A 144,179-nucleotide genomic window follows, 5' to 3' on the forward strand; every position below is an offset into this window, starting at 1 on the left:
ATTCGTAGTACAAACCTGACATATCTTATGCCAATCATGGGATTTTAGTCCTGATAATTGGTCATCTTTAGAAAATGCGGACCTGAGAGAACGCATCATATCCGTCATAGTGTGGATAGACTTGATTACTTGCTTCACAATGTGCTCTTCTTTAGTGGACAAAACCCAAGAAGCGCGAGGAAGCTGCACACGACCATCAACACTTGACTGCGACCAAAGTGCCCCCATCTTACCTACCTCCTTCAAATCCATTCGTGCCCCTATAGTGTCTCTCTTTCCTGTGATGTGGTCCCATAACAAGCTGCCCACATTCTTGAAAATATGCATGGGATCCAACAAGTGGTTGATCTATAAGTGGGTCCAATATGGCAACTCATAGAAAACTGAGAACCGCCGCATTCCATTTGGATGTGATTTCGCGTGGACCATTTTCAGCTCGTACAAACTTGTAGCATTCATACGTGTTGGAGCTCGTCCAAGGAAACCTTCCCTGAGTTTATGATCCTCCAGCAAGAAAGCAGCATGTTCTTGATATACCATCTTCTTCATGGTTCGTGTCCTTCGGGAGTCTAACTGTGGCCCGCATAATGGACATGCATGATAACCTGAGGTAACCAAACCTATTCCAACGCCACGACCTAGTGAATACTTGATTGAATGAGATAAAATATAGATATTACCAGCGAGAACGGAGGCCTGCTCACCTGAGCACTCTCCCAATCCCGGAAAGTCATGCATCGTCCACATGAGAATGGCTCGAATATTGGCTGATCGCCGACCATCGCGCTGCTCATATCTTGCACAGTAACCCCCTCCTCCCATAAAAAAATCTTAAGCTCATTAACTAATGGACGAATATACATGTCCATATTTTTTACTTTGTAGAGGCCTGGGACGAGCAAGCTAAGGATGAGATGTCCTTTCTTCGTAAAAAGCCATGGAGGGATGTTGTAGTTGACAATGACTATAAGCCACACACTGTAAGAAGTTGAGCGCAGATCGAATGGGTTAACGCCATCCATTGCGAGACCGAGCCGAAGATTCCTTGGCTCTCGCGCAAAGCCTGGGAAGGTAGAGTCAATGTGGCTCCATGCGCGCGAATCCGCTGATATTCGTTGAACTCCATCCGTGGACCTATTCTGTGCATGCCACGTTGTCAAGCTCGCCATACCGGACGTACGAAACATGTGGTTTATGCAGGGGATGAGCGAAAAGTGTTTGAGAACTTTTTGAGGGATGGTTTGCCCTTGCAAGTCCTGTCGATACCTGTGAGCACCACACTTTGGACATGTCTCCATAGTCTCGTATTCTCCTCGAAACAGATAGCAATCGTTGATACATGCATGGATGTTATTGTAGTCCATGCCAAGCTTCCGTAAAACATGTCGTGCATCATCATGAAACTCAAGCATAGTATTTGTAGGTGGTAATATATAATATTTCAATAATCTTTAAAAAATCATAAAACACCTTGAAAAAGCACAAATGTTTGTAATAATAGTGTCGAAAAAAAATTTCAATGAAGCGTATGTACAAGGTACCTGAACAACTCGGTCACACTCGTATCGCTCCACCCGTATTTTGCTTGCACACTTAAGAGTGCAAGCAGTGTCTTCAGCCGAGATACTTGACACCCATCATATAATGGTACGGATGCTTCCTCTCTAAGCGGATCAGAAGTCTCGACATCCATGGGAATCAATGCATCGATCATTGCCTCCATCTCAGGCTCCAAGATTGTAGGTAGGTATGGAAGGTTGCCTGTCTCCTCTAGCATTGACGGTATAGATTGGCCTTGCGAGTGGTGGATTGGCTCCTGCACTCCATCCATCGCACACCCACGAACTCTTCTAATTGGTCGCAAAGGGTGCACTCCCCCTTGGGACGAGACATCACCTCCCTAGATAGAAAATTTGCCAGCAAGACCCAATTTTATTGTATATGGTATTCAATTAGCTTCCGAGTACAATGCATGATTGATATTAACTTCAAATTACCGTTTGCTGAAAATCCGCAATCGCCTGATCAATGATCTCAGATTGAAACTCACCAAATCATCGTACGTGTTCTATAGACAATCGGTGTTTTCGTCTAATTGCCAACTTGCATTGAGAGCAAGGACATGGGACACGCTGATTAAGATACACCTCGTGATCTTGATCAACAGGACCTTCTTCGTTTTCCATCTTGTCTACGTTACAACAAACAATTTAATGACTTGTAATACAATTTGGGAAAACGAGGCTCAAATGGATAGCTTTATGGAGATGTATGTCAAGTTGCAAGTTGACCATAAGCTCTTGCTTGAGAGGTTTTAGCCTCTGTAAGAGGTTGAGAAGCAAATTTTGAATAACATTGAGGTTGATATTGATGCATCCATGGTGTTGAAATCTAAACTTCAAGATATAAGAAATGCTTTACTGATTGATGTAAAAAATGCATGGGACATAGTAGTTGAGAGATTTATTGATGTTATATCTCGGCCATATATCATGCTCAAGGATTTGTTTGTCCCGATAGATAATTATTCATTATTGTAGAAAAAAAAGGCATTGGTTCATAAGGTTCATGAGTTGGACTCAAATGTTACATATATATCATAATATGCATTAATCATGCATGTGTGTGTGTGTGCGTGTGTGCGTGTGCGTATCTAATAATAAACCAATCTCAACAAAAAGCATCTTAGTAATGTGGTTTTTTTTTCCTAGGTCCATGTATAAAAATTAATGCCATCTATGAAATTTATCAACTTTTATTGTAATGATTGGAAGACATCAAATGCAACAATGTAATACAAGGTTACCATGTCAAAGACAATATCAAATAGTAAAAATGTTTGTGCCTGTGTGGGGGTGCGTGTGTGTGTACCATAGTTATAAAATTTGTTCCAATCAATTATACTCATAGTCATAACCTTTGAAGAAAATATCCTATGCTCAATTTAAGGGATTCTTATTCATTTTGATGAAGTACCATAATGACCATTAGCTAGGGGATCATTTTCTTTTAGTCCTTCCGTTGACTAGTTGGCATGATTACTAATTTGTTATGCCTATAAAGTTAATACAAAAAAAAGGAATTATGCATATCACAATTAGATCCCCTGCTTGGACATTATGAAGGATATGACCAATTTTAAGCCATATTAAAGAGTCACCAATGTACGTGGCCCATGGTAAAGCACATTGCATACCATTATCGATAAGTCCATTATTGTACATCTTAAATCTCCTAATTAGACTTTATAAAGTGTATGACCAATTTTTAGCCCTCTTAAGGAGTCGTTGATGTAATGGTACCCATAAAAAAAGCAAAGTGCAAACCATTACCATAATCATGGATATGTTATCGTTCCAATATGTACACACACAGGTGGACTATATCTTGAGTAGACAAAAGCTATCCATTTGAGTATACAACTCTTTCTCTTTCTCTCTCTCTCTCTCTCATTTCCTCTCTCTCTCTCCCTTTCCCTCTCTTTCTCTCTCACTTCCTCTCCCTCTCACAATATATTATAACACTCTCCAAAAGCAAAAGGGAGAGGGAGAGAGAGAATGCACTCTCCCTCCCTCTCCCTCTCCCTCCCTCTCCCTCTCCCTCTCCCTCTCTTTCTCTTTCTCTTTCTCTCCCTCTCTCTTTCTCTTTCTCTCCCTCCCTCTCCCTCTCCCTCTCTTTCTCTCTCATTTCCTCTCCTAAACAAGCAAAAGAGAAAGTGATTTAAACCCTAAACAAGCAAAAGAAGGAGAGAGGGAGACTCACCGATGAGATATGGCGACTGTGGGGCGGCTCCTCTTCGCGATGAAAGCTCCTCCTCTCCTTCGCGAACAATGGCGGCGGCGGCGGCAAGCCTTCTTCCTCTCCCTCTCTCACGATGGTCACTCTCTCTCTCGCTCTCGCTCTCTAAACACAAAATGCAAAAACGCGAAATAAACCCGCGCTCGGTTTCAACCTGTTTTTTTTTCCCTGTGGAACGTCGCTATTTGCGTCGATGCAAATAGGACGCCGGTACCCGCGTCGCTACCCACCGTCGCTATAGGCTTAAATCCTTGTAGTGGACTTGAAACATGTACATGACTTTGAAGTAATGAGGGCTCCAGTGGAGACAATGTTTTCAAAGTTTTTGGGTGACAATGCTATGGTCTCAATATATGTACCTGGTCATTCACCCAATAGTACTACTATTGACATGTTTGCGCCGATTGTATCAATGGTTTGACCGAACATTATGGATGGTAGTTGAACAATAGATGTGAAGCCAAGGAATCGATGAAACACCCGACAAAAGTAAGATCTAGAAACTAACAAAAATTGTTGAACCTATTGAGTGTAGGATCACGAAACTTCTTGATACTCTACTAACAAGCAAGGTTGTTGTCTTGTGGTGCAATTAAAGAAGATGTTGCAGGATTGCGATAAGTACTGGAGGCCGATATGCTACTAATAACATAGCTTGGAGATCACCTTTTGTGAAAGCCTCTATGTTTCTCTCCTTTGGGCAACACACCGAGCAGTCATGTGGGGCCCTACTTCTATCTATCACAATATAATTATATTTAGAGAGTTTCAATATCATCAAGATGAATGTGGTGATTGAAAGAGAGAGGAAATTTATAGATCATGATCGATACAAGTCTAGGGAAAGTGATGGTGAATGATTTAGAGAAGTTGAATGAGATAGGGACCGAGAAATAAGTAGAGATTATGACTAAGATAATTGAAGAAGAGCCCATGATTGAGAATATGATTCTCTTAGGGAGCAAGATAAAGCTATTGAGAGAGAATTCAAAAGGGGACTCCTCCCACTTGATGTTAAACATTTGAGACTCGTGGTGTAGGGTGGTGATATTGCATCCACGAATGGAGGAGATAGCCATTTTTGAAAGTTATGCTTTTGATTTTTTTGTTCGTTTTGTAGAAAGATAAGATCTAGTACATGTGCAATGAGGGGAGGTCGAAGATTAGTGGGGACTTAAGAGACAAAGGGAAGCTTGATTGTCGTGTTCAGCACGGGATTTGGAGAACGATGCATCTGAGAGTGAGAAAGAGACCTCTAGAGATAACATCAGGCCTATCTCATCATGGCAACGTTGTTTGAAAAGCATAATCAGAGTGAAGGTGGCACCATGTTTTGCCACAAAGATTTTCAAAGAAAAAACAATAATGCTTTTTGATAAAGCCTTAAACCAAAAATGATAAAAGCTTAAAGCTTTTCTTATTGTGTATAAGGGTGAAGAGAAGAAAAACTATATAAAGAGGGTGGGCTATAGAGAAGGCCCCCCCCCCTCTCTTTATTGAATCTTTGCTTGTGTTATGAGAGAAGAGGGTCACACCCAAAACAAAAGACGGCGGCAAGTGGCAAAAAACCATTGTATGATGAAGAGCTTGTTTTGAACTACTACATCTATGGTGCGAGAATTTTTTGTGGCTCAATAAATCGTAACTATCAGGAATTGAGGTAAATAAATATTGATTGTTCTTTGCCATCTTCTTTTAGCATTTCATCTTGAAGTGTATGTATGGTTTGAATAAGAACTCAAGACCTTTCAGTTTTGTTTTGTGGTTGTAGATGTTTTACTTACTACGTGTGCTTGAAGTTACACGAGGCATTGATGTTGTTGGTTTACTTATGTTTGATCAAACTATCTAGTTAAGCTCTTTACTTAAATAAAATCATTCAAATTGCTAGTACTTCTTTTTCCTTGTATGTTTTTGGGTTTTATCTCGATCACCGCTCATCAAACAACGTGAGTGAGTTCTATCCATGTGACACGCTTCCCCCAGGGCACTGTCGGAATGGCACACATCAAAGAACGTTGCATAAGCTTTTCGCATAGGGTTTATTTTTTCAAAACTTCGAAAAAAATGTCTAGACGTGGTGCGTGCCACAGACATTTGCCTACCCGCCAACTCAAAACTTGAAGAAGAAGCCTTTTACGACAAATTAGTACAAGCTCCCAAACCACAACGTCGAGAATCGCAGGGACCGCAGGAACACGCAGTCTCCGCGACAGATTTTCCATTCGTTCTCTGTACATTTTGTCAGACTTGCATGGATTGTGCCTGCCATTCATCCGAAGAGCTGATTTTTTCAAGCATATCAAGCTTCATAGCCACATGCCGGAGACAAACCGTGCCTGGCCTTCATTTCTCTTGCAAATTTAATCGGCTGAAGCAGTAGGAGCAGGCTCAGAAGCACCAACACGGCTCTCTGCTACAAATGCTACCTGCAGGCGTCCATTCATCCCAAGAATGTCAACAATTTAGCGACATAATTGTGTTCATTTTGTCAGATTTGCAAGGATTGTGCCGGTCATTCAGCTAAGGAAAGCTGAATTTTGCCATAGTCATCTCCCATGAGAAATTGTACCGTTCATTGATGTACAGAGATGGCTTTAAAGGGGGTCCGTGTCTTCATCTCCCGCAAAGACTTCCCCCCTCAAGTTATAGATTCATTTCGTGATTTGCTACGGGAGAACAGTGCAGAAACGTGCATTTGCTCAAACCCATCCTGCAATGCTAGTACTGATTTTCATGTAATACCATCATCTCAACAGGTAAGTTGTGCTGCCAATCATATGTTTCTCTGTAACTGCAAGTGCTGACTTTTCAGAGGTGGGATATCAGAAGCTGTGCTTGAATTTTGGTAGTGGTTGTTTATTTATTTTTTGGTTTTGGCAGGAAAAGGTAAACGAGTTTCAAAGTCAAGGCTGCAATGTCATAGGCAAGCCACTTTGTATCCCCTCATTCTTTCAGTGCTTGAAGTTTAATATCTCTGTTGTGTGGCTGAGAGAGAAGTTTTTTGGTTAACATTCAATCTACTTCTTGATGGACTTTTCGAGTTTAGGTTGTCATCTACTTCAAGAAGCGAAAAACTTTAGCTTTGTGGTGTACACACAATTGTTCTCAATCATACATTTATCTACTCAGCTTAGCATATTCTGAGCACATCAGTATGGCAATCACGAAACGGAAATGGAAATTGTATGGCGTATGCTTTTGAGACCCTTATGCCCATAAGGTGACAGTCAGTTATTCCTCCATAATTTGAATTGTCTTTGTGTCTTTGATTAATGTATCATGTTCTAATGTCTTCGCTGGTACTTCCTTCAAGCTTGAAATAGCCCATGAGGTTGTTCTTTCTGGCTAAGCTACTTCATATTCCCAGAACCCCATCTTCACTTTGCGCTTCATCACATATTTTCCATTGCTTTCTCATATACTAGATTCCTTATTGCAATCTCTGTTTGGCAAATCCAACCTGTGGTCTTTGAACCATTTAGTGAGGGCTTGCTTGAATGACTCTTACATAGCCCAATGTGGTAGCCATGTGCCATCTTCTCTTCACTCCACTAAGAAAGCTGAGAGTTTGATGCAAAGCCTTTACTTCTAGTGGCAAGATCCTAGCCATTGCAAGCAATGTTCCTTAGAACCCAATTTCAGAATTTCTTGAGAATCATAGGCCTAAAATCCAAGTTGGGGATTTGTGTAGTACTGCTATTTGTACCAATATGTTATCACGTCCCACTTCCAAGTACATAAAATTTTCCACATGCTTAGGGTGCTATGAAAGGATAGTGATAGGGAAACAATTATTTTCAGATGTACTTTCTGTTCTAACTTCGATTTCATGTTACTACCTAAGTGAGGGGAATTGTGGTTGCTTGGACTTTCCCATTCTGGGTTTTTGGTCCCATTCCACATCCATGGTCACATGGTTAAAAGTCCACATTCCACTAGCCACTTGCTTGCAAGCTCTCTTATTCCCATGTAATCTAAAGTGAATTGTGTACATAGGTAATTATACATTTTTCCACTTCTTGTCATATCTTCTTTCAAATTGTGTTGTACTTGTTTTAGTACATCCTATGTCCACTTGTCCGCCTTTCAACTTACTCATTGTTATTTTTGATGCAATCCTTTTGAAGTATCCATCGTGACAAACCTTTGACCACATAGCTTGCCATTTGCACCCCGTCAATGCACTTGTTGTAAAGACATTTTTAAACAAAGATAGAGAACTCAAAGTGTATGAGAAGAACACAATGAAAGCAAGAGAACTCAAAGTGAAGAGAACTTAGAACTCAGAATGAGAGAATGAGTAATCGGACTATGCTGGTATGATACAATGGGCCTCAAATAGTTGTGTTGGGTGGACTGGGGATGAGGTGAGCTGGAAGAGGAGTTAGAGATGCGGATGACAGCTCCAAGAGTGTGTTGTACCTTGAATGGATCATGAAACACAGTAGGCAGGCTGCGGTCTCTATGATGTCAGCTGACTGAAGACGCAGATCAGTGTGGATAATGTCAGTCACACCTGTCAGAATCAGGCTAAGAATAGAGGGGGGCAGCAGGGCAGCCTGCTGGGCAGCAAAACACTGTCAGAAGACTGACAATGATGTCTGGGCTGCAAAATGCAGGGCTTGGAGATGATGTCCCGATAGCTGGGTGGCAGCTGGATGCTGAAAATGCAGGCTGATCTAACATTTATGCAAGTAGCCCATGTGGATCAACTTGTGGGATTTTTCAATTGTAGAGAGCATTTCGAATGATAGGCTTGCCAATGTTCTTGTCTTCATTGGCAGAATCTTTTAATGTGACCTAAATTATAAGGTATCTTTTGATTTAATGAAAGTTTCACATTGCACATTGGAGGAAGAACAAAGAGTCAACTTGTTACATTTGTGGCAAAACAGGTCACTAGAAGAATGATTGCCCCGGCAAGGAGAAGGAGAAGGAGAAGAAGGAGAAATCTTCAAAGGATTCCAGAGCGGTGGCTGCTCCCTCATCAGTTGCTTTCCTCCATTTGGAGGTGGTTGAGGATTCGACTATGCCAGCTTCTGATGTTGCGTTGATTGCCCCATTTACTCGGGAGTGGATTGTGATAGTGGTGCCTCTCGGCACATGACTTCTTTTTCAGCAGGTGTTACTCATTTGTGGCCTTCTCATGGGCAAATTCTTATTGGAGATAGTTCGTCTATTCCTATTCAGGGACGGGGTAATATGCATCTTATTCCAGATGGGGGTGGTGGTGCCCATGCTTTTGAGGTACTTTATGTGCCAGCTTTGGGGTATCATCTTCTCTCGGTGCACAAGATTTGTGCCCTTGGCCTTTTGGTTGAGTTCGATGTGGATTCTTTTTGGATTCTTGGTCGAGGATCAAGAGCGGTTCTATCTTCAGGTTATGAGGAGAATGAAGCCTACAAGTTGCGGTCTTCTTTTGCCTTGACTTCTTTTCTTCTTACCTCTCAAACACAGTTTGAGCTTTGGCATGCTCGGTTTGGTCACCTCAATTATGAATATCTTCGAAAGGCATCTAAGGACCAGTTTGTTCGAGGTTTGCCAGATATTGTGGTGAGTCAGCAGCCTTGTGTATCCTACATGTATGGGAAGCAGACTCGTGATGTTGTTTCTAGTAAGGCTTTGAGGCGGTCTTCAACACCCTTGAAGCTTGTTTCCATTGATCTTTGTGGACCGTTGAGGACGGAATCCCTTTGAGGGAGTTTGTATTTCATGCTCATTGTAGATGATTATAGCAGGATGACATGGGCCTATTTCTTGAAGCTGAAGTCGGAGGCTTTCTTCAACTTCAAGGATTGGTTGCTCTTTGAGGAGACCCAATCGGGGCGGAAGCTGAAGACCTTACGATCGGAAGAGGGAGGAGAATTTGTTTCTAATGAGTTTGCTCGGTTTTGTGAAGAGATCATGGCATACGCCAAGAGTTTGCGAATACAAGCACCCCTCAGGAGAATGACATTTTGGAGTGAAAGAATCGCAGTGTGATATCGAGATGGCCCGTACTATGATGGAGCATCGTCAAACACCTCAATGTCTATGGGTTGAGGCTGTGGCTACTTCAGTTCACATCCTTAATCGTTCTCCTAATTTCACTATTGATGATATGATACCTTTTGAGGCGTACTTTGGATCCAAGCCTGATGTTTCTTATTTTAGGGTTTTTAGGTGTGATGCTTATATTCACATCCCAAAGACAAAGTGTGACAAATTTGAAGCGGCTTCCAGAAGACAGGTGTTTGTGGGCTATAGCTCGCAATCTCAAGGCTACCGATTGTATGATCCCGTTAAGCGGGATGTCTACACGAGCCATGATGTTTGGTTCGTGGAGTTTTCAGCCCTAGAGGGGGATGAGGATCACCGTGTACTTGGAGATCCCGGTGATAGTTGGGCCCCAGCGATTGTTTCTCTCGAGCCTGTCTCTTGAGGATTTTTCTTCGGATGAGGAGCCTACTACCCAACCACCGGATTCATTGATTGGTTCCCCATTGTAGGTGGACCTTCTAAAAACTTCAGCAGATGGAGAGCATTGAGGCGAGATTCGGCCTCTTCCTCGTTGGGCCTGTGACACGTTTCGAGATTCAGGGATCCAGGGGTCCTTGAGGAGTGGGAATTGTAGGATGGATGGTGGAGGTCATGGAGGCACCAGGCACATTCTACGGAGCTTGTTTGCTCTAATTATTGTTTGATGTCCCGTGTTATGTAGGATACAGAGCCTACATTAGTAAAGGAGGCTTTATGGTCTGATCACTGGCGGAAAGTGATGGAAGCCGAGTTGGAGGCTATTGAGCGGAATGGCACTTGGTTCCTTGTGCCTTGTTCCTCTCATAAAAAGGTGACTGGTGTCAAATGGGTTTTCAAGACTAAGTATCATAGTGATGGCTCAAACACATCTCTTGGAGTAGCAAGAAAAACCCACGGTAGCCCTATCTTCGACTGAGGTAGAGTATCGGGCTGTGTCTTCTACCACATGTGAGACTGTGTGGCTTCGACAATTGTTGGAGGAGCTTGGCTGCTCCCAAACTCGTCCTACTATTTTGTTGTGCGACAATGAGAGTTGCATTGCCTTGGCACAGAATCCCGTATTCCATGCCCGGACGAAGCACATAGAGATCCAGTATCACTTCATCAGGGAGAAGCTTTTGGATGCGACCATCAATGTGGAATACTGTAAGGCCGAAGACAATCTTGTAGATTTGTTTACAAAGGCACTTCCCCAGGCTTTGCTTCACCGATATTCTAGATCCCTGTGTTTGTTGCCTTGTCTAGGATCTAAGAGAGGGTGTTGAGTCATTAGTCATCTCTTGTGCCACGTCAGCAGTGCCATGTGGCAGCAGTCAGACTGTCCGATTGCAGTCGGCTGCATTAAATGCAACCGACTTGATTATTTCGGGTTATTTTGAGGCATTCTTTTCAGCCTTTATAAGGCTGAGTTTCTAGCAGTCTTGGATACTTGTATCTGACAGATTTCAGCCTGTTGGTGACGGAGATTGCACTTGGGGCTGACCGAGATCAAGGTCCTTGAGGTGGAGACATACGCAGATATTTTCTCTGCACCCGCGTATAATTCTGCATCCTTATACCACATTCTTCACTGCAGATTTTCTGCGTTTCATTGTCTCTTTCTCTCTCTCTTCTCTCTCCGTTCACTCTTTGTCATGGTCATTTGCTTCCGCATTGCTTCACTCTGACAGGCTTCTCCTTGGAAGAAGAGGCAAGAGCTATATTCTCCACATCGAACAAGTGTACAAGATGGACTTCGTGGTAGCGGGTGTAGCCTTCGAATCCTTGGAACCCTCCTTGGGCTTTAAATTGGGGTAAATCTGCCGGCACTTTTGCTTTGAATGAGTGCCCTTGCCTCAATGGGGCACTTAGGCTACTTCTTGAAATCCTTGGAATCATCCTTCTTTTCCTCTTGTTTCTTGGCCTTGCACTTCTCTTTCTTCTTCCCTTCATCGGAACTTGTTGTATAAGCCTTTGTGGAGTTGGATTCACTGGCACCTATATCTTTGAGCTACTCGTCATTCTCTGACACTAATAGGTCAAGGTCCTTCCAAAGGAGAGTATCTTGGGTCCTCGAAGCTAGAAGACTAATATAGAATACATCAAACTTTGGAGATGGTAGCTAAGTCAAAAGAATCATGGCCATGTCCTTGTAAGATAGTCTGTCCAAGAGATGCAAGCTCATCTCTCATGTCCAATTTATTCATGTGGTCCTTCATGGAAGGAGAATCATTGACACCGAGAATCCAAAGCTTCTTCTCAAGGGATATGTAGTCTGTAAATGTCTTCTGATGGTACAAAGATGCTAGCTTCTTCCACACCTGTGCGATAGTCTTCAATCTACGAACATGCACTAGGACAAACTCCTATAAGCTTGTAAAAAAGAAAGGTTGAGCTCAAGAGTTGAGCCAATCCCATAAGGCGGCACAGTCCATTGTTGATCCCACTTTGGGATCCTCCATGAGACGGGGTACAGGATGGGAAACAAACTCCCAAAGGTCGAAGGTGTTGAGAATGCACTCCATCTTACACAACCACAATGCATAGTTAGAACCATCCAAATGTCCTCTTTGGGCAAAGAAGGAAGTACATGCACTTGCATTGAGGGTGCCGTAGGAGGTATCTTAAGACCAGGGTGACGGGTCTTTTGTGAAACATGGAGGGAGGGGGGGGAGGAGAAAGTTGTTGTTGTACAAATGGACTTGGTAACCTCCGTTCTTGGTTTTCATGAGAATCATTGCGATAATCTTGCCACCTTCCAGAGGAATGATGAGAACGCTTATTCTCTAAATCATCAAAGCTTGCAAATTGGTGATAAGACATCTTCTATGACTTGCAAAATACCCAAAAAAATCTGCGTTTGTGGTAGACAGCCCCTCGAATGGTGGAAATCAGCTACACGTTTGCAAGGAAATTGATGTAGATGGTCCGCTTGGAGGAGATCAGCTGTTGCCTGTATCAAAAATTGCTGCATTTGCACAAAACGCTGATGTAGACTGTTGCTGGGATGATTTGGAATATTGCTTGCTCCAAGAAATAATTGCATTTGCTGATGGAGATTGTCGCCTATAGGAGAACATCTGTGTTTTAGAAAAAAGCTGATGTGGATGGCCGCGATTGCAGTTTGGGGGAGGGTTTGCCTCAGCTTCAAACAGCTCTATGTTCTCTCGTTTGGCAATGATACCATGTGAGAGTGCGTAATGAAAGATGAACACGAACGTAGCGAGAAATGAAGAGAGACAACAGGAAAAGGAAGAAAGAAATCTGCAATGATTGAAGATGAATGCTGAATACAATAGTGTGGGCTGATTAGTCCTTGCACGCAGCCCAAGGTGTCAGTAAGGGCACCGGATTAGGTTGAGAATGATGATAGTAGTAGTATCGGAGACGGAGGAGAATATCGGAGATGAAGTGTGCTTCAAAAACGTGTAGAAGAGAATGATTTGCCAAGTGTTAGGGGGGAGCTATAAATAGTTGAAAAGCCCCAAAAACGTGCAGCATTGGAGATGTAGGAGAATGCTAGAGATGAAGTGCGCTCCAAGAATGTGCAGAAGAGAATGATCTGCCAAGTGTTGGGGGGGACTACAAATTTGGCCGATTGCTTTCACATGGCTCTAGAGGTTGTCGGACTTGCAATAAATGCATTTAGTAGAAATAAACAAAGCGAAAAATGTTGTCATGGCTGTCCAGGCAAAATCGTAGCATCCTTGAGCAACGGGGACCAGTTGGCAAGCAACACTGATTGACATCTGACTAGTAGACACATGAAATGCACACTAAGACGTGTAGAAACTGAGAAACACACACTAAATTGTTAGAGTTCCAATGTCTCCATTAGACTCTGATAGGAGCTCACAACAAGGAGATGATAGATTGACAAATCCTTAAATAGATAGGCTAACAACCTAGATTGTATCATAACCTTGATTCGTATGTGGCAATTCTACTACAAAATTTATAGAAATGCTACTTCACTTTCTATCGGGAATTGGTAAAGGATGCAATATCCCCGTCTGTTTGTAAGCATAGAGAAGAATGTGAGAATAACAATACTTTGAACTTAACCAACTCGATCAATTATCACCATATGAGAGAGAGAGAGAGAGAGAGAGAGAGAGAGAGAGAGAGAGAGAGAGAGAGAAAGAGATTACCTTTTACGAAAAAAAGAGAGAGAGAGAGAGAGAGAGAGAGAGAGAGAGAGAGAGAGAGAGAGAGTCAACACTACGTTGAGAGGGGAATTGGTCCCTCCCCCTTTACAGGAATTTATTGATACAAATCATGGGCATCATGTGCCTAGATCATATACAAAAGGATTGATTTGCTGCAATTTTGAAAATTAGGGTTTTGAAATCCTAATTTCTGCATACTTCACGCAGCATGTTGATTTTCTTCTTTAGTGCGTGGACTAGATCAAGCTAAGTAAAAAGTGTTTCTTGGATGAGTGATAGATAGGAGAGTACAAAGTATGTGGTTGAAATTTCAATATGAGAGCTTATTGAAAAGGAAATAAAGAGAGCTTTCCAATATATAGGTGTGGGCCTTGGGTGGTCAAAAGTGAAAAGTAGAGGCTATAAATAACAAGTGTTTGTTAAAAATGATAAGTGTAGAGACACTTGTCTCTTCAAAATGACACATGTCTTATTTTAGATGCCACATGTTACTTTTTTTGAGAAAGAAACTTCTAACCTTCTACTCTTAAAATCTCTCAAATGGTTAATAATTTGAGATAGGTATTGTGAAAAAATTGTTTCTTGTGAAATTCCGAAGCCTTTGATGCGAACAAAATTTTCATTTGAGCAACTTCCAAAAATAGTAACCTCCTAAATTTCAAGAGTCCTCAAATTTAGATTCTAGAGAGCTTCATTATATAGGTTCATTAATTTATGGTTTGTTTCTTTGATCATGAGTATTTGGTTTCACTTTTTGAAATTACTCTTTATATGGGCTTTTAGTTAATGTAACCTATCCAAGTGTAAAAGTCTTAGTCATTTGAGCTTTCCGGTTAATTTGACCGCCTGACTAAAATTTTAATTTCCATTGGACATCTCGTCAATGATGATCCAAGTATAATTATAGGGTGTTCTAGCCATTGGCCATCCTTGAGTAGAAAGATGATATTTAATCATATTTTGAAACATTGAAATAATACAAATCACCTTTCAAAGTATATGTGTATCAAATTAATTTAAATCATTGAGCTAAAATGTCTTGGTGACAATTGATAAACAAAAGGTTAGTTATATCCCTCTCTCTTGAAATCCGTCTTGTTCTCAAGACATTGCTTGAAGTATTTTTGGTCCTATAGCTTCTCCATATGTTGCAAGTATTTTTGGATAGTCTTTAAAACACTCTTCTAGCATCCATATAGAATCTAAGTGAGAGTAATTTTTAAATTGCAAAAGAAACTTTTTGGAAATGTTTCTTTCTCGCTTTCCCCATTAGAGGCCCAATGTATTTCGTGTGGTGTGGATACTTATTAAAGTGTCAATGTAGGGTATGTACACCTAGTGTCTTAGAAACTTAAAGTAGTGACACTAGGCTTTAGAGTAAATAAACCTAACTTTAGTTAATTGATGGAAGGCTGGTTAGGTCAACCTATGATCTAAACTGGAGTTTTACTTGCACTCTGTCTTTCAATTCAGCAAAGATAGTCTTCTCTATTGCTTTAGCTTACACATTGTCATTTTCTTTTGTTTCTCTCTCCTTCATAGTTGGTGCCATTTCTCACATTTGGTATCAGAGTAGCTTTTGCATATGAGTTTCGTTTAATCACCATTAGCCGGTGCCGCTCTACCCAAGGTCCTACTGCCATTAGCTTCCATTCGTGCGAGGAAGAGGAGCTTTGAGCAACTCGGCTCAGTTGAGTTTCTGTTATTGTTGCCATCTCCACCCCTTGCACCACCTGTAGAATGACGTCTCGAGGCTCCTCCACCAAAAGTACCGGTATTTTTCGACACCATCGATAGCCTTGTCTAGTCCACTAGAAGCGCCACTTGCACTTGTCCTCACTTGCCACTTTGCAAGTGTTGCTACCAAGGTCGCCATTGCTTTGTATGCTTGTGCTGCTTGAAGCAGTAGCACTGCTCTTTGTGTGTGCGCTTATGCCTCCTCTTGTGTTGCTACCTCCCCCTGCTCCTTTGTTGTCTCACCGCTGTTGTGTCTCCAATTCGCTTGCTTGTTGCCGCCTTGTCTTGTTATGCCTCCATTGCACATCACTGCTCCTACTAGAACCTCCCTTGCTTTCTGCATTGTTTGAGTAGCACTGTCTGGTTAGCCTCGTCTAGCTTAGCCTCTATTGCCACTTGGACCATTTGCAATACCATCAGCTATCGCTTCTATTGCAGTTTGCTGCCTTGCTCTAGCACATCTTTGCCCACTTAGCTCTAGTTGTCACTGATGTAGTTCAGCTTGCATTGTGAGTTGTCGAAAGGTCTTGAAGTTTGCACACATATCTTGAGGCACTTGACACTTTTGACTGAATCGGCATTCTATGCACAAACGGACATTGGGAATGCTGATATTGTACCTCTAGATTTGTGTAAGAAATTTGGGCCTTTTTGGTCTAGAGACATTGGCACACATCGTGAGGCGAACTATAACTGTTGGTAATTGTCGGCGTGCATACCAAGGCAATAGTTTGTCAGAATTTCGGATTGTGAGACATTTATTCAATTTCTTTAAAATTTTGGAAAGAAATTTGGGGCTTTTGTCTGACACGCATTCCAAGGCAAGGAACAAGTATTACAACATCATTATCTTGCTGCATTAGTCAGATTTGCTAGTGAATTTTGGGAATTTCTAGTAAAATTAGGGAAATTCAACATTAAATTGCTGTAAATTGTCTTTCTAGGCATGCATTTCGAGGCAAGTGTAGTACAACATTGTATTCCTGTAAATTGTAGCTTGAGCGTTGATGTAGGCAACCTTGGGCACATTTGTCAAGAATTGTGAGAGTTTGGTATTTGCATTCTAATCTCGTGTGGGGATTTTTGGTACTTAGTAGAGTACATTCTATACTTCAGCATGAAGTATTTTGCTGTTGATTTTTGTGCATCATTGGCAATGTGGCACATCAAGGGCATAATAACTAGAGCAACATACTTGGTCTCCTCACTCAGGAGGACGAGCTTGATGGCACCAACTAGCCTCTGTGGAGTTTTATGGTGCGTAATCTTCTTGTGGTGAAGGATTTGTCGGGCTATGCCATTGGTGATTTGTAGTGACCAGGAGGTCTTGCACCTTAGTCACCTCTGTGTAATGCTAGAGGACAGGTTGCTGGTGCTATGCTGTTGCACCCCCTTCTCCTCGTATAGAGGATCAACTAAGGTGGGACTTGAAGGATGCACAAGCACTATCTTTGATTGCTTTCTTAGTAAAAAGAGCTATCATTCACATATTCAATCTTGTGAGACCTCAAAAGCAACTTGGGATGTGCTAGAATGTATGAAGCCAGGATATCTTATCTATGCAAAGAGCTGTTTAATGTGAATATGGATGAGGGTGATAGTATGATTGATCACTTCACACACATACAAGATTTGCGTGAGCAGTTGCTTAATGTCAAAGAGGTCATTTAGGATGCAGAAATGGTAAATATCACACAACTTCATCCTGAGTCGTATATTGGATTCCACACCTCGTTGATGTTGTCTTTTGTGGGGGGGGGGGGGAAACAGTAGCCCCTTATATTTGTGAAATTGAAAAGCCTCTTGCTATAAGAGGAACAAACTCGAAAGAATGTTGCATTGCATTGGGTGATGTAGCTATGCTCTCAAGATACAAAGGCAAAGGGAAAGTTAAGCAAAATGTGAAAAATCAACAAAAGGCTAATGTGGGACAGCCATCAAATAAGTGTTGGGTGTAAAGTCCCTTCGTCTCCGTGTAAATAGTCTTACGGGTGTAAATACATCCTTATTGTACCTTGTATCCTACATATAAATGCATTCTTTTATTCTTTGTGTACCGTCACAAACTGGTACACCTATCTCTGCGTTCACTCTCTTTAACTCTCAGCTCAGCTCTGCAGCTCATGCCTTGATCTCGCACTCCATTGCGCACTCACTCCCCTTCAAATTGGTATCAGAGCGTTGGTAACGGTGTTCGCGTTTCTCAAGAAGTGCGAATTAGGTTTGCACAAGAGAAGAAGCTTGCTTTTGCACAACAGTCGACAGTTGAGGTGACATGTGTACAAGCGTCAGGTCCAAGATTGGCAGGTCGTGACAACGACAGGTCCAAGACTGGGAGTGTGTGATAGACGATAGCTTTGCGATAAGGCTTAGGCAAGCGGACAGTCAACAGTCGTGCTATAGTCGACAGGCGTGTTACGGTCGATAGGCGTGCTATAGTTGACTACCGCGTAACGGGCGACCGCCGGGGGGGGAGGGGGGGGGCGGGCGGCTGTACGAGTGACAAGCCGTTACGCGACGTGACTGCACGGCCGACGGGCAGGTCAACAGTCCAATAATTTTTTTAAAAAATAAAAAATTTTCAGACTGATTTATTTCCTCTCTTTTGGGTGTTCGCGCGTGCAAGCATAGTGCACAAGTTTGTGCGGATTTAGGCCCAGAAATTTGGGGCTTTTTCAAATTGAGTGCTACTCATGCAAAATTGAGGCATCTGCGTTAGAAATTGTAGACATTGTGCGCGTTTGGATTGGGGATTTTGCCAAATTTACTAAAATTTTGCTCATTTGATATTATTTTTGGTAATGTTGCTGAAGTGGGAGTCACTTGGCAGTGGTGTATGCATTTGATGTATGCTGATATTGCAGTCATACTGCTGAAAGTCATTCGTTCTACTGCTGTACATGTACTTGGACTGAATCTTGCTATTATTTGCTGAAGAATTGGGCTGTAATTAGCTAAATATTAAGCTCATATTTGTTGTCATAAATTGCAGCATTGAATTTCTGGTTTATTGCTGAAAAATGGCTGCAAATGCTTCTAGCAGCAGTGACACTAAGTCCCTCTTTGAAATCAAGAGTTTTGATGGCATTGGCTTTGTCTTGTGGAAGGATAGGATGCAAGGCATTTTGTTTCTCAAGGACTGTGAAGATGCTCTCTTGGAGACTAAGGCTGTAGCTATGACATATGTGGATTGGGCTAGACTTAATAAGAAGGCCATTGCATACATTAAGATGACAATGTTTAATGATGTACTTACAGACATCAAGCGTCTTGATACAGGTTATGCTATATGGAAAAAGCTTAAGGATACTTATGAAAATACAACTCTTGTGAATCAAGTGCATCTTATGCGTAAACTTGTAAACATGGAGTTGGATGAATCTAAGCCAACATCTGAGCATTTGAGTACCTTCATAGGGGTTTTGAGTCAGTTTTGCAGGACTCTGGTTTGGCGGCTTTTGATGATAAATTGAAAGCTATTTTCTTATTGATGACTTTGCTTGACAGCTGGGAATCTTTGGTTGTGTCACTTAGTGACAATCCTGCTTTGACTTTTGATGGTGTAAGAGGTTCAATCCTTAATGAAGAAATCAGAAGAAAGTCTAGTGGTGAAAGTAGTGGCTCAGCTTACCATGTGAGAGGTAGGTCTGAAAAGAGGGGTAATGCAGCCAGTAAAGGGAAAAGCAAAAGCAAAAGCAAGGGCAAACAACAGGATGTCACATGCTATCAGTGTGTAAAGGGCATAAAAAGCCTGATTGTCGGTATTTCAAGAAAGAGCAAGAAAGAAAGAAACAACAGGGTAAGAAAAAGAAGGATGATAAGAAAGATGATGACAACTCTTCCTCAAAAGAAGTTGCAAAGGCAAATGTTGCATCTACTGTGGTCATAGAAGAGCCGCCTGACACTGAAGAGATACTTCTTGTAGCCTCATGTAATGATGCAGATATAATGGCAGCAGCATGTGATATGCACATCACCAAAAATGAGGTAATTGATGCCTTACTTTCAGCTCATGATGGATTGTCACAATCATAGATAGTGGACAGCGGTGCCTCCTTTCATGTTAGAGGCAGAGAGGGTGTTGGCACCATTCACTTGGCTCTTGAAAATGGCCAAGAGCTGATTTTTCAAGATGTCAAATTTGTACCTGACATAAAGAAGAGAACTATCAGTTGGGCAACTTGATGCTAAAGGGTATTTTACTACATTTGGTGGTGGATCTTGAAAGGTCCATAAGGGCTCTATGCTGATTGTTAAAGGCAGCAAAAGGGGGACTTTATATTACTTGCATTGTAAAGCATTACTTGGCAAGTTCATGGCTGTGGCTAAAGTCCAGTTTCACAGATGGAGCTTTGGCACAAAAGACTTGGTCATATGAGCCAGAAAGGCCTTCAGGTTCTCTCCTCTTTAGGGAGATTTGATGTAAAAGACTCTGGTCTCGAATTTTGTAATGATTGCTTATATGGAAAACAAGTGAAGTCTCCTTATTACTCTGGTGTCATTAAAAAGTCTAATGCTCTTGACCTAGTACACTTTGATGTATGCACTATGCTTGTTAATTCGTATGGGGGTGCATGGTACTTTGTTACTTTCATTAATGATTTCAGTAGAAAGTCATGGGTGTATGTATCTAAGAGCAAAAAGGAAGTGTTGGATTCTTTTAAAAATTTTCATGCTTTTGTTACCACACAAAAAGGGCTTAAGTTGAAAGCCATAAGAATAGATAATGGGGGTGAGTATGTCTCAAAAGAATTTAACAAGTTTTGTGAGATGCATGGCATTAAGAGGGAGTTGACAACCCCTTATAATCTTGCATCAAATGGCGTGGTTGAAAGATTTAACCACGCACTTTGTGAGAGAGTCAGATGCATGTTATCCACAGCTAATCTTCCGCAACAGTTTTGGGGAGAGGCTCTTAAAACTGCAGTTCATGTTTGCAATTCCTCTCCCAATCGTACATTGGAAAATGGCATTCTTGAAGAGGTTTGGTCTGGCAAACTGCTTCATATGACCATTTGCGTGTCTTTGGCTGTGATGCCTTTGTGCATGTACGTGTAGAATAGAGGACCAAACTAGACATGAAATCCATCTAGGGCATCTTCATGGGACATGGAGATGAGGGAGAGATGGGTTATAGAGTTTGGCTTCCTCAGGGCAAGAAGATAGTATGCAGCCGAGATGTAGTATTTAATGAGGCAAAGTTGTTGAAAAATGCTACACATGGTGATCTTGATAAAAAGAATGTCAAATTTCAGCATGAACAGCTAGCCATTCAGCAGCCATTAGCTGAAAGTTTTGTCCCTTTTGATATTGAAAATGAGTAGCAATCTATTGTGCTACAGCCAGAAGATCATGGACGGCAAATAGATGCACAAGATAAAATAGGATAGCAAGAAGAACATGCTGAAAACAGATTACAGCAGCAAGAAAATGCTGAAAATCAGCCACCTGGTGATGGTGTGCACATTCCTCAGGATGTAGACTCACTGCCTGATAATACAGATCATTGGGTAAGACGGTCTACACGTGTCAAAAGGCAGCCATAGAGGTTTCAGCCATCTTGGGATTGCATTTTGTTGAGTGACGAGGGTGAGCCTCTGACATTTAAAGAGGCACAATCATGTGAAAACAAGAGATAGTGGGAGCTTGCTATGCAAGAAGAGATGAAGTCTCTATATGCAAATAACACATGGGAGCTTGTACCTTTGCCCAAGGATAGGAAAGCTATTCCTAATAAATGGGTTTACAAAGTGAAATGTATTGATGGAAAGCCCAAGTACGAGGCACGGCTAGTTGCTAAGGGCTATATTAAAAGGAATGAATAGACTTCCAGGAGGTATTTTCACTAGTGGTGAAGATGACTATGCTCCGTGTTTTGTTTGCTCTCACTGCATCCTTGGATTTAGAGTTGGATCAAATGAATGTGAAGATTGCTTTTCTTCATGCTGACTTGGATGAAGTGCTGTACATGAAGCAGCCATAAGGATTTGCTATTCTAGGAAAAGAGCATTTGGTTTGTAAGCTGTAACGCAGCTTATATGGGCTGAAACAAGCCCCTAGACAATGGTACAAAAAATTTGATACCTTTATGCTCAACCATGGATTTAAACATAGTCATGTTGATCTGTGCTTATACACTAAAAAGGCTGATGATGGCAGCCTTATTGTGCTGATTTTATATGTGGATGACATGCTGATTGCAGAACAACATAAGTACTTTGAATGCTTTTAAAAGGCTGCTGGGTTTAGCCTTCTCTATGAAAGATTTGGGGGCAGCTGAACACATTTTGGGCATGCGCATTAAAAGAGACAGCGGGCAGCATTTGTTGTTTCTCTCATAGGACAAGTACATCAGCAAATTACTTGACATGTTTAATATGGTTGATGCTAAGCCTCTTGGTGTACCTTTACCGCCACATACAAAGCTTAGCAAAGCTGATTGCCCTAAGGATGATGCAGCTTCTAGTGCCATGAAGGGTATACCTTATGCATCAGCTTGTGGATCTTTGATGTATGCCATGGTTGCAACTCGCCCTGACTTGCTCATGCAGTGGGAGTTGTTAGCAGATTTATGTCTAACCTTGGCAAGCCACATTGGGAAGCATTGAAATGTATCTTTCGATATTTGAAAGGTACACAAGAAAAGTGTATATGCTATGGAAAGGGTACACTAGAGTTTGTAATAGTCCCGCTATAGGACTCCCCTTTCCCCCTAAATGAAAAAAAAAAAAAGGAAAAAAAAAGAATTAACCCCCCTGATTACGCCACCAACTGGCGGACAGCGTGAGGGAAGGGGAGGCTGTCGTGTCGACAGACGTGGAAGGACAGGGGGTTGTTGCTACGTGGCGAAGGAGGCGGCAGGAGGGGGGGGACTGGTGCTACCGTGTGGCGAAGGAGGTGGCGGGAGGGAGAGCCTCCATTACAAACCCCCCCCCCCCCCCCCCCCCCCCCCCCAATTACCTAAAAAAAAAACCCGCCAAGGGATGGGAAGGCTAGGTGGAGGGGCACGACCTGCTGCTACTCAAATAGGGAAAAGGAGAGGAATAAGAAGCAGAGGAAGAGTGTGAGTAGAGAAGAATAAGAAGGAGAGGAAGTGAGTAGAGAAGAATAAGAAAGAGAGGGAGAGAGTGGGTAGAGAAGAGGAGAGAAATAAGGAGAGGGAGAGAGTGGGCAGAGAAGAAGAGAGGAGAGAGTGGGTAGAGAAGAAGAGAGGAATAAGAAGGAGAGGGAGAGAGTGGGCATAGAAGAAGAGAGAAATAAGAAGAAGAGGCAGAGAGTGAGTAGAGGAGAAGAGGGGAATAAGGAGAGGGAGAGAGGGAGTAGAGAAGAAGAGAAGAATTAGAAGAAAGGGGGAGAGAGAGGAGAAGAAGAAGAGAAGAAAAAAAAGGGGGGTAAGAGAAGAGAGAAAGAGAGATAGAGAGAGAGAAGGGAATTGTTTTTTTTCTTCCCTTGTTAAAGAAATCGGAGCTCGCCATTCCTCTTACCTTCCCCCCCCCTTGGAGGAAAAGCCTCGCAGTCTAGTCCCTTCCGCGAGGAGCCGTCTCTTCCGTAATCTGGGTGTATAGCCGCGAAGCAAAAACCAAATCATATGATGCCTCCCAAACGAAGTAAGGTCCAACGAAACACAAATCCCGCCTCAACCGATGGAGCCATGGAGCAAGAAACTGCGTCACTTGGTAATCAAGTGCATTCTATTCACCCTACCGTGATGGGGAGTCTTAAGGACATAGGCGGGCTTCATTGGGAATGGAAAACTATTCGGCAAAAGTCTACCATAACTAACCACCGTTTAGTTTACATTATTTTATCATATTGAAAATCATGTATTCATGCATGCAAAAGAAGAAGCCAAGACCTTATTGATTATGCACGTAATACTTCAGATCATGCGCTAATGTTAGCAAGCTTAAAAAAAAAAAGGGTTGTTGAAACACTTATGCTTATTCGTTAATTAAGCAGAAATTGTACTTTTTCTTTGCATCACAAACTTGTGAACTTGGAAAGGTAGGAGTGAGGGTTTGAACCAAGTACATGAAATTCCTAAATTGCTATAATAACGTTTAGGTATATCTAGACCATTGCAAGACAAAAACAGGTATCCGGCTAAACTTCCGGCTCCTATAAACTTCCAGAGGGAGTGTTAGTTTTTTTTTTCCTTAGGACTGATAACTTCACGTCCTCCATCCCAAGAAAAAAAATTTAAAAAAATAATATATATATGTATATATATATACAAGTCTCTATTTGTGTTTGGCATAAGTGCATCGAAATGAATTCCCAAAAGCAAAAGCCTGCTTTGCAGCATTGTATTGTCTAGGAAAACTACGCCTCTAAATTGCGTGGCATCATGATCAGTCTAGTTACGCTACTAGGGATTCATCTTGAAGATAACTATCAACCGCACTTATGAAATACAAAAATTTGTTCAAGAGCCGTTCAATATAAATGAACCCTATACACGCAAGGATAGGGCTCAACTCAAATTATTTAGGGTTTCGAAGAAACTAAGCCAATTTGGGGTTACTTCATAGGGGGACGGAACGAAGAGATTCCCTACCCTTCGGAGGATATTGGAAATTAGCGCTAAGGCATGAAGGATAACGCTTGGGTCAAGAGAGGGACCCCACTTTAGCAGATGTCTCAAGCTCTCACCTGCACCTTGGTTTGTGCTTGTAAATTTAGGAACACTATTTCTAAATTTAAAGATTGTGTAACCCCAAACTCATAAAGAAGTATAGTGAATCAAGTGGAACTTTTGTAGGGCGCGCCAAACCACCCCCAGTTGGCCGCCAACCCTAGCCAAGGGGGTTTTAAATAGCCGTGACGGGAACATGGACCGAACCTGCCACGAGAGGTCTCTCCGCGGATTGGTTTGAACGTAGGAGGACGCTTGGATGCCGGGGGGGCTCTGGCTGTAAATTCCTTGCCTCCGGGCCCTACTCAAGCGATCAGCGTGACTCGGAATAGATTTTCGAGGGGCCATTGTTACTAGTGCAGGGCGGAAACTTGGTGGAATTAAAGTGCATCCTTACGGATTGCGAATATTGGCTCTTTTGAACAAGACTTGTAATTCTGATAATTTGTTAATATTAAGTACTTCCAGGGAAATTGCTCAAATTTGTTTTCGTGTCAATGCCATAAGATTACGTGAACGAACCTTGTCCCCTAAAAAGGTTTAATTAAGGAAGCTGTTTTTACATGTCACACTTAAGAGTGATAGGACTAATTAGACAACTAAAGTACGCCAAGTGAGGGAAGCGGGAGGGCGGAACCCCCGACGGGTCTGTCCTACAGCAGGGTGGTTTCAGAGAACTGGGAGGCTTCTCACAAGGTTTTACTAACGACCGACGCTTAAAAATGGTTAGGTTAGAACCCCGATTCATGCTGTTTTAGGGGACCGGAATGGGACTATGCCCTATGGGCAGAGAGGTGGAGCGCCGCATCTCTCTCGTTTCCCATTCTCTTTGAACCAAGTGCGGCATGGGTTTGCTTCGGCTGGGTATCTCTGCTTAAAGTAGGATGTCCAAAACCCGACGTTAGAATGCTGTCAGGAGACCTTGACTACTAGGGACTCAAGTTTCAGGTCAATCCTAGTGGGTTCGGCCGCAAATATTCTGTTGCGAGGCGGACTCAAGAAACCCTAGGCGACAAACCCCGTGACATTCCATGGGAGTGCCAGGTGGCGTCGCTTAGATTCGTCTCTCGATGGACCGCTAAAAACGTGCTTGGACAGCCAATAGGTAGGCATGTTACAAGAGTTGCAAGGATTTTGTGATTTAGACATGGCAGGAGATCTTGAAGCTAGGAAATCTACTAGTGGGTATGTTTTTACTTTGGCTGGTGGGGCTATCTCTTGGTGTTCAAGATTGCAGAAAACTGTGGCACTGAGTACTATAGAAGCTGAATATATTTTAGCCACAAAAGCTTCTAAGGAAGCTATTTGGCTTGGCCATTTGGTCAAGGATTTTGGTCTTTCTTCACGTACTCCAGTGCTTGGTTGTGATAGCCAGAGTGCAGTATATCTGGCTAAGAATGCCATGTTCCATGCACATACCAAACACATAGATGTTCGGTATCACTTTATTCGATAGGTCTTGGATGATGGTCTTGTCACACTGACTAAGGTCAAAACCCAAGATAACCTTGCAGATGTTCTCACTAAGTGTCTTGCAAAGGCTCAGTATGAGCATTGCATTCGTTTAGTGGGAGTTGACTAGCTTAAAGGTACCACTTTGGGCCTTTAAGTGGGAGGTTGTTGGGTGCAAAGTACATTCGTCTTTGTGTAAATAGTCTTACGGGTGTGAACACACCCTTATTGTACCTTGTATCCTATATATAAATACATTCTTTTATTCTTTGTGGACCGTCACAAATTGGTACACCTATCTCTACGTTCACTCTCTCTAACTCTTAGCTCAGCTCTGCCGCTCACGCCTTGATCTCGCACTCCATTGCACACTCACCCCCCTTCAATAAGGTTGCCCAAGACAGAAAAGTCCAAGAAAAAAGGAAAAATGACATTATTGCAAAAAGCCTAGTCATTATATTGATGAATGCAAGGAGCAATTGGGCAAAGAAAAGGACTTTGATTTGGCTGTCTAGGAGATATCAGCCAATAGATCTTTTAATGGTGATGCTATAGCAACTTTGTGGAGGAGGACTATGCATTTCTAACATGCAGTTTTGATGCTTCGATGGCCGATTCAACATTTAATGCTATTGAAGTGTAGCATACATGGTATTTTGATAGTGGGACATCCATGCATATCACTTCTAGGAAGTGTCTCTTTACATCTTTGCATTTAGTTCATGTAGGGAAGTATGTTACATGTGCAAACAACAACGGTTATGATGTATGTGGCATCGGTTTAGTCATGATTACTGTTGCAGATGGTTCAGATTTCATGCTTTTGGATGTTTTATTTGTGTCTGACATTACAAAGAATCTGTTGTTTATATTTACTTTCAATAAGCATGGCTTTTAGGTCATCTTTGAAAATGACAAATGCATTGTTAGAGATAGAGAGGTGGATTATGCACTTAGGCTATTTGGCACCCTGTGTAAAGGGTCCCTTTTTGTTGGATATGTATGATAGATGGTCTCATGATGCTCTGGCAGCTAGTACTCAATGCAGCATGTGGAGCTATAGTATATTTGCTATGGACATATGAGTTTTGGCAATTTGATGACCCTTCAGCGATGTTAGATGGTAGATGCATTGCCTCCAGTGGAGACCTCACCTCCCCATGCATGTGAGAAATATATTTTGGGAAAAATGTGCATGTTTGCTTTCAAGAAGGATGTTGCAATGCATGCTGTTCGGAAAATGCGGCTTATCCACTTTGATGTTTGTTGTTCCATGAGGACACATGCACACTTTTATTGATGACTACTCTCAATATACTTGGGTGTACGAGCTGAAAACACAATTTGATGTGTTTATGCATTTTAAACACCTTGTTGCAAAGCTTGAGGCTGAAACTGTTAGCCTGCTCTTTATCATTCTCAGTCTGTCATCTCCTAGTTGTGAGCTCCTGTCAGAGTCTGACAGGAGACAGAGGAGCTCTGTCAGTTCATTTTGTGGCTGCCCTGGTTAGCCAGCAGCCTTGGGTGTCATACAGCCCAAACTGGGCTGTTTTTTTGTGCAGTCTGCCCATTTTCTGGGCAGTCGGCCAGATCTGGCCAAAGTCGGCCAGATGGCTGGTCGGCCAAATCTGGCCAGGTCGGCCAGATTTGGCTGGTCGGCCAGTTTTCTGGCCTGGGGGCTATATATAGCAGCCCCCCCAGTCATTCCAGCATTATGCTCTGCAGGTTCAGCACTGCCTCCGTCATCTCCGTCTCCGGCATTGGTGCTGCCACTGCTTCCAGTCTGTCCTGGTCCCCTCACTGACGCTCCAGGCTGCGTGCAGGGACTGCTCTGTCCATTTCAGTGTATTCAGCATTCATCTCAGTCAGTGCAGACTTTCTTCCTTCATTCTCTGCTTTCTCTCTCCTCTCCTCTGTGTTCGTGTTCTTCTTCCGTTGCGCACTCTCACATGGCATCATCGCCTGATTGAGAGCACGGAGGATATACCCTCAGGAGTGAGATACTCTACTGCTGCTGCCAACAGATCAGCAACTGCCAGGCGACTGCTACAGGAGGCTTTTCAGCCTGCGTTTTGCTGCCCACGCTGACTGCAGAGGCTGCCACGTCATCCAGCGACGCAGAAACCCTGCGTTTTCCACCAGACTGTCCCTTCTGCTGCTGGGCGACCTCCCTATAGGCTGCGTTTTGCTGTTCTGCTGGTCGCTTCCACTCCAGGCGGCACTTCTCCTGCTGGCGACTTCTGTCCGGGCTGTTTTCTGGTGCTGGTGGTCTCTTCTCTGGTGCTCGACATCAGTTATCTTTGCGTTTTGCAGATCCAGGTGTTTGTAGGCACTCTCTGCCTGCGTCTTGGTGGTTGGTGACCACATTGCTGGTCCTATTTCGACAGCGGCACAACTTTTTTTTGGTATTTTGCAGATTGGAAGATGTCTTACCAGTTTTCAGGCTTTGAAGACTCAGAGGATGAACTTCTCTCTCATCATTCCTCTGAGCGGAGGCGGGATTATCGTGAAGTTCGACATCGGGAAGAACCTCCTCGCACTCGTCCTTCTTCAGTCCATGCATCTCAGAGGGTTCCATCTACCGCGAAGGTTTCTTCAGTGAAGACTGCTTCAGATGTGCGGATGCCTTCTTTGATTCCCTCTATTTAGGTGCCGATTCTCCCTTCCTTTCCGAAGGAAGATAAGTTGGATGGTTCCAACTACTCCCTATGGTCATGCAAGGTGGCCTGCATCCTCGATACCTTTGACCTTTGGGAGCTTGTTTCTTCGCCCATCGACCGTCCCCCCGTGGATTCGTCCGATGGCACCTCTATGGACCGTGCCGCCTTATGGGATAGGCTCAACTCTCGAGCCCGTTCCTTTCTTTTTATGAGTCTCCATGATTCTGTTCTTGTACATGTTCACAGGTTACAGACCGCGGCGGAAGTGTGGACGAAGCTTGCGTCTTTGTATCAGCACAAGACATTTGCCCACAAGATTTCCCTGGAGAAGAAGTTGCAGATGCTCAGTCTTGATGGTTCTTCTTCCATGAAGGAGCACATCACGAAGATGGAGGATATGCGAGGCAAGCTAGCCTCTCTTGGTCGTCTGATATCGTCTGAGGATATAGCGATGATTCTGTTGACTCAGCTGCCATCACCCCGTTATGATGTCTTCTACACCATCCTCATCACTTCGAGGACCCGTGAGACACTCCTATGGGAGGAGCTTTCCCCGATTGTCTTGGAGCATGACGAGCGACTCAAAGAGGTGGGAGCCAGTGGCTCTACCAAGGCATTTATGGCCGGCACAGGTGGCGGCAAGAAGAAGAAACAAAAGAAGGAGAAGGCCAAGGACAAGAAGGAGGAGGACAAGAAGGATGCGAAGGAGAAGAAGCCCAAGTGTCCCCATTGTGGGAAGGTCACTCATCCCGAGGAGAAGTGTTGGCAGAAGTATCCCCATTTGAAGCCTAAGGAGAAGGACTCGAAGGCGGCCCCAGCCACAACAGAATCTGCGTTTGTGCATGTCTTTGTTGAGGAGGACACTGCCCTAGCTTCTACCACACAGGAGAAGCCTTGGCTCGTCGACAGTGGAGCATCTTCACATATGACCTTCCGTCAGGATTGGCTTCAGGATCTTCGTTCCAGAGGGGGTACAGTCACCATTGGTGACAATTCTACAGTTCCTGTTCGAGGCGTGGGGACTTTACCTATGTTTTCTGACAGGCGGTCTTCCTCCGCCAAAGTTCTCTATGTCCCTGATTTGGGTTTTAATCTATTATCTGTGCATGGCCTTACTCAGTTGGGTACCCGAGTCATTTTTACTCAGGATGCAGTCACAGTGGAGGATGCTTCTACAGGTGATGCTCTTTGGACAGGTACACAGGAGGGTGGGCTTTATACGCTCACAGCCTTGGCTGCGCGGACTTCCCATGAGCTCGGGCTGCTTTGGCATGCTCGGTATGGTCATTTGAACCTCGATTCTCTTCGCCGGGCTTCTAGGAGGAAGATGGTGGAGGGACTTCCTGATTTCCCTCCTCTTCACACTTTGTGCCCTAGCTGCTTGAGGGGCAAGCAGCACCGGCAGCCTCACCCGCAGGTTGCTTCTAGGCGGGCTACTTCTCCGCTTGAGTTGGTTCACACCGACCTTCGCGGACCTATGGGCACGGCCTCCCTTGGGAAGGCCAAGTATTTGATGCTGATTGTGGACGACTTTAGTCGTTATGTGTGGCCTTATTTCTTGGAGTACAAGAGCGAGGCGTACTCCCGTTTCTGTGAGTGGCAGGTGTTTGTGGAGACCCAAACAACTTCCAAGGTTCGTGGCGTTCGAGCTGATCACGGTGGCGAGTTCACTTCTCACCTTTTCTCTCAGTTTTGCAGGGATCATGGTATTCGGGTGGAGTATTCCCATCCGAACACACCATCAGAGAATGGTGTGGTGGAGCGTGCGAATCGAACCATGATTGAGATGGCCCGATCTATGCTGGAGCATAGGAGTCTTCCTCATTTCCTTTGGGGTGAGGCGGTGGCTACAACGGTGCATATTCGCAACCGCTCTCCGACTTCGGCGTTACAGGACATGACTCCGTATGAGGCTTTCTTTGGGAAGAAGCCTTCCGTGTCCCATTTTCGCATCTTTGGGTGCGATGCTTTTGTCCATGTGGACAAGAAGAAGAGGAAGACGAAGTTCGACTCTAAGTCGAGAAAGCTTATCTTCGTTGGTTATAGTACGACCACGAAGGGATATCGGCTCTATGACCCGACGACGCGGACGGTTGAGGTGAGGCTTCGGCCTCTGAGGATCCGATTGATGGTTCCATTACAGATGTTTCTTCATCATCGACGGACAACCCCCCCCCCCCCCCCCCCCCCCCCCCCCACCTTCTCTCCCTTCACTTCCTTCCAGGATGCCCCTTAGCACCCCCCCTATTCCTCCTCCTTCGGCTTCCCTTTCCCCTTTGGTGGATGTGCCTCCGTCTACTACGAGCTCCTCTACCGCCACTTCGGGATCTTCACGGGATATACAGCCTTCTTCCGATGCGGAGGATCTACCTTCACTCGGTGAGGGGGAGTCCCTCTCCGATTTGGGTGCTTTGTAGGTTCCGGAGACCCCCCGGTCTCCCTCACAGCAGCAGGAGTCTCTCAGGATTCCTTTATGGTATCGCCGGCTCATGCAGGATTCAGGTGTTACACACTTTCCTGCTTCTTCTACAGGTCCACGTCGATCAGCACGTTTACAGGCCCAGCGGGACAGTTCACTATGTGTGAACTATGCTCTTATGTCACAGATTCTTCAGGATTCCGAGCCTTCCACTGTGGAGGAGGCTCTTGCACAGGATATTTGGAGACAGGCTATGCAGGCCGAGCTCGATTCCATCGAGCGAAACCATACGTGGGAGCTTGTTCCGCGTCCCGCGAAACGGAAGGTGATTGGTGTGAAATGGGTCTTTAAGACCAAGTATCTTGCAGATGGCTCCTTGGACAAGCATAAGGCTAGGCTTGTTGCCAAGGGTTTTGCACAGCGTGCAAGGTTGGACTACTTCAAGACTTTTGCTCCTACAGCCAGGATGTCCACCATCCGAGTTCTTTTGGCTCTTGCTGCTCACCACCGTTGGCCTGTCTATCAGATGGACGTCAAGCCTGCTTTTCTGAATGGCGTTCTTGAGGAGGAGATTTATGTTTCACAGCCTCCTGGTTTTCTTGTGCAGGGGAAGGAGGATCATGTCTACAGGCTGCGGAAGGCTCTTTATGGCCTAAAGCAGGCTCCTCGTGCTTGGTACCAGCGGCTTGACCGCTTCTTTTTACAGAGTGGCTTTGCGCGCTCCGCTTATGATCCCAACCTCTACTTACGGGTTGTGGATTCTCTTTCGGTGTTCCTTATCTTGTATGTGGATGATCTTATCATTACAGGGAGCGACACTCAGCAGGTGGAGCATACACGGTCTATTCTTCAGCAGGAGTTTGACATGACGGATCTAGGGATCCTTCACTTCTTTCTAGGTCTGGAGATCTATCAGATGGCACAGGGCATTTTTATCTCGCAGCACAGGTACATCTCCTGTGCTTCTTTCGGAGTTTGATATGGCTGAGTGTCGGCCTATCTCATGCCCCATGGACCCCGAGTCCAAGCTTTTGACAGCTGGAGTTCCTCTTACCGATCCCACCCGTTACAGGTGCCTTGTCGGCTCTCTTATCTGGCTGCTTCACACTCGGCCGGATATCTCTTTTGTGGTGGCTTTATTGTCTTCTTTTATGCAGACTCCTACCCAGGATCACTGGCAGGCGGCCTTGCGGGTTCTTCGCTATTTACAGGGGACTCGATCCTTCGGGATTATGTATGGAGATGGGATTACCCTTTCTGGATGGAGTGATTCTGATTGGGCAGGTGATGTGGATTCGAGACGATCCACTACAGGTTATGCTTTCACCCTTGGATCTGGTGCTGTCTCTTGGAGCAGCAAGAAGCAGCCTACTGTGGCACTTTCTTCTACAGAGGCTGAGTATCGGGCCCTATGTTCGACCGCTATGGAGGCAGTTTGGCTCTGTCGCTTACTCGCGGAGATTGGCTTTTCCCAGACAGGACCTACGGAGCTGCGCGTGGATAACCAGAGTGCTCTTGCTCTGGCCAAGAACCCGGTGTTTCATGCTCGCACGAAGCACATTGAGGTTCAGTATTCGAGAGCGGATCGTGGATTCGGAGCTGGTGGTGGTCTATTGTCCTACGGCGGACAATGCAACTGATCTCTTTACGAAGCCTTTGCCTCAGGCTTCTTTGCTTCATCACATGCGGTTCTTGGGTCTTCAGACTCTCCCAGGAGTTGAGAGGGGGTGTTAGCCTGCTCTTTATCATTCTCAGTCTGTCATCTCCTGGTTGTGAGCTCCTGTCAGAGTCTAACAGGAGATAGAGGAGCTCTGTCAGTTCATTTTGTGGCTGCCCTGGTTAGCCAGCAGCCTTGGGTGTCATACAGCCCAAACTGGGCTGTTTTTTTGTGCAGTCTGCCCATTTTCTGGGCAGTCGGCCAGATCTGGCCAAAGTCGGCCAGATCTGGCTGGTCGGCCAAATCTGGCCAGGTCGGCCAGATTTGGCTGGTCGGCCAGTTTTCTGGCCTGGGGGCTATATATAGCAGCCCCCCCAGTCATTCCAGCATTATGCTCTGCAGGTTCAGCACTGCCTCCGTCATCTCCGTCTCCGGCATTGGTGCTGCCACTGCTTCCAGTCTGTCCTGGTCCCCTCACTGACGCTCCGGGCTGCGTGCAGGGACTGCTCTGTCCATTTCAGTGTATTCAGCATTCATCTCAGTCAGTGCAGACTTTCTTCCTTCATTCTCTGCTTTCTCTCTCCTCTCCTCTGTGTTCGTGTTCTTCTTCCGTTGCGCACTCTCACAGAAACTGGCTTGAAGGTGCAGACACTTCGATCGGATAGAGGGGGGAATACATGTCTTGTGCTTTTGAGACATTTTTGCTTGAAAATGGCATTACGCATCAAGCCAGAGTTAGAATAACACCTCTGCAAAATGGTGTTGCTGAAAGAAAAAATTAGATACTTATGGAAATGACTCATTGTATGCTTAAGAGCAAAGGGTTGCCACACAAATTTTGGCTTGAAGGTCTTTAGTGTGTAAATCATGTCTTAAATTGTGCACCCACCAAAGCACTAAAGAAGATCACACCGTTTGAAGCTTGGCATGGCGAGAAACCCAAAATCGATTACTTTCAAGTATTTGGATGCATAGCCTTTGCACATGTTTTGAAAGAGCTTTGTGGAAAGCCCGATGACAAAGCAGTAAAATGCATTATTATTGGCTAGAATTTGGAGAGCAAGGGCTATCATTTATATGATCCATTCACCAAGAAGTCTTTGTCAGTCGAGATGTTACCTTAAAATGCTACATTTTCATAGCCACCCATAACATTGGTGATGTCTTTGAGGGTTCCTTGCTACTTTCGTTGGAGTCCGTGCTTGTTGTAAATGGCCGGAGAGACATATTACAGCAAGGTGTTGCTGCACCACGTGCTCCCGAACAACAAGCATTTGATTTTGAGTTGCCTTATGTAGTGGAAGATGCAATGCAACATGAAAGGGCTGCTGTAAATGTAGCTAAAATAGTCCCTGGATGGTTGTTACAAACTCTCCAGGAGAGTAGAATGGGTGCTCCCTCACCTTAGTGTATTAGAAGGGCTACTAGACATGCAACACATGATGCAAGGGGGGCACATTTGGTTGATTTTATGGAAGTAGATGATGTTTGTGATGAGTATGTGTTCATTAGCTCACTGTTAGATGATGATGAGCCTACTTCCTTGGAAGAAGCTTAGCAAGATGCGCATTGGATGCAGGTCATGTAGGAAGAGTTGGACTCTATTGCCATGAACTCTACATGGGATCTTGTGGATTTACCACCTGCTAAAAAGGCTATTGGCACAAAATGGATTTTTAAACTCAAATGCAAGGCTGATGGCACTATTGATAGGTACAAAGCATGGTTGGCAGCAAAAGGGTATGCACGAAAGAAGGGCATAGATTATGAGGAAACCTTTGCTTCTACATTTCGTATGAGTATAGTGAGATGTGCCATTGCTATGGCTGTAAATTATAGTTGGGAAGTATATCAATTTGACATAAATACAACATTTTTGAATGGAGATCTACGACCTCCAGGGTTTGTGGTTAAGGGAAAAGAGCACATGGTCTGTAAATTGCATAAGGCTCTTTATGGTCTTAAATAGGCTCCTCGTGCTTGTTACTCTTAAGTTTATGTTTATTTGGCCAACAAAGGGTTTGAAAAGAATCAAACTGATCTCACATATACATTAAGAATGAAGGGAAGACTCGCTGATTATCATTCTTTATGTGAATGATGTTCACTGGACAATATGTGGACAAGCTTTTACATAGGTTTAATATGCAAGATTGCAAACCTATGTGCACTCCTATGGAGCCAGGCTTAAGGCTGTCCATGCATGATGGTGAATAAATGTTTGATACTGCAATTTATAGCCTGGCTATCTTATTTATCTTTGCAACACATGTGACATTAAGTATGCAATATCTTAGGTGAGAAGGTACATGCACAACCCATGCACTATACATTGGCAAATTGTTGAGTAGAACTTTAGACATTTGCAAGGTACTCAGTCACATGCATTATTATTTCCCAGGGGGAAGACTTGTATCTATAGGCTTAGAGTGATTCAGATTGGGCTGGTGATTCAAGCACTAGGCAATCTACTAATGGACATTGTTTCTTTTTGAGATGTTTATGCATTTCATGGCTAAGCAAGAAACAACCTATAGTGACTACCTCGTCTTGTGAGGCTGAGTACAAGGCAATCTTCACGGCAATAGTGGAATGTGTATGGCTGCATAGATTGCTAATTGATCTACATATACCATTGGAGAGTCCTACACCCATTTTTTTTAATGGTCAGAGTGTAATTGTAGTGGTACGAAATAGATTGAGATGCATTACCATTATATCAAAGAGATGCTGTGTAAGAGAGATCAAAGGCACGATCATGATTGAACATTGTCCAGGTGATTAGATGACTGTAGATATATTCACCAAACTTTGTTGCGCTCGAAACTTGGAGTTGTCTCAACTTCAATCTTTGGGAATTAATCTACTATGGCATTGTAGTGCTATTGTATATACTCCTTGTAGGCACCATACACTTGGCATACATGCATATACATCTCAGACCTCTTGGTCATCTTTGTCATATATATTCAGTTTTACTTCACATGCATGGATTCACTTTACATGCACACAATAATCTTTCTTGATTATGTTTGTATATTTGTATATAGCTTAATGTATGTATCCACACAGGAAATGTTGTAGACATTTTTACTAAAGCATTATCACATGAGAAATTTGAGGCTTTTTGTCCTTAAACTTATTACCCTTTGGTGATTGATCATCCTTATACTTCATCACATTGTCATTGCAAGCGGGTGTTAGAATTTGTCAATTCTGGGCAGTGCTCAATGTATTTTTGTGTATTGTGGATACTTATTAAGTATCAATGTAGGATGTGTGTACCTAGTGTCTTAGAAACTTAAAGTAGTGACACTAGGCTTTAGAGTAAATAAACCTAACTCTAGTTAGTTGGTGGAAGGTTGGTTAGGTCAACCTATGACCTAAATTGGAGTTGTATTTTCATTCTATCTTTTAGTTTAGCAAGGACAGTCTTCTCTATTGCTTCAACTCACACATTGTCACTGTCTCTTGTTTCTCTCTTCTCCATAGCTAGTGCTATTTTTTACATTTCCAAGGTTGGCTTGGGATTGGTAATGGTTGCAAAAGCCTTGCAGGCTTTTGATGATCAAACTATCTTTTGGTACATAGGAGATTCTTTTATAGAAAAACCATGGCATGCCGAGAATGACATTGACACAGTCAAGGTTGATAAGTTGGAAATCGATAATTTGATAGTATTGTTGAATCCAAATATTCAAGTTTGGCACCACTTGATTCTAGTGATCCACTGTAGGGCCCTTCATATATTGGACACGATAAATTTGATCAGTGAAGGGTATCATGTGGAGTTATAGTCTTTGTACCAAACGAGAAGAAATAATTTTATGAGTAGAATCATTATTGTACAAAACTAAATTTTTGGTCATTTATATGTCAGTGATCTTTAGGTCATGTGGATCAAAAACAATTTTATTAATGGAACTACTATCGCCATAGTTGACGTTAACAAAATAATCTTCGAATAAAATTTTAAAAGATATACTTGGAGCTTTAAGGGTATTTATTGAAGTCTTAGAAGTAGACTTCGCCTTTTTGTTCTAGGGACACTCACGATCACCGCGAAAGTGACCCGTCTAATGGCATGTGAAGCAATGGCTCTTGGAGCGATCCTCGTGGTGAGTGACCTTGTGTTTACCATTCTTCTATCAAGAAACTATTAGAATGTATGGTGCTAGAGGTTGTGCTACAAGCACATCTAAGGATTTGTATCCCATAAGCAAAGAGGGAAGAGCGTGTTTAAGCGAGAAAGCTATATAACAATGTGTTTACAACTTTCAAATTAGTCAAGTCTCATTCATGCTATTATGGTCTCATTTTTGTTCTTTTACTTTTCCTCATAGTCTACTCTTATCCTTCTTGCTTTACTATGTTTTGTAACATAGTGAATAAAGAAAAGAAGAAAAAAAAGGATACTAGTTGCTAGTAACAAAGAGTCTTAGTCTCCACAAATGACATCCTTTGATCTAAGAGGACATCAAAGCTGAGATTGAATGTTGTTAGTTTATCTTGTTGTTCTGGCGTGAGTAGGGCCATTTGAAAATGGATACCTTGTCGCCCCAATTTTTCTTCATTATCTTCTTTCTCTTATTCCTTTCTTCTAAGGTTAAAACTCCATCTAATTTAAACCCCTTTCACTCTCCCTCTTGTGAACTAGTTTAGAAATAAGCCTTATTTACATCGATCAAACTAAACTAGGTTATTTGTAAGGGCAATTTATATTGTTGAGTATTTTCAGCTCAAAAGCCACTTGTAAAAGGATTATATTTACATTTTGTATCATTTGGACACATCTAGCCTTATTATTTTTTTTCTAGTTTTTTCCTTTTAATTGGAGTTAGATATTGCCATGCGAGTCACTAGTGTTTTCAAAATGTCGGAAATAGAAATAGTGGCAAAATTTAATAGTGACGGTTTTTATACATGGAAGATGAAAACTATGTATCATCTCATGCATAAGGATTTATGGGAGTCATTTGAAGAAGCGGAAGATCCTAATGATCTATAACAAAGGAGAAAAAATAATAAAGTATTAGGAATTATTGCATGGGGCCTTTCAAATGATATACTCCACCACATTTCGAGCATAAAAGGGGCAAGAGAAGTATAGAAAGAGCCCAATAAAATCTATGGTTTAGAAGTAAAAAATTCATAATTAATCTTTTGATAGATTTTTTAAAAATTGAAACTAAATAACTTTGATTTCTTAATATAACTCATTAATAAATTCAAAAGTCTAAAGGTGCAACTCTCTCTCATTTGTAAAGATATTAAAAAAGATGAAGCCATTGCCATACTACTCAATAGTGTGAATAAACCTAACAAAAGTTATGAGCAGTTGGTAGTAACCTTGAGGAATATGCCAAATAGAAAACTTAACTCAATGGAAGCTGCTTTGTATAAGCAAGAGAGTAAAATCAAGGAGAAAATCCAAGGCTCTATACTGAGTCTTGTAGTAATTGTACTTTAGAGCAATGGTTCTTTCTTTATGAATTATTTACAAGATCTATAGTAGAAATTGATGTAAGGAACAAGAATGTTGGAACGAAGGACAGCCAACGTGTAAGAACCGCAAAGAATTTAGACACACCGAGAAGACGTGTTGGAGTTCGAGAGTAAATTTTAGAAAAGAAACAAACTTTGAAGAATGTCTTGAAATTTTTTCTAAGAGTTAATTTGCCCACATTGTTGTTTGACGCTGCATAGGTTTACAGACCTTGTAAGCATTTAGGGGGAAAACCTACACTTTTAGGTGCACTTGTTTATAAGATAAGCTAGCACTAAGGGGAGGTGATAAAATATATGGTGCTAGAGGTTGTGCTACAACTACATGTATGGAACTGTGTCCCATAAGCAAAGAGGGAAGAGTGTATTCAAGCTAGAAAGATATAAAACAATGTGCTTGTAATTTTCAAATCAATCAAGTTTAATTTATGTTATCATGGTCTCATTTTTGTTTTTTAACGTTTTTTCATAGTCTACTTTCTTATTCTTCTTGCTCTACCATGTTTTGTAATAACGGAAACATGGTAGAGCATAGAGAAGATAGGGGATTGAAGAGAGAAGAAGAATAAAAATGAGACCATAATGAAATGGAGAAGAACTTGATGATTCATAGTTGAGCAAGTACATCTATTCATAGCCTTGTAGCTTGGATACACATCTCACACTTTGCTTATGGGATCTAGTTATATGTGCCTTTAGCACTATACATACATTTTAACACCTCCTCTTTGGTGCTAGCTCATCTTATAGACAAGTGCACCTAAGAGTATAGGTTTCCTCCTGAATGCTTGGAAGGCCTCTAGCTTATGTAGTGTTAAACAAAAGTATAGATAAATTTTCACTTAGAAAAGAGTTTCAGAACATTCTTTAGAGTTTGTTTCTTTTACAAAATTTACTTTTTGGCTCCGACATTGTTTCTCGGTGTGTTGGAATTTGTTGCAGTTTTTGCACTCGGGCTTCCTTTGTTCTAGTAGTCTTGCTCCTTGTGTCTAGCTTTTTCACATGTTCTATAAATGGTCTTTGAAGATCTCTTGCTATAGAGTATAGAAACTATAGGGTTGGGTAAAGTGTCTTGGGTGTTTGCCTTGATCTTACTCTCTTGCTCGTACAAAGTGGCTTCAACTGCATTGAGTTTTCTATTAGGTACATTTCTTAGTGTGGCTACAACTTGTTCATAGCCTTTGTTTGGTTTGTCAACACTATTTAAGAGTGCAACTATTTATTTATTTTAATGGATAAGAGTTGTACTTTTAGGATTTTGAATTTGTTGATAAGTGATGTTAGGGAATTAAAACTATTAGATCCAATTTTCCTTTTACTTGAGTTATGGTGGAGTACATTGTCTGAAAGGTCTCATTCAATAATTTTGAGTGTCTTATTATTTTTTCTCTTTCATTGTGGGTCATTAGGATCTCTCACTTCTTCAAATAACTCCCATAGTTCCTTGCGCATGAGATGGTGCATAGTTTTCATCCTCCACGTATGAAAACCATCACCATTAAATTTTGCCATTGCTTTTATTTTTAACGTTTTGGAAACAGAGAGGTCTTATTGGCGACTCACATGGCAGTGTCTAACTCTGGTTACAAAATATTTTTCAAAAGAAAAAATACAAGGGATTTTGTAGAATATATTTTCGATGATAATCTTATGGGAATTACAAAAGGGTTGAGAGAACGCGCATCTAATAACACCCTTGTATCATCAATCTCTAGTCACTTACAAGTGTGAACTCCCTTTCAAATGTCAACTAGATTGAGTAACAAATAATGTAAAAGCAAATTATGGCTGAACTAGTCCAAGGAGGTAGTCTAGTGTGAACACAACATTATAATAACTAGTTGAAGAGCGGGCTAGTGTGAAAAGAGTTTTTCAAAAGCTTTAATGTTTATAAGTAAGGTTAAAGATAAGGAAGATAAGGCATAAAGAAATCATGGAGGGAGTGCCGTTAGAAAATCAATACAGATCAGCCGGCCCTTTTATGTGTGTTGATGGTGTTGATTGGACTAGAGCATCACGATACAGTAGGTGACAGATTCTTAAAGAGCTTTTAGGCTCTTTTCTCTTTTCTTCCTCTGTTCTCTCTTTTTTTTCGTAATGGGTGTTATATTTATAAAGTACTAAATGACAAAAGAGTTACAAAAGTCATGGCAGAGACGCAGAGGAAATTGCCATATGCTAGGAAAGTAAGTCCTCCCGAGGGAGTAAGTCAGAGTGCCGAATGAGATCTATCTGCCAATGCAAGAGGCCTTTGAGCCTAGCAATATGTCCCTGAACATTATAGGCTGAATAAAAAAGAAAAGCATTCCGAATGGTCCAATTGTGCCAACAGCCCCAGTATCTAAGAAAGTGAAACAAGATCTTCATATGTGACTGTGCCGGTGTGGGATATTTGGGCCGCGCAAAAACCCAATCAAAAGGGCTTAGCGAGAAACCAACCACTGCTCGCCAAACCGCCGACAAGAGTGACCAGATTTTCTTAGTGAGAGGGCAAGAAATAAATTGATGACGGGCCGATTCCACACTGATGGTGCAAAAGAAACACTTGCCGTTGGAGATTCGACCCTTGGAAAGGGCTGAAGCAAGAGGAAGACCACCGATCATCACCCTCCAAAGAAAGACCTTGCATTTGAAAGGTGTCTTGTTCAACCAGCCCTCCATCACAGCTACCTTCCACCATGACAGAGATTTACGCAATCCCCATATAGTATTAGCTTTAGTAACTAGCCATTGATGATCTTTAATCAGAAGATGATACACCTGGTTAGTTGAGGCCTTTTCCAAATGTAGGCGGCTTGCAAGGTCCCAGTCCTGCAAGGGACGATCCGAAGCAAGGGCAGGAAAGGGTTGTCTGCTCTGGAGCACCATCAAAAGCTGTCCCCCTAAATCACGGTATCCACGAGGGATCCTGAAAAGCCTCCTGGCTGTACGAAACGATATCAACACATTGCGACTGGCAAGGGTGGCATCTGCAACTGAAGTCAAGCCCAAACGCGCCATGCGGTTAAATTTTGGTCTGAGTTCATGTTTGCCTTTCCAAGAAAGTAATCGTGAGGTTGCCAATAATTCCAGTTGAAAAGAGTTAGTAGCTAAACGGTCCTCCGCGCTGGATGCCATTGAGCCTTCTGAAGAACCAATTTCCAGGAACATACCAAATGAGCAAGCAAGGATGATGAAGGACTAGAAAACTGAGAGTCTGCATTAAGAACATGCCACAAGGAGCTCCGAATTTGAGTATTACCATGCACAAGGCCGTGATCCTCAAGAAAATAAGGGGCTATAAAGACCCACGGGTGATGATCCAAGCACATGGCACGAAAAAGAGACCAACGGAGTGCCAGCATATGAGTTTCGGCATCCAAAATAGCCCCACCACCCATGCGTTTGGGGCTATATGCATGCGACCAAGAAATCCATGAAATGCCTGCATGCAAGGAGTCCTTCCATAACATGAAACAAATGTACTGAGTAAGAGCATTCAATGTAGTAGTAGTCCAAGGCAGCAATGGCAAGAAATATGTGAGCATTGGCAACATAATTGTCTGAGCCACTTTGAGGCGAACATGGAAGGGCCAAGCCTGTGACTTCCAATATAGAAACTTAGATGTCAGTTTTTGTGAAATCCACTCTAGTAGTTGCTTCGGCCGAACATCAACACCCAAAGGGTACCTAAGATGCCTGACAATGGAACCACGGGGAACAACCATTCCCTGCCAGTCCAGTGAGTGCAAATCTGACTCCATGCAACTGAGAATGGCTGATTTCAAAGCATTGATGTGAAGACCAGAAACATGACCAAAGAGAGTCCAAACATCTAATGCTTTGCGAAGATTATCCTTATCCGCACGCAAAATCATAAAGCTGTCATCAGCCAAGGATTGACTAATGAAGTGCTTTCCAAAAGGAAGAGACAATCCAGCCAACTGAGTAGAAGCTGCCATATGAGATAACATCGAAAGAAACGGATAAGTCGCAAGGGCAAAAAAGAGAGGACTCAAAGGGCAACCCTGTCTCACAGAGCGTGCAAGGACAAATGGCTCGGTAACACCACCATTCAGCATAACTCGTAAAGAAGCCGCAACACTAATGGTGTAGATCAAATGAGACATCCGAGTACCAAAGTCCATAGTAGACATAAGTTCTGCAATGAAGGACCAGTCTAAATAATCAAAAGTCTTTTCCAGGTCCAATTGAATCAATACCACCTCTTGATTAGAGTGCCTTGCATAGTCAATAGCCATTTGCACATTCAAGACATTATGTAGAATATTTCGAACCTTAATGAAACCATATTAAAGAGGATGTACAATGGCAGGAAAATGCTTATGGAGCCGATTCGCCATTACTTTGGAAAAGATTTTATACATAGAACCCATCAAAGAAATTGGTCGCCAATGTTTCAACATAGACGGCGAAGGAACTTTTGGAAGCAGTTTGATAAGTCCTTCTTTCCATGAGGAAGGCATGAACCCCGTTTCCCAAACCTGCTGAAACATAGCCGTCAATGGTTTCACCAGATTGGTAGCAAAAACCTCAAAGAATTCATTGGTGAGACCATCCCAACCAGGACTTTTATCCTTGGGCAAGTGTAACAAAACATCCATAACCTCTGCTTCACAAATATCTGTCTCCAAAGTAGTTTGCATGTCATATGGAACCTGATTGCGGACCAAATCATGGAAAACTGAGCGAGCATGAGTAATTTGGTCAGAAGGTGAAGGAGTAGAACCAAGAAGGTCTAGAATATAATTCCTACACATATTCACAATAGTCTGAGGATCAGTGACCATTTGACCTTCTGCATCCTGGAGTCTAGTCATATTCTATCGAGTGGGAGATGCATGAAGAGCTCGAAAGAACTTATGAGTCTGACAAGCACTATCTTGCAAATTCTTAGTCAAATTTTGTAATTTGGCTTGTTGATAAGATTTCAACTGAAACTCTTTAAGAAGATCAGCCAAACGCATAGCCAATGGCAGCAGAAAGACATCATCTGGAGTCTCCACTAGTAGAGAACGAACCAAAGCCAGTAATTCCTCCGCTGCATGTCGACGCCACCGACAAAGAGAGGCATGATGGATCCCATATTGCCGAACAACCCGCTGCACATTAGAGAGCAATCATTCAAAAGAAGCATTGCCCTCAGAGGAGAAGTCCAATAAAAATCTATCAATTAATTGCTGCATATAACCCTGTAAGATTGAATGCTTCAATAAGATGAGTTGAAGCGCAAAGGGAGTCTATCCAGAAATAGCTTAAAAGGTGCAATGGGTTGAACAAGCATCTCAAGCTGTAGAGGAAAATGGTCCGACAAGGCATATTGCTGCAACACTTTCATTTCCAGCATCTCAGGAAGAAAAGCATCATCTTGCATGATGTACATGCGGTCCAACCGCGACCATGTAGTTGTATACTGCACAGAATGAAAAGTAAACCCTGTAGAAGAAGGGTGTAGCCATGACCAGAGATCTTGCTTAAGTACGGCACGACCAAACGCATTCCACACATGGCTTTCCAGAGTATCCATCATCGAATGCTCTGCTGTGGACTGTGAAGGATCAATACACATATTAAAATCCCCCATCAAAAAACCCCGTCTGCCAAGTGACAAGGAGGTCTGTAAAGTATTCCAAAGATCCCGGCGGGACAAAGGGTTGTTTGGAGCATAGAAGTAACCATAAGATCTCTCCTTCAAATAAAACTTCAATCACCACAAAACGGCCATATACATCATTTTTGATAAGAACAGGCTGATATTTCTCATGTACAATCATAAGTACACCAGAATAATGCATGGCATGTGTCCCTGCATAAAACAAGCGAAACCCATGGCACCCACAACTTTTCTTGCTTCACCGTGACTCTTGTGCTCAACAGCACACAAGACATCCCACTGATTCTCATGCAATAAACTCCACATGACATGCTGGTTATTGCGAGAACAAATGCCTCGCACATTCCACGTGGCTATCTTCATGTGTATAAAAAAAAGAAGATCAGGAACGAGGCAAATCTTACCTCAATTTAACATTTTTTGCTAGAATATCAAGGACCCCGTCATCCAAAAAATCAGCTAACACGGCAAAAGAGTTCCGACAGGCAGATTTAGAGGTAGACGGTGTCTCCACTGACTTGGGGATGGAACCGGGATAACGACGATCCCATGGGGTAATCACATTACCTCTAGCATTAAAAGTCAACTTAGTAGGTGGGCCCTTCGGACCATTTGTATATACTTTCCTGGTGGGCTGATTGCGAGGAGCGGAAGAAACCATAGCATGAGTAGTATGCTCTGAAGACAATATGTCTTTCATGCGCATATAAGTACACAAGGAATCTTGTGAAGCATGAGGCACAGTATCCACCATGCCAGCATCAAACCTTTTACCTTTTTTGGCACATACATCTACCCAGTCATTGTCACGGGAATCCAAGCCCGAAACATGTTGTTTGCCTTTATCCAAAACTTTAGGTGGCTGGGTCGCATCCTGTGACGGAGCATCAAGCACCATATCTTCCATGGGAGGCAAAACATGCTTAGCATCTGAAGTCGGTTGCTTCGCTGGACATTCGGCCATAAAATGTCCCAATTTTCCACACGAAAAACAATGCCTTGCAAAGTTACCCCATTTCAAACGAAAGTGCAAAGGATGCATGCCAGAGCAATTAAGACGTAACCAAGCAGGCCTTTTCCGAGCAGTATCCCATAACATACACAAACGGTTACGATTCGTGGCCCTAAGGCTCGGGGGGACCAAAACAGTGCCCACAACGGCCATGGCATCCTTTAACAGTGGCCAATAGACAGCCGGACAGTTTTCCACTTCAACCCACACCGGGCATTCGTGTTGAAGCAAGTGCTGAAAATCTGCCATTGGGCGCCATGGCACAACATGGATCAAACGGCGATCAAAGAACAATGGCAGTTTCGTCAGCAGATCAGCACGATTCTTCTCGGATTTCAACAGCACCTCATAAAAGCCTCGGGGCCCAACAAAAATCTCTTCAACACACTCCCCTTGTAGTAGACTTTGCAGCCATTGGCGAATATAGGAAAGCACTGGGATCCTACCAGTGAAGAAGAGTATAACAACACGTTCATAAAACACTGAGAATGAGCGCAAAACATTTTTAGGATCCACAGTGGCTTCCAGAACATCTTCAGTTTCAGAGTCTGAAAATGCTTCATGATTATGTTGAACATAATCACCAAGCAGAGTGTTGGCAAACTCCAACAAATGCTCCCAGTCAACATCCTGAGAATCCACAGAATCAGAAGCAACCTGAGCATAAGAACGTTCCCGATGCTCCTGATGATCCATTGTATCTTCCGAAGTATGCTTGGTGCGTTTGCCCACAGGCTGGAAGTCAGGACCAGGTGGCATCTCCCCTGTGCAAGGAACCATATCCTTATGGTTCCTCTGTGTCAGAATCCGGACCAAGGGCTGCCACCGTTTGGTCAATAAAATCCATGTCCAGACCAGCCATGTTGTATCTCCACTTTAACAACTCTCTCTCTCTCTCTCTCTCTCTCTCTCTTTCTGTACAGAGGCGGGTCTGCTTTCTTTGTCTGTGCGTAGGGGCAGATTGCACGTGCAACAGCAGAATGAACTGTCTACAGTCTCTGCTCGTCAGTAATCTGCTGCCTGCTGGGCACAGATCTGTTCCTGTAAAATGTCTATCTGTCTGTCCCTGTTACTGTCGTTTCCCGGCCTGTGCAGGGACGTATTCTGCAAGCACACCCTTTGATCCTGGCGATTCTGCGATACTCTGGTCAGGGCTTCCACGCTGCAACACAGCACAAATATAAGTAGTCAGTATGCAGGTCACGTTGGCGGGCCAGGTAGGCAGTGGCAGGTCGCGATGGCAGGCGCCAGGGGCCAGCGCAGATGACAGCGTCCTCGTTTCCCTTTCTCTCTCTCGCTCTTTCTCGCTGTCGCTGTCTCTGCCTGAGTCCTGCGCACAGGGGCCGCGCAGAGTCGTGCAGGCCTGTGGACGACACACACACACACACACACACACACTCTCTCTCTCTCTCTCTCTCTCATGCACACACATGATCCTCTCCTCTGTTTTCTCTCTCTCTCTCTCTCTCTCTCTCTCTCTCTCTCTCTCTCTCTCCAATGCACAGCTACATGTGATAGAGTGTTGTATATGTTAAGTTAACTGAATTTGAAATGCCAAAATTCAAGTCTATTATTAGGGGAAGAGTTCTTAAATTTGAGTAGTACGCGCTAATCTACATCTTTTGTTTTGAGAAGACTGTTGGATCTATCTAGTGCAGGCCCAGATTGTCTTATCAGATGTGCGAAGGAACATCGATCCTTTCCTAAACAGGGATACACATGCTGTTTGGCCATGGAAGGAATGAAGATACTTGCAACTGGTTTTGAGAAGGCAGAGAAGGTACCTAAATCTCCTATTTCTATTATTGTGAAGCATCTATAATAGCACATGTTTTACTTGTGCTTCAACTCAATGGCTTCTTGTCATTATTGAGATAACCAACAGGGAAAATGAATAACAGTCATGCTTTTCTGTTGACCACAATTGCTTTGGGAATTCTCTGTCCTTAAGTCAAGAAAAGGTCGTCTCAAATACAGTTATTTAAGTAAGAAGGTGCCAGAAGAGTCTGTCAATCGCCTATCAGTCTTTCCTTTCCTGAAGGTGGAACTATGACTATGGGTGAGAGTTGTTCAATGTGTCCATGCTACTTGGAACATTCTGACACCTAAAAGGTATCATCTTCTTGAGGACATTTCTGTGAGCCATTCCAGATACATGAGGAAACATTTGAAGAGAATATATGTGTGCACACATAACATGATCCTTCTATAGTGAGCCAGAGCAACACCATTGCACAATGCTCACAAGAGCTAAAGAACCAAGAATCAATCTACAGGAAGTGTACATATAACTATTGCATATCCAGAATATTCAAGGGAAATACATGTTGGTGAAGGAATTATGCCAGAATTACACAGCTGCAGGAAACATTGTAGAAAGCACGATCACTTTATTAAAGTGCCGTATATTGGTCTTTGGTTAGAAGGCGACTTGGTGAAAGCTATATAGTATATGCAGCTACTTGTAATGAATCGCAGATTAAGTGCCATTGAGCCTCTTCAAGACCTACTTGATTGTAGGCACAGGGGACTTACTCTTAATGATGAGCTTATGGAAAGCTCAGTAATCGACACTAGGTAATGCTGTTCTGTCATTTTTCTAGAGAATTCAGCAAGTGAGGATGGTGAGGTTTGATGTAAGCAAGTGAGCTATGGGAGCTTGTGGTCTACTGCTTTGGAAAGCATACCATCTGACTTCTTGGGTGGCTCCATATACTTGGCACTAAGTCAATGTGATGGTCTTTGGCCATGGTGTTGGGAGCATGGGTGAAGGGTCAATGTCACAGATGGGAGCTAATTGGTAGCATTATTTCTTTGTTCATGGACTTTGATGCAATAGATTTGCAAGACATACCTCCTTTAAAGATTCTCTCAAGGATTTGAATAGAGATTTTCCATATACTTTGGGAGATGGGAGAGATTACAAGGTGACATTAGAGTAGGTGTAATTGGGAACGGGTCACCTTTTTCGATTAGAGTCACATGTGGTTTGATATTATAGACCACTTGATTGGCAATTCACTCAGCCCTTGTATCAAACTTTGTAATGTTAGGATTAAGTCCTATATTAGTCTTGTTTTGTATCTTTATCTTAGGGACTTTTTTCTTTGAGGTGTTTGTTATGTTGGATTTGACTCATGCCTATGCTCACAGAGGAGTATCGGTGATCTTTAGTAGGACATTGGGGAACTTTTTACTTTCCGTACGAGATGTTTTTTTCCCTAGATTTATTTCTTCTATTTTATGTGCATGGCTATGGAGAAATCCTCATGGTGAGGTTCAAGGCCATATAAAAGGCCAAGTACGAGGGCGGCAATGAATTCGAGGTAGTAGATATCAACTACGCATCTGAGTAATACTCATCTACATTCATAAGCTGCTCATGCAGGTCCTGAATTTTATCAAGATGATCTTGCATAGAATCACCCTCATCCATCTTCACAGTCTTAAGCTCTTTCTTCAAGAAAGAGATGTGTATCTCGTTCTTTCCAGCAAACATCTACTCTAAGGTCAACCATGCTTCTCGTGAAGAAGTTGCAGATTGAATGTGAGGGATGATAGACCGCTGAACTGCCAATGCAATCAGTGACAAAGCCTATGCATCTCGTGTGTCCCATGCCTTTTGTGCTACTAATCTCTGGGAAAGTGGCTGAGCTAGAGCCAGCTAAACAGGCTTAGTTGCTTGTTGCCTATGTCCTCCTAGAGGAGGAGTAGCAACAACCACAACTTCGGGCCTAACTTCTTCACCGTTGACATAATCCCAAAGATTCTTTGCAATTAGTACATTCTTCATCATAAAGGACCAGAGGGAATAGTTATTGGCATCCAACCTATCCCCTTGGATACATATGTAAATACATCACCTCCTTGATTTGCCATGATAAATGTCACTGATCAGAGAGCAAAAGAGCTGTCAGAGATCATAGCCTGTTTAGGCAGCTGCACAGTCAGCAGCAGCAGTCGGACCAGCTGCTGCAGTCGGACTGTGCAGTCGGACTGCCACGTGGCAGTCCGACTGCCTGCAGCCATTTTATTCCAGGCTGCGCCCCAGTTTTGAGCCCCGTTCTAGGTGATTTTTCGCCTATTTATTGCTGACGTTTTTAGCAGTCTGCCCACTATTCTCTGTCGCAGATTACAGACCGGTGCCGTGCAGATCTCTGTCTCTGTTCGCAGATTTCAGACAGCAGACAGTGCAGACTGCAGCAGACTTCGAGGTGGACAGCAGGTCGCATCGTCGAGGTGGAGACACGCAGTCCAGCACACTGCGCCCGTGTATATCTTTGTATTCAGCATTCTTTATATAGCAGATCTTCAGTGTACACTGTCTCTTTCTCTCCCTTCTCTCTCTGCGTTCTCTCTCTCTCAGTCCTACGCTTCCGCACCGTTGCACTCTGACATGGTATCAGAGCAGTGTTTGAGGGCTGACTGAGCGCAGAATCAACCTGAAGAGGAGTTTCCATCGCGACACAAATTTGCGTTTTTTGCGTTTAAGGGCAGACAGGAGGGCTGCGCCTTGGAACAAGGCTGAAACGAGTGTGGGCGCACAGGAAAGGAGTACAGGTGGTGGATTTGCTGCTGTTTACTGCTGTTTGTCGCGGAGAAAGTTTGAGTTTTCAACCTAAAAGTGCAGGTTTTGCTTTTTCATCGCCTCCGGCGGGTGAAGGAGCTTCGGGACGCTGAAGAGCCTTAGCAGGCTGAGTCTACTCAGTCAGAGGGGGCTGCTTTTGCGTTTGAGAAGGCATTGCAGGTACAGATGTCTACAGAGATGGACTTGGAGTTCCAGGCGATTATGGACCGGAAGGTGCCTGTCCTACCGGCTCTTCCTACAGATCAGAAGCTCGACGGCGACAACTACCGCATTTGGCGCGTTATGATGTTGGCCATTCTGGAGTCCTATGATTTGGCGGAGTTGGTACAGGAAGATATTGACCGGCCCTCGGTAAGAGATGAGTCCAAACTCTCTTCCGATGCTCGTACGGAGTTGGCCAGGGCCCAGTCTCATTGGGACAAACTGAATGCCAGGATTCGATCCTTTCTCTTTCTATCATGCACTACAGCCGTGATCGCTCACATCGAGCACTTGACGGTGGCTCGTGAGATATGGCTGGAGCTTGATCAAATGTACAATCGGATGACCCTGATGAAGAGGGTTTCTTTGGAGGTTCAGATGCGGACCTTGTCCGTCAATAAGTCTTCTTCGCTAAGGGAACACATTAACAAGCTAAGGCAGCTACAGATGCAGGTTCAGAATGCGGGGAAGCCGATCTCCTCCGAAGACATGGCGATTACACTCTTGTCCCAGTTGCCGCCACGATTCGGTACATTTTACTCTGCCCTTATTGCTTCAGGGCGCGAGTCTACTCTTCGATGGGAGGAGTTGGTTCCTATGGTCTTGGACCAAGAGGAACAGTTAAAGGGACAGAATGCTTCCAAGACGGAGGCGTTGACAGGTCAAGCCTCTCAGAAGAAGGGGAAGGACCAAAAGAAGAAGAAGGGGGATAACAAGTCCAAGAAGGACAAGGAGAAGGACAAGGACAAAGACTCCACATGCCATATTTGTGGAAAGACTGGCCATTGGAAGAAGGATTGCCCTGACAAAGACTCGAAGGACACCAAGAAGAAGGACACCAAGGATTCTGGAGCGGTGGCTGCACCCTCATCAGCTGCATTTCTACATTTAGTTGTCATTGAGGACGCTTCTTCGAATGCTTCTGATGCTGCGATGGCGGCTTCCCAATCTCGAGAGTGGATTATTGATAGTGGTGCCTCACGGCACATGACTCCTTCATCAGATGGTGTTGCCCAACTGCGACCTTCGCGTGGGCAGGTTCTCATTGGAGACAGCTCTTCTATTTCTATTGCAGGTCGGGGTAAGATGCAGCTTATTCCGGATGGACGAGGTGGCACCCATACTTCAGAGGTTTTGCATGTACCAGGATTGGGGTACCATCTCCTTTCAGTCCATAAGATTTGTTCCCTTGGTCTTCTGGTGGAGTTTGACAGTTCTACAGTGCGAGTCCTTGATCGTGAGTCGAGGAAGGTTCTATCATGTGGATATGAGGAGAACGGCATTTACAAACTGAAGTCATCCACTGCCCTCTCTACTCTTCTTCTTACCTCACAGTCACAGTCTGAATTATGGCATGCTAGGTTTGGTCACCTGAACTATGACTATCTTCGGAAGGCGTCACGGGGACAGCTTGTTCGAGGGTTGCCGGATATAGTGGTGAGCCAGCAGCCATGTGTCTCCTGCATAAAGGGGAAGCAGCATAGGGATGCCATTCCCCACACCGCTTCGCGGCGGTCTACTTCACCGATGGAGTTAGTATCTACGGATCTATGTGGCCCTATGAGGAATGAGTCCCTGCGTGGGAGCTCGTACTTCATGCTGATCGTGGATGACTATAGCAGGATGACATGGGCCTATTTTTTGGCACTAAAATCAGAAGCTTTCTCGCACTTCAAGGATTGGCTTCTCTTTGAGGAGAACCGATCAGGCCGGAAGTTGAAGACCTTGCGATCCGACAAGGGAGGTGAATTTGTCTCTAATGAATTTGCTCGGTTTTGTGCAGATAGAGGAGTTCACCAGGAGTTTGCCAATACGAATACTCCACAAGAAAATGGTATTCTCGAACGGAAGAACCGCAGTGTGATCGAGATGGCGCGCACCATGATGGAGCACCGACAGACCCCCCAGGTTCTGTGGGCTGAGGCTGTGGCTACTGCAGTCCACATCCTTAATCGATCTCCTACTTCGGCCGTGGAAGGGATGACTCCATTTGAGGCGTATTTTGGATCGAAGCCAGATGTTTCTTACTTTCGGGTCTTTGGGTGTGATGCCTATGTTCACATTCCCAAAGGTCACCGTGACAAATTCGAAGCGGCTTCCCGCAAACAGGTATTTGTTGGCTACAGCTCCCAGTCCCAAGGCTACTGACTCTTTGATCCCGTCAAGCGGGATGTATATACTAGCCGTGATGTGCGGTTTGTGGAGGTTCCGGCTTCTTCAACGGGGGAGGAGCATCCCGTTCTTGGAGATCCAGGGGAGAGTTTGGCTCCTTCTACAGTTCCACTGGAGCCTGTGCCGTTTGATTATGATTCTGTTTCTGACACAGAGTCTACTGTTCCACCGGATCCTTCTGAGGAGTTACCACCGGTGGACATTCCAGAGTCTTCTACTGATGGAGAACGACGAGGGGAGGTTCGGCCTCCTCCTCGCTGGGCCCATGACACACTCCGTGATTCAGGGATCGAGGGGGTTCCTGAGGAGTGGGGACCGCAGGATGGTCCGCGGCGGTCACGGAGGCACCAGGCGCATTCTTCGGAGCTTGTTTGCTCCAATTATTGTTTGATGTCCCGAGTTATGCAGGATCGAGAGCCCACCTCCGTGAAGGAGGCTTTACAGTCCGCCCCATGGAAGAAAGCTATGGAAGCTGAGTTGGAGGCTATTGAGAGGAATGGCACTTGGTCACTTGTGCCACGCCCCCCGAAGAAGAAGGTGATTGGAGTCAAGTGGGTCTTCAAGACCAAATATCTCAGTGATGGTACTTTGGATAAGCACAAGGCTCGCCTTGTTGCTAAGGGTTTTGCCCAGCGCCCAGGGATTGACTGTCATGACGCCTTTGCCCCTACAGCTCGTATGGCAACCATTAGAGCTGTTCTTGCTTTGGCTGGCCATAGGAGATGGCCTGTTTATCAGCTGGATGTGAAGTCGGCCTTCCTGAATGGTGATTTGAAGGAGGAGATCTACGTTGAGCAGCCTCCTGGCTTTGGTTCTTCCGATGGGAAAGTCTACAGGTTGAAGAAGGCCCTGTATGGTCTCAAGCAGGCCCCGCGAGCTTGGAACGAGAAGATTGATTCGTTCCTCCAGACTCAGTTGGGATATCGGCGGTCCAAGGCCGATCCGCAGCTGTATGTTCACACTTCCGAGGATGGTTGTGTGCTGTTTGTATTATATGTTGATGATTTGATTGTCACAGGTGATGATGCACAGCAGGTCCAGGAGACAAAGTCAGCTTTACATCGGACGTTCGAGATGACGGATTTGGGGCTACTCCATTTCTTTTTAGGACATGAGATTTTTCAGTCTCAGAGGGGGATCTTTCTCTCCCAACAGAGATATGTACAGGAGCTCTTGGTGTCTTTTGAGATGGATGATTGTCGGGCCCTCTCTACTCCTATGGATCCGAACTGGAAGGCCACTTCCCACTCAGCTTCTCCTTTGGCGGATGCTTCCCGCTATCGACAGTTGATAGGGTCTTTGATTTGGCTTCTCAACACCAGGGTTGATCTATGTTTTGCTGTTGGGCTCTTGGCAGGGTTCATGAGTGAACCTAAGACGGTGCATTGGCAGGCTGCTCAGAGGATACTTCGGTATCTGAGGGGGACGTCTGATTTGGGGATTCATTACCCCGCAGGGATAGATGGGTCAGATCTTGTACTTGCAGGTTGGAGCGACTCGGATTGGGCCGGTGACGTGGACCACAGGCGGTCTACAACAGGTTACTGCTTTACTTTGGGTGCAGGTGTTATTTCTTGGAGTAGCAAGAAGCAGCCCACGGTAGCCCTTTCGTCTACTGAGGCGGAGTATCGGGCCGCGTCTTCCACCACATGCGAGGTTGTGTGGCTTCGGAGACTGTTGGAGGAGCTTGGGTGCCCCCAGACTCGTCCTACATTGCTGCGATGTGACAATGAGAGTTGCATTGCCTTGGCGAGGAATCCTGTTTTTCATGCCCGGACGAAGCACATTGAGATCCAATACCACTTCATCCGAGAAAAGCTTTTGGATGAGACCATCACTGTGGAGTATTGCAAGACGGAGGATAATCTTGCGGATTTGTTTACGAAGGCGCTTCCTCAGGCTCTACTTCGGCAACATTCCAGATCCCTCAGGCTTCTGCCCTGCCCAGGCTCTGAGAGGGGGTGTCAGAGATCATAGCCTGTTTAGGCAGCTGCACAGTCAGCAGCAGCAGTCGGACCAGCTGCTGCAGTCGGACTGTGCAGTCGGACTGCCACGTGGCAGTCCGACTGCCTGCAGCCATTTTATTCCAGGCTGCGCCCCAGTTTTGAGCCCCGTTCTAGGTGATTTTTCGCCTATTTATTGCTGACGTTTTCAGCAGTCTGCCCACTATTCTCTGTCGCAGATTACAGACCGGTGCCGTGCAGATCTCTGTCTCTGTTCGCAGATTTCAGACAGCAGACAGTGCAGACTGCAGCAGACTTCGAGGTGGACAGCAGGTCGCATCGTCGAGGTGGAGACACGCAGTCCAGCACACTGCGCCCGTGTATATCTTTGTATTCAGCATTCTTTATACAGCAGATCTTCAGTGTACACTGTCTCTTTCTCTCCCTTCTCTCTCTGCGTTCTCTCTCTCTCAGTCCTACGCTTCCGCACCGTTGCACTCTGACAAGAGCAATATCTCAAGTTGGACCAACTTGGAAATCTTAGAATTCCTAGAAATTACAGTAAGTACTTTGTTGTAATTAACAAATTTAATCACTCTGTCAAAAACTGTCTGAAATTCACGTTGTCCAAGGTGCAATAAATGCTCAACAACATTGGAAATGTAAAAGCCCCAAGATTTCTTGTCCCAAAATGCACGAAATCAGTCTATTTCAAGCTGTCATAGATGAACATTTGCCAATCTCTAAGTTGACAACAAAAGCCCTAAAATTTTGACCCAAAATTTCCAAAATCTCTGCAATAATTGTGTCTTAGACACGTGATGGAACAAATATTGCCTGTCCGGGCAAAAGCCCCTTCTAGAGGAGTAAATTTGAATAAAAAATTAATAAATTTTTCTTTTTACATGTGCTTCAGGTAGTGGTTGAGCTCTTGTGAGCTAGCGGCAACGGCACACAGGACAGGTGGTCAAGGATTAGCAGTCTAACTAAGGCCAGTGGCGTAGAGTTGAAGTGGCGCTTGGAGCACTGGGGGACCAGGTAGAGGGTGGACGCAAGCAAACTGACGGGGCCTGTTGGAAGGTCGAGTTGGAGGAGGTATAATTGGAGATGGATAGGTCGTGGACATTGGTGGCACAGTCAAAAGTGTTGCGTAGGGCAGCTACGCAAGGCGCAGTGAACTAGCGGCGCCTCCAGGAAGGAGCGCAAAGAGTTGGAGCTATGGGCTAGCACTGATGAACTGGGAACGTGCAAGAGCTGCTGCAAACACCTGGAGGTTGGGGCAATGTTGTTGGTGTTGGCGTTACAGACCAGCGAACTGGTGGACTGCAAGAGTTGTTGGTGGGCGAACTGAGCTGACAGCTGGAGCTGCACTGGCAGGTGGGGCTGAATGCCAAGGAGCTCAACTAGAGATGGTGGCTACCGGCTGAGCGAGAGCTAAGGGCCAGCTCTGATACCAAATGTGAGAAGAAAGGACATATTGAAGCTCAACTGAGAGTATAGTTGACAGTGAGAAGAGTGTGAGAGTGTGATAGCATGACACCCAATACAATAATCTGAAGTGTAAGGTGCAAGTACAAAGTAGAATCCTTAAACCTTAGGGTTGTAAGAGAGTGTTCACATTTGAAGAGTGTAAAACACAATAAGTGCCCAAACTGTGTAACATACACTTACTTTCCTTCAGTTGGTCAGTTTGCTCTTAGAGGAAGAGCAAACAAGAAAGAATAGTGGTGTGGATGTCATAGCCTTTAAGCAAGCTTTTATGGCACGACAGAAGGGCGAGGGTAGCCAAGCTAAAAATGCTCCGCAGAGCTCTGGGACATTAGGTGCTTCATAGAGTAGCAAGAAAGAGGGGGGTGTGTAAGCCAAGAAAGGCAAGTGCCACTATTGCAAAAAGCCAGGACATTACATCATTGAATGTAGAAAGTGTATAGCCAAGGAGAAGGAGTCAAGGATGCGTGCTTCTGATGCACCTTCTATTGGCACTAAGTTCACGTCCTTTATTGCAGACAGGGACTATTGTTTTTACACATGAAGTTATGACTCTTCTTGGGCTAATAGAGCATTTAGCTCTATTGAGAATGCGAGTATATGGTTTTTTGACAGTGGTGCTTTCAGGCACATCACATCTCGCAAAGATTTGCTTGCTTCTGTTATTGCAGCTTCGGTTGGCAAGTCTATAGTGTGCCAACAATGCATCATACCTTGTTAGAGGCATTGGGGAGATTGTGTTAATAGCCATTGATGGCTCTATTCTTTGCTTGCAGGATGCCTTGTTTGTGTAGGCATAAAGAAAAAATTGTTAGCTGTGGTTTGCAAGTCATCTTTGATGATGACAGATGTATGGTTCAAGATAAGGAACATATGACTTTGGTTTTGATTGGTACTCTATGTCATGGGTTATATGAGTTGGATGTTTTTTCAGTTGATCAGTTGTTCTATCTAGCGTCTACTCTTACTCTTGCTATGTCACAGGTGGAGTTATGGCATACTCGCATGGGACATATAAACTATGGTAACTTGATGCTTATGTAGCGTTTACAGATGCTCAATGGTTTATGTCACGAGGACGTGAAAATTTGATGCTTTGCTTATGTTTAAGTGACATTTGATTAAAGGATTAATCAAATGTGCAATTAAAAGATGCATGTGTTGCACATGTGAGGTGCAAGCTACTTTTTCACAGTTGAAGGCCGAAGGACCCTGTGTAAAAGATATGTGTCAAAGGCAAAAGTTGTAACAAGTTACACTTGTTAGATTCTAGGTGAATTTGGGTATCAGTTTGTCCCTAGGATCATTAATTGGCCATTAAGTGTTAGTGGTGACGCTAGGGACTAGGCATTAATTAATGGATTAATGCTTGTCCAAGGGTCAATTAATGCATGGAACCAGTTTGGGTTGCAAATGGCCTGGCCAATTAATTTTTGGATGGGCAAGGTCAATTTTCTGGGCATGGATTAAGGGCTGAATTAATTTTCAAAACTTTCTCTCTCTACAACATTCTCTCATCTCCTTCAGCCAATGCTCAGCCATTCTCAGCAATTCTTAGCCATTTGGAGGAGATCTCAGCCATTTTTGGTGGGCTGATCTATAATTTTTGTAGTAAACCCTAATTTACAGCAGAAATTAGGGTTTAGCAGCCACCTTGGGATCCATGCCAGAAATTGAAGGCTCAAGGGACTGAAATCAGCAGCTGATAATTGAAGATTATCAAGGGATTTTAGGAGCCAACCCATTCCAAATTGATTTGGGCAGCATTTGGCCAGCCAAGGGTCAAATTGGAGAAGAAGTCGTGGGTGAATTAAGGGGCAAATGACCCAAAAGGCTTGCTGGCCATTTATGACAGCAAGAGCAATTGGTTAGCAGGAGGAGATTGAAGAATCTCAAGTTGTACTCCTTCCAACTGAATGAAAGCTAAAGAAATACCGCAAGGGGCGCCAGTTTTGGGGCCAACAGGGAGTCTACTGTCTAAGAATGTTATGGTAAAGTGTGTATTTCATTTTATGTGCATTTATTTATTGCTGTAATTAACTCTTAAATCAGGTTATCACCACCCTTTCCAAGAAGGAAGGCTGGTTTCAAGGTTTCATTGCCGGGATACATTAAATCTCTTGATTTGGTGGGCTCGAGGCACCTGATTGCAAGCCAAAGCTTTGTGCTAGTGTTGATCTTTGTGCTCAGCTGAGAAATTACAACAAGATGTTTTCATACAGTGGGATGCAATCAAGTAGTAATGATGCCTCTCATGATGCACATTCACATGGGGAAGAAGGAAATGCAATGCTTGATCTTGGACAAGGCAAGAATCATGGACAACATGCTGAAAATGTGGCTGAAGGCCAAGATGTTGGATCCTCAATGCAGAAAGAGGATGATGATCAACAAGGGGAAATGGAATTCGATGATGCATTCAAGAATCGAATGAGGGTAGCAGTCAATATCTTTGCTGAATTGGCAAAAGATCCTTAGTTTACTCGGTTTTTGAACACTCCTACGAAGGACAACAAGGGCAAGAAGAGAAAATCCTCTTCTAGAACTTCGGGACAGCAAGATGCACCGAAGAACAAGCCAAAGCCTTCTCAAGATGATCCTATAGATGCTCATGGTGAAAAGCAGTTGGTGCCAGTTGGCCAAGAAATGCAAATGCAAGTTCATGATGTAAATGCTAATCCTATGGTTTTTGGACAGCAAGGTTTGCATGAGAATTTGGGGCAGCCAACTTACTTTGGTGGTAGCACAATTTTTCATGCTATGGTGGGTGAGCGACCGAATGTGGGAATGTATGGCACACCTCCCCATAACTTTCACCAACTAATGCATGGCTTGCATAACCCAATGTACTTGGGTATGGCTCATGGAATGCATAATCCGATGTATGGTGGCATCGGTATGATGCCTGGTGTGCAAAATCACGCATATGGGCAAGCATCGGTACCCCGTTATGCTTTTGAGCCTCAAGGAATAAGTGCTGGTCATGCAAATGCTCTGTTTAATACTGGCTATCATGGAAATTGTCTCTACACTAGCGGATACACTATGCCTTTCATGTGAGCTTGTTGAGTCCTTTTTATGTTGATGTGCCTAAGGATGTATCTATTGAAATTCAGTCCAATGTAGAGGAGCTGAATGAGATATGGGTATCCAAGTGGATTTTCGCACATAAAGAGAAAAGGTCAAAGGTAAAGCTTCCATAAGCTATTGGGTGAAGTTTCACAATTGTTCCCCAATGGATGCTAAATGGATGGAAGAGGATGACTTGGCAGACCATTCTCAGTTGTTGTAGCTTTACCTTGATGCCTTTCAGTTAGAGCTAACTTTGGATCGGGCTCTTTCAGGTTCAGCAGGGCAAGGGTCCAGAGTACCACCTGATACTCAAGGGGAAGGTAGCACTTCCACTCCTCCAGGAATGGACTGCTCTCGTGTATAGTGGATCTCAGATGTATTCAGCATGCATCCAAGGTACTGTGCTGACAGTATGTCTGCCATGAGGTCACTATTCAACGTACTAGTCATTGTGGTATGTATGTAGATGGGTATGGTTTTCACTGCAACTCTGAAACTGCATTAGTTTCAGCGGTATTTAGCTGGTTCTATGGACAGCAGCATGTGTACTGAATGCCATTGACAATTTAGCCATGGTTTCGGCTCGGTTTATGCTTTATTATGGTTGTGTAGTCAGCACTGTTGAGAAACAAGAGTTTGGGATGCATCCGATGAGTTTCTGGCAACAGTTCTGGACTATTGTTGAGCTTTATGCTGGCTGGAAATTTTCAGCAAATGGTGGGCATAAGAGATAGTTAGCCAGCAGTGGCCAATGTTGTGTTGACTATGATGCCTTGTGAAAATTCCGGTGCAATATTGTTTACTTTGACACATTACAGTGCAATCGAGGATGATTGCAAGGATTTCAAGGGGGTGGTTTGTCACGAGGACGTGAAAATTTGATGCTTTGCTTATGTTTAATTGACAAATGTGCAATTAAAAGATGCACATGTGTTGCACATATGAGGTGCAAGCTACTTTTTCACAGTTGAAGGCTGAAGGACCCTGTGTAAAAGATGGGTGTCAAAGGGGTGTAACAAGTTACACTTGTTAGATTCTAGGTGAATTTTGGTGTCAGTTTGTTCCTAGGACCACTAATTGGCCATTAAGTGTCAGTGGTAGTACTAGGGACTAGGCATTAATTAATGGATTAATACTTGTCCAAGGGTTAATTAATGCATGGGACCACTTTGGGTTGCAAATGGCCTAGCCAATTAATTTTTGGATGGGTAAGGTCAATTTTTTGGGCATGGATTAAGGGCTGAATTAAATTTCAGAATTAATTAATTCTGAAAATTAATTAAATGGTTGGAAATTAGTGAAAATGGATTAAGAAAGCTGCCACTTGGTAAAACTTTCCCATGCAAGTGGGGGAAAGGCTAAATAGGGATGAAGGGAGAGGGAAATCTCGTTTTTTCATTTTTGAGCTGTTGGACTGTTGCTGCCAGCTTTTGGGGCCAATTCCCAGTCATTGGAGACCATTTTGGTTATGAAGATTGCATATTCTTGACCTTGAGAAGTTGGCAATTGCTGCTGATGCACTTTCTCCTAAAGATCATAGTCTTTGATGCTCCTATTGTTGTTGGTGCATCTGTTTGGGGCTGGTACAGCAGAGCAGCAGTTGATTTTGATCAGTTCTTCGCGACAAATCTCAGAATTTTCTCTCTCTACAGCATTCTCTCATCTCCTTCAGCCAATGCTCAGCCATTCTCAGCAATTCTTAGCCATTCGGAGAAGATCTCAGCCATTTTTGGTGGGCTGATCTGTAATTTCTGCAGTAAACCCTAATTTACAGCAGAAATTAGGGTTTAGCAGCCACCTTGGGATCCGTGCCAGAAATTGAAGGCTCAAGGAACTGAAATCAGTAGTTGACAATTGAAGATTATCAAGGGATTTCAGGAGCCAGCCCATTCTAAATTGATTTGGGGCAGCATTTGGCCAGCCAAGGGTTAAATTGGAGAAGAAGTCCTGGGTGAATCAAAGGGCAAATGACCCAAAAGGCTTGCTGGTCATTTATGACAACAAGAGCTATTGGTTAGCAGGAGAAGATTGAAGAATCTCAAGTTGTACTCCTTCCAATTGAATGAAAGCTAAAGAAATACCGCAATGGGTGCCAGTTTTGGGGCCAACAGGGAGTCTACTGTCCAAGAATGTTATGGTAAAGTGTGTATTTCATTTTCTGTGCATTTATTTATTGCTGTAATTAACTCTTAAATCAGGTTATCACCACCCTTTCCAAGAAGGAAGACTGGTTTTAGTTTACCTCTCTTGGGGAGACCTCTTGAGTATATATGCGAGGGATGTGTTTTGGAAAAAATGCATCGTTTTTCGTTTCCTCGTGATGTCGCTTTTAGAGCAACAACGAGATTACAGATTGCGTACTTAGATGTATGTGGCCCTATGCAGACAAACTCGTTTGGTGGCTGTTACTATTTTGTCACTTTCATTGATGACTTTACTCGTTTTTGCTGGGTGTGCTCTTTGGTGAAAAAGTCAGAAGTGTATAATGCATTTTTGGCTTTTGTAGCACTTGTTGAAAATCAATTTGGTTGTAGAGTAAAGACTCTCCGTTCGGACCGAAGGGGGAATGCATACCTTCTATGCTAAATTCCCTTTTGAAATAGAAAGGCATTGTTCATTAGTATACTAGTACTTATACTCCACAGCAGAATGGGGTTGCAGAGAGGAAGAATCGGTCACTCATGGAGATGGTCAGATGTATGCTGAAAGCAAAGAGCTTGCCACATAGTTTTTGGATGGAAGGAGTTATCTGTGCTTGCCATGTCTTGAATAGGTGCCCCACCAAGGCATTAAAGAATGTCACGCCTTTTGAGGCTTGGAACAACCGAAAACCTTCTGTTGGATATTTTCGTACTTTTGGGTGTCTTGTATATACACACATTTCCAAGGTATTGAGGAAGAAGTTGGATAACAAGGCTGTTAAATGCATTTTTGTGGGGTACAATAGTGAGAGTAAAGGATATAGATTATATGATCTTGTCTCTAAAAAGGTATTCGTCAGTAGGGATGTGGTTTTCGATGAAAAATCAGAATTATCCCTTGTTGGTTTTGAGACATATCAAGGTGCCAATGATGTATTTCAAGGGCTGCTGCCCATTTCTTTCGGTGATATAAGTGGAGCTTCAGCAAGTGAACTTAATGTTCAATCAGCTGCTCCATTGGGTAATGCAGAAAATCAGCCCATGGTTGATCTGAATGTTCAGCAAGGTGCTGAACTTGAAATTCAGCAAGAGCTTGTACACAGTCAGGAGGCTAGGCAGATGCCTAGATGGTATTTGCAGACTATGAAAGATAGCCATTTGGATGCTCCTATTGCTGGTTGTACTAGAAGGCAAGCTCATATGCATGATGGTGCACATACCATGGAGTTTGTTATGATAGCAGATACATTTGATGATGAGGAGCTTGAATGCTTTGAGGATGCACAACATAGTGTGCATTGGATGGCAACAATGCAAGTTGAGTTTGATTTCATCATAAAGAATCAAACATGGACTTTAGTGTTCTTGCTTGTTGGGAAGAAAGCCATTGGTACAAAGTCGGTCTATAAGTTGAAAAGGAATGCAAATGGATCCATTGACAAATATAAGGCCAAGCTTATGGCCAAGGGCTACGCATAGAAGGAAGGCATAGACTATGAGGAGACATTTGCTCCTACATCCTGCATGACTACCATTAGGTCTATGGTTGCTTTCGTTGCCCATTATGGATGGACTGTGCATCAACTTGATATAAAGATTGCATTTTTACATGGGGAACTTCAAGAAGAAGTGTATGTACAGCAGCCCATTGGTTTTGCAGTTGAGGGATCCGAACACTCGGTTTGCAAACTGAAAAAGACTCTATATGGTTTGAAGCAAGCTCCTCGAGCTTGGTATGTAAAGATTGATGCCTTTTTACTCAGCCAAGGGTTCATAGACAGCTCATCAGAGTCTACCCTTTATGTATGTAAAGAGGGGGGATCCTTGTTGGTCATATGTCTATATGTTGATGATCTTTTGCATACAGGGACACATGCTGATCAGATTTCAGCTTTCAAACAAAATTTGCAGTAAACTTTTGAGATGTCAGATTCGGGGCCTTTGCACTATTACTTGAGCATTTAGTTCATTCATGATATTAGAGGTATTGGATTGTCACAATCTAGATACATTGGTAAACTTTTTGAGAGGTTTGGCTTATAGGATTGCAAGCCAGTTTGTACACCAATGGAACTTGGACTGAAGCTGTCATTGCATGATGACAGTGATTTGTTTGATATCCATACACATTCTCTAGTTGTTGGATGTCTTATTTACTTATGTAACACAAGGCTAGACATACAATTTGCAGTTTCAGCCCTATGAAAATATATACATCAGCCATGCATGTCACATTGGCAAGCTGTCAAGTGTATTTTTCGTTCCTTGCAAGGTATTAGGACTCTTGGATTGCTTTATGCCAAGGGGAGACCATTGCACTTATATGCTTACAGTGATTCTGATTGGGCTGGTGATTATGATTCTCGTCACTCCACTAGTGGCAATTGTTTCTTTCTTGGCTCATCTTGCATCTCTTGGCTTAGCAAAAAACAATCCACTATTGCCACATTGTCATGTAAAGGTGAATGCAAGGCAATTTTCACTACCACAGTTGAATGCGTATGACTTAGATGCTTATTAGCTGATTTGGATGTATTTGTCATGGAGCCTACTCCTTTGTTCACTGACAGCCAGAGTGCCATTGTAGTGGCATGGAACCCAGTGTTTTATGCATGCATGGAACACATTGAGATCCACTATCACTTTGTCAAAGAGAGGCTACATGTAGGTGATACCAACCTTGTTTATTGTCCTACCACTAGTAATGTGGCAGACATCTTCACCAAAGCTTCTCCTCATGACAAATTTGAAGCATTTCGCAATGCTTAAATTTGATCTCCTTTGGTGGATGACCCTTGTATCTTGATCACTCTTCACTCCAGGGGGGTTTGTTGGGTTTGACTCACACCTACGCTCACAGAGGAGTGTCGATGATCTTCAGTAGGACACTGAGGTACTTTTTACTCTCCGTACAAGAGGTTTTTCCCCCAAATTTATTTCTTCTATTTTATATGCATTTGTTACATAGTTTGGGCACTTATCGTGTTTTACACTCTTCGGGTATGAACACCCTCTTATAACCCTAAGGTTTAAGGGTTGTACTTTGTATTTGTACCTTACACTTTAGATTATTGTATTGAGTGTCGTGCTATCACACTCTCATACTCTTCTCATTGTCAACTGTACTCTCAAGTGAGCTTCGATCTGTCCTTTCTTTTCACATATTAATGGATTTTTGTTTTCTTGGAAAAAAGAGGTGGAAAGCATTGTTTTTTTGTGTCCTTTGTGATTGAAGCCACGAACACAAAAGTGGAGAGGCGAGAGAAAAAGAGACAAAGCAATATCATGAATGAACAATGCATGCATAGAGGAATGAAAAATGCAAGGGTGACTATATACAAGTTTGGGACTGTACACTTCACAAGACTAATTAGAATGCCCTAGGAGATTATGATTGTTTACCCAAGATGGGTGATTGGACAACTAGCCAAACTGCCCAAGGATTTGGCTACTAGATCCACCCTGGACTAGTTGCTGGATCCTACTAAAATGAGAATCGTTTTGGCAACACCCTTTGAGAGAAAGATATTAGCTGAAATTTTGGAGAAAGATAGGGCATTAACTTCATGGACTTGACCAAGGGTATTGTCAACCATATTAGTTGCACCCCTCTGATAACAGATCTCGAAGTCAAACTCCCGAATAAGCTTTGTCCATCTCATGTTGCAGTTCCACGAGGTTGATCTCGTAGATGTACTTTAATGTAAAGTGGTCAATCCAAATAATGAACAGGGTGTTGTATAAATAATGACATCAAATTTTAAGCGTATGGATGATTATCAATGATTCCTTTTCTTGAGTGGTATAACATGTTTGGGAGTCTGTGAGCTTACGACTCTCAAATGTAATAGGTTTGGCCGTCTCGATGAAGCGTACTACATGTAGTGTAATCATTCTTATCCATATGAACCTTGAAAGGGGTATTTGGATTGATAATTTGCAACACTAGTGCAATAGTAACCAGCCATTTCAATGTTTGGAAGCATTGATCAAGTTCTCTTGTCCAAGCAATCGGCAGACTAACGTGCTTTTTCTTGTTTTGGATACCTTAAGAAAATGTGTTAATGTTTCATCAATGTGAGCATAAACTTTAATGAACCTTTGAAATAAATCAGTAAAACCTAAGAGAGATTTTACTTATCTTATGGTCCTCGGAATAGGCTAATTAAGCACTACTCGAACCTTTGCAAGTTCAATTTAGATGCCATTAAGATATGGATAGAAAAAATCATTCATCATATGCTAGAAAGTAGTAGGAGCATTTGTTAATAAAAAAGATAGGACCAAAAATTGAGTGTCTATACTACATATGAAAGTTAGTCTTTAGGACATAGGACATCCTCAAGAGCTATGCATATTTGATGGTGTTTAGACCAAAGATTGATCTTGGTGAAGTAATGTATACTGCAGAGTTATCTATAAGATCATTCATAGAAGGCAATGGATATTTATTCTTGTTGGTCACTTTATTGAGGCACTCATAACCCATGAAGAAGTGTTTTGTACTTGATCTCTTCCATTGATATCCCCATCACCATGTATGGTCTCATTTGGTACTTGAGTCATCATGAATCTAGTGTCTCTCTTCTCAAACTCAATTTTAAAATTGAGCCTTTACAATGCAGGTAACTCCTTGGTTGAGGCTCAATTTCTAAATTGGACATGAATAGATTTGATAATACACCTCGAGGGTGTGAAGAAATGCTCTAAACACAGAAAACACAAAACCAATCATAGGACAAAGCACAAACTGATAGAACACAATTAGGTTTAGGGTTACTCAGAGACAATGAACACAGAGAATACTAAAGTGAATGTCTACTTAAAATATAGTGCTCATGCAACAAACACACCATGCAATGAATGAATACTGAACATCGAACTTCTATGTTTCAAGGACCAAGGCTAAGGTAATGAGCTGGAGAGTGTGTCGTACTTCGAATGACGGATTCCAAAATGTAGCAAGGTGGCCTTTGAGGATCGAACACTAGTAAATGCAGCCGTGGAAGTTGGATTTGATGCAGACGAGTAGTGAGGAGAGAGAGACTAAAAAGGCAAGTACTTGAGGAGAGAGAAAAATTAGATGACAATAGAAAATTGAAAACGCAAATGCTGATGTGGTCCTCCTAGCTAGGCGACAGTGTTTGGATGGTCACCAACAATTAGCGGGAAGTGGTCTAGAAGCAGTTGCCAACTGTGGAGAGGTGTTGCTAGATAGCAAACACAACAATTGTGTGGCTTGATCAACAAGGCGATGGTTGGAAGGTGTAAGAACAACTGGTGGAGGTTGGAAATAGGCGCTAGACTGATGTAGACAGCAATGGGCAATTTTGGATGAGATGTCGTCTACGAACGGGCATGGGCAGCAAAGCTAGAGGGCTACCTACAAAAACGAGATTGGGGCTGAATGAAGGGCAGCATGCCTATTTATAGAAAGTTTCGGGACCTCGTATCATGCATTGTTTTAAAACTCTCTCGGACCACACACCATTTTAAGATTTTGATTAATTAAGCATTTTTGGATTGTTTAAGTGGCTAATTCAGTATGTAATGCTTATGCTAGCTCAACACCCCTTTTGAGGCCCGAAAATTGAGCTAGAAAGGAAGGCCAATCTAAATTTTTGAGTGGTTTTTGGATTTTATATGTTTTTACCCCAAGATGGCCCATGCAAAGCAGCTAGGGTATTGGACAAAGGGTGCTGCCCAATGGCATACCAAGACTACAAAGGTGATGGTTATTTCACTAAGAGTCCAAGTGGTCACCTCAGAGAGGCTAGGGCATTGAACAAAGGGTGCATGTCCGCTGCCTAGTGGCTCACCAAGTCTTGCAAATGTGGATGGAACCATAGTGAACCCTTTTTTTTTGGTTGTTTGGTTTGATGATGAATGTTTCAGAAAAAGGGAAGGTGGCACTCAATTTAAGTAATGCATAGGAGACTAGTAGCTAGACCCAAAGGTGTTCATAAAATAAGCAAGCTATCCCTACCACTACTAGGAGTTGATGAGGAAGGAAGAGGCTAGTGGTGTGTGTAGCAAATATGGTGGATATATGGATGGCAAAAAAGATGTGTGGAAAGCAAGCCAACAAGGCTAAGCAAGCAAAGTAAACTGCCTTGGAGATTGCCATATGCAATGTTGCGAATGTGGTGGATCTAGAGTCGACCACTTAGAAAGTTTGAAAAGGGATAAATGCGCATAGATGGATGTTTACAGAATAGAATGCCAATGCACTGGAGTGTTGCAAGAGGTAATGTAGGTGTGATTATGCTCATGAAAAATGCTATGCAACTGTGTCACTTGGACAATGAAACCAGCCTTTCTTCTTGGATAGGGTGTTTTAACTTGATTAAGCACTTAATTACAGCAATCAGTAAATGAACATAAACTGAAATGCTCACTTTACCTTCATAAACTTGGACAGTGGACACCTTGTTGGCCCCAAAACTGGCGCCCCTTTTGGAATTTCTTTAATTTCAATTGCTAATGGATAAATTACAAGCCGAGATTTCACGATCTCCTTGGCTGATTCAAAGCCCCTTGCTATTCCAATAATCAGCAAAGCATTCGGGCAAATTGCCCCTTGATTTTCACCTAGGACTTGCTCTAATGGAACCCCAACTGGTCAAATGCTGCCCCAAATTCACAATAGACGGGCTGGCATCTGAAATCCTCACAATTCCACGAATTTCCGGTGCTGATTTCAGCGTACAATGCCTTTGACTAATGGCACGGGTCCCAAGGTGGCTGCTAAACCCTAATTACTGCTATAATTTAGGGTTTACAGCAGTAAACTCTCTGTTGTCTACCAAATTTGGTTGTACTCTGCTACCAATGGCTGAGAATTACTGAGAATGCTTGAGCACAGATTGGAGGAGATGAGAGAATGTTGTAGAGAGAGAGAAAATCAGCTGAAATGTATCTTTTAATTCGTAGCTCTGATGACAAATTTGATGGTACCAACAGTTTCAAAAGGGGGGTAAAACACGAGTTTGGCTGGCGAGCCCTTCTCTCCTACCGCCACCTCTCTTGAGGCGGAAGAGAAAACCTGCTGTTCCCTATCCTGTCGCGGCGCGTGATTAGTCGTCGTCGCCTCTCAGAGCCAACATCATGTCCTCTCCCTCCACCAAGCTCAGAATGGTTGCAATTCAGCTTCCACCACCCTCCAATAGCCTTCTCCCTAGTTGCATGGGAAAGTTTTGCCAAGTGGCAGCCTTCCTAACGCATTTTCAGCCATTAAATTAATTTTTCAGAATTAATTAATTCTGAAAATTAATTTCAACTCTTTTGATCCTGCCCAAAATTAAACATGTCCATCTGTAATGAAATTGGCTAGGCCATTTGCAACTTGGAGTGGTTCCCAACCTCTGTTGACCCTTAGACTAGCATTAATTAATTAATTAATGCTAGTCCCTAGTGTCACCATTGACACTTAATGGCCAAACAATTGTCCTAGGGTCCAACCTGGCACCAACTGACCACCAAAACCCAATTGGCATAACTTAACACAACTTTTGTCTTTAACACCCACTGCATCCTCGAGGTCCTTGGCCCGCTCCCATGAAATAACTGCCATGTGCATCACATGTGCTAAATAACATTGCACATTTGATTAATAACTTAATCAAATGTTACTAGCAAGATTAAAGCATCTCAAAATTTCATGTCTCCGTGACAGAAAGTGCCCTCGTAGGGGAATTGTTCACTTGCTCAAGTGTCCTTTCACAATCATGCCATCTTTATGATGTGGATGAAGATACAATGCTAAAATATGTACAATAAATACAATGGCTGAATCAAAATTTGTAAGCATCATCACTGTCATTATTAAGAGAAGAAGTTGCTCCCTCTCAAGGTGGAGGGGAAAGCTGTAGACCACTCCTCTCACCATGGGACAGTGGAAGGAGAAGTAAGCAACCCCTCTGTCCTCGAAATGTTGATGTCAATGGGGGAAAGGAGCAACATCCAAAGAAAAAGAGTGAGATACATGTCTAGCTAAAAACCTGTGAAATGCATAGTCTCCAATGTGGCCTCCAAAAAGGCAATGACAAATTCTAGGAATGGAGTGCCACCAAAAGATGCAGCCATGAGAAGGAGTGTCAAACGATCCAAGTCCTCGGTCCAAGCTAGGTGATAGATCTTGTAGAAGTAAATGTCAACTTGTAAAGGGAAGCAAAAACAACTACATAAGATCATAAAACATGGAGACCTGAACTTCAATAGAAAGTGTAAGTGGGTGCTATGTACAAATGTGAAAGAGTGTCTAAGGAGTGTTGATTGATGCGAAGGCACTGGAACATGAATGTTTTTAGAATGTGCCAATGTTGGAGGTGGAGGCATTGGGACATGTAAGCCTTGTCTAAATGTTGGTTGGGGAATAGAAGAATGACTAGTTAGCCCACTAGGAAATGCCATGGAGGCAAACTGCGGTACCCACTGGGATACACTTGGGTATGTTTGGGATGCACTCTCAAAGGGATAGCCAGAAAGAGTGTGGGAAAAGATGAGCCTCCATCATGGGTACATTGCTTGGGTAGGTGGAAGGAGGTGTGCTAAAGGCTGTCTAAGTGTGTGGAACCCCCCAAGGTGGTGTGTGGTGGAATAGGTGGTGCACTTAATGGAGGTTGAAAGGAAGGTGCAATGGAATATGAGGGTGGGATGGGTGGGAGCCCAAAAGGATTTGTGATAAGTGTGAAAGTGGGAAACGATGTGGGTTTCTTTTGTCCATTAAATGCAGGAAATTGGAAAGATGATTGTGATATGGTGGATGCTTCTACTCTAGTTTGACCATGAGAAACAAAATCATTTGAAGGAAAAGGACATGAAGGGATACTTACAACTTCTTGGTTCAATTTCTTACCTTGTTTTGAGTTTAAAAAGAAAAATTTGTCTTCTTCATGGCTCATAAACCAAAAATCACTCTACAGATAATCCCTTCATCAAGAGGATCTCACAACCCTTAAGAAAAAAAGGAATTAGCTTGAATAGAATCAGAAACATATGTGTTTATTCTTGACACTACAGTAAAAGTGACTGATGGAAGTGGTGTATAGTCTATGCCAATTTCCACTTGTGGATGGCTAGTCCATGGTGGAGATTCCATCTTTCTTGCGTGGTCATTAGTTTTGTGTATTGAATCTAAAGGACAAAACTCAGTCTTACCTTTAATTTGTTGTTGAGCCGTATGTATAAGGATGAGATCGTACCCTGCTTTTGAAATCTCGTATGGGGAGTGGACTCCATGATAGTTTGAAGTCTCTCCAACCATGCTAGATATATCAGTGGCAAGCTGGGAGGCCCACTCTTGATTGTTTTTGGACATGTTTAGCTGTGGAGACTAAAGTGGTGTGGAAGCGTTCGAAGTTATCTGACCCTTTTGTTGTTCTTGCTTTTGTGAATGAGCTTTCCGATCAAAGTCCTAGGTAATTCAAAGAGAACTTGGCTTTGATACCATGTGAAGAAATGCTCTAAACACATAAAATACAAAACCAATTTTACGACAAAGCACAAATTGATAGAACATAGTTAGTGTTAGGGTAACTTAGAAACGATGAGCACAGAGAATAATGAAGTGAATGTCTACTGAAAATATATTGCCAAACACACTATGCAACGAATGAATACTGAACCTCAAACTCCTGTGTCTCAAGAACCAAGGTAGAGGTATCGAGTTGGGGAGTGTGTCGTACTCTGAACAGATCTCGAAATGTAGCAAGGCAGCCTTTGAGGTCGAACATGAGCAAACACGAGTGTGGAAGTTGAACATGATGTAGATGGGCAATGAGGAGAGAAAAATACTAAAAACGTAGGTACCTGAGGAGTGAGAAAAATTGGGCAACATTAGAAAACTGAAAATACAAATGTTGATGTGGTCCTAGCCAGGCAACAACAAAAATAACAGGGCGATAGTGTTTGGATGGTCGCCAGTAGTTAGCAAGATGTGATCCAAAAGTAGTCGCCAACTGTGCAGAGGGGTCATCAGGCAGCAAATGCAGCAACTGTGTGGCTGGATCAGCAAGGCGATGGCTGAAAACTGAGAGAACAATAGGGTGGAGGTTGGAAACAGGTGCTAGACTGATGTAGACAGCAATGGGCAGCTTCAGATGAGATGTTCTTTGCAAACGGGGTGTGAGCAAAGAAGCTAGAGGACTTGAAACTTGCAAAAAAGAGATTGGGATTGAATAGAGGGTAGCATGCCTATTTGTAGAAAGTTTCAGGACCTCATATCATGCACCATTTTAAAACTCTCTCGAACCACACACCATTTTAGGGTTTTGATTAATTAAGCATTTTTGGGGCTGTTTAAGTGGCAAATTCAGTATTTAATGCTTACATTAGCTCAAGAGGGGGAAGGGGGACGTAGGGTTCGAACTCACGCACATTTCAAACTCGGCCCACACCCGAACTACTACGCCACGACCTTGTTGGCGGCTCAATTTCTAAGTTGAGCCTCCCTAGGACATTTACTTCCTCTCCTCAAGCTCCAGTTCAATTAAGCCTCTAAGAAAGTCAGCCTCTAAGAGGCTTTTAGCTTTTCTCAGCTTTGGATGAATTTCAAAATTGAGCCTCTCTAGGACATTTACTCTCTCTCCTCAAGCTCAAGCTCAATTAAGCCTCTAAGAAAGTGGGCCTCTAAGAGGCTTCTAGCTTTTCTCAGCTCTGGATCAATTTCAAAATTGAGCTACATTTACACCTAAAGGTGTTGTTAAAAAAAAAGAAGACCTATTGTTGATGTAATGACGAATTTAGTGACATTGTATTCTATATCCTTTCTCCTTAGGTTCAATTTCAAAATTGAGCCTCTATGAGGCATCTAGCTTGTGTGCGTCTGTGTGTCCCCTTAGGCTCATTTTCAAAATGGAGCCTCCAAGAGGACTTAAATCTCTTTTGCCCCTGCCATTTGATGATGATGTGTTGATTGCGTGCTGCTGTATAATTCACCAGTGTCAAACCCACCCTCAGCAGCTACCAAAATTCACATCTATTGGTCTGCCCTTCCATTGTGCCCATTGATGTAGTGGGTTGCTGACATTGCCTGGAAACTCTTGTTGATGGTGCTGAATCTGAATGCAGGCTCTTCAAGACATGATCAGGATTGTTAGCTGGTCAGAACTTATGCTACTGTGAACTCGAGTCCTCTAGATTGCCATGACAGTGTGCCCTCCCATTTATTAGCACATCATGTGAAGATGGAGTCGTTTCTCTGCCTTGTTATTGTTAACCTTCTGTGGTGTATCTGCTGTACTATAGATTGGTCTACTTCAAGGGAAAGCTGCTAGGTGGGTAGCTCAGCTTGCCATAGGTGATATCAATAGGGATTTGTAGATTAATTTGTCTCATAGGTGAATTTGGCCTTTCTTTGTGTGTGTGTGTGTGTGTGTGTGTGTGTGTGTGTGTGTTTCGGTAGTAGTGAGTACATAGGACAAGAAACATCAGAGATTTCCATGGTTCTTCTTTAGGGCCGACCACTACAAGTACAGGTTCCACCAGCACAAGTATAGAGCACCTGAACACACCCCACTGAGTAGAGGACCACCCCAGGTGATCATTGACAGAGCCACAAAGCTGAGAGCTAGGTGGCCTTGCCCCCCTTGGTGATAGGCATTACTCATGAGATTATTTGAGGATCTAGGCTATGATATCCCAGTGGCACCGAATTTTCTTGGAGTCTGGAGGTGCCATTGTAGATGTACTGAGATTGGTCCATAGTAAGTCCAGTAAACTAGATCGTGCCATTGTAGATGTACTGAGGTTGTTCCATAGTAAGTCGAGTAAACTAGATCTGGAAGAGAAGCTTGCCACCGGTTGGACAAGTCATGCATTGTCGGGTCTCAAGGCAAGAGGGCCGATCATATATCTTTGTAGATTCACCTTCTTTTAAAATCTAATAGTGCAGTGGTAGTTTCTATTAGATTTGAACTCTCCTTATCTTTGGATGGTGATAGCAATATTGTCTTGCAGCTTGAGCTAGAGAGGCTCGTGACTGCGATGTGTGGTGAACTGGAGACTAAAGTACTCACTAATGCTAGTTTCATTATTGCAAAGGATGTTTTGGCTGCAAAATACAAGGTATAAACAATTAAGTGTTTTAAGCTTCTGCTCAGGTTTCAAATTTTGGACGTTTTGCTGTCACATCATGGGGGACTATTAAAATTGTGTCTGTAAACTATGTTCATTGTTTTCTTTAACACAGATTCTAAATGCTTGTTTTAACTGTTGTATTTCTGGAGAACTGACTAACACATTTCTGCATTGACCGGTGAAAATGCATTGACTGGTGAAACTTACTCAGATTGAGTGGGTTAGCTAAAATTCTGTGATGACCAAAGCTTGTAATGTGGTTGTCATGTATGGCGTGATAAATGCAAAGATTTAGGAGTCAAGATAGTTTCATTCTTGTATGACCTTTTTTTTGTTTTTTGGGTGGTGGGACAAAGTGGTCAAGTTCTGGCATGTTTCAAATTTCAAAGAAACGTGCATGTCTTTGGTACATTGACTTCCCTTACTATGTCCTTGCAAATTCTTATTGTGCCTCTTTCTATCTCTTGGGTCTTATTTACTGAAATAGAAAGGAATTTATTTTAATTGCAGTAATGGCTACCAAGATGTTGTATTTTCAGTTCTCTGTAAGCAGCTTAAGAAAGCCCATTCTTAAGGTTGATTGGGTGTTTCAATGCTGGCGGGAGCACCGGATTGTTCCACATGAACCATTTAGGTTGCCTCCATTCTCAGGGCTAACAATCTGTGCCACCAATGTCCCATTGGGTAAGCGTTGCTATTAAACAAAGTGACTCGGTTCCTACTAATGTCTACATATGTAATTACTGATTTTGATTAAAGTAACTTTGCTTCTTATGTAGAGGAACGGAAGGAGATTGAAGATGCTTGCTTGAAGAATGGTGGCATTTATTCTGCTGACTTGACAAGAAAGTGCACCCATTTGATAGCCTACATATCCTTCCTTGCATGTTTTGCTTCTTGTCTTTGTTGGTTTCAGAAGCATGATGTCCACATCTGTAGTTTATCTGTGGCAAGATTGCAGTGCGCTCAAATGTGGGATAGGCACACTAATGATTTGCTGCCAGTTTCAATACCGTATGCTATGATGAATGGTGTAAACTAAGTCCTTGTAGATGCGTGTGCATTGTGCATTGTCAATGCCTTCTTTTCAGTGGGATCAAGTGCAGAGCTTGGGTTCAAAAGTAGTTATTTATGGAAACTGATTCTGTGCTCAAAATTATGTAGTGGGCACCAAATATGACCATTGTAACTGTGCCAATTGGATTTTCTGTAGAGCTGATCCATGAGAGACTGACTACAAAGTGAGGTGGTGGAGGCCTGCCGAGACTTTGAAACTGTATTTTGTGATACTGTAGGTGGTAGACCTCTAGAAAAGCTATTCTTAGGCACGGGTTTCCACAAGTGGGAATGGACAGTCTTTGGAATGCACACTTGAGAAGACTGTGCAGAGAAAGATGATCATCCTTTTTGCACTGAACAAAAGCTTTTTAAACCATGTTAAATGGGAAGAGCAGACCTGTATGATGTTGTCTTCCAGGCTTCATCTTCTTCTTACTGTGAAATATTGACCTTTGGCGATTTGATCAGATGTATTGTTTATGTATCTTGGATTGCACGGTTCAGGTTTAGTAAAGTCTACAACATATTTGAATTTTCCTAACAGCAATATCTAGCTGATAACCAAAAACATAGGGTTTGACGTGAATTTTCCTAATAGCAATATTTAGCTGAGAACAAAAGACATAGGGTTTCATGTTCTGCCCTTTCAAAGTTTAGACATTGGACAAAAACTTGCATCTTCCTTAATTCCTTCACTTACCAGAAGGTGATAAATTTAAAGTAGCAAGGAGGTGGGGTACAGTGAAGATTGTAAACAGATATTGGTTTGGCCAGTGTTTGGCTACGAAAGGTTGGAACCAATGACCCAATCGAATGGCCATCTATAGTTCCTTCATACATTTATTAGCTTATCACCACAAAATTAACAAAACAAGGTTTTACATTTCCTCTATGGAGCTTTATGTAAAATGAGTATGTCTCTGTTTGTACTTTATTTGCAGTTTGTCTAGATGAAGATTCGTTTCCAGTAAGTGCTGGAAAGGAGAATGCAGTTACAATCACCCAACTCTCTGGACATCCTGTAGTTTCTCCCGTAGAGAGCATGAAGTCTGATCACATAATATCATCTGCACCATCAACGATATCAAATACCGTGTCAATTGAGGGGATCAAAGCACCAGAAATTACTAATGAGAGCAGTACAGCTGAACAGCCTTTTTGCAAAGAAAGGTCTCATTCTTTGCAAGAAGGTCTAGAAAGCTTTGCTTGTGAGGATGACAACATGTATTTGTCCGACTGTCGGATCTATTTTGCTGGGTTCGCAGTAACGGATTTGAGGAAATACATCAATATGGTTCGTGATGGTGGAGGCACAAGGCATATGGAGTTCAATTATAAAGTCACTCATATTATTGTTGGAAAACCAACAGATAGGTACTGCTGAAAAATGAATCACATTTCCTAGTCACATTAGTTTCTCATGTACATATGGATAAGGTAAACACATGTTGCATACATTGAAATATAATATAAGGATTCAAAGCGAGCATTTATTCTGCATCTCAATGTCCAATCCTTTCATTAGTGATTATTTACTGTTTCCTTATGGATGCAATAGATGTATAATTCCAGGCACCTAATGTCTTTCATTAGTGATAATTTACAGTTTCTTTATAGATACAGTAGATACACAATTCTAGACACCTAATGTCTATAAGTAGTCAAGTTGCCCTTGAAAGGCCTTCTGAACAACAATCCTTTTTAGCCATTTACATCAAAATGCATAACTTAAACCTTTTGACGTCATTGATGGTTATGTTTCCCTTGGCAGAGCTTTGACTGAAAATCTTTAAAAACTTTATTTCATGTAGAGTTCTTGACAAAGGGTGTATTTATGTAGTGTGTATTTGCAGTTAGTTTTTTTCCCCCAAGAAAGTATTTCAGTAATGAGCATTGCACAATGCATGTCATGTCACCTGGCAGTCGTTGTTGTGACAGTGAAATGAAGGAGCTAAGGCAGTACAGCTCTGCGAAAACCATCCAACTTCTTACGCCATCTTGGCTTGAAGATTGTTCTAGACAGAAAATGGAAGTAGTTATATGCCAAAGACATCTTGTATCTGACTCTCTCTTTGTGAAGGGTAAGACTTCTACTGTGTTTTGGATGCATGTCTACCTACTGTGTCCAACATTAAATCATTAGAGTGACAAATTCTCTTGTTTGTAAAATAAAAAATGTTCAGGTTCCAGCTCACGTGATAAATCAGAGACCATGCTGTCTTCTGGGAGACATCAATCGTCCTTATCACAAACTTCTGTACTTGGAAGCAGCTTAAGTCTTACTGAGAGACCCACTATTCTGGATGTCAGCATAAAATCTGGAGAGCTTGGAGCAACAAATCAAAGCTACACATCAAAGCTTTCATCTGAAATACTTTTCCCAGACAGTAAAAAGCCACATTCTAATATGGGTTGGTGGATGCATTTTTAATTTATGCATATACATTTGCATGATTTTGTGGTATCATGATATCGAGACATACATCCATAATGTAGGTTGTATTTGCTCTTTGTGTTTTTCACACCCCTGTGCAGGGCATATTGTAATTACTTGTTGATATCAGGACATATGTGTATCGAAATCTGTAATAGATTGTGAAACACAGGAGCCACATCTAATTGAGTTACAAGGGACATGCATGCATGCATGCACATTGGGCAGTGGTAACACATTAACAGAGGCATATGAGAGCGCTCTTTTTGAAAATTTTTGTTACTCTTGGCAGTAATTAGCTGCTCATTCTATTTTGTGAGAAAGACAAACTATAAATTATAATAGAACTGGTGCCTGTTAATTTGCTCACGTGTTATAAACCTTCAAGGGGGCATTCATTCAACACCAACACTTAGATCAGATACACACAGTGGAAATGGACACGAGTTTGTATCAATAAGGAGACTTCTAGTATTCAGTAAGAAAGGTGCAGCAATGAGGCACAGCTCGGACTACACCTCATGATGCTGTACAATCAATTGTTCACCACAGAGGCTGGAGATTGCAGGTAGAGTGGCTCACTTGAGCTCACTGCTTCCTCCATATTAGTCTTAACGGAGGAGCATTGCCCGCAGCTAGGGAGGGAATCTTGATTTCTCTTTACAGGGTCCCTTGGCTGCTGACCTGGCACATGGCAACTTTGTTGGACTGCCATGTCATCACGTGTCCCCTTGGTTAGCCGTGTCTTTTGTCTGTGACTGGCCTGTTCCATCTGTGCCTTTGCACTCAATTAAGCAGTCAAGTGTGCAACTGTTATGAATAATGTTCTTAAGTTTCTCTGTTGAGTTCATGCACCTGTTTGATGGTGTTCTTTAAGTTTCTTTGTTGAGTGTAGAAGTTGGACAGAATGGTGTTGGTATAAGGTAAACTTGGTTCACATGGTTCAACATGTACAAGCATGCTGCAACTCAACTATGACAGGTGTACTCTTGTTACAGGGCCTACTGCATCTTTGACGAGGAAGTTGGAGCACAGGGATACTATTCTGCCTTCAGATACAAAGGATGCGGCAGTTATTGCAAACAATCTGAAGAATGAGGCTATTTTCAAAGGATACCGATTTACAATCTGGGACTCTTTTCCAATGGATAGGGTTAGCAATCAAAGTGATTTGCCTTCTTCTATAGAATAGCTTTTAGTGGGACTGAAGTGTGAAACAAGTCATGGTCTTAATAGAGAATTAAACAAACAGTTACAACTTAAAAGATCATAGAAGTGCAGAAAATTCAAATGCCACTCAGACTAGAGCCTGTAAAAAGAGCTAATGGATCGGCAACTGTGTCAAATGCTGAAGTTTGCCGGATCCATAACTCTGACAGAAATTTGGATGTCTGACTGCCTCCATTGCTGTCCACAGTATGGACAGAAACAGCTAGCTTACAGCATAAACTCTGTGTGTATATCTTCTTTGTAAACATATACATACATGTATACAGTCATAATCATAACTAGTCCTTTCTGCATGGGCATAATGAGGAGGGAGGGAGAGAGGTATTAACATCTACAAGAGGTGGAATCAGCCTATGGGACAAAAATAGATACATTTGGATTCAAGGAACGACCCCAAATAGAGTAAAGGACACATAACTGAAAAGAAACATCTAACTAGGAAACACTAGATAGTTGGGAGGAATAAAAACTAGGGATCTGATATATTTTCCGGTATGGCAAATATTTGAGAGGCTTTGGAAGAAGAGGATCAATACTGTTCCATGATGTCCCTCTAGAGTCTATCCAGCATAGACATTCCCATTGCTTGCTCTTAAGTGAGCGATAGGAAGATAAGTTGTGGGCATTGTGTATTTTGTATGCTTGTGTGGAGACAAGTTTGGATTTATTAAAGACTTGCATAGTGGCCTAGAAGGTGTGGTCCTGTGTTTTAACAGTTTGGCAGATGATTCAGCAGGATTTGAAGGCTAATGCCTGGTATATGGTCAGATTCCTAGATTGTGCCTTGGAAGAGCAGATCCTCTTTCATTTTATTCGTTGGTGGGGTTATGGCACGTTTGGCTGACCAGGAATGCCTTCATTTTTGATTCTGCATTGGGCATTCCCTCAGGTGTGATAAGCATTCATGGATTAGTCTGTTTGCAAATTTCTTCTTTTGAGAGAAGCTGGGGCAACTGGCAAAGAAAACATAATGTCTTGCATTTAGGTGGCCAGGGATACTAGAAGTCTAGAATAGCATAATATCCTCACTTGGAGGATCATGGATGTTATTCATAAAGGGTAATCAATATGGTACTCAGTAAGTATCTTGCGATATTCTATTAGCGGTTGCTCCACTCCAAAAGGGATCAAGCATTTATCAAACTGGCTGACCTGATTTGGCGTCCAGATTTGGTTGATGCATTTGATGCCAGTATTTTGAACGTGTAAATCATAACTCAGTGTACAAGAGATTGGGCACAATGCTCTTCCATTCTCAGTCTCCACCTCATGTGCGTTGGCGTCCATTATTCAGGTGTTTGAGACACCCAATAAGATTGGGGCCCTGCCATGTGGCCAGCTGGTTACTGTTACAAGCTCCAAAGTAGGAAGTGAGAAGGCCCATAACAGGTAGAGTTGGGAGAAAGAAAGAAAGAAAGAAAGAAAGAAAGATCTATTAATGTCTCTAGAAGGCTAGAATGGCCTATGAGACCGTAACTAATACAACTGGTATCGTCATCTCTCATTGGAGAAGAAAACAGAATTATGTCTAGGTCTATATGATAAATTGAAATGGAAAAAGAAAAATATGGAAAACTGAAAAACTGAAGAGTGTATATATATATATATATATATATATATATATATATATATATATATAGAGAGAGAGAGAGAGAGAGAGAGAGAGAGAGAGAGAGAGAGAGAGAGAGAGAGAGAGAGAGAGAGAGAGAGAGAGAGAGAGAGAGAGAGAGAGAGAGAGAGAGAGAGAGAGAGAGAGAATTTCCCCCTCCAGCTTGAGATGCGAGCACACTCTATTGCACCTTTTGTGCAATTCCTGGATAGGCTCCCGTTACGTTTCAACTCCTCTTATTTGAAGCATTCAATTTTCCAGGGCTATATGCAGCAGCTGATTGAGAGGTTCTTATTGGACTTCGCCTCTGAGGGTTGGCCTTCATTTGCACGGCTGCTCTCTAATGTGCAGCGGGTTGCTCGCCAGTATGGGATCCATCATGCCTCGCTTTGCCGCCGACGTCGACATGCAGCAGAAGACTTACTGGCCTTGGTCCGTTCCTTGCTCCTGGATTCCCCTGATGATGATTTTCTGCTGTCTCTGGAGAGGCGGTTGGCCCATCTTATTCAAGTGTTTCAGTTGAAATCTTATCAACAGGCCAAACTGCTCAACTTGACGGACACAATGCAAGATAGCGCCTGCCAGTCTCATAAGTTCTTTCGCGCCTTGCATGCGTCTCCGGCTCGCGAAAATATGACCAGACTCCAGGATTCGGAAGGTCGCATGGTCACGGATCCGCAGACCATTGTCACTATGTGCAGAAACTATTTTATGGAACTTCTTGGTTCCTCTTCCTCGCCTTCTAGCCAGGTTACGCATGCCCGCTCGGTCTTCTATCATCTGGTCCGCCAGCAGGTTCCAGTTGATATGCAAGCCGCTTTGGAGACGGATATTTGCGAGGACGAGGTTATGGACGTTTTGTTGCACCTGCCGAATGATAAAAGTCCTGGCTGGGATGGTCTCATTAATGAATTCTTTCAGACCTCGGCCACGCAGTTGGTGAAGCCATTGGTGGCCATGTTTCAGCAGGTGTGGGAAACGGGGGTCATGCCCTCCTCATGGAAAGAAGGCCTTATCAAACTAATTCCAAAGGTCCCTTCGCCGTCAAAGTTGCAACACTGGAGACCAATCTCTTTGATGGGCTCCATGTATAAAATCTACTCCAAAGTGCTGGCGAATCGGCTCCACAAGCACCTTCCAGCTATTGTGCATCCTCTCCAATATGGTTTCATTAAGGGCCGCAACATTCTGCATAATATCTTAAATGTGCAGATGGCTATTGACTATGCGCGGCACTCCGGTCAGGAAGTGGTATTGATCCAATTGGACTTGGAAAAGGCGTTTGATTATGTGGACTGGTCTTTCATTGCAGACCTCATGTCGGCTATGGGCTTTGGTACACGAATGTCCCTATTGATCTACACCATTAGTGCTGAGGCTTCCTCCAGAGTTATGCTTAATGGTGGAGTTACAGAACCATTTGTCCTTGCACGCTCGGTCAGACAGGGTTGTCCTTTGAGCCCTCTCTTCTTTGCCCTGGCGACTCACCCGGTCCTTTCAATGTTATCCTCCATGGCAGCCTCTGCTCAGCTGGCCGGGCTGTCTCTTCCGTTGGGTCAGCACTTCGTTAGCCAATCTTTGGCTGATGACACCTTTATGATTTTGCAGGCGGACAGGGACAACATTCGAAGGGCATTAGATGTTTGGACACTCTTTGGTCAGGCCTCTGGGCTTCGCATCAATGCCCTTAAGTCAGCCATTCTCAGTTGTACGGAGCCTGATTTGCAGTCCTTAGGCTGGCAAGGCCAGGTGGTTTCCCGTGGCTCCATTGTCAGGCATCTTGGATACCCATTGGGGGTGGATGTACGGCCAAAAGCCCTGCTGGAGTGGATTTCACAAAAATTGGCGGCGAAGTTTATGTATTGGAAGTCGCAAGCGTGGCCATTCCATGTCCGCCTCAAAGTGGCCCAGACAATCATGCTTCCAATGCTAACGTATTTCCTGCCTTTGTTGCCATGGACGCCTACTACTTTGAAGGCCCTCACCCATCCCATCCGTTTCATGCTATGGAAGAAGGATTCACTGCAGGCCGGCATTTCCTGGATTTCATGGTCCCACGCATGTACCCCTAAGCGCATGGGTGGAGGAGCTATTTTGGATGCACACACTCATATGTTAGCTCTCCGTTGGTCCCTTTTTCGTGCCATGTGTGTGGATCATCACCCATGGACCATCATAGCCCGTTATTTTCTTGAGGACAGCGGGCTCCGCCATGGCAACACACGGCTTCGGGCCTCCTGGTGGCATGTCCTTAATGCTGACTCTCGTGTTTCCAGTCCCTCTTCCTCTTTGTTACTGCACTTGGTCGGCTCTTGGAAAGTGGTGCTCCAAAAGGCCCGTTGGCACCCAGTAGGGGACCGCTTGCAGACCAACTCCTTTCAGCTGGAATTGTTGGCAGTATCGAGACTCCTTTCATGGGAAGATAAACATCAACTCAGACCAAGATTTAATCGCATGGCCCGGTTAGGTGTGACGTCGGTTGCGGATGCTACCCTTGCCACTCGCAATGTCCTCGTATCATTTCGGACTGCTCGACGACTCTTTAAGATCCCGCGTGGATACCGTGATTTATGGGAGCAGCTTTCGTCGAAGCTTCAGGGTCGGCAACCCTTTCCTGCCTTGACTGTGGATCGCCCTTGGCAGGACTGGGACCTTGCAGGCCGCCTGAGTCTGGAAAAGGCCTCTACTAATCAGGTGTATCATCTTCTTGTTCAAGATCACCAATGGCTGGGAGAGAAAGCTAACACTGTTTGGGACCTGCGGAAATCGCTGTCATGGTGGCAGAAAACGCTGATGGAGGGCTGGCTAAATAAGACACCTTTCAAATGCAAGGTTTTTCTTTGGCGGGTGATGATTGGTGGTCTTCCTCTGGCCTCGGCCCTTGCCAAGCGTCGCATCTCGAATGGCAATTGTTTCTTCTGTACCACACCGGCGGAATCGGCCCGACATCGTTTTCTCTCTTGCCCGCTCGCCAAGAATATCTGGTCACTCTTGTCGCACATTTGGCGTGCGGTGGTGGGATCCTCGCTATCTCCTTTCGACTGGGTTTTTGTGCGCCCGAAGTATCCCGCACCGCCACAGTTGCATGAGAAGATCTTATTTCACTTTTTCAGATATTGGGGATGGTGGCACATTTGGACCACGCGCAATGCTTTTCTCTTTGATTCGGCCTCTAATGTACCCCGACATATTGCCAGGCTTAAAGGGCTCTTGCATTGGCAGCTAGACATCATCCGACACTCCGACTTGCTCCCTCGGGAGGATTTGCATCCGTGGCATATGGCAATTGCCTCTGGGTCGTTGCCATGATTGGTGTAACCTTTTCAGTACATTACTACGGGGCTTCCCCACACGTTGGCCTAGGGCCCTCGTGTATCTTGTAATCAGAAAAAACAGAGAGAGAGAGAAAGAGAAAACCTCTTCACATGATGGCTTTGTCTCATCATGTATCTTGTAATCCAGTAATCTTGTATTTTTTTTTCGTAATTAATATAATTACCTTTTACGAAAAAGAGAGAGAGAGAGAGAGAGAGAGAGAGAGAGAGAGAGAGAGAGAGAGAGAGAGAGAGAGAGAGAGAGAGAGAGAGAGAGAGAGAGAGAGAGAGAGAGAGAGAGAGAGAGAGAGAGAGAGAGAGAGAGAGATTTAGGTCGGCACCCCGCGTTCGCCTCAGGCTCGTCGTCGGCCCTGTTCGCCAGGCGTTCGCGTGTCGTCACCACCATCGCGGCCTGCATCTCTGCCTCCTTCGACCAGTCGCGCCTGCGCCCTGCGCTGCTGGCGGCATCCCTGGTGCCGTCTTCAGGCCGTCCTGCTCCTGGAGCCGTCGGGAGCAGTTGCCCTGCCCCTGGAGCCGCCAGCGTCTTCTGTTCTGGCCGCCCTGTCAACGCCCAGCTGCCCTCTCGCTGATGCCCTATTCATGATAGCATCCTCTTGACGCCCTGTTCCCGGACGCTGCTGACGGACCCCTTCCCGGCATCCCAGCCTGTCCCGTCCTGCTGTGGAGACCGCCCGGTCTGTGTTTCGCCTGTCTGCCCCTGCACGGAGACAGGTAAACCTCGGTTTTCATTAGCTCTCCTTGCTGAGTGCACCCCTGGACAGCGCCTCTGTACAGAAAAAAGGGAAAGCGAGAGAGCCGGCAAAACAGAGGGTCAGTCCTCATTCGAGATCAAATCATCATCTACGATGGCTGGTTTGGATCTGGACTTCATAGATCAAACAGTGGCAGCACTGGGCCTGGATTCTGATGCGGAGGAACCTGAGGATATGGTTCCGTGCAACGAAGAGATGCCCCCTGGTCCTGACATCCAGCCTGCGGGTAAACGTACCAAGCATGCTTCGGAAGAGATAGGCGTTTCTCAGGATCGGTCCTATGCCCAGGTTGCTTCGGATTCGGTGGACTCTCAGGAAGTGGACTGGGAACACTTGCTGGAATTTGCAAACACTTTGCTTGGCGATTATGCTCAACATAATCAGGAAGCCTTTTCCGACTCTGCACCTGACGATGTGCTGGATGCCACCGTGGACCCAAAAACTGTCCTACGCTCCTTTTCGGTATTTTATGATCGCGCTGTGATACTTTTCTTCACTGGTCGAATCCCGTTGCTTTCCCGTATTCGCCAGTGGTTGCAACATCTGCTACAAGGGGACTGTGTTGAAGAGATTTTTGTTGGCTCCCGGGGTTTTTTTGAGGTCCTGTTGAAATCAGAGACGCACCGTGCTGCTCTCTTGTCTAAACTGCCTTTGTTTTTTGAACGCCGGTTGGTTCATGTGGTTCCATGGCGTCCAATGGCAGATTTTCAGCGTCTGCTGCAACGTGAATGCCCGGTCTGGGTCGAGGTGAAAAACTGTCCGGCTGTTTATTGGCCGCTATTGAAGGATGCTATGGCCGTTGTGGGCACTGTTCTGGTCCCTCCCAGTCTCCGGGCTGTGAATCGCAACCGCTTGTGTATGCTATGGGACACTGCAAGAAAAAGGCCTGCCTGGTTACGCCTCAATTGCCCTGGCATGCACCCATTACACTTTCGTTTGAAATGGGGCAATTTTGCAGGGCATTGCTTCTCCTGTGGACAATTGGGGCACTTTATGGCCGAGTGCCCGGAACAGCAACACACTTCCCATAATGGCCATGCTGTGCCGCCCATGGAGGAGATGGTGTGTGATGCTCCATCGCTGGATGCTACCCATCAGCCCCAAGCTTTGGCCAAAGGTAAACAACAGGTTGCGGGTCTGGATTCTAGCGCCACTAATTGGGTGGAAGTAGGTGCAAAAAAAGGCAACAGGGTTGTTGCGGCCATGCAGAACAATGTGCCTACTACATCACAAGATTCCATGCGTACATACATGCGAAGGAAGGAAATGCAGTCTTCTGAGCGCTCGGCTCCTGCTATGGTTTCCTCTGGCCCTCGTTATCAGTCCGCCAGGAAAATGTCTTCGGATCGTTCTAAGGGTCCCTCTGCTAAGCTGGCATTTGATACCAGAGGTAATGTCATTACCCCGTGGGACCGTCGTTATCCCCGGTCCATCCCAAAGCCAGCAGATATGCCGTCTACTTCCAAATCTGGTCCGCAAAACTCTTTTGCAGTGTTGGCAGATTTCTTGGACGAGGGAGTCCTGGACATTCTCGCTGACAAAGTCAAATCGAGGCAAGCAGGGCCTCGCACCTGATTTTGTTTTGAGTATACATGAAAATCGCCACGTGGAATGTGCGTGGAATTTGTTCTCGCCACAAGCAACATGCTATGTGGACTGTGTTGCATGAAAATCAGTGGGATGTCCTGTGCGCTGTTGAGCACAAGAGTCACGATGAAGCCGGAAAAGTGGTAGATTGCCATGGCTTTAGACTGTTTTATGCTGGGTCACAGGCCATGCATTATTCGGGTGTGCTCATGATTGTCCATGACAAATATCAGCCTGTTCTGATTAAAAATGATGTTCATGGCCGTTTTTTGGTGATTGAAATTATATTCGAAGGGGAAATCTTATGGCTACTTGGCCTCTATGCTCCGAATGATTCCTTATCTCGTCGGGCGCTTTGGCAAACTTTGCAGGCCTCCTTGGCACTTGGCAGACGGGGCTTCTTCATGGGGGATTTCAATATGTGTGTGGATTCCTCCCAGTCCACATCGGAGCATTCGGTGATGGATACGCCGGAAAGTCGTATGTGGCAGGCGTTGGCTCTTGACGTCCTCAAGCAAGATCTCTGGTCCTGGTTACACCCGTCCTCTACAGGGTTTACTTTCCATTCTGCCCAGTATGCAACAACATGGTCGAGATTGGATCGTATATATATCATGCAGAATGATGATTTTCTTCCTGAGCTGCTCGAAATAAAAGTATTGCAGCAATATGCCCTGTCGGACCATTTCCCTCTGCAGCTTGAGCTGCTTGCACAACCCATTGCCCCGTTCAAGCAATTTCTAGAGAGACTCCCGTTGCGTTTCAATTCGTCGTACCTGAAGCATGCCATCTTTCAGGGCTATATGCAGCAATTGATCGACAGATTTCTCTTCGACTTCTCTTCTCAAGGCACTGCGTCATTTGAACGATTGCTCTCTAATGTGCAGCGGGTTGCTCGGCAGTATGGGATCCACCATGCCTCTCTTTGTCGGCAGCGTCGCAAGGCAGCTGAGGACATGCTGGCTTTGGTTCGTTCTCTGCTGGTGGACACTCCGGATGATGCCTTTCTGCTCGCTCTGGCCATGCGAGTGGCGGATCTTATTAAAGAATTCCAATTGAAATCATATCAGCAGGCCAAACTGCAACATCTGACAGAGACGTTGCAAGATAATGCATGTCAAACCCATAAGTTCTTTCGAGCTCTTCACGCCTCTCCTGCTAGGGAGAATATGACCAGACTTGAGGATGCAGAAGGTCACCTTATCATGGATCCGCAGACTATTGTGCAGATGTGCAGGAATTATTTCCGTGACCTTCTCGGCACCACTTCTCCACCTTCAGATCAAATCACTCAGGCCCGTTCGGATTTTTATGACCTGGTCCGCAATCAGCTACCGCAGGACATGCAAGCTATTATGAAGTCCGATATTTGTGAGGCAGAGGTTATGGACGTCTTGTTACATTTGCCCAAGGATAAAAGCCCGGGTTGGGATGGTCTCACCAATGAGTTCTTCGAAGCTTTTGCTACCCAACTGGCGAAACCATTGCAGGCCTTGTTTCAGCAGGTGTGGCAAACCGGGATCATGCCTTCCTCATGGAAAGAAGGCCTTATTAAACTGCTTCCAAAAGTTCCTTCGCCATCTACGTTGACACAGTGGCGCCCCATTTCTTTGATGGGTTCAATGTACAAAATCTTTTCCAAAATAATGGCGAATCGGCTTCATAAGCATCTCCCGGCCATTGTGCATCCTCTACAGTATGGTTTCATTAAGGGCCGAAATATTCTGCACAATGTATTGAATGCTCAACTAGCTATTGATTATGCAAGGCATTCTAACCAGGAGGTAGTACTGATTCAATTGGACCTGGAAAAGGCTTTCGACTATCTGGATTGGTCTTTCGTCGCTGAACTTATGTCGGCTATGGGCTTTGGTCCCCGGATGTCTCGTCTAATCTACACCGTTAGCGCTGCGGCATCTTCGCGAGTCATGCTGAACGGAGGTGTTACTGAGCCATTTGTACTTGCCCGCTCTGTCAGACAAGGATGCCCTTTGAGCCCGCTATTCTTTGCCCTCGCGACACATCCAGTTCTTTCCATGTTATCCCATATGGTAGCCTCTTCTCAGTTGGCCGGTCTGTCGCTTCCTTCAGGACAGCACTTCATTAGCCAATCCCTGGCGGATGATACTTTTATGATTCTGCGGGCGGACAAGGACAACCTCAAGCGCGCATTGGATGTTTGGGGCATCTTTGGGCAAGCCTCCGGCCTTCGCATCAATGCGCTCAAATCAGCCATTCTCAGCTGCACGGAGTCGGATTTGCAGTCCTTGGACTGGCAGGGTCTGGTTGTTCCTCGTGGCTCCATTGTCAGGCACCTTGGGTATCCTTTGGGTGTCGACGTTCCACCAAAGCAGCTTCTGTAGTGGATTTCTCAGAAAATGGTGGCCAAGTTTATGTATTGGAAATCTCAAGCCTGGCCCTTCCATATTCGTCTCAAAGTGGCCCAGACAATTATGTTGCCAATGCTGACATATTTTTTGCCATTGTTGCCCTGGACTACTACCACTCTCAATGCTCTTACTCAGTCTATTCGCTTCATGCTATGGAAGAAGGACTCATTGCATGCAGGTATTTCCTGGATTTCGTGGTCGCATGCCTGCACCCCTAAACGCATGGGTGGCGGAGCTATTTTAGATGCCCAAACTCACATGCAGGCACTCCGTTGGTCTCTCTTCCGCGCCATGTGCTCGGATCATCATCCATGGGTCGATATAGCCCGTTATTTCCTTGAGAGCCATGGGCTTCTACATGGCAATACCCAAATCCGGACTTCTTGGTGGCATGTTCTTAATGCTGATTCGAGGTTCTCCAGTTCCTCTTCGTCGCTGCTCAATCATTTGGTATTTTCCTGGAAACGGGTCCTTCTAAAGGCTCAGTGGCATCCAGCGGAGGATCGCTTGACTACGAATTCTTTTCAATTGGAATTATTGGCAGTCTCGCGTTTACTTGCATGGGAAGGCAAAAATGAGCTTAGACCACAATTCAACCGGATGGCTCGTTTGGGCTTGTCTTCGGTCGCGGATGCCACCCTCGCTAGTCGCAATGTGCTTATATCATTTCGTACAGCCAGGAGGCTTTACAGGATTCCGCGGGGATATAGGCCTTTATGGGAACAGCTTTTGCGGATGCTCCAGAGCAGACAACCCTTTCCTGCCCTTGCTTCAGATCATCCCTGGCAGGATTGGGACCTACAAGGCCGGCTGCCTTTAAGCAAAGCTTCTGCTAATCAAGTTTATCATATTCTGATCAAAGATCAACAATGGTTACTTACCAAAGCCAATGCTTTATGGGGCCTACGAAAATCCCGGTCCTGGTGGAGGGCAACTGTGATGGAGGGCTGGTTGAACAAGACCCCCTTCAAATGTAAAGTATTTCTTTGGAGAGTAATGATTGGTGGTCTTCCGCTTGCGTCGGCTCTTTCCAAGCGACGAATTTCCAATGGCAACTGTTTCTTTTGCACCACTGCGGTGGAATCAGCACGCCACAGATTTATTTCTTGCCCTGTCGCAAAAAAAGTCTGGTTCTTTTTGTCGGCTATTTGGCAAGGAGCGGTTGGATTCACGCTGCGCCCCTTTGATTGGGTTTTTGGGCAGCCCAAATACCCCACTCCTGCACAGCCACATATGAAACTCATGTATCATTTTCTTCGATATTGGGGCTGTTGGCATAACTGGACCATTAGGAATGCTTTTCTTTTTGACTCCGCCTATAATGTTCAGCGACATATTGCGAGGCTTAAGGGCCTTTTGTATTGGCAGTTAGATCTTCTCCGGCATTCTGATTTGCTCTCTAGGGAGGACTTCCGTCCCTGGCTTATGGCAATTTCATCTGCCCCCTTGCCATAACTTTGTAACATGTAGCACTTAGCCCCTCTTTACATGATGGCCTGGATTGGCGTCATGTATCTTGTAATCAAGTTATCTTGTACTTTTTTTCGTAATTAATGCAATTACCTTTTACGAAAAAAAAGAGAGAGATTTACGAATTTACAAAAAAAAGAGAGAGATTTACAAAAAGAGAGAGAGAGAGAGAGAGAGAGAGAGAGAGAGAGAGAGAGAGAGAGAGAGAGAGAGAGAGAGAGAGAGAGAGAGAGAGAGAGAGAGAGAGAGAGAGAGAGAGAGAGAGAGAGAGAGAGAGAGAGAGAGAGAGAGAATTTACAAAAAAAAGAGAGAGATTTACAGAGAGAGAGAGAGAGAGAGAGAGAGAGAGAGAGAGAGAGAGAGAGAGAGAGAGAGAGAGAAATGAAATGATATATTAACGTCTACAAAAGGTCAAAATGACCTTTGAGACCATGAGTTACAATCATGTGTATGATGGTACAATTGTTTAGGCAAAATATGTATGTAGCACAAAGCAAAATAAGAAAGGAAACTAACTATGGCTATGTGTAAAACATAGAGCTCTATCTAGTAACAATGAGCTCCAAATGGTACAATCTCATGTGGGTATGGAGGACCTAGCTCTAGCCCGAGCAATAATCCCCTGTATCCGCCTATGAAGGTGTTGTCGGTGTCTGTGTCGAGGCCTAGGACGTCTAGATCAGCTAAGTTGAACGGCTCGATCAATCAGTACTCATTGTCTACGTGTGGACTGTGGCGGTGAGAGAGGCTCTCGTGTGGATTGTGGCTGTAACTGTATTGAAGTCTTCTGAGTCTCCTTTGCAAAGAAGTCTGTGAGCTTCCTTTGTGAAGGGTCTCGATGTCCTGGAGTAGCTGTACTCCTGAGGCACATGTCACGAAGTTGTCGTATCTCAAGAAGAAAGAGGCCAAGGCATTGTTGATTGGTAGAATCCATGACTCTGGATAGTGGTCCAAATCCGTCTTTAAAGAGACAGTGAAAACTACCACGGACCTCATAATACGTTGGGCAACGGCAAATATAATGCTCCTCTGTCTCTGGCTCTAATTGGCATATCTGGTACATGCGCTTCTCTGGTGGGATGGATCTATATTTGCTAGTCTCAATCTCTAGCTGATGTGAGGAGGTGCGCAACTGGCCAATAGTACATCTGATCCCATGGGAAAGGTGGGTGTCCATGTATCTCGGGCGACAATAAATCCATCATCTGTAGTATGAAGGAAATGCTCGCGGTAGAAAGCCATCTTTGTCTCTAGCTCTTGCAACCATGTCCGCCTGATATCCAACTAGGTAAGATCCATCCTAATGATCTTGCGGATCTCTAACCTACTCAGATCAAGAGATGGTGCATCAAGGGAGTACTGGAAGGGGGGTAACTTGTCCATGCTAAAGCCATGCAGCTCAAACCAGAGAGAGAGAGAGAGAGAGAGAGAGAGAGAGAGAGAGAGAGAGAGAGAGAGAGAGAGAGAGAGAGAGAGAGAGAGAGAGAGAGAGAGAGAGAGAGAGAGAGAGAGAGAGAGAGAGAGAGAGAGAGAGAGAGAGAGAGAGAGAGAGAGAGAGAGAGAGAGAGAGAGAGAGAGAGAGAGAGAGAGAGAGAGAGAGAGAGAGAGAGAGAGAGAGAGAGAGAGAGAGAGAGAGAGAGAGAGAGAGAGAGAGAGAGAGAGAGAGAGAGAGAGAGAGAGAGAGAGAGAGAGAGAGAGAGAGAGAGAGAGAGAGAGAGAGAGAGAGAGAGAGAGAGAGAGAGAGAGAGAGAGAGAGAGAGAGAGAGAGAGAGAGAGAGAGAGAGAGAGAGAGAGAGAGAGAGAGAGAGAGAGAGAGAGAGAGAGAGAGAGAGAGAGAGAGAGAGAGAGAGAGAGAGAGAGAGAGAGAGAGAGAGAGAGAGAGAGAGAGAGAGAGAGAGAGAGAGAGAGAGAGAGAGAGAGAGAGAGAGAGAGAGAGAGAGAGAGAGAGAGAGAGAGAGAGAGAGAGAGAGAGAGAGAGAGAGAGAGAGAGAGTGATGTCTCGCCTAATCTACACCATTAGTGCTGCAGCGTCGTCGTGAGTCATGCTGAACGGAGGTGTTACTGAGCCCTTTGTCCTTGCCCGTTCTGTCAGACAGGGGTGCCCTTTGAGCCCTTTATTCTTTGCCCTTGCGACACATCCAGTTCTTTCCATGTTATCACATATGGCCGCCTCTTCTCAGTTGGCCGGACTATCGCTTCCCACAGGCCAGCACTTCATTAGCCAATCCCTGGCGGATGATACCTTTATGATTTTGCGTGCGGACAAGGATAACCTTCGAAAAGCATTGGATGTTTGGGGTCTCTTTGGTCAGGCGTCAGGCCTTCGTATCAATGCGCTCAAATCAGCCATTCTAAGCTGTACGGAGTCGGATTTGCAGTCCTTGGACTGGTAGGGTCTGGTTGTTCCTCGTGGCTCCATTGTCCGGCATCTTGGATACCCTTTGGGTGTTGATGTTCCCCCAAAGCAGCTTCTGCAGTGGATTTCTCAGAAAATGGTGGCTAAGTTTATGTATTGGAAGTCTCAGGCCTGGCCCTTCCATGTTCGCCTCAAAGTAGCCCAGATAATTATGTTGCCCATGCTCACATATTTCTTGCCATTGTTGCCCTGGACTACTACGACTCTGAATGCTCTTACTCAGTCTATTCGCTTCATGCTATGGAAGGACTCATTGCATGCAGGTATTTCCTGGATCTCGTGGTCGCATGTGTGCACCCCCAAACGCATGGGTGGCGGAGCTATTTTAGATGCCCAAACTCACATGCAGGCACTTCGTTGGTCTCTTTTCCGCGCCATGTGCTTGGATCATCATCCGTGGGTCACTATAGCCCGTTATTTCCTTGAGGGCCATGGGCTTCTGCATGGCAATACCCAAATCCGGAGTTCTTGGTGGAATGTTCTTAACGCTGATTCGCGGTTCTCCAGTTCTTCTTCATCGCTACTTACTCATTTGGTATGTTCTTGGAAACACGTCCTTCAAAAGGCTCAGTGGCATCCAACGGAAGATCGCGTGGCTACTAACTCTTTTCAATTGGAATTATTGGCAGTCTCGCGTTTATTTCGTGGGAAGGTAAACATGAGCTTAGACCACAATTCAACCGGATGGCACGTTTGGGCTTGTCTTCGGTGGCGGATGCCACCCTTGCCAGTCGCAATGTGCTTATATCGTTTCGTACAGCTAGGAGGCTTTTCAGGATCCCTCGTGGATATAGGCCTTTATGGGAACAGCTTTTGATGGTGCTCCAGAGCAGACAACCCTTTCCTGCTCTTGCTTCGGATCATCCCTGGCAGGATTGGGACCTACAAGGCCGGCTGAATTTGAGCAAAGCTTCTGCTAACCAAGTGTATCATCTTCTGATTAAAGATCATCAATGGCTAGTTCCTAAAGCGAATGCTTTATGGGGATTGCGTAAATCCCAGTCATGGTGGAGGGCAACTGTGATGGAGGGCTGGTTGAACAAGACACCCTTTAAATATAAAGTCTTTCTTTGGAGAGTGATGATTGGGGGTCTTCCGCTTGCTTCGGCTCTTTCCAAGCGACGAATCTCCAATGGCACCTGTTTCTTTTGCACCACTACTATGGAATCCGCCCGCCACCGATTTATTTCTTGCCCCGTCGCTAAGAAAATCTGGTTATTTTTGTCGGCTGTTTGGCGAGGGGTGGTTGGTAACACCCTGCGCCCCTTTGATTGGGTTTTTGGCCAGCCCAAATACACTACTCCCGCACACCCACATATGAAGCTCATGTATCACTTTCTTCGATACTGGGGCTGTTGGCATAACTGGACCATTCGGAATGCTTTTCTGTTTGACTCCGCCTATAATGTTCAACGGCATATTGTGAGGCTTAAGGGCCTCTTGTATTGGCAGTTAGCTCTTCTCCATCGTTCTGATTTGCTTTCTATGAAGGACTTCCGTCCCTGGCATATGGCAATTTCCTCCGCATCCTTGCCATGACATTGTAACTTGTAGTACTTAGAACCTCTTCACATGATGGCTTGGATTGTCGTCATGTATCTTGTAATCAAGTAATCTTGTATTTTTTTCGTAATTAATACAATTACCTTTTACGAAAAAAATAGAGTGAGTGAGTGAGTGAGTGAGTGAGTGGATCATCAGGATCGTTCCTATGCTCAGGTTGCTTCGGATTCTATGGACTCTCAGGATGTTGACTGGGAGCATTTGCTGGAATTTGCCAACACTCTGCTTGGCGATTATGTTCAGCATAATCAGGAAGTCTTTTCTGACTCTGCACCTGACGATGTTCTGGAAGCCACTGTGGACCCGAAAACTGTCCTGCGCTCCTTTTCGGTGTTTTATGATCGCGCTGTAATACTCTTCTTCACTGGTCGAATCCCACTACTTTCCCGTATTCGCCAGTGGCTGCACAGTCTGCTACAAGGGGAATGTGTTGAAGAGATTTTTGTTGGGCCCTGAGGTTTTTTTGAGGTGCTATTGAAATCTGAGACGCACCGTGCTGCTCTCCTGTCTAAATTGCCTTTGTTTTTTGATCGCCGGTTGGTCCATGTTGTACCATGGCGCCCAATGGTAGATTTTCAGCGTCTGCTGCAACGTGAATGCCCTGTGTGGGTTGAAGTGGAAAATTGTCCGGCTGTCTATTGGCCACTGTTGAAGGACGCTATGGCCGCTGTGGGCACTGTTCTGGTTCCTCCAAGTCTAAGGGCTGTGAATCGCAACCGGTTGTGTATGTTATGGGACACTGCAAGGAAAAGGCCTGCTTGGTTACGCCTCCATTGCTCTGGCATGCATCCGTTACACTTTCGTTTGAAATGGGGTAATTTTGCAGGACATTGCTTTTCCTGTGGACAATTGGGACATTTTATGGCCGAATGCTCGGAGCAGCAACACACTTCAGATGCTGGCCATGTTGTGCTGCCCATGGAAGATATGGTGTGTGATGCTTCGTCGCTGGATGCTATCCACCCACCTAAAGTTCTGGACAAAGGTAAACAACAGGTTCCGGGTCTGGATTCTTGTGCCACTGACTGGGTTGAAGTATGTGCAAAAAAAGGCAGTAGGGTTGTTGCTGGCATGGAGAATATTGTGCCTACTACCTTACAAGATTCCATGCGTACCTATATGCGCAGGAAGGAAATGTTGTCTTCAGAGCGCTTTGCTCCTGCGATGGTTTCCTCTGCCCCCCGTTCTCAGTCCACCAGGAGAATGTATTCGGATCGTCCAAAGGGTCCACTTGCTAAGCTGGCTTTTGATACCAGAGGCAACGTCATTACCCCGTGGGATCGTCGTTATCCCCGTTCCATCCCCAAGCCAGCCGATATGCCGTCTACCTCCAAATCTGGTCCTCAGAACTCTTTTGCTGTGTTGGTGGATTTCTTGGATGAGGGAGTCCTGGACATTCTCGCAGAAAAAGTCAAATCGAGGTAAACTGTGCCTCGTACTTGATTTTGTTTTGAATGCACATGAAAATAGCCACGTGGAATGTGCGAGGAATTTGTTCTCGCCACAAGCAACATGCCATGTGGACTGTATTGCATGAGAATTAGTGGGATGTCCTGTGTGCTGTTGAGCACAAGAGTCACAGAGAAGCCGGAAAAGTTGTGGATTGCCATGGCTTTCGTTTGTTCTATACAGGGACACAGGCCATGTATTATTCGGGTGTGCTCATGATTGTACATGACAAATATCAGCCCGTTCTTATTAAAAATGATGTGCATGGTCGCTTTCTGGTGATTGAAATTTTATTCGAAGGGGAGATCTTATGGTTACTTGGCCTCTATGCTCCGAATGAACCTTTATCTCGCCGGGAGCTTTGGCAGACTTTGCAGACCTCCTTGTCACTTGGCAGACGGGGCTTCTTGATGGGGGATTTCAATATGTGTGTTGATTCTTCCCAGTCCACATCGGAGCATTCGGTAATGGACGCGCCGGAAAGTCGTATGTGGCGTGAGTTGGCTCTTGTTGTTCTTAAGCAAGATCTCTGGTCCTAGCTACACCCGTCTTCTACAGGGTTTACTTTCCATTCTGCCCAGTATGCAACAACATGGTCGCGGTTGGACCGCATATACATCATGCAGAATGATGATTTTCTTCCTGAGATGCTCGAAATGAAAATGTTGCAGCAATATGCCTTGTCGGACCATTTCCCTCTGCAGCTTGAGCTGCTTGCACAACCCATTGCACCTTTCAAGCAATTTCTGGAGAGACTCCCTTTGCGTTTCAACTCGTCTTACTTGAAGCATGCAATCTTTCAGGGCTATACGCAGTAATTGATTGATAGATTCTTATTGGACTTCTCCTCTCAGGGCACTGCTTCATTTGAAAGATTGCTCTCTAATGTGCAGCGGGTTGCTCGGCAGTATGGGATCCATTATGCCTCTCTTTGTTGGCGGCGTCGACAAGCAGCAGAGGACCTGCTGGCTTTGGTTCGTTCTTTGCTGGTGGACACTCCGGATGATGCATTTCTGCTAGCACTGGCAATGCGGGTGGCTGATCTTATCAAAGAGTTTCAGTTGAAATCGTATCAGCAGGCCAAATTGCAACATCTGACGGAGACTTTGCAAGATAGTGCGTGTCAGACTCATAAGTTCTTTCGAGCTCTCCATGCCTCTCCTGCTCGGGAGAATTTGACCATACTCGAGGATGTAGAAGGCCACCTGATCCTTGATCCGCAGACTATTGTGCATATGTGTAGGAATTATTTCCGCGACCTTCTTGGTTCCACTTCTCCACCTTCAGCCCAAACTACTCAGGCTCGTTCGGTTTTTTATGACCTGGTCTGCAATCAGGTTCCGCAGGACATGCAAGCTACTATGGAGTCAGATATTTGTGAGGCAGAGGTTATGGACGTTTTGTTGCACTTGCCCAAGGATAAAAGTCCGGGTTGGGATGGTCTCACCAATGAGTTCTTTGAGGCTTTTGCTACCCAACTGGCGAAACCATTGAAGGCTTTGTTTCAGCAGGTGTGGGAAACGGGGATCATGCCTTCCTCATGGAAAGAAGGACTTATTAAACTGCTTCCAAAGGTTCCTTCGCCATCTACGTTGAAACATTGGCGCCCAATTTCTTTGATGGGTTCTATGTATAAAATCTTTTCCAAAATAATGGCGAATCGGCTCCATAAGCATCTCCCTGCCATTGTGCATCCTCTCCAGTATGGTTTCATTAAGGGCCGAAACATTCTGCATAATGTATTAAATGCGCAATTGGCGATTGATTATGCAAGGCATTCTAATCAGGAGGTCGTACTGATTCAATTGGACCTGGAAAAGGCTATTGACTATTTGGACTGGTCTTTCGTTGCTGAACTTATGTCTCCTATGGGCTTTGGTGCTCGGATGTCTCGTCTAATCTACGCCATCAGTGCTGTGGTGTCTTCGCGAGTCATGCTGAATGGAGGTGTTACTGAGCCATTTGTCCTTGCCCGCTCTGTCAGACAGGGGTGCCCTTTGAGCCCTCTCTTCTTTGCCCTTGCGACTCATCCAGTTCTTTCGATGTTATCTCATATGGCAGCTTCTACTCAGTTGGCTGGATTGTCGCTTCCTTCTGGACAGCACTTCATTAGTCAATCCTTGGCTGATGACAGCTTTATGATTTTGCGAGCGGACAAGGATAACCTTCGAAAAGCATTGGATGTTTGGGCTCTCTTTGGTCAGGTGTCCGGCCTTCGCATCAATGCGTTCAAATCAGCCATTCTCAGCTGCACGAAGTCGGATTTGCAGTCCTTGGACTGGCAAGGTATGGTTGTTCCTCGTGGCTCCATTGTCAGGCATCTTGGGTACCCTTTGGGTGTTGATGTTTCCCCAAAGCAGCTTCTGCAGTGGATTTCTCAAAAAATGGCGGCTAAGTTTCTGTATTGGAAGTCTCAGGCCTGGCCCTTCCATGTTCGCCTCAAAGTAGCCCAGACAATTATGTTGCCAATGCTCACATATTTCTTGCCATTGCTGCCCTGGACTACTACGACTCTGAATGCTCTTACTCAATCTATTCGTTTCATGCTATGGAAGAAGGATTCATTGCATGCAGGTATTTCTTGGATTTCTTGGTCGCATGCATGCACCCCCAAACGCATAGGTGGAGGGGCTATTTTAGATGCCCAAACTCACATGCTGGCACTCCGTTGGTCTCTTTTCCGCGCCATGTGCTCAGATCATCATCTGTGGGTCATTATAGTCCGTTATTTCCTTGAGGATCATGGGCTTCTGCATGGCAATACCCAAATCCGGAGTTCTTGGTGGCATATTCTTAATGCTGATTCGTGGTTCTCCAGTTCTTCTTCATCGTTGCTTACTCATTTGGTATGTTCCTGGAAATTGGTCCTCCAGAAGGCTCAATGGCATCCAACGGAGGATCGCGTAGCTACTAATTCTTTTCAATTGGAATTGCTGGCAGTCTCGCGATTACTTTCATGGGAAGGTAAACACGAGCTTAGACCATAATTCAACCGGATGGCACGTTTGGGCTTATCTTCAGTCGCGGATGCCACCCTTGCCAGTCGCAATGTGCTAATATCGTTTCATACAGCTAGGAGGCTTTTCAGGATCCCTCGTGGATATAGGCATTTATGGGAACAGCTTTTGATGGTGCTCCAGAGCAGACAACCTTTTCCTGCCCTTGCTTCGGATCATCCCTGGCAGGATTGGGACTTCGAAGGCCGGCTGAATTTAAGCAAAGCTTCTGCTAACCAGGTGTATCATCTTCTGATTAAAGATCATCAATGGCTGGTTACTAAAGTGAATACTCTATGGGGATTGCGTAAATCCCGGTGATGGTGGAGGGCAACTGTGATGGAGGGCTGGTTGAACAAGACACCCTTCAAATATAAGGTCTTTCTTTGGAGAGTGATGATTTGTGGTCTTCCGCTTGCTTCAGCTCTTTCCAAGCGACGAATCTCCAATGGCAACTGTTTCTTTTGCACTACTACTGTGGAATCCGCCTGGCACCGATTTATTTCTTGCCCCATCGCTAAGAAAGTCTGGTTATTCTTGTCAGCCGTTTGGCGAGCGGTGGTTGATTTCACACTACGCCCCTTTGATTGGGTTTTTGGGCAGCCCAAATACCCCACTCCGGCACAGCCACATGAAGCTCATGTATCACTTTCTTCGATATTGGGGCTGTTGGCATAACTGGACCATTCGGAATGCTTTTTTTTTTTGATTCCGCCTATAATGTTCAGCGGCATATTGCTAGGCTTAAGTGCCTCTTGTATTGGCAGCTAGATCTTCTCGAGCATTCTGACATGCTCTCTAGGGAGGACTTACGTCCCTGGCATATGGCAATTTCCTCCGCGTCTTTGCCATGACTTTGTAACTCGTAGTACTGGAACCTCTTCACATGATGGCTTAGGGTCATCATGTATCTTGTAATCAAGTAATCTTGTATTTTTTTCGTAATTAATACAATTACCTTTTACGAAAGAGAGAGAGAGAGAGAGAGAGAGAGAGAGAGAGAGAGAGAGAGAGAGAGTTTACGAAAAAAAGAGAGAGAGAGAGAGAGAGAGAGAGAGAGAGAGAGAGAGTGAAATGAAATGATATATTAACGTCTACAAAAGGCCAAAATGACCTATGAGACCATGAGTTACAATCATGTGTATGATGGTACAACTGTTTGGGCAAAATATGTAGCACAAAACAAAATAAGAAAGGAAACTAACTATGGCTATGTGTAAAACATAGAGCTTTGTCTAGTAACAATGAGCTCCAAATGGTACAATCTCATGTGGGTATGGAGGGTCTAGCTCCAGCTCGAGCAATAATCCCCTGTATCCGCCTATGGAGGTGTCGTTGGTGTCTGTGTCAAGGCCTAGGACGTCTGGATCGGCTAAGCTGAACAGCTGAGTACATCCATGTCTAATGTCATTTCATCAGTAAGGTGAAGATAACTTAAAATAAGTAAGTGGCCTATGAAACAATGCTGAGAATAACTATATGATGGGACTATGCTAGAGTAGAACCATGTATAGTGCTGTCCCATCGGTAGAAAGAAAAGAAAAAAGATTCTAATCTGATGGAACTATTCATAGAAACTGTGGTGTAGACTATAGGCTGTAGCTGAATCTCAAGATCTGCACATGATCTCAGCCATGATTTTGAAAAGGAGGGGGGAGGGGGGGGAACAGGGAAGTGCTTTATTGTTTGCATAAATCTTGATTTCTGGTTATTGGTTTCCTTGGGAGGAGAGATGTAATATATGTTGGGGTTGTCTTTCAATATTGTGATGCAGAGAGAAGAGATAATTCATTGGATTAATTGTGGTGGCGGTGTGATGGATAAGGACATCTCCTTTAATGTCGATGGAGCTGTGCGGAGAAATGTGGACTTCGTAGTTGTAAGCCATGGGACCAAGCTTGAATCACCTATGTTACATGCAAAGGCAATTTCAACTCATTGGATACGATTCTGTTTGGAGGTAGGTTTTATTCTTGTAATTTTTTTGTCTACGAATTCTGCAGTCTTCTTTGTCCTGATTGATGTTGATAAGTAGGCCTGGTTTATCAACTGCGGTTTTGAGTTCTTGAATGTCTCGGAGGTTATATTCTGGTGCACCCTTTGTAAATGCTTTTCATGGTACTGAATTGTAGGAACAGAGGATGCTTGACATTGGAAGTCATGTACTTTATCAGCCTTTGCAATGCCAGGTTCCTTTGCCTGGCTTTGAGATCTGCCGATTTTGTGTCTCCCAGTATGAAGACAAAGATCGGTTATTGCTGCGCAATTTGTGCTTTGTTCTTGGTGCTAAGTTTACAGAGAAACTGACCAAGAAAGTCACCCATTTGTTATGCAAGTTCAGAGATGGTGAAAAGTACAATGCTGCATGCAGGTGGGGTATCCGAGTAATCACAGCAGAATGGCTGTTTGCCTGCGTCTTAGAGGTATTGTAAGTCCTTTTAAATTTGATCTCAAGTTACCAGTGCTGTAATAGTACACACTAACCAGCCAACTCCAGAAAGTGTCTACGAATCTGTTCTGTGGTCGTGTTGCTTAAGAAACTTTTCCATGTCCTTGTTGTAGCTGGCGTGCACACAATCATACTTCACTGTCAATGTCGGTAAGGCATATAATAAATAATGTTACCTGAAATAAGGATATGGACCCCTCCAGAAAAAGAATGTAATACCTGTATTTTGCAGCTACTAAAAGCTTCCTTTCAGTGCAATATAAGAAAGAATGTACTTGAAATAAGATAGGTAACACCTCAACAAAAAGAATGTCATACCTGTATTTTGCAGCTACCAAACGCTTTCTTTCAGTGCAATATTAGCATCTAGCTTACACTATTATTTCTGTATTCTTATCCATGGACAAATCACCAGAACAAACTGGTCCCTCTTGATAGTTTCTCACCGCAAGAACTATCAAAAGACGAGAAAGATGCAGGCATGCTAGGAATGACACAATGTCCCCATCAATCTTATGTGGAATCACAAGAGCGGGCTTCTCAAAATGATGTTAAAATGCAAGGTTGTACTCTGTACATGTTCACTTGTTTACAAAAACATTGGAAACAATGTTGTCTAGTGCTGATTTAACACTACCGCAGATGCGAAAAGTTCTGCTACAGCAAGAGCTAGTGTTATGAATCCTTTTCTGGTGGATGAAAGTTTGGCTCATCTTTCAGAGCGGAACAAATTTGTTAGAAGCACACAAACTATGCAATCACAGGATCTCTTTTCTACTTGGGAGGAGCAGACAACCCTCTGGATAGGTGGCACATCTGATGACAAAAGGGACAAACGACGTGAGGGCAGTGTGAGTCAACAAACAGCAAGGCATAATACAATGGGCAGTGTGAAAGGGTCAAACAATGCGACATGTGACAAGAAGAATCAAGAAGGTGAAGAACATCCAAGTCATCAGTTAGCAAAGGTCAAGGGTAATGCCGGGGGAGAGGGAGAAATAAACAACCATGCACATATTGATGGTGGGAAGTCATCAACACCTCAGCCTGCTGCTCCGGTACAGCAGCAGGTAGGACATGCTATAGAGAAGGAAAATCTAGAAAGTGAGAAATCTGCAGATGTTGCTGCTGTCATTGAGGGCCTTCTAGCGCAAACAAGTAAAGTGAGTGGCCTGTTAATTTAACTAGTTTTTGTTCCCTTTCTTTAAGAGGTATAAGTGTTAAGTGCACTCTTTAAGAGGTTAAAGTGACAAGTGCACTTGCTTTGCAGCTCAAAGGCACCGATAAAGGCAAAAGAATTGAGGCAGACCATGAAGTATCCATCTTTCACAATGTTCTGTACCGTATTGTTTTAATGCTTCACATAAATTGACATCCTTAAGCCTAGCAGAGCTGCTCTTGCAAAATAGACCACTTTGCTTTAAGTTTCAGCAAGAAACCATTGGCACAGATTTCTCCTTCACAAAAGAAGTAATTCATAATACTTCGAATAAGAATTTGTCATCTTTAACCATTAGCACAGATTTCTCCTGCAGTTACCACTATCCGGAGGACCAGAGAGGAACCTCAATTCAAGCGGCCAAAATTACATAACAGGTAGGTTTATGACAACATATCAAAATTGAGTCTTGCTTAACCTTTATTCTAATAACTGGGGATTTATCAGGGCCAACGAGAGGACAGAGAAGGAAAAAATCAAATCACCAGCTCAAGATTTGTTGCCCGAGTTTGATGAGTCACAGATGGACACACAGGCAAGAAAATTTTGTTGTTATGTATACAGTTTTGCTATCCGAGATGCATTTCATCTGGTTAAAAGAAATCTACTCCTCCAAAAGGTGATTGGGTATGATGAAGATCACATGGGCAAGCAGCTGATAATGGAGAGGGTGCGAACTCGAAGCATGTCGACATCATCTGAACCAGGCCGCAAAGTAGCAGCATGGAAAGATAATGGACTGGGGAGGCTGTTCAAAGTTGCAGAAGCAAACAAATAAGTACCTTTTGTGTCCACAATAGGAGATCATAGCATACATGGCTGAGAAGTTCCAAGGACACTACCTGTAGAGAATGATGCAGCAAGCTTGCCAAAGGCTTGTGTGCTAAAACACCAGTATCGAACACCATCTGCTATGGAATCCACTTGTGATTGTCGCCCCCAGTGTAAAGTGCTTGTAATGGCCCCCTCTCTATGTGAAAGTCGTTGTATAGTTGATTGTAATAAAGAGGCTATGAGTGCCTTGCTGTTATTTTTTAAATTGATATCTTCCTTTGCTTGTCGTGCTGGTCTTAACATGTCTACAAGAGTGTCAGGCTCCCGTGTTGTAACTTTGATAAAATGATTTTGAACATTTCTAAATTCCTTGAATGTAAACACATCTTGACGAAGTGCATAGCAGAAAAATCCTCTTCTCCATGGTGGAACCATCAGAAGTTTTTCTTTTATACAAGGGGTCTCAGTGAACTGTTTAGGGCTGTTGTAAGTTCCAATGCATCTTTCTTGTGGCATACATCCTATGCAGGGCATCAAAAGGGCTGCTGCCAAATAACAGGTGGTTCTTCGTGAGTGTTTTTCGGATCACATTGGAACAGCTGGGCAATGAGATCTTATATTCTTCCCCCTGTCAGACTTTCTAATATCTTAGCGATGTACTCAGGTTCTAAATCTTTCTTCTTTGAGAGGGGTAGATTTCTCTCAGAGGCATGTCTTGGTCGTGAGTGTCTGCAGCTGAATTCTTAAATCTATCTTTTGAAATAATTGACTTTGATGTGATGTAACAGGTCCATTTTAAGGTGGCTGTGAACTAATGAGATTCAAGATAGTGTGGCTCAAGAGAGAAGCAGGTGTCTTGTACCTTTTGTAGAGTGGGACAAAACTGGTGGGTAAAACGTGACCATGGTAAGAAGACCAAGGTATCAGGTTCACAGGCAGAAGAGGAAAACATCTTTACTGACCTGAAGCTAGAGACAAGCTATGGAGCTTGGGACAGTATATGGGGAAGAGATTGATGAGCAAAACAGAAAGCTTTCTCAGAATTTTGGTTTGCTACTATGGCCCAACTTGTCATACCTGGGCTAGTAGGCTGACAGATTAGAACCTGTACCACTAACCATTATGGCATCTTGGCTGTCAGTTAATGAACCTCGTACCTGTTAGTTTCTAAGCTCTTGAGTGAATATCCGTCTAGAGTTTGAGGGAGGTCAAGTGCGTAAACAAGCATTGTAACAAACTTTCATCTTGCAAAGGTCCGGGTGTTCCTCTCTCACTTGGGCCTTGCGCCTTCATAGTACAACTATTCTCTTTCATTCTCAAAGGTCTCTTGCAAGCTATACTCTTTTCTAGCAAAGTGCCTTCTTGTGAGCAAAGATGGTAGATTGACTGTGGGGGATCACGGTACCAACCGTGGTTGACGAATGAAAAGTTATGCAAAGCACTCCACACACTCCTAGTGTGTCACACTTGGTATCAGAGCTCTTCTCACGCAAAGGCTAGACCTTCCACGGGCGTGGGAACGATTCAGGGAGGAAAGCTAGTTGTGGTTCATCGACATGGGTGGATGCAACAAGAACAAAGGTGGGAATAGAGATGACCGAGATGAAATCTTGGTGGCTCTAGGAATGGATCCAAGCAGACCTCCAATTGAGGTAGACAAAGGATATGCAACTGAACCTGAAAATGAGATAGAAGCAACACTTCATGGTGGAGATGTGCCTTGGCACGACTCCGACCCGATGGAGGCCATGCAGAAGGTGATGAAAGACCTATTGGCCACCATGCTACCAAAAGCTTTGGGAAATGCTCAAGCCGAGACGGAGAATGAAAGTGATTATAGAAAACGTAGAAAGAAAGAAAAGAAGATTGGGATGACTCTTCATTGAATGAACTAGGAAAGTATAAGGCCCAGGCACCAGAGACGTATAAAGGAGAAAGGGACTCTATGAGTTTGAATAGATGGATTTGTGAAGTAGATGGGTACATGAGGCTACTCGAAGTTTCAAGCAAAAGAAAAGGATTGGTAGCGGCCCGGTTGTTGAAGGGCGACACTTCAAAATGGTTGATGTATGAGGAAGAACAATATGGCACGAAACTATCATGGGATGAGTTGCAAAGAAACATGAAGGATTACTTTGTGTCAAAGAATGAGCCATTCAAAGTCAGAGATGAATGGAGAAATTTGAGGCAAAGGGACTATGTACAAAAATACAGATCTCTAATGTTGTAGCTATCAAACATGGATGTTATTACAAAGCTACATGGTTTTTTTAATGGGATGCAATCTTGGGCTCGAAGAGAAATAGAAAAACAAGAGCCAGGAAGTGTAATGGAGGCTATGACGTGAGGTAGATAAGGCAACATTGCAGTGTAAGAATGTAGGGTCCAAGCCATGGATGTCAAGCTCTCACATGCACATGCACACACAAAAAACCAAGGACACCATACATGTCACAATATTTAGCGTATTATATATAACATATATAATAAATTATAATATATAATGCATGGCGGACGTTTGGGATGGGGGGTCTTTCATGACGAGCCATTAAGGTTGGGTAAGTAGGCCAAAGCGAGTAGTGGCCAAGCAATCCACGAGGAGGTAGGTGGATGCAGGTTCGCATGCGAGTGGGCTAGAGGACTCAAGATCGTGTTTTGCGGGGGAGGGGAGTTGTGTGCACGACATGTGGCACCATACATGTCACTATATTTAACATATTATATATAGTATATTATAATATATAATGGGCATTTCTTGACGAGCCATCAGGGTTGGGCAAGTAGGCCGAAGCGGGTAGTTGGCCAACAAGCAATTCATGAGCACGTACGTGGATGTAGGCTTGCATGCGAGTGGGCTAGAGGACTCAAGATCTTGTTTTGTGGGGGGAGGGGGGTTGTGTGCACGACATGTGGCACCCACATGAACCTGCGCTTAATAATAGTGCAGATGTTTATTGTTAGACTAGCTGAAGTTTTGTTATTGTAATGCATCGTATGCTTTATTTTGAAACTTTAAGTAGAGAGTCATATAACAATACCATATCAACTCAACTCATGGATTTTAGGTTTTAAATTCTAATTTTATAATTATAGTGAGCTTTAATCCAAAAAATTTGCGGTTGATTTGGATCAATCTATAGGTAAGAGCAAACTTTTTGGTGAATTTTCTTCTCTTATTAAGTTCTATCTCTAGACTCCAACCATCTAACTTCTTGGATGAGACAACTCTCATTTCCTCTTCTTATTATAAGAGGCCTTATTTTGTCACCTCTTATTTTTATTTGAAGTACTTGTGTGTAATGATCTAACTTTGTTTGCTATATTACTTTCCATTGTTATAGTATGATCTTATTTTCATGCTCTATGTGTTTGTCTCTATCTTGCCCCAAAAAGAGAGTTTAACTAATATATTGTGTATTTTTAGTGTTTCATTTATCCAAGTACTATTAATAAGAGTGATCTATAATGGTTGCTTAATAAGTCACTTTTGTCTCTATATAGACCAATGGAAAAGAGAATTGGAAATAGTGAGATTTATCTGTGGTAAAAAAAAAACCAACCTCTTAAGACTTATGGTAAACTTACATAATCATTTTTTTCTAATAGGGAATGGTATTTTACACAAGGAAAAGTACATATCAAAGCATTGGCATCAATGTTTGCGTTTATGGACAATGATATGATAATTTATGAGCTCAAGAAACATTATGACTCTTCACAGTTGGTGTTGCTTAGGAGGTAGCTTTACCACCATTACAGGGCAACTTGCATTTGACACCATGAATGAGCACACACTTCCCAAAAGAGCCCTTAAAAAGAAAAATATTTGAATGATTATATAGAATAATTGTGTAGTAAGCATTTTTAATCATAATGATAGTAATATACCCTTTCATAGTGCTTAGACTACCCATTACAAGGAAATCTGTCTTCTCTTGTGCGATTGCATTGTTGAGCTTGTCTTGAGGATCTACCCAATAAAGCTTGGCCACTATTACTAACTGAATACAAGAAGAGCATGTTTGGTTAGATTTAAGTTTGTAAGGTTGTTATTGTAACTCTATACCAAAAACAAGAGTTTAGCCAACGTCAAGCACAAATAATATTATTTGAATATTATTGTTTTGAGCTCTCATGCGTAAAAATTTCATACATTACGTTATCTAATGCATGCATTTTTTGTCATGTGTATCCTTACATGTGAGTAGAGAGGCATGCATGTTGCAATTGTGTTGATGGATGTGTGTGTGCATGCGTTGAGAGAGAGAGAGAGAGAGAGAGAGAGAGAGAGAGAGAGAGAGAGAGAGAGAGAGAGAGAGAGAGAGAGAGAGAGAGAGAGAGAGAGAGAGAGAGAGAGAGAGAGAGCTCAATTTTTCTATTGATGGTATCAAACATATTATACACTTCAACATTGAATTGGAGTCTGCGTGTTTCCAAGAGCTTTAGTTCTTGAAATTCCATGAAAGGTATGAGGGCTGTCAAGAGACAGATGTGCCAATGTATAGATACATTTTGCTTCTTAGAAGGATAAGGGGAGCATTACTAACTTTTAAGAATAAGTTGAATATTCGTGTTCCTCATGCCCAATCATGTTAATGCAAAATTCCATGTAAGCACGACACAACTTACAAATCTTGCTAGGTATAATGGCTAAATAGTGCAGAGAGAGAGAGAGAGAGAGAGAGAGAGAGAGAGAGAGGAGAGAGATTAATGGCCATTAGAGGTGAAATTAGCCTACAAATCAATGTAAAGTCCATCTCTTATCATGTGTTATACATGTGCTACATTGTTTAAACCAAGGGTTCGTGCCACATGAGGTTTTCGAATTTGTGTGGATTTGTGTATTGGGCGGGGAGACTTACAAAGGAAGATGGAGTTTAGTGATTGGAATGCTAAGTATCATGGAAAAGTTGGAACTATGGAATTCTAGTGAGACGCATCCCTTGATATCTAACAAATGAGAGAGAGAGAGAGAGAGAGAGAGAGAGAGAGAGAGAGAGAGAGAGAGAGAGAGAGAGAGAGAGAGAGAGAGAGAGAGAGAGAGAGAGAGAGAGAGAGAGAGAGAGAGATTTATGAAAAAAAAGAGAAAGAGAGAGAGAGGGGGGAGGAGGGGGGGTTACATGCTCCATTGTCTTTGAAGAGGTTTGAGAAGCGGGGGTTGTTGTTGGGTTTAAGGAGGAGAAGGAGGAGGAGGTGGCAGTTGGGGCGCAACAGGTTCTGCAGCGCCCACTCCAGCGCATACTTGCTGCTCGTTGACCAATCCATCGCCACCTCCACTTGCCTGCCCCCTGTCCTCCTCCCACCTGCTCTTGCTACCGCCGGTGCTGAACAACAAGCTGCTACCGCCATCCCTCTCTCTCTCTCTCTCTCTCTCTCTGTGTCAGTGGGCGCTTCTTCGTCTTTCTTTGATTCGCTCACACAATCAGTTATCTCCGTTACCCTGCTTCCAAGCCTACCTACCTTATTGCTTACTTCACAAGTGGCCTCGTTGTGCTGGCAGTTGAGATTCACTAAGGGTGGGTTCAGAAGAGGGGTGGCAAATATATATTAAAGGGGGGTGCTTTTGATATGGCATCCCCCAAATGGCTGAGACTTCCCTCCTCTTTTGGTTGGACCCACCCTCTTTTTGCTGACCCCTCCCCCTCAAAGAGCCTTGACATTAAGAAAAAACCTCTCTTTACCTTCTTGTAGTACACTGTGTCTTCGGCCTCACTATTCACACAAGGAGGCTGTTAACCCCAACACGAAGAAAGCAAAAGAAAATAAAAAAAGACACAGGGCAAAGGCAGAAAAAAGGTAGCTCGACTGAAGAAAGAAGAGGAGAAAAGGCCAAAAGCGCAAGGGCAACCTTAAAAAGTCCAAGGCAACTGCAAAAGGGAAAAGGTGCATTTTAAAATACCAAGGGGCACCCTGAAATCTTGTAAAAGAGTGCCAGGCGGTGGAAAATCCGGAAAGCTAAAACAGAAGACAAAGACGAAGGCCAAGGCAAAGGGAAACGGAAGACAAAGGCGCACAAGGAAAAGCGCAAGTCAAAACTTTTGAAAAAGGACGCAAGCGCATCATGGTTTAATTCAAGGAGCGCCGGGCTCTCACTCGTGCAAATTGTAAATGTAGATGGGTGATGGAAAGAAAGCTAGGAAGATAGAAGGACAATGGGAAAAAGGGCCGGCCATGTAAAAAAGGGGAAAAGGGGATGATCGCCCAAAAGGGATTTAGGGTTTTGTATATAAAGTTGAAAAGTGAATGAGAAGCTCATTCTTGTGTGTGGCCAAAAGTGGCTCTCTTCTTCTTCTTCTTCTTCTTCTTCTTGTTCTTGCTTGCTTGAGCTTGTGCTTGAGAGAGGGAGTGTGAGAGTGTGAGGGAGTGAGAGTGTGAGGATGAGGGATCGAGGAGGAGAAGCTCTCCATCTTCTCCTCTCTTCTTCTCTTCTCTTCTCTTCTCTTGTCTTGCTCACGGCAATGGAGCTTGGAGCGTGGAGCTTGAGGATGGAGCTTGCTTGAAGCTTGCACTTGGATCGTGGAGCTACTGAGGTGTGCGAGGGAGGAGGCTACTCACATCGGCGTCAAGGTAAGCTCACTACACTCGTAGGATCGATAGCGTGTCGGCTAGGTGAGAGATAGCCATTAGAGCTCGCTTGAAACGCTTGAAGCAATAAGCGGTTCGTGGGTCTTGGCGGTTGAGCGAAAGCTCCCACATTTTGGTTCCGTTGCCAGGACCAACGGATTCGAGCCTTGAGCGCTTCGAATTGAGCATCAAAGTAAGGGTTTCCCCAAACCGGTGCTTGAGATAGGTAGGTAGTGAGGGGGTTGAAGATGGTATTCGATCTCCTTGGGAAGTAGATGTTTTGCTTTTTGAGAGTTATGTAGTGAGATGGAGTAGAGTAGGTATTTACTTTGTGAGTTGTATGCATTAGAGTAGGAGAAAACAAAGAAAAACAAAGAAAATAAGCATTAGGGTTACTGTTACGAAATAGGGCAAAAACAGGACAAGAATCGCGCAAAAGTGGTAAGAAACTTACTTGTGATGCCTAAGGTCGGTAAGTGAGTTATTGGGGGTGCCAATACCATACTCGGAAGAGGGTATAAGGGCCACAAGTGGCAAGAAAGGCCACATTGTGCATTGCAGAGTTTCAGGAGAGCAGGAGAGAAGAGGAAAGCTTGGCGAGGAAATCCGCTTCAATCTTGGCATCAAGGAGATCTTCGGCTAGACCAGGTAATTCTACACCTCCCTCTACAGTAGTAGGACCAATCTGGAGTTGCTCGACAAGAGGGCAGGCCCCCAACGCCTTGCACGATGAATTTTACGAGCTTCGACGAAAACACACGCGGCGTTCGGCGCGTTCGAGTCACGTTGACTCTGGTCTGAGGCCCAAACTCGGCCCTCGAACCACCCGGCCCACTCGTCCAAACCCTAGTCGGGCCCTCGGACCGTCCGAGGCAAACCGTCCGAGTCGACCCATTCGGGGCCATCCGAATCAAAACTTCTTGCCACGTGACACATTTGGCCTCGGCCCGTCCGAACGACCCGTCCGAGTCTCAAATTCGGCCCTCGGCCACGTCCCACATTCGGCCCTCGACCAAGTACCTCGGCCCGTCCGAATCACCTTGTCCAAATTTGCCATTCGGCCGTCCGAATCAAAACCGTCCAAGTCAAACCCTGAAATTCGGCCCTCAACCCTGTGCCTCGGCTCGTCCGAGTGACCTACTCGGACCCTGCAATTCGGACCAGTTGGTCTGAGTGTAAATTTTTATCAAATTTTTAGAAATTTGACATGACCCGGCTAAAACGCAGCAGCGCGAACTATCGAAAGCCGTAGGACACTCAGAACACTATTCTGGCTCACGGAGTAGGCAAAATTGTAGGGCGCAACCGCTTGGGAGCTAGAGGCCGGCAGTTACAAGACCAGGGACTTAGGCGCAATCTGCCGAGGGGGAAAGCCTGATTAGACCAAAAAACGAATGAGGCAACGAAGTGGAAAAAGAGCGCCGAGCCCCGAAATTGATCCCACAGGCTACATAGAACGAAAGGCGCACTGCAAACCCACGACTGGACTGAACCCTCGAGCAAGTGGTTCAAGATCTGGCGGAACGATCCTCTAAGCTGTGCATGGTGCCTACCACAACGACCCTGCGGATCTAGGAGGGGACCGCCTCCAGGACCCCTGCAAAGGTGGCCCTACCCCCTCCTTTTCCACCCCAAGTAGGTTGGAGAGAGAACACGTGCTGTGACATGCCCTCCAACATAGACCCTGGGGCAGTAATGGCCCTACACGAGCATGGAGGCTCCCTTGCAGAGGAGCAACGAGAAGCCCACACTCGAATAGAGGCAAACAGAGACCCTAGAACCTTAACGGGCCGATCTAGCCATCAAGGGCAAAAAGGCCGCACTATAAGGACACACGTGCATTGTGTTCAAACTACGTTTAGTCAAAGCGGAATGCAACATCGTCAAGCTACCAATGCAGAGATGACTAGATATGACAGTCCTGACAATAGATGCTCCTTGAATAGCCCTGCACTGACGAGCCAAGACATCGGTGGAGAATCCACATCTGGCTGTGCAGTTGGGGACTCAAGGGCATTTGTCAGAAGGCTTAAATTTACAAGCCAAGACCCGGAAGATGAAGACATAGTACCACTTGCTTATCTTAGGGTCAAACTCACCACGAAAAAAGAGCATACTATCGATGCTCTGATTGATGAAGGAGCAGATTTTAATGTCTTGACTTATGAGGCATGGACCGTACTAGGCCAACCAGAGCTGACACTGACTAATGCAACTCTTAGCCCTTATGGGGGACCTCCACAAGCACTCATAGGGAAGTGCAATAGCCTTGCAACAATTGAAACTGAAAGCTTGCCTATCCTATTTCATGTTCCTCCAAATGGTCCTGAATATGGTAAGGAAACCCTCCTGGGAAGACCCTTCAAAAGGGCAACCAAATGTGAGGATGACTATGTAGAACAGAGGATACACTTGACACTACCGGGTGTGAGGATAGTCACAACCTTTAGCAAGGGTGACCTTAGCAAACCTCGAGGGAAAGGCAAGGAAGGTGCTGACGTAACAGTCAAGCCTATTAACAAGAGCAAGGGCTTGTTGGAAGAGTTGATACAAGCACAGGTCGAACAACAAGAACCAGTGAGTGAGGCCATGCTTGAAACAAAAAGGTTAGGAGACAAGTCCAAGGATAGGGTTTGGACTTACAAATATCGTAGAAGACCACGAAAGAAGCCCAAGCCTTATAGACGAAGGCATCGATGGAGAGCTAGCACGACGCCACGATGGATATCTAAGGCGTTGCTTCGTGCTCAAGGGTATTATGCAAGCAATCAATGGATTTGGGTACCAAAACCCCCTGCTAAACCACCTCTGTCAGAAGCCCAAATTATGTCCAAAGCAAAGAGGCGTAGGAGGAAACCTCAATGAAAATCCAAGTCTCGAACCAAAAATATTGGAGTGATTGAGCCCCTCACTATTGAAATCAAGAAATCAAACATGGCCTATCAAAAGGTAGATTCCCAGCCTAGCATACTTAGTAAGCAGATATCAGAGGTAACTGTCGAGCGCGCACAAGGTCCACTAGTGCCCAAGGAGCCTTTGACTTCCCAAGAGGATAATGAGCACCACAGGCACAACATTGCTCAAGATAAGGCTGATTTCTCAACAAAGCTAATGACACAATCGTTTAACAATCACAAGCAAATTCTCCAGGTAGTGCCAAGCCCACGTAGGAGTCCCAAATCTCCTACATCCTCTTTTTCCAAATGGACACAGGAAGCACAACAGTGGTCGTCAATGGCGGCTGCTCACTCTCAATCTCTATCTCCATCAAGGCTTCAAAATATCCAAGAGGGGGGACATGACACTAGCCGTGTCTCTCGGCCCAAGGATATGCCTGTGCAACCCAATGTGACCAGATCAACTCATGCTCGATCTACACAGATGAATGCTCAAAGGGCAACAAAAGACGCGACCACCTCCGATTGCCTTAAGGACCGGATACCGCAATCCACCAATAGTAGTAAGTCCACCGAACTAGCTGCTAGTACTTTAAATTAGGGATCACAGCCATCACAGCCTTTGGCCGTGACAATGCCCCTTGCAGAGCGTGTCCTTAGTAGTTTACCTGTGAAGGAGGTTTCGCGACCTACCTCCTTAACAACTCCAGCACTTCCAAAGAGCCTAAAACCTGGGCTGGAGGAGTTAAGCACAGGGGAACGGGCTGAAGAGCTAGACTCTCCCAAAAGGGAGACAGTTGTACCCATGCAACCTGGCAAGGCTACTCCGCACGCCACGACTAGGTCCCATGAGGACCCACTAGAGAAGGGAAATGCTGAGGCCCAACCAAGCACATCAACGGTCGATATAGCCAGGGTCCTGAGACGTTAGATGCACCTACATTGACCAAGAAAATGAGGAGGAAACAACGAAAACAACAACAGTTGCAGGTGGTTGTGGATCTCGAGAACATTGGGATGAAGAGTGCTAGAGAGCTAATGAATAAAGCATCGAGTCCATCCACCAATGAGCCCACTGATGCCTCTCCTAATAGCGGTGAAACCTCAGACACATCCGTGTGCTCCGACAAATCAAAGCAGTCGTTACCATCAATGGCTGCTTGCAACACTCTATCCACTGACAATAGAACTCGCATTGAAAAATCAAGAGTGGATACAACACTATCACAACGGGATGACGAATTCACACCAGTCACACCCAAGGAGAACCATGACGCAATAACGAAGCCTCAAGAGAAACATGGAAACCCCAAGAGCATGAGCAATCCTAGCGTTGACCAATCTTGTTCATATAGGCTTGAACCCCCAGCTATGCTAAAGCCTATGCAAACTCCTAGAACCTTGCATGAGATAGCAACCGAGTAAGCCCTCGTTGAACGTAGAAGTGTTGCTGAATGCTTAACTAAGTTGGATGCTAAGCTCAAGGTGTTCGCACGTGTTTACATCCTTGCGGACATGGGCACAATCCCCAAGGAGTAGCTTGGAGATTACTTGCCCTTCCCTTTATCTTGGGAAGAGTAGGAACACCTTGGTGATCACTATAGCAAGCTTCTACACGAACGCTTGCGACTCATCTTGAGCGAGGAAGCTGACAAACTGCGCTTAACTATCACTTTCAATGAAGTGCTCTGCCAATCGAATCTCGTAGACATAGAGCAACTAAAGCGACTGTCAGCAGGCCAGAGTCGATTTGAGCAGCGTTGGTGCAAAGGCCGCGTTGCAATGGCCGAACTAGGGGCTCAGATCATGACAGTCTCTGAGGAGCAATTGGCCAAATGGCGATCCCAAAGAGACCCAACCTATGTTGCACCAACTTCTCTTCGGGTGTGCTGACTGCCATTCGGGGCAAAGACTTGGCCGAACCAAGCCAATAAAACCCTCTGTTTGATAAAGTTCTTGCTAAGGAGGAGTTACATGTCGCCAGTAGACTCGGACAAGGTTCCATGCTACTCGATGTGGCGAAATATTTATCAGTATTAAGTAAGCTACCGCGTGTGCTAGATGTGTGTGCCACGCTTCAATACAATCCCGAGTTTTACCATTGGTTTCTATCCTAGTGAAGCAACAAGGGCTCGGACAAATGTATGTACACATATATATCCAATGATTTTCGTATCACCTTGTATAGACATTATCAACACACACAAGCCCTAACAAGTCAAGCACAGATAGACAAATCGGGGCTGCCAAGCTATGCTAGGCCGATTCCATGTTCACCAGATCATGCCTGCCTCCGGGCAAAGAGCATGTGCTCCGCATTGCCACCATGGTAGCTCTGTCCAACATCCCTAAGGACGTAAGCAGAACGTAGTCTCTCTCTCTCTCTGTACACGATCCCCTCCCCGGCCTATCCTTCCGAGGAGGAGCCTTCCAAGCGCAGAACCACTAATCAATCCAACTCGGCGTGAGTCAAGACCTGCTCGTAGTTAGCGGCCAAAGGGACACCATTACAAGAGTCTAGCATGTTGTGCACTTCCTCTTCTAATCACATACGTTTGACAACCACACCAAGTCCCTCCTATGGGAACGCTCTTATCCCGTATCAAAGCCTAACTCTTGGATTGCATTTTGCAGGTTTCCAGGAGAAAAACATGGAGAACCATGGTCAGCTGGTGTGCAAGGATGCTCTTCGCACACGCGGAGAACATGCGGCACGTGCCCCTCCACCGGTGCACTACGTGCCCACCCTCAAAAGGCATGCGAAGAAGCGAGGCCCTAAGCGACACCGTCTCGGACAAAGGCCGAAGAATCCCCGGGCCAAGAAAGTCGAAACTCAAAGAAACGCGCAGCATGTGGCAATGTCAGTTGCACAGACGCCCGCACAGACGCCCAACGCACGCTCGGGCACCAGGTGCTCACGAAGTGACAAGGCGGCTCGGGATAGGGAAGAATTTAATGAATTGTTTAAAGACATTCTGGAAACGGTAGCGGCCCGAGACTACACCATTCATGTCCTGGCCGACATGTTCCCTGCCCAGCCTCATGGGAACCCCGCACTAGCACCGCCCCGGTCGCCTAGCCAACCAGACTCACCCCGCCTCGTACCTATCGACTAAACCCCTATGATGTACAAGTAGCTCCACAAGTCAGCATGCCATAACTTTTTGTTTTTGATGAGTAAAGGGGCAAGATCCCCACTTGTACACATTTCCGTTACCTCTCGTTACTGTATGCGACCTTAACAAGCAATGAAATAGGCATCCCAATAGACATCATAGAATTTTGAAAAATTATGTCTTAACATGATTGCATTTATTCGACGTACTTAACGCAAGCGAGCATATACTCTCACGAAGTGGCAAGTGGATGCAAGATGACACAAGTCTTCGCGCAAACGTGTCCAACGGCCAGGCCACTGCAAGACCACCAAGTGCACATGAACCACAACACAGCCACGATGCGGAACACGAAAAATCACCCTTGTGAGTATTCACATCGCATGCACCAAAGCATAGTCATGGGCTACACTCTCTTCTTGGGCCAAGCGCTATAGTGAGCTCACGACGAGTGTCCCCGAAATCGCACCAATCAGGAAATCTTTCACGGACGGAAATGATGTTCAGAACTGTGCATAATCTTTTCCTAGACCATTCAAGGTCACAGAAACTAAATCATCATCTTCCACTTGGTGACCCAATGGAAGCAAGTGCATCTGCAATCTTCTTCACTTTCATGTGGTAGTCATTGATGCTCATAATTTCTCTTTGCACATTGTGCAACTCTTGCTTGAGCTGCATTTTCCTGGCTTGCATATTTGTGCTATACATTTTTGATAAAGTATCCCATGTCTCCTTTGGCGTACTTGCATCTTGAATATGCACAATCATAGAGTCTGAAATGCTGATAGATAGCCAGTGCATAACTTTCCTAGCTCTCTCATGCCATGCTTTAAATGCCTGCATTTGTTGTTGATTAGGAACATCAGGAAGAACTGGTTCTTCTTCATTTCCTGTAAAAAATTCCCAATATCCTTTTCTTATAAGGAAATTTGTCATTCTAAACTTCCATGCTTGGAAGTTGTTCTTGTCAAGCTTTTCAGTGACAATGTGTGAAAGAGAATCAGACGCCATTACAGAACACTGCAATAAATTCTGTCATTGCAAAGAATACAACTTTAGCCTCACAAGGGCAAATCTGCAAAACTGACGAAAGTGGTATTTGACCACACAGTCACTTCCTAGTGACGATTTTGCATCAACAGGAAACAAGGATGATTCTGTAACTCTGTCTCTGCGCACAGGCATACGATGCAATTTCTATAGTAACTTTTCACCAACCTGTAGAACAGTGGTCGCACAGCATAAAACATGACCTTTTCCTGAGTGCGTGCAGAAAACTTCTGCCTCCAAAACAAGCCCCGAAATGGCCTCAAATAAAAAAAAACAGAGCAACCAAGGGCTAAAGCCCTAACCCGCAGCATATACTGCCCTCTTGCTACACCGCGAAGGGTGTCTCAATCTGAGACAATGCACTCTTGCACTTTCTGACTGTGCTACCTGCAGAGACTTGCTCCCAAATCAGAAAAATGAAAGCAACACTGGTCCTCTTACTAGAACACCGCGAACTTGGTTTGCTTTCTTGAGCTCCTTACCACGAACAAGGCTGTGATACCATGTCACGATTGTGGGAGAGAAGGAAGGAGTGTCACTTGTAGCTTTCTTGCTTGCACAATGGGGGAATACACACAAAGGTGGAGGCTGAAAACAATTTTTCTCTTCTTAGTTGTGTAAGCCAAAAGAACTCAAGTACATAGAAATAGAAGAACCCTATATATGGGTCTCAAACCAAACTCAACTAACTAAGATGGCATACTAACTGAGCCACGAACTAGAGTAGATAAGGATAGCTCTCATCTAGGTATTATTCATGGGTAGTGTACCAACCGCATCTACAGCTAACAAGTCGGTGACATAAATGCACAACGGTCACCCTGGCATATCACGAGTGGAGCTCGATATCTCAACAGACCTCCAGCACGAATAAACACCCAAAGCTGGTAAGAGTTGAAAATGGTCTAGACAGAGTCTCATCCAAATGGAATGTGACGGTTCTCGATTTTCTACAAGTTGCTGTACTAGAACCACTTACAAATCAACCACTTCTTGGATCCCATGCATATTTTTAAGAATGTGGGCAGCTTACAATGGGACCACATCATAGGAAAGAGAGACACTGTAGGGGCACGAATGCATTTGAAGGAGGTAGGCAAGATGGAGGCACTTTGCCATAGTCGAGCGCTGATAGTCACTTGCAACTACCTCGCGCTCCTTGGATTTTTTTCACTAAAAAAGAGCACATTATGAAGCAAATTATCAGGTCTATCTGCACTCTGACGGATATGATGCGTTCTATCAAATCCATGTTTTCTAAAGATGGCCAACTAGCATGGCTAAAATCCCATGATTGGCATAAGATATGTCAGGTTTGTACTATTAATGGATTGTAAGTGACCTATGTATTTTGCTATTTGGAGTGTAGTCGTTGTTCATAATGCTTCTTCATTTATGGCAGTTTGTACTACCGATTGCGATCGCAGGATGTCTTACTCCAAAAATACGTGGGGCGATTTATAGGTTGTCAAATTTAGCGCAACGGATTTCACAGAAGGAGATCAAGACATCCTCTATTGAATTCGCAAGGCAGGGAGTAGTGGAGACAGCCTGTTTCTTTGAGAAGTACTTGCCCACCAGTATGCTACGATACAAACCTACCTCCTAGTGCATCTTGTAGATGAAGTGGAGATTGCTGGGCCTGTCCATACGGGATGGATGCTATTCTTGGAGCACTTTATGAAAACCCTAAAAGGTTTTGTGTGCTAACGATATCGGCCAGAAGGTAGCATGGCTGAAGGTTGGTTGGTGTCTGAGGCGTTAGTGCATATTTTATAGTGGCTACCAATGGTGGATTCAGACAACAATATGCTATGCTCACTTGAAGATGATAATAGACTATGACCGGAGAACTGGTGGTTGAAAATGGGGTAGAAAAAAGGATGGATGTTGCAATGGAGAAGAAAGTGAATCGTTTTTGTATATTGCACAATGCCTCCATGGAGATGTGACTTGCTAGACACAAGCAAGCCAGGTAAGATAAAAAAGAAGCACGATCCGAATTTCAACGTAATATGCACCACCGATCGATTCGATATTCCGAGGGCATGGAGAAGATGTTGCGGTTTATGTCTATGCGATGGTTGCATGGAGCTTTGATCGCAACCTCTCGCGAAGGGGTGAAGGTCTCTACTGAGGAGTGGGAATTCTCAAGGGGATGTAGTCCAAAGGTGACCACATATTTTATAAGCTGTCGTATCTAGATTTTATATGTGACAACTAATTAACCGTTTCAATGTACAGTACAAAATATATTGTGCGGCGTGGTCACGTGGATGACACTTTCGCGTGGAGCGTATAGATTTCTCGAAATAGATTTTGAAAAAAGATGGACGGATTTGTGCGACACGTTTGTATTGCCGATCCATTGTGAATATATCCGTGGACTCATGTTTTTTAAACTTTTATTACGACATGGTATATATCACAAACATTAAATCTCTCTTATATGTGATTTTGAATATTTAATTTTCTATGCAAACCCCCGACAACATCGATGGTGGTATGTTATACCTTCAGCTCCCCGAAGTGCGAGAGTATATGATAAAAGCAATGTTCCTAGTGTAGATGAGGACAATATGCAGAGAGGGGTCAATATTACAAGGGGTGGAGGCCACCCAAAGCTTGGAGCATGTAGAGGAGGCAGAATCGGGTAACAATGATGGAAACTCAAGAGACTAATAATTCTTTAAGAACGAGATGGACTCATCCTTTTATGGTATCATTTCTATCGACCTTCAAGTGTATGCGGAGTTGTGTTAGGAGATTGACATGGAACTATAGGCTACGTCATACTTGGAGCATCCACCTATTCAATTCGTTGATGAATCACTTATAAGGGTACTCTAGAATATGCATTTTAAATAAGATCTTTCTTTTTAGAGTTATGTTATTGTGTTTTGGTCGAATCTTTATATGGATTATGCTAACTTTGTCTGTGCAAGTGATCTTTGTGGATATTTGGACAGCACGATGAGTTGAGGGATGAGCAATGAGGAGCTACAGGAGAACTTCACACATATGTCCCTAGATCAAATGGCTCAATTCAGAGATATGGCAGACCACGAGCTGTCTCGGATACCATCAGGCCATTTCGTTCAATCTACTTTTTGATGCTTCAGTTTCCAGTGGACAAGGTCGATGCTTCAGACTTGAGCCGGATGGAGGGAGTGGTTCTAGGGGATGTTGCGAAGACGTGGATATAGTGAGCGTGCGGTCGGCTCAAGATATAGGTGCTACTCCTCGCTCTCGTGTAGGTTTGAGAGAGGGTGGCTCAGGTGGTTGTTGTGGAGGTACTGACACAGTGTCTCTGTCTCATCGTTTTGTTGGATTTGCGTCACCTGTGGGTTTTGTCACACTTGTGGAGACGTCTACTCCAGTCACTCCATCTTTTGCTCAGCCGTCTGCAAGTGGCACCCCTATGGATGCTACTCCGAGAGATACCACCCTCGTGTGGGTACACTAGATGTACAAGGGTCTCTTGTATATTTCTAGGAGCACAATCATAGGTGGGAGATGACACATCTTAGACATACCCCAGTGGGGTATGGATACCTTGTAGATGATAGGACAAGAGCCGTCATCATGAATGATGAGTGGAGGAGGGTGATGGCTCGTATGAGAGAGTTCTACCAACAAGCTTCTCAGCACAACGTCTTGAATCATTGGAAGAACATACCAAAGGGGAGCAAGGACTACATAGTAGCATCCTTGCATGAGGAGTTTCTGGTATTCACCGCAACAGATAGGTTCTCCATAGGCTGGATGATGGAGTGCATGCATGCGTACATGTCACACATACGATCGGACATACGCAAGGCACTTAAGAGTGGAGCCTCAAAGCCCGAGTGGCTAGACGCAGATGACTAGCTCGACTCAAGGAGGAGGCTATAGATTCTCCAGGACGTTGGAGACAGCAGCGCGAGGCAGCAAGGGTATGACTGGATATAGGAGTGGTCCATCATCTTGGGAGTGGCGACCATAGGACTTATTTGGAGGACTTTGTAAGTTTTTCTTTTTGTTATTCTTGCTTATTTTTTTGTAATATCGCTTGTACTTATAATCATATTTCTAACAGCTATATTTTGTTTTTTTTGCAGCACTCCATTACGAATCGTGATCCCACTGGCCTAGAGACTCGATATGCAGAGAGACACGGTCTCACTACATTGATCGATAGATTGTATGCATGTGATGACCCAGTAAGTCACTCATCTTTCTTGTATGTAGTTATTAATTTTAATTAAAATGCATCATTGTATGGTGGACTGGTGTGTAGTTGTTTCTTTTTTGGCAGAGTCCGTTCGATGCTCCTTTGCAATGGGATGAGCTTTCGGATGGCGAGGATCTATAGCTCGCACTTGGATCCGTGGAGCGCAGATCCTCTTCTTTTTTGGTCCTGTGATTTATGTAGGCATTTTCTATGCATTATGTTATTATCATCCTTTCTATCTTGCCATGGTTCCATGAGTGCTTTCATTAAGCGAATTTGTATTTATTTTATGTATTAGTCTAATTGTGGATTCAAGTACACTTTGCCTTCATTTTGATGACTGTTGTACACCTTACTGTAACCCTTTTGTATAGCCCAAATACATCACATAGTGCTACATGTGGCAGGGCAGCTTGTTGCCTTGCCACAATTTTTTGTTCTTTGTAACCCTCTCTATTAGCGCCACAAATTTATTGCATGTGTCGCTATTAGCATCGCAGTCTGCGTCGCAAAATGTTGCTATTGGGGTCACTAATACCGACGTGTTTAGCGACAATGGGGGCAATTTTATTTGTGAACATTTTTGTTGCTTTGAATGTCGGTATGAGGCCTGTATCTTGTAGTGAGAGAGAGAGATTTGTATTAACATCCTTTAAGTTGCTCAAAGGTGCATAGAACAAGTGATATACATCAAGATCTTAGTTGCAGTCCACTTTGAGGGTGGCATAAATAAAAGAAAACACAACTATTAAAGCTACAAGAGTGGCTAAATATATTATGACCCTAAATCAACTTAGTACTTAGATTCCTTATTACACTGTCCATCTTGCCTTTGTTCCTAGCTACCTTCTTCTTGGCAATTTCACATGGTTGTGCTTTGAGTAATGTTGGTGTAAGCTCATTTGGAATCCACATTTTGGTTTCCTTGAAGCCTTTTTATTGCTTTACCATATCAACTATATATTGTATGTATTCAAAATCTAAAGGTTCTTGATTATTCCCTTGCTTGGTAATATGGCATGGTGTCCCCCCACTTGAACCCTTGCTTTTTCAATAATGGAGTCATTTTGGTCTCTAGCTTGTATATATTTGAATATGCTTTCAAGTTTTCATCATCTAGTTTCTTTTGTGGTTCTTCATGCCGCTCATTAGGGATGCCTCCTAAGCATCTATGGGATTAAATCTTCTTTGCAATGCAACTTCATTAAATGTTGAAGAAGATAGTGTTTGTTGTACATTGCTTATTTGCCTCGCTTTTTCTCACTTCGTTAGATACATCCTCTTGGACTCTATTTGTCATTTTCTAGATTGTATATTCAATTTTTTGATTAATTGTAGCCACCTATATTGCAAATTTTTCCTATAACACAGTCAATTGCTAGTGCAATTTGGCTAGTGAATCCTTCAAGTCCGTATTTTTTTCTTCTAACTTGCAAATTTCTTTGGCATAAAAAACCCTTCCATAGGCTTGGATGGTCCTATGAGTATTGCTAGAAAATTCTTTGGGTACATATTGCTAACCCTCTTCCCGAGGTACTATCTTTGGACCAAAAGTGGGTACATCTTGCAGTTAGGGTAGGGACTTAAGTCTAACCCTCTCCCCTAGATACTACCTTTGCACCAAAAGGGGGGGTGATGGAGACAAATAGGGCTCTTATGCTAGTTCACATCAAATGTGGTTTAGAGAGAGAGAGAGAGAGAGAGAGAGAGAGAGAGAGAGAGAGAGAGAGAGAGAGAGAGAGAGAGAGAGAGAGAGAGAGAGAGAGAGAGAGAGAGAGAGAGAGAGAGAGAGAGAGAGAGAGAGAGAGAGAGAGAGAGAGAGAGATGACTATTAGGATTGCCTTTTTAGTTTACAAATAAGCTCCTTGGCAAGCACACTAAACAAGTGTGTGTGGGGTTCAACTCCCCTTGAATTTTAGGTTATAGCTTTTGATAATGTAGAAGTCTTCCTATTGATATTATTATTAAGAGAGAGAATGGGTTTAGGTCATACATCTTGTGTGTCTACTTATCTTTTAGAGGAACCTTACTAATTAAATCTTCAGTCTAAATGGTCAAATGGAATAAATAAACTCATGGGTATACATACATGTTGTCAATGTTTGGTTATAGGTATTGGAGATTTCGTGAGTTGCAATCCAGATACAAGGTACTCAAATGTACTTATCATGGATGTTGCTATTACTTCTTCTTTATGTTAATTGAGGGAAGAGAGAATGGGTTTAGGCAATACATCTTATGTGTCTACTTATATTTTTGAGGAAACTTACTAATGAGATCTTTAGTCTAAATGATGAAGTGGAAGAAATAGATTCATGGGGATACATACTGGTTGTCAGTGTGTAGTTATAGACGTTAAGGATTTTGTGAGTTATCATACAGATACAAGGTACTTCATTTTTTCTTTAAACCACCCAAAATTGTTGATATTATTTTTTAGGATTATCATGAATAGATGTTGGTGAAGTCCCCTATGCAAATGGTAGATTACTTACTTAGACAAATTTTTGTTTTTAAATTCTTTTGCAAATAAAGTTTGAATATTCTTCTTAATGTTGTCCATTGATGCATGGTACAATTGAAAATAATGTGTCTAACTTCAAGGGTTATTTTCCACCAACATCAAGAGAGATATCTTAGTGTATCAAACCACCTATGAATCTTCAAATAATGGATTTTGCACAACCAAGATAAAAACTTTAGAAGCTATGATTGATTCCCATTTTCTCTTGCATTCAAAAGGGATTGTCTAGACATTAGGAAAAACTTGGACTCACTTCTAGGCCCTCTATGAAATTCCATCTCAGTGCAGAGAGAGGTAATGCAACAAGCATTAAAAATGGTATAAAATTAGAAGTTTCTCTTTTTCTTAAAGTTTGATGCATCATATCAAGATCGACCTTGATTAATTGAATAGTACTTTTTAAAATCAAAAGTTGAGCCAAAAAACCATGCAAAGACATGAGTTACATTGAGGAGATGGTCTAGGATGGATCAAAATTTAGGGATATAACTTTATTGATAAGCTTTCTTGGAGATGCGTACAATGATCTCTTAGAATACATTGAACATTTAAACACAATTAGCAATGTATATGAGCGAGAAAGTTTTTCTTGAGAGAAAGAACATCTAACCCACACCCACACACATGCACGTGTACACACATGTGCATATGCACGTGTGAGCACACATAGAAGATATGACAATGAGAGTAGCATGTGCAATCATATTTAAATACTTGGTATGGGCATGTGATGGACACATGCCACATGTGGGAAGTAGCACGGTGTAAATGAGGTTATATGGTCATTGATGCTAGCATCTACATAATATATAGCTAGACACCAAAAATCAAAAACATTTTAGAGTGATCAAAATTCTTTTGCCAACCAATTGCAAAATAATGAGTCTCTTGAACATATTATCAAGGCATCATAGCACGATAAAAGCTTCTTGGACCTATTCAAGATGTGATGTTGCATTATGCTAGCTCCATGCAAAGTTTTTTTTCAAGGCATCCTTTGTTTTGGATCATACAATGCAATGTTGTGTTGTTTGGCATTGTCTAGAAGGTCTTATCATGTTTATGTTTGTTAGGACCCGCATCACATTGTGTTAGTCATGAACCACACAATGTAATAATGGATCTCCAATTTAATGCATTGTATTAGTCTTGAACCACCATCATATTATGGTGGTTCAAGACCAATATAATGTGATAGGGGGTCCCCAACATTGTTGGGGATTCCTAACTTATGTTGTGCTATGGAGGAGCCCTCAAATTTTATTAGTCCAAGATTAACACAATGTGATATGGGATCCTTAACACTTTAACACCCATAATGATTTTTGATGCTCCAAAACCAACAGAGTGCAATAGAGGGCCTATGACAATGTCGGGGACCCCTAATCACATGATGGTTGTTTAGGACAATATAATGCAATCATAAGTTATTTACAGATTCAAGAATCACATATTATGTTGTGTTGGTCTTGAATCAACCCAAGATAGTTAGGGGTCTCAACATTGGACCAACACAACACAATTAGGGGTCCCAATAGTGTTAAGGATCCCATATTTCATTTTATTGGTCCTTTGGAGTCCAATTTGTGTCGATCCTTGACCTCTTCTTGCGTTACTTTGTTTAACACCAACATAACATGAGTAATCCTATATACTATGAAATCTACATTAACATAATCAAGGATAGATGTACCTTTCCTTCCAAAGCAAATGTGCATAGCTCTTGTATCATTCATCGCATGATACTCTTCACTACTTCCAATGCTTATTTCTAGGTTTTGCCATAAACTTGCTAATCACTCCCACTGTATTGTGTATAAGCAATGGATGTGTAGCTACCATAGCTTACATCAAGTTGCCAACTATGGATGCATATGGTATCTTTGTCATTTTTGTCTACTTATTTGACTTATGGTTGTCTATTGGTTGAATTTCATATATGGAGGCAATAGAGCACTTTTAATATCCTGCCTTGCCATATTGAAACACTCGAGTACTTCCCCAATGTTGTCTTTTTTTTAGAAAAAGAGAATTTTCCTTTGTTTATCCTTGTAGGTGCCTCCTAGCAATGCAACCCCAAGGGTATGTTGTTGAGAGGCACTTACACAAGGGGATGATGGCCTTATTTCTCTTATAATCATCATCAAGGTGATGATAGCCTTAAATGCTTCTTCCTTGATGCCGAGTGCATGTGCTTAAGAGCACAATGGCCTTAAATGGGTGAGTGAAAAGTTTCTGGGGACACTTGTAGTTTTTGGATGACTATGTTTGTTAGCATAAATATGGGCGGACAATATGTGGTACATGCTTATGTGGATTTACTATATAGAGCTTTGTTGGCAATGTCCTCCTTAGATGGAAGTACGAGAAAGACATGTTTGGTGTATTATAGAGATAAACCAATTGAAGTTCTTAGGTTCTTCGAAAATTTATGTGCACTCCATAGAGCTCTTTTTTTAAGGATACATGTCTACATAATCATTTATTTGACATTCTCACTATATTCTTCTTTAAATCTAGATTATCTATGTTTTTATTGTGTAAATAGTTTTTTAAAGTAGGTGAAATCATTTTTTAAATGTGTTATTCAACTTAACCATTTTGAATGAAAGTGAAGAAATGCAAGGAAAAAATGTGATCATTTGCTTTTGTAACACTTAGGCATATTGCAAGATTGCAATTTAAAATAGAGATTTCATTATGAGGATGAGATAGGAGATTACATGATCGTATTTTAATGCAATATGTATCCCTATATTATAGATAGGTGTGTTGGATGTAAATAGACATGTAACACAATATCCCATAATGGAGCATAGCAAACCATGCCTTTCATCATGGAGGAGGCTAGGACTTATTATGTGTTTTGGTTTTATTCATCCCTAACTTGTTAATTTAAATAAATTCCCTTTATATTTTATGAGATGATCTATTTCTAAGTTTTGAGATGCAAGATTCACCATGTGATCTGCTTCATTATAGTTCCACATAATCCTCATACCAAAAACATGACCTATATTTTCCAAGATCTTCATGTTAAAGGTTTCATGCAAGCCTATCTTCAATGCATCCACATCTAAGATAGATTTGTTGGGGGTTAAAGGCTGCTTGTGCCTAGCGCCCTACATTTACTTGTATATAGTACCCGCATACCTATACATTGTAGGTACTGGGCACCATTCACTATCACTTTATTCTTTATTCTTTTAGTGGGAATGGAATAAGGGAAGGTAGGTCACACATTGTGATTGTTGGAGTTCCCACACTCCCATCTCTCTTTCCTTGCTTGAATCTCCATACCTCTTGCTCTTGTCTTTCTTTTGCTTGTGCTTCTAGTTTTGCTCCACCTTTGAACTAGTATTAGAGCACGCATTCAAGGAATGCCATCGATCATTTGCTTCAGCTCGTGAAGAAGCTTCATTCCTATTTTCATGGTAGCTCCATTGATTCATTCATTTGAGGTATGCATTGAGTTTCTCCGTCTCCCTGCTTGTCTATCTTGTTCCATGACCTCATTGGGGGTGCATTAAGCACTACTAAGTGCTTATTAAGCTTGAGCACTTGTAACAAAGTGACCAATAGCCAACACATAAGTTGCACTTATTTTCCATACCTTTGCACTTCATCTACAAGCTACCCCTTCACTTGGCTGTTGCCTCCTTCCACTTGGGCAACTCTTTAGAGCATTCTCAAGACTCATTTTCTTTAGCTTGGTACTATGTCAAGAGCCGGTAAGGTTTTGTGTGTTGTATCAAATTAAACCACATGCTCCACCACTTGTACAAGCCCCCATCAATTCCTTTGAGTTTCAATCTCATGACCGTATTCCCCAGACAGAGTGTCTAATGCGTTAAGTGAGCTTTCAATCCTCAGTTTTACCGACCCAACCATAATATGTAGCGGAAAAACCTTTAAAACTAAAGTGAATTACACTTAACAGAAGCATAATCCACTTTACTAATAAGTGATCCTTGCTCAATGCTTCAGGCGGAGCCAATTCCCAAGGTGTGACGGGCGGTGTGTATGAGGCTCGGGTACATATTCACGGCGGCGTGTTGATCCGTGATTACTAGCAATTCCAACTTCATGTCCTCGATTTGTAGAGAACAATCCGAACTTAGACAATCTTTACGGATTCGCTCCACCTTACGGCCTTGCTTCCCATTGTAATTGCCATTGTAGCACGTGTGTAGCCCAACTCATAAGGGCCATGCGGACTTGACGTTATCCCCATCTTCCTCCATATTAAAACTATAGGCAAAATTTCTACTTGGAACAACAGATCTTAGCCATTGCCTCATTGGAAAGAGTTTATTGTATACTACATATTGACAACATATTCTTCATTGTGTAAAGCTTTACTAATACTAATACACCTATGTATTGATGCTCGAATCTTGTTAGATAATTATGGATGCTCTTTTGGATTGATTTGAGCTTTCTTTGCTCAATCCATTGAAGATTTCTTGTTGTAATACATTGTAACTAGAAAACTTATAGGTTGCAAGTCTACGCTTTGAATGCCTAAAAGTGCTTCGAGTATGGATGCTTGGCATTAACGTATGTACCTATGATGCACTTTGAGCTTCACATTTGAGCTCCATTGGATGTATTTGGGCATTTGGACATTCCTTTAAGTGATCCTTCATTTGCAAGTTGAAGATATACTGGATGTGTATACTCCCAAATGCACGTATCACATATCTCAATTGCTTGGATGTTATGAGCATTGTGTATTGAGCTTTATTTGGCTCTTGGAAATTCTGAATTCACTTCCATTGGGAGACACTTGTATTTATCTTTGCAGAGCTTGGGTCTTTAGAGACAGTGGGAAGTCTCTTGCCTATGTACATGCTCAGTAAATATATACATATACTATTCTTGCACATACCGACTCTTGTGGATCGATTTGCTTTTGAGCATTTGGATACCGTGTACCCCTCATTGTTAGTGGTGGATGCTTGGTATGCATTGTTTGTATGCATCTATGTACCTAACACTCCATAGGCTTTGACGATTCTTAGTACTTGGTTGTTGCATTGCTAGTTATATTTTATATCTCTTGGATTGCTACTTGGATATTCCTAGCAGTGGGAGCTTATTCCCTTGGTCATTTTACTAATCTATAGTCATTTATTGCAACTTTATGGATACCAATGCTAAATATTGTTTATGAGTAGTTTTTATGCCTTGTTTAAGAACTCTACTACTTATCGTTTGTGGATAGCTATGTACTACATGGTTCCCTGCCTCTTGCCCTCCCTTTTGGCTTAATTTTGGGGTTGTTTTGTTATAATCATAGTAGCCCCGTACTCTTGTACTTTTCAATCATTTGTAGACATAATGGCAGTTACTTTCAATGCATCAACGGCGGTGGATAGTGCTATTTTCAAGATTGAAAATCTTGATGGTGGTAACTTCCAATATTGGAAGATGCAAGTATGGCAAGTGTTGCTATAGAAGTAGATTAGGCCATCGAAATTCAAAGGTATAAAGACAAAAAATTGGGATAGAGAAGATTGGGATGAACTGGATGAGTTATGCAAGTTTACTATTATACTCTCTTTGTGTAAGCAGACATATTTTAATGTTACTCTATTATTGGTGGTGCATATGATTGAAGAAGATATGTGATTTTCATGACAAGAAAAGTCTTGTAACTAAGTTATATTGATTGAAGAAGCTTGTGGACCTTCACATGGAGGACACCCCTATGTCTACTTATTCGAATGAGTTCCACTCTATTTTTAGCTAGCTTATCTCGTAGCGTATCAAGTTTGAGGATAACATAAAGTCTTTGCTCTTGCTTTTGTCACACTAGTAGAGTCATGGAATACATTTCATACTACTATGAGTGCTAATCCTCTTGATGATGGCTTTAAATACAATGATATAGAGAGTGCTTTACTTACCAAAAAAGTAAACATAAAGAATATTGATGCAATCTGCACTTCTCATGCATTTACAGTTAGAGGTAGAAATGGTGAAAATGGTACTAATAACCATGGTAGAGGCTCGTAGCCCAATAGGGGCAAGTGCCAAATTTTTGGACAATCCCATAGTGAGTCCCATGGTCATAAGTCCTCTTTGACATGTCATTATTGTGGGCAGCAAGGTCACATTTGACTGTAATGCCATAAAATGCAGAATGCTAGGCATAATGGGAAAGGCAAGGGAAAAGTGTAGGAAAATGCAAAGTCCACTGAGATTGTACCTAGGTCTAGTGTAAAGATAAAGGAGATAAATGCTTTGGAGTACAATTCTGATGACTACATTCTTGCTACTTCCTTACTTGATGCTACTCAATTGATTGATGCTCCTTTTACTTACTCTCAATGCTGGCTTCTTAATTCAAAGGGTTTGTTAGAGTGGGAGATGATATTGCATTGGATATCATTGGCATAGGTGATGTTAGACTATAATTTGATATTGGTACTCCTTTTGTGCTTCATGATGTATGTCATGTCTTGGCTTTGACTAAAGGCCTTATTTCAATTGGACAATTGGATTATGACAAGTAACATGGATCTTTTGGTGATTCTTCATGAAAGGTCACTCATGGTAGTCTTGTTTTTGCTAGAGGTACCAAGGTTGGTAGCCTCTACTCTTTGCTTGTTTCTAGGTTTGTTGACCATATCTTGCTAGTGATCAATTTTCCATATGTATCTTTATAACATCTTCTTCTTAAATATATGTCTTTGAAAGAAATGAAAGTATAGACACATTTTCAATATCTTCCATCCTTGGATTATTCTTGTTTTGATTCATGTGATCATTATTTGCATGGAAAGTAGACTCCTAAATTGTATTAGAAGTCTGGTTCTACACATGTGGATGAGCCTTTGGCTCTTGTGCATTCAGATATTTGTGGCTCCATGCCCTGTTTGTCCTTGGGTGGCACAAAGTACTTTGTTACATTCATATATGATTATTTACATAAGGTTTTTGAAGGCCCTGAAGTGGAAGCACGGAGCGAAAGCAAGAGCTATGGTGAAATGAGCAAGAGCAAGAGACAGAGAGAAACATAAGATGTGGGAACTTCAACAGTCACAACATGTGACCAGCCTTTCCTTTATTCAAATGTCATTGAAAGAATAAAGAATGAAGTGGCAGTGATGGGTGCCTACCATACTTGCAGTGTACAAGTGTGTGGATATGTGGATATTGTCAGTGTAACTAATACACGAGCACCTAGGCACAGGTGCCTTTATCCCCAACAATCTCCCACTTTAAGGAAAATGTGCCCCTAGTGAAGAGAGAACAAGAAAAGAGGTGAAACAAAAATGTACATAAGTACGACATGATGAGAAAAGATATCATCTCATCCAACACTCATAAGCTTCCTAAGGAAGGCAAAATGCTCCACTGAGAGAATTTTAGTGAGAAAATCTGTAAGATTTTGGTTGGCTGAGATCTTGACAAGTTCAATATACTTGTCCTCAATGACCTCTCGAAAAAAGAGGTAACACACCTCAATGTGCTTCTTCTTCGCATGCAATACCAAATTCTTGGCCAATTGAATAGCACTCATAGAATCCGAATGTAGTGTAGGGACCACATTAGTAATGCCAAGGTCAACCAGTAGATGGCCTAACCAGAGAACCTACTTGCAAGCCTCAATGGCTGTAACACACTCTGTCTCTCTAGTAGATAGTGCTGTGCATTTCTACACCTTGGACATCCAAGAAACAACACATCTAGCAAAGGTGAAGACATAGCCAAAGGTGGAGTTCCTACTATCTACATGTCCTGCATAATCAGAGTTAGTGTATCCCACGACTCCTATATCTTGGCCACCATAACAAATGCACATAACTCTTGTGCCCTTCAGTTACATCATGATACCCTTGATAGCATCCCAATGTCATCTACAAAGGGTAGCCATATAGCATGCCACAACTCCCACTGCAAATGCTATGTCAAGTTGAGTGGCTATCATGGCATACATCAAACTGTTCACTACTATAGATGCATAAGGGATCTTGGCCATCTTGGCCTTTTGCTCATCAAACTACAGAAAATTGGATTAACTAAGCTTCATATGCAAAGGTAGAGGACAACCAATAGCCTTAACATTGTGTAGATGAAACCATTGAAGGACCTTCAGAATGCACTCCTTTTGTGACATGTAAAGGAGTCCCTTAGGACGATTATGCGTAATGCACATCCCAAGAATATGTGAGGCATATCCCATATCCTTCATCTCAAAGCTCTTCTTGAGCTAACCTTTCAAATCATCTAGCTCATCATGAGCACTCTCAGCAATCAATATATCATCCATATAGAGGATCAAAATCATAAGGTTGCTATCATGAGTGCGGGAATATCCCTGTGAATGCATAAAAGCATCAAACTTGTGGTATGATTCCCCAAGTGTCTACTTAAGGCCATAAAGACTCTTTCATAATTTGCACACTAGGTATTCCTCCCTACTAGGGATTGCAAAGCCCTTAGGCTACTCCATGAAAATCTTATCTTGCAAGTCTCCATGAAGAAAATCTGTCTTGACATCCATCTGATGAAGATCCAAGTCAAGCTAGGCAATAAGGATAGTCATCTTTACAATAGGAAAAAAGACTTCATCAATATCCACACCATGTTATTGCTTGAAGCCATTAGTAACCAATTTGGCCTTGTATCTTGGCTTGGAGCATCCAAGGGTACTTTTCAACTTGTACACCCACTTGCATGGCAAAGCACGTTTGCCATCAGGAAAAGTAACCAAATTCCACATACGATTTTTTTGCAATGAGTCATACTCTAACTACATGGTCCTCTCCCAAGAGTGATCATCACCTCTGTGCATGGCTTCATCATAGGTAAGAGGCTCATCAATATCTGTCACCATAACATAATCCATAGAGGGATCAAATCATGCCGGATGTCATCTATCTCTAGTGGACTCGCTGTGGGGCTGATACATCCTGTAGAACATTAGGAACCTAGGCCATTAGGGCATCTAGTGTGTTGTTGGATGTCTAGCTCGTTGTATAATAGTCGGAGGTTTCTCCTGAAATATCAGCTTGCATGCATTTTCTCCTCATAGAAAACAAAATCATGGCTATGGATAACCTTTGGAGCGTGTGGATCCCATAGGTGATAGTCCATCACACCTGTATTCCCATAACCAAGAAAGATGCATTTCATAGACTTAGGATCTAGCTTATTGCACTTGTCCTTGGGTACACGATAGAAAGCCTCACAATCAAGGACACACAAATGAGTATATAAGGGAGCATGAGGACTAATTTATCAAGTGTACGGTAGTAGTAGTAATTGCCTCAACCCCAAAATGTTGTGGTAAACTTGCATGACTAAGCATACTGTAAACTTGCTCCTGAATTGTCCTATTCATGCACTCAACCATACCATTCTAGGGTCACGAGGTATATGGGGCTGTCAACTAACGCTTAATACCCCTCTCATCACAAAAGTACTCAAAGGATTTAACATGAGGCATTTCGGCCTATACCTAGATTGGTTCTCAACCAAAGAAAGGCAACACTAAAATGTAGCCAAGACTTTCAATTTTAGCTTAATAGGATATGCTCAGACCTTATGTGTATAGTCATCAATGAAGGTAACGAAATACTTCATGCCACCTCCTAATGACTTGCAAGGCATGGGAGCACATACATCTGACTGAACAAGAGCCAAAGGCTTACCCATGCATGTCATACCAGAATTTTTATGTGTATTGCATATTTGTTTGCCATATAAACAATAATCACAAGACTCAAAACATTTATAGTCAAGGGGTGGAAGGTGCTATAAACATGTAAGCATTTTCATTCCTTTCAAGGACGTGCCCAAGGTGACAATGCCACATAGATACAAGTGAAATTGCATCCACTGCCAAAATGTGGTCAATTGACCTAGATATAAGCAAGGGATAGAGAGTAGTGGACTTAGCACCACATGCAATGACAAGATTCCCATGTGTAATCTTCCATGAGGAATCACTAAAAGAAATTACAAGTGCTAGCAGAGGTAAGGCTCTTCGTGAGAGCTGGTACACGATGTACATCATGAAGAGTATACATGCAATTTGAAGCAAACTATAGCTAGACATCACCAAAACCAACTGTCTACAATGCCAAGTCATTACCCAAATGGGCAGAGCCCCTCATACTGCGATAGGAATGAAAGCACTCTCTATGAGGGATCACATCAAAAGAAGCCCTTGAATCTATCAATCAACAATGAGTATACCCAGACAAAGCATCAGTCCGCTTAAAAGTATCAAGAGAAGCTACAAGTATGAAATCATAATTAGAATCAATTTGCACAATATTAATCTCTTCGATCTTAACTTCTGACTTGCTAGGAACAATGCTGCGATTATTATTGTTGTCATGTACTTTACCCTTGCTCTTTTCTTTGCGCTTGTCCTCATGCATCTTATGGCACTATGGCCGAATATGCCCTACTTTTCCACAATAATGACAAGTCAACGAGAACTTATGACTATGGGACTTACTGTGAGATTGTCCACGTGATTGAGAGCGAGACTATTGAGAGTCTCTCCCATGATGGTCATTATCGTTCCTACCATTATTGTCTCTAACTATCAAAGCATGAGAGGTGTGAGAAGCATAAATATTTTTTGTTAATCTCTTTAGTCAAGAGTGCACCCTCTACATCCTACAATTGTAATTGATCAATAGGTATGTTGGCACACATAGTAGTATGAAAGGTATCCCATGATTCAAGCAGTGTGACTAAGAGGAACAAGGGAAGAACAGTGCCCTTGAATTCAATTTCCTAGAAAAAGCAAATTATTGATAATGGAATGAAACTCATTTAAGTGAGCTTACATAGAAGTGCCCTCCTTTATGCGAAGATCCATGCGTTGCTTCAGCCAATATATTTGAGAAGCGGGGCTCTGCTTGTCATAGACATTGCCAATCTTTTCCCATAATTTCCATGCATATGGAACACCTGCTTAGAGAGGGATAATATAATGGTTGACTTACATAGCTTATCTAATTCAACCCAATCCTTTGTCTCAATAAGTTTGGGCTTGTCAACCTTATGTTTCAAAGGCCTAACTTGCATTTTTTACACTAAAACTTACTAGATTTGGGCCTTTCAGTAGTTGTAGTTGGTGCCATTCAACTTGTTCATATGAAAGATAGCACTATCACTCGAGCCACCAACCATAATGCAGGCAAAAAAGTGCACAAATTATCAAAGCAGGCTATTGTAATGATTGCAAACAATGCTAAAACCACTACCAAATCAATTTGAAAACAAGGGGTATTGACCAAGTAATGAACTATCCACAGAATCAATGCAAAGAATTGTCAAATGAAGATGATTGCTCACATAAACAGGGTAGTAAACTATAATTACAACATGCTGAAGATGAAGTGCATCAGTAAGAAATCAATGCGAAAGAGAGGGAATCATTGATATAAGACAAGTTACAATTGCCACGGGATAGCTCCATCTAGAAATGAGTGAAGATGTGATTGGCACCAAGAACTGTCAAAGGATTGGGGTGTCAAAGTGAGATACATCCCATAGGCATAACCATTGTGCATTGAATGGATCTCACAGGTAACACAAGAGACCCCAACTAAAGGCACGGCTGACTAAGCAATGTAATGGAACCTCAATACATAACCAACTAAGATGCATACATCACTGAAAATATCATCACAAAGATAGGTGCTAGCCCAAAAGTAATGCTAGATCAGTCCACTAAGCATCAATTGTATACATAAAGCATGACAAGAGCATGTGCATATCACCAATCAAATGGTCTCACTATAAGACCCTCAAGCTCAACTGTGTAACCAAATGCTCAATGTAATTTCCAAGTGCTAAGTAGCAGCTCACACTAGAATAGAAAATAGAATGCCAAATGAGAAAACAAAGCCCAAAACATCACGTGGAAGGTATCCATACATCCAAGATCCAAGTAACATATATTCGAGAGCATCCAACCCAAGTAACTTACAAAGCGCTTATTACTAGAGCATCAAATAACCATATATAATAGTGAATGAGAGTCCATGTCAAGATTCAATTCTCCAATCTCAGTTTAAAAGCAATCCAAAAGCATAACCAAGCATGTAAGTTTAATGGTATGCCCCAATATAGCATCCAAAGTGCTTGGGAAGTATCAAGAAGCAATAGGCATGAAGTTTCTTTGATAAAAGGGCATTGAGCCGCCCTGCTTATTACAACAATACAATTCTTATGTAAAATTAAGAAAAAGAGTGCTCAAATCTCAAAAATCGTAAGTGACCTCTAGACAATGAGTAAAGTGCTGTCCTGAACTATAGAGAAGTAGGATGTCATGAACTGTGAATCAATGGCTGATCTTGAAAAATTCAAATGATGTGTAAGATGATAAGACCAATGTCATGGATGGTTCCAAAGATTGCTAAGTGTTGGGAGAAGTGCCAAGAGTTAGATGATGCAACTGATAATGTTAGGATGTGGGCAACATCAAACAATTGCAATTCATGCTATTGCTTTCTCCTACTAATGGGGTAATGATTGTTATTGAGTGCTTACTAAAGCTTGAGCAATGGTCTTGAAGCTCCGAAACAAGCCTTGAGTGGAGGGAGCAATTGGGAAAGAAGTGGGAGCAAGATTCATACCTCATGAAGAAGAGGGCTAAACTACCATAGAACCTTCAAGCTAAAGCTTTTCTCAAGCTGAAGTAAACTGAAGGGGTTTAACTCCTCAATGCCGATGTAATGGCTTTGATACTAGTTGAAGGGAGTCAGCCCTGAAGTGGAAGTATGAAGTGAAAGCAAGAGCATGGTGAACGAGAGAGAGAGAGAGAGAGAGAGAGAGAGAGAGAGAGAGAGAGAGAGAGAGAGAGAGAGAGAGAGAGAGAGAGAGAGAGAGAGAGAGAGAGAGAGAGAGAGAGAGAGAGAGAGAGAGAGAGAGAGAGAGAGAGAGAAGATGTGGGAACTCCAATAGCCATAATGTGTGACTAGCCTTCCCTTTATTCAAATATCACTGTAAGAATAAATAATGAAGTGACACTGATGGATGCCCCCACCTACAGTGTACAGGTGTGCGGGTACTATTAGTGTAACTAACACATGGGTAGCTAGGCACAAGTGCCTTTATCCCCAACAGTTTTGGCTTATCGTATTAAGCATAAATCAGATGCTTTATCTATGTTTCAATGCTTTTTGACCATGGTTGAGAACACATCTAGATATAGAATGAGATACCTATGGGTTGACAGTGGGGGTGAATATGTCTTTAAGGCTTTCAACATGCAACTATGTGATGAGAGGGATATTAAGCATTGGTTAATCGCCCCATACACCCCACTCTAGAATGGTATTATAGAGTGCTTGAGTAGGACTATTTAGGAAAGAATCCATAGTATACTTAGTGAGGCAGGCTTAATGCAACACTTTTGGACTGAGGTAGTTACTACTATGGTGAATCTCTCTTGGTGGCTGAGTTGTAAAGGAGGTATAGTCTGGGAAAACTCCCTTACATACACACTTGCAAGTATTTGGATATGATACTTTTTTTCATATTTCCAAAGAGAAACACAATAAGTTGGAGTCAAAGTCCATTAAATGTATCTTTCTTGGATATGATGATGTAGGTGACATGTGCTATCATCTTTGGGATCCATAGGCTTGGAAGGTTATCCACAGCCATGATGTTATTTTCCATGAGGAAAAGATGTATACAAGACTAGAATAGGTGACTGAAATATGTAAAGTGATCTCTTAGGAGGAGAGTCTCACAATATAGCTAGCCCTAGTGAGACAACCTACTATGATTGTGGATGATGTAGTGACCTAAGGTGTGCCTATTGTGCAAGTTCATGATGTTGGACAGAGAGGACATGCCATATATGCCCCATAGAGAGTTTTGAGATGCTTCACTCGAGCTTCATGTCCTTTTGATCCCTATGAGCCCTCTATGGATTATGTTATGGTGAAAAACTCTCTTGAGCCACTTACCTATGAGGAGGCTATGCATAGAGGTGATTCTCATTCTTAGTAGAGGGCTATGTAGTTTGATTTTGATTCGTTGTAGAAGAACCATACATGGGACTTAGTTTCCTTGCTTGATGGAAAGCCTGCATTGCCATGCAAGTGGGTATACAATTCACAGAGTACCCTAGGCCACCTTAAGCTAGAATATAAGGCTAGATTTGTTGCTAAGGGTTTTAAGTAGGAAAAGAGAGTTGATTTTGATGATATATTCTCTCACATGGTCAAGATGACTACCCCATACTTGGTCTTGAACTTGGTTGGTCAGTTGGATTTGGATATTTATTAGATGGATATTAAGTTGTTTTTTCTACATGGGAACCTATATGAGGACATTTATATGCAGTAGTCTAAGGGCTTTGTAGAAAAAGGGAGGGAACACCTAGTGTGGAAATTTGAAGAAGAGTCTTTATGGACTTAAGTAAGCACCTAGGAAATTCTATCATAAGTTTGATACTTTCATGTATTCATAGGGATATTCCTGTATTAAGATGGATCCAGGTCTATACACAAAGAAGGCCCGTGATGGTAGCCTTACTATCTTGGTGTGATGATATGCTTATTTCTCGGAGTGCTCATGCTAAGCTAGATGCTTTAAATAATTAGCTCAAGAAGAGCTTTGAGATGAAGGACATGGGGTAGGCCTCACACATAGTCGGTATGTGCATTATATGTTATCGCTCCAAGGGACTTCTCTACTTATCCTAAAAGGAGTACATTCACAGATTACTTGAGCGATTACATATGAAGGATGATAAGCCTGTTAGCTGTCCTTTACCTTCTCATGTGAAGGGATGAAAGACCAAAATGGCCAAGGTTTCATATGTATCCATAGAGGGCAGTTTGATGTATGTTGTGATAGCTATTCAACTTCACATAGCATTTTGTAGTGGAAGTTGTGGCACGTTATATGACTACATCTGGCAAGCAACATTGAACACCAAAAGGGTATCATGAGATACGTTAAAGGCATTGCATGTATGTGTATTTTCTATAGTGTTCAGGACACATGAGTCATGGGTTATATTGATAAGATTATGTAGAACATCTAGACAATAGGAAGTCCACCTTTGATTATGTCTTTACCTATGATGGAGGTGCTATCTCTTGGATGTCTAGGGTGTAGAAATGCACAATCTTGTTTACTACCAAGGTTGAGTACATTACAACCATTGAGGCTTGCAAGGAGGTCTATGGTTAGGCCGTCTAGTTATAGATCTTGGTATGACTACGACTCCTACACTACATTTAGATTCCATGAGTGTCATTCATTTGGCCCATAATTTGGACTTCCATGTGAAGGCAAAGCACATTGAGGTACACTATCACTTTATGAAAGAGGTGGTAGAGGACAAGTCCATTGAACTTGTCAAGATTCCTATGGATACGAATCCTATAGATTTGTTCACTAAAAGTCTCCCAGTGGAATGTTATACCTTAGGAAGATGATGGGCATAGGATTAGATGATGTCTTTCCTCATCTTATTGTACTCTATGTACATATTGTACTTTTTTCACTTTTACTCACTCAAGCACATTCACCTTTAAGTGAGAAATTGTTGGGGATTAAAGGCCACATGTGCCTAGACACTACATTTAGTTGTATACAATACATGCACACCTATACATTGTAGGTGCTGGGCACCAATCACAGTCACTTTATTCTTTATTCCCTTAGTGGCAATAGAACAAGGGAAGGTAGGTCACATATTATGACTATTGGAGTTCCCATATGGCAATCTCTCTCTCCTTTCTTGAACATCCATGGCTTTTACTATCTTCTCACTTCTGCTTATGCTTCCATTTCCACTCCATCTTTCAAGATTTTCTAGCACAATAAGCAAACAATCCATATAAATGATCAAAATAAAAAGATTACGATCCATAGCATTCTTTATATAGAGAAAATAATCTTTCTCACTCCTTGTATATCCCAGTGATGTCATAAAAGCATAAAACTTATAGCACCATTCCCTTGGAGTATGCTTCAATCTATATAAACTTTTGTGAAACTTACATAGCAATTGTTCCTTGCCTTGCATAATGAATCCCTTTGGTTGTTGCCTGTAGATGTCATTATGTGAATTCCCATGTAAGAAAGTTGTTGTCTTTATATATATCTTGACAAGCTCCATATTCTCCTTTGGTAATTAGTTGTTCAAAGAGTGGTTGTCTTAACTACTAGGTGAGAAGATCTCATTAGAGTTTATTCTCTTTTTCTTCTTAAAGCCCTTGGCTACCAATTTTGCCTTTGGGCTATTGAACCGATTTCCAAGTTGCATCATTTTTCAAAGAATCCATCTGTGATTGCATAGCCCTTTTCTACTTATGCCTATTATCCCTAAACATCACATCCACATAACATGAAGGCTCTCCACAATTTGTCACCATGACATAATCAAGAGATGGAGTACATCTCTATGGAGGTCTAGACACTCTCATAGATTGTCCCACTAACACTTTCTTGACTTGAGCATTTTGTTGTTCCAACTATCCTACTAAATGAGAGGCAACATACCTAGTTGTGATATATCCACCTCAATATTTCCTAATTGTCCTAGGCTAGTACCATGTGGAAAAAGTCATGCATGTGACTTATATAGTGGCTATTCATCCTCGTGAAATACCACCTTGCATTTCTCAACGGTCTTGATGGGCTACTTACATAGCTTTTCTTCATGGGATATCACTTCATACTTGTGTAGTATCATTCTCACCTTTACAAAGAAATGTTGCATACTATCATAGTTGTACAAAAGGAAATTCATACCTGTGTAAAGGACAATGGAAACTTACGTATTTTTACAAAGGACAAGAGGAGTAAGTTTGATATGAAGTCAAAAGATGCATTTTTCTTTAATATGGAGATTTAGGAGAGATAGGACACTCCATTTACATGCCATTTACATTCTTGAGCACACATGAAAAACAATTTGCAAGAGATAAATGTACATCTCACACTTCAATAATGTCGCGCACATGGTCATTGCATAAACAAACACAACATTTATACCTACATTATACAACACAAAGCACTCCCTATGTGGAGTAACATGAGAAGATGCTCTAGAGTTAAGGATCCAATCGTATAATATGCCATCATTAGTAGCAACAAGAAATGGATCACAAAGTGTAGTGATATATAAGACATTATCATCATCACTACTATTGCATAGTGTTCACTTCCTCTATCTTTGCCTTGGGTTTCTCTTTGCTTTTACCATCACCATGAGGCTTTTTTTTTGCCTTTGCATCCCTTTGAAGCAATATTTCTTAATGCAACTCTTCTTTCCACAATAGGAATTTTCTACATCCTTGTGTGAGACTTGCTTCTAAAGCTTCCTCTTTCATGAGATTTCCTTGCCCATTACTCCTCTCTCTCATAGTAAATAAATAGTACTTGCATTATTATTCCTATTGACCTCCTTAATAAGTTAATCATTATCAACATTTGCATTAGTCAAACCACTCACTGGTGTTGAATTACTTATAGTGGACTTGAAAGTATCCTAACTTTCAAGTAAGGTAACAATAAAAAGTGTGGCTTGGATGGAGTCCTGAAACACAATATTTTGGGCTAAAAGATGGGTAAACATGGTATTAAACTCATTCAAGTGTTTAGATAGATATCCCCTCTTCCATGCAAAGATCAATGAGATTTTTAACCCAACTCACTTGAAATGAAACACTTTACTTTTTATAGAGATTACAAAGCTTTTTCCATTTATCATAAGCACCACCACCACAAGCTATCTCTGGGCTTAAGCATCCCCCATGCTTGCATACACCAATACATGTGTTATAAACCCAATATCTTTTGGAATGACCCCAAAAACACACCGATTGCCCTTAATAATAGCCTTCAATGGCTATCTAAACATTTTGAACTTGACTTCGACATCCCCTGAATAAAGCCTCAATAGATCCCTTAATCAAAGCACTTTTTTTTATTTAAATTGAAGAGCTTAATAATATGATTTGTATGTTTTTTTAGGTTTGGGTAGCAAGCATTAACCTTGTGGTATGTTGACTTGCACTCCATGCTCTAATCACGAGTTCAATTTGAACTACTTCAAGTACCTATAGTGTGGATCCAACTTAAAAAATAACTAGTTCAGAAGTTTCAAAGTGTGAACACATCTCCTCAAATATTGAGTTACATTCTTTAAGTGTGAGCATGTCTCCAAAATAGCTAGTTCAATGGGTACTAGTGTCAAAAGGGACTTTTTAAACAAAAGTTTAAGCTTTATCAATAAGACTTATTAAGACTAATAGCTGTATCCAACTAGTAGGGTAGTGGGAATTTGTGTTACTTGATATGACATGCCAAAGTATCTTTTCAATAGTGCTTAATTAATTGGCCACATTGTTTTGTAGCACAAGATGAGACATGGGATATGAAAATTACTATAAACAAGTCACACACAATCAAAATTCCAATCCTTCTCCTCTCTATTTGATAGACACAAGATGGCCCCTTGCTTCTCAAAAAATGAACTGCCCTTCTCAATCTTTGTGGTAGACATGGATTCCTCACACTCTACACTCTAATCATGAGCAAAGCATGACACTCTAAACTAATTGATAGGATGAGGAGCCATAAGCATGAGAGAGAAATAGAGCAAGAAAGACAAAAGACCAAAATTTTTGTGGATACTCAATTACCCCTTTTCTTTATTATCTCCAATCATACATGAATATACAATGTATACATATACAAGGGATGATGCCCCTAGCCTTTGGATATTGGCCTTTATCCCAACAATTTCTTCATCTTTAAAGGTTCTCAAGGATATTCTCTATCCAAACAACAATTCTCTATACTCTATTTACATTGTAGGTTCTCAAACCTCTCCTATATTGCTTAAAGAAACCACTTATAGACCATAAGAGAAAATGGGGCTTGTACATTTATGTGGATGAATGGGCTATAACAAATATCCCTTTCAATAAACTAATTGTTGCTTAGCTGCTATTGATATTTATTTTGATGGTTTATTGTATCTAAATTACCCTAGCACATGACTGGCAAATAGAATACATATTCGTAAGCCATCAAAGCTCACTCAACGCTATACACTTCTAGGGCAACCATTCACATTCATGCCATGGGAAAGATTGGGAGATCCCAGGCTTCTCATGGTATGCCATCTCCATTTCTACCTCCATTGTGATATACCATACAAAATGGGAGAATACATTATCAAAAAAGTATAAGGAGAAGAGGCATCTATAGGACAACCTTGACCAAGACACTAAGGGGGATGAGGAATACTAACCTACTTGCCATGAGAGGAGCATAGGAGGGTGGAGCTGGCAAACGCAATTAGGGTTGAAATGACGAGGAGAGTAGAGATAGTGATGGAAATGATTACCATAGTGATGGTAATGAAGACTATGGTGATGGTGATCATGACCACGATGATGTTGACATCAAAAGGATAATAGAAACACAAGTAAGCTAGAGAACCAATGATCTATTATTCAAGTAGGGAGAGGGCAGAAAAAGGACATGTGAAACATCCCCCTCTTCTCCAAGAATATTTGCATCCATCTCAATCACTCTACTATCACTTTTTTCTCCCAACCACTTGTCCCACGACCATAAGCACCCAAGCAACAATAACCTTTAGTAGCACGTGTATCTAAGCAAAGGATTTGAAGGAGAAAAGACTAGCACTCAGTTACTCTTGCGAAGATCAAGTATTAAAAAGCACAAACTTGTTGATTCAACGAGTACCTTTTGCTCATACCATACAGACATTATGATAATTAATTTAGTTTGGTTTTTATGAAAATTAAGTGAATATAGTTATTAGATTTATATTATGGATTTCTATCTTATTTGTTGTATAATAGTGACTTGTAAAGTACGAATAGAATACATGAAAAAAGATACATTACATTCAAGATCATCGAGTCAATATACAAGATTGTAGGTTCTATGCACTAATATAGCTTCACAAAGACCATAGAACATAACATAGACCATTGCATACCACTCCATTGGTTGTAGCTTATTGGTTGAAGTAGTAGCTTGCTTCTAGGCATCTTAGCTATTGGCCAACACCTCCTTCTTTGTTGCCTTTGAGGCCTTACCTAGGATAACCAAGATTACGATTCCCTCATAAATCCACTATGCAAATGTGTGCAAATATGTGCCTCACCAAACAAGGATGACCTTGTGGCCATTCAAGGTAATGGTAGGGACATAAATCACCATGGGAATGGTAGAGATAGAAATCACCCTGGTGAGTGCTTTTGATATAGTTAGTTGTGTACAAGCATTGGGGGTAAACTCAAAATGATCTACCATAATATTTCGAGGATAAATCCTTCAATACACTAAGCCAAGGAAACATCCTTATTGAAAGGTTCTTAACCCATTAATGACTAGGAAACTCATCAATATCTAAGATAGTCTATATTAAAACTAATTGACTTTTCAAAGAAGAAATCAAGGACATGTAAATGGAATATATAATTACTTGTTGGGCCTCATCAACTATGATCTCTACATGTTTTTTCAAGTTTTAACTAGAGTTGGCCTCATCAATTGTGCTTGGGGGAGGTTGGGGGGACCTAGGTGATATGGCTAGCTTCCTCCTGCCATGTACCATAGGATGAATGGCCTCAAATTCATCGATGGCTACAACAACATGCCCTATACTATAATCAAGTTACACCAAGGTACCCATAAAACATTCTAGCTCCTCAAGCTTGGTGGAGATATGGCATGTGGCAAGGTGCCAGTAGGTAATTGAAAGCACTCATCCTCTCATATAGCAAACATTTTCTTCACATTGTGGCGAAACAAAAATTTTGACAAGCCCTTTAAAATGTTGGTGGTTGGAGGAAGCCTACATTTTCACTCTTGTCTAGTGCATCCTCCTCATTCCCTCCTCACTACTAGGCATGCACCACTAATGACACAATCTCTAGGGAAGCCCCCTCCATATGTTCTCACCCACATGCCACATAGTAAGGAAAGGATGGAGAAAGAATCAATTCTAATATACAAAGTAATACATCCGAGACCCTGACGCCATTAGCTTCTGGCATACAGACGCATAAATTTGGAAGCCCAGCGCTCCTACCTGCCATGGAATCGCTGACCTTGGTTCCTCTCAAAATGCAAACAGCTGCGCCGTCTGAATGGCGGTGCGAGCCGTCGGAAGGAGGCCTTCTCAAAGACCTCAGTAATGGCTGGGGCCTAGGGCCTCCTCGTCAGCAGCCGAGTTTGGCCAGCCGGAGCTCCCAAGATCTTCCTTGCTTGAACCACCGTTGCAGGCCCGTGCAGTTCGGGCCACATCTAGATTCTCACAACCGTGACGCTGCTCCGGATAAGCGGTCCCGGTCCTGCCAATCATCCGACGTACGGCTTGAGGAGGTACGCTTGTCCCATCACAGTCAATGCCTGTATGTTCATGGTTGCATGCTTTAAATTTAATGAATAGATACATCAATGTCAAATCACCACTGCCCTTTAGGTTCCCCATATGTTGTGCTGTTAATTTCATGAACAGATACATCAATGTCAATTCACCACTGCCCTTTAGGTTCCCTATATGTTGCGCTGTATGAATGACTGAATTAAGAAGGCTCAATGCATATCGTGATCACTATATTTCATCTCCGGTTTTGATTGCTTATTCAATCATGCACAATAGATTTTGCTGCTGTATGAGTTGGCTTGTGCAAGTTCAAATTCGTATCTTAGAGGGACTGGCCTCGTGGCCTCTTAGCCTTGCAGTAAAGCTTTGAAGCCTCAAAGAGCAGAATCAATTGACATTGGACTGATGGGTCCTGTTGGACTTACCTCGGGGTTTAGATTTAACATGAAAAAAAACCTACTTTTCATGATCTTCTGATTCCTGTCTTCCGCCTTCAGCATAGTCGCATAATGGGCTTGTTCTCATACATATAAATTTATGTAGGAGCCCACATCTAAGAGATTGAGTGCTGAACTTTATACCTTATGCAAGGAAGGGCATCTGGATAAAGCACTGCATGTGCTTCGTGACATGGATCAGCAAGGTATAGTTCCATCCGACCACTTATATTTGTCTCTTTTAAAGTTGTGTAACAAGAGCAAGGCTGCAACCCGGGTCAAACAAGTCTATGGGCACATTACCAGAAATAAATTACAGCTCTCTGGTGGTCTTGGTGAATATTTGGTAATTGCATTGATAAAGTGCAGGGCTTTTGAAGATGCAATGCCGTTATTTCATGGACTGCCACATCGTACAGTCTTTTTATGGACAGCTGTTATCTCTGCGCACGTGGATCGCGGCCGCTACCGTGATGCCCTGGTAATGTATGGCTGTATGCAAGATGAAGGTGCTCACCCAGACGCATACACTTATACTAGCCTCCTTAAAGCATGTGGCAGCATACCTGATCTTAAAGAGGGCAGGAAGCTACATGCTGAAGTTAAAGGGAATGGCTATATATTGGATGTATTCATTGGAAGCACTCTTGTAAGTATGTACAGTAAATGTGGTACTATTGTGGAAGCTGAGATGGTCTTCACTGAGCTGCTTCATCGGAACATTGTCTCTTGGAATGCCATGCTCTCTGCTTATGTGGACTCTGGTCAAGGAGAGAAGGCTATAAGGCTATACAGACAGATGCTAGAGGAGGGCATGAATCCAGACAAGCAGACATTTGTTTCTACTCTTCAAGCATGTAGTCTTCTTGGAGAGGTAGAGGAAGTGGTTGCTATGAAAGGGCCCTTGATGTCAAAGGGGG

The 144,179-nt window shown here is 43.1% G+C and overlaps 2 protein-coding genes across 4 annotated transcripts in view; both read left to right on the top strand.

Annotated features, from left to right (window-relative positions):
• Positions 1 to 5,843: 5,843 nt before the first annotated feature.
• MEI1 (transcription coactivator) lies at positions 5,844 to 101,477 on the top strand. 3 transcript variants are annotated; one of them, XM_087662295.1, is made up of 19 exons: positions 5,844 to 6,557; positions 6,682 to 6,724; positions 46,317 to 46,438; positions 72,222 to 72,329; positions 72,881 to 73,025; positions 73,121 to 73,210; positions 74,095 to 74,190; positions 74,342 to 74,774; positions 75,339 to 75,481; positions 75,584 to 75,787; positions 76,833 to 76,987; positions 98,406 to 98,591; positions 98,764 to 99,054; positions 99,496 to 99,643; positions 99,723 to 100,243; positions 100,351 to 100,395; positions 100,603 to 100,676; positions 100,747 to 100,834; positions 100,919 to 101,477. In XM_087662295.1, the coding sequence occupies exons 1-19, from the start codon at positions 6,390 to 6,392 to the stop codon at positions 101,075 to 101,077; spliced, it is 3,219 nt and encodes a 1,072-aa protein (XP_087518421.1). In that variant the 5' UTR covers positions 5,844 to 6,389; the 3' UTR covers positions 101,078 to 101,477. The 3 variants fall into 3 exon arrangements, with proteins under 3 accessions (XP_087518421.1, XP_087518420.1, XP_087518422.1); XM_087662294.1 differs by having other exon boundaries at positions 75,584 to 75,811; positions 100,919 to 101,476; XM_087662296.1 differs by lacking the exon at positions 72,222 to 72,329 and having other exon boundaries at positions 75,584 to 75,811; positions 100,919 to 101,476.
• Positions 101,478 to 142,431: 40,954 nt separating this feature from the next.
• LOC148018056 (putative pentatricopeptide repeat-containing protein At3g01580) overlaps positions 142,432 to 144,179 on the top strand; it is a 4,625-nt gene continuing 2,877 nt past the window's right edge. Inside the window, exons 1-2 of the mRNA XM_087661908.1 lie at positions 142,432 to 142,818; positions 143,366 to 144,179. The exon at positions 143,366 to 144,179 is cut by the window's right edge and continues 2,877 nt beyond it. Of these exons, the coding sequence (XP_087518034.1) occupies positions 142,531 to 142,818; positions 143,366 to 144,179 (1,102 nt within the window). The 5' untranslated portion in view covers positions 142,432 to 142,530. The remainder of the gene's footprint in view (positions 142,819 to 143,365) is intronic.

This window comes from Lygodium microphyllum, chromosome 21, assembly GCF_053477565.2.
Source record: "Lygodium microphyllum isolate KBCC chromosome 21, Lygodium_microphyllum_v1.1.10, whole genome shotgun sequence".
NCBI classification, from domain to species: Eukaryota; Viridiplantae; Streptophyta; class Polypodiopsida; order Schizaeales; family Lygodiaceae; genus Lygodium; species Lygodium microphyllum.

What these genes read in the sequence shown, in the direction of transcription:
- MEI1 (XM_087662294.1), top strand. Translation starts at nt 6,390, where the DNA reads ATGGCTTTAAAGGGGGTCCGTGTCTTCATCTCCCGCAAAGACTTCCCC. An exon ending in GTGCACCCATTTGATAGCCT is followed by an intron (nt 73,211 to 74,094) that starts ACATATCCTTCC and finishes CTTAATTCCTTC; the next exon opens with ACTTACCAGAAGGTGATAAA. An exon ending in GTTGGAAAACCAACAGATAG is followed by an intron (nt 74,775 to 75,338) that starts GTACTGCTGAAA and finishes TTGTTGTGACAG; the next exon opens with TGAAATGAAGGAGCTAAGGC.